A 144179-nucleotide genomic window follows, 5' to 3' on the forward strand; every position below is an offset into this window, starting at 1 on the left:
AATAGTTTAAAGGCCATCAGATGCATATGAAAAGAATCTGTATCATAACTTAGAATAAATAGACTGAGACATTTGTTTATAACGTCAGTGCTAAACAAATCTATTACTACATTTCTGCATGTAACACTGTTACCACTGTTATTAAACAAGCAGAGCATGAAGATAAATTATAGCTTTAATTATAAACATTACCTTTGCATATTTATTAATTTAAAATGAAACAATGTTCACTAACCTTGGATTATTTATATTTGTTAACATTTTAATTAACTTTGGTTTATTTACATGGATTCTTTGCTGCTGGTGGTTATACATAGCCACTTAACTTCTGTAATCTGATTTATCATACTACATATTATCCAGGACATCATACAATGCTGTTATGACCAGTTTTGCTATAAGATAGATATTAAAAACCCCAGAGTTAATGTCTGATGGGAACCCCCTTTAAGCTCACTCTTAAACTCCAGCTTTGCTTTGCTTTTTCTTTTATATTACACACATCTATCCAAGATGCCAGCCATAATTCAAAGAAAACTCTGCTTACCCTGAAATTATTCCACTTGACAATATACCCTTGATTCAATATTGCTAACATTCATTCTTGAAGTGATCTGGGGAGAAAAAAGTCCTTGAAGGACTCCATGTTTATTATAGCTCAATAATGAGCAGATAATAGTTTATATGGAGAAATTAAGGTCATAATACAGCTTGAAAATGTTCTTTGCCTGGTTGAAGTATATCAGAGGAGAAGAAACTGCTGAAGTTTCAAATCCCTGGATGAGTTTCAAATCCTTCTAACTTTCAGCTGGAAATAAGAAAATAAGAAAAAATGGTGACATTCTTACTGCTGCTTTACAATAAGCCTCTTTATAACTTTCCATCATCCAAACTTAACTAAAGTCAAAATAAGACTCAGCTGACTTCAACAGCAACTTTATTGGGCCCACCTGTGAAAATATGATTGAGCAGAGCAGCAGCCTCACACAGCAGATCTCACAGCATGGGCTTTGTCTATCTCTAATCTTGATGACCTGATAAATGGCAACTATACCAGTACCTGTCTTAGGACCAAGGTTTACATATGGCTGTTGAAGTGGATAAGAGGCAAAGGCACTACCACACTTTTAAAATTTATGTTCAATTCTGCTATCAGATTTCAGCTTACACTTGTATGGATTCACTTTTTCCCAAATATCTTAGAGGAAATTGCTTAATGTTGTCTCTAGTATAAATATATATTAAAAAGATCTTTAGAATGTATCATATTTTGTATAATTAAAGTTTTATAAAATAAATTTTATAATTATGCAGATTAAGTATCTCCATCCCTTTTAATATTACAGTAGTGGAACAAAGGATAGATGGGTTAATTTTTGAAGCCTTTCTAAATGGCACAAAAAAATTAGACTTTGTGAAGAGTTCCCCAGACATAATATAGCTAACTGATCACATGTCCAAGATTTTCCTCTCATTTGTTTTAGGAAATTAACTTTTTTTTTTTTTCACTGAGAACCCCCCAAAAATATTATGCTGTTTTAATGGGTGTCTTAATTATGCATTAATAAGCAAAAAATTGTCATTTTCCTACTTTCTGCATCCAAAGCCAAAAAACTACCTCTATCTTTATTTAGGACATCTAAACTTCTGTGTTTTTAAATAAAAATACACTAGAATAAGTTGCAGTCCTAGCAGTGACAAAAAAAAGAATACCCTTATTAATTATAAGATGCCCCTGTTTCAAAACCTTATGAGTAATCCCATTTAAAAGCAGTTGAAACTCTTTAGTGAGATCACATGTTAGTTTCTGATAATCATCAGTAAAACTGTCTAATTATTCCAACTCATTATTCATTATGATGACTGAAACCTCCTTTATCAACTCTTTTGACTTTTATAGTTTTATTATTCTTGAAATCATTTACAGCATGTCTCTTACCATAGCTGAAATTGTAATTAACCTTAACGATATCATCAAACATTTTATCAAGTTTTTCATCCAAAACTTTGGAAAAGTTTGAGAATAGTAGGCAGAACTAAATTTATAATGTCCTCAGTGGTGGACTTTGTTAATCCAAAACTTGTGAAATAGTGATGTAAAATGAAGTTTATGTACAAATCATAAAAAAAAGAATCATCATGCTTACTTTAGAAGAATAGTGGCTGAGTTCCTGCATTAAGATGACAGTACTTTTAATGATATCAAATTAAACTCAATAAACCAATTATCATTAACTCCCAGAGTCATTACATCTCTGGGCATGACAAAGATCATACTTCAGCCAACATGCTAGAGAGCTTAGAGACTGAATGAATGTGTGGTTTACTTCACAGGGTCATGTCCTTGATGTTATTGTCCCTGACAAAGGAGTCAGCACGGCAAGAGCCGAACAAGATGGCAAATGTGCACACTTGTCTGATTATGCTTTTGCCAAATTTCCTCGACAGGCAAGAAACATCTCCTGGCAAAGCTTAGCAAAACTCTCCACCATTCCAGCCCTTCTTCGCAAAAATGGAGGAGAAAAGCAATCTAGCCATGCAGAAATTAAAGTGGGAAATGCCAAGATAATGCAATTTACTTTGTATTTTATGGACAAGCCTGGAAGAGCAGAAACAAAACCATCCATGTGTGGTGTACTTGGGAAGACACTACAATTGTGAGACTCTTGTATCTGCTTTGGAAATGGTAAGTTATGCAATTCTTGGACTGTAGTTCCCAGCAATTCTATTCCTGTGAAAATATCTTACAGAAAAGCCCAAATCAAAATCTTCTGCTTTCATTCTGTCATGGTTTAAGCTGAACCCAGGACACATTCAATAACAAATTCTGCAAAGTTTATAATACCATCTTAAAGCACCTCAGAAAGTGGTTGAAAATGGAACAATTGATTTCCTATTGAGCCTAGTTACAAGTTCAAACACAAGCATTTTCTTCAGATTTTGTTTAGTTTAGATTTTGCAGAATCCGTCTCCTACTAATCCAAATATCAACATTTTATTAGGAAAAGACATGGGGAAAAAATGATCTTATTTTGATCTATTTTTTTTTGGCAAATGGAAACACTGGAAAAACTATTTACTACACAGCATTACAACTCTTCCTGATGATGTTAATATCAGCATAATGTGGATATCTCAAAATGCAAAACTGAAAGAGTTGGTAGTTATTCCTTATTATGACATATACAATAAATTTACTTCTGATTTGTTTTTAAATAGATCCCTAATTTAGTTACGTTTTCTTAACCTGTTCCCTTTTGCCTAATACCTTGTTCTCATCAGGAAACCTTAGGAAAAGAATTTGGAAAGAGATAATACTAATTCTGCTGTGACACATTTAATACTGTTGCCAGCTTTGAGAGTTGGAAAAAAAAAACATTTTTCAGCATGAATCTTTCCATTGAATCTTAACTATAGGATTTGATTACAGATTTTAAAAGTTACATTTGAGCTTCAGTAGTAAGCACTTCTTACTGAGAAAATACAAAAGAGGTGAAGTGGTGCTCGTGCCTGTGAAAGACAATGTCCAGGGCTAAATCCTGCTCTGAAATGCAGCAAGCACTAACTTCAAAGAATATTCCTTTTTCCTTGACTCCGGTGACATTTTGCCCAGGGGCACAACATTTTGATGAGGAGAGGAGGATAACTGCACCTAAGCACCTTCTACTAAGCTCTCTTGCTGTTTCCCACTTGATACAAATAAATACAGGAAGATGCAGGTTTAAATTTCACAGGTAAATGGGATGACTTGCAGGACTCAGACCACACAATCTGAAGGTTCAGGGTTTGTATCCAGCATATGGGAGACATATCTGAGTGGCTGGAACTCCAGCAAACTTCTTTTTCAGTTTCACAGCATATGTCCGAGATGTTGTTCCACAGATGTTGTGTATACAATCTTAATAACATACCCATTTAATCAGATCTGACACAGTACCTTAGATATCACTTAATTGACTGAGGTTTATATCTTGTATATTTAATAGTTACGTGATTTATCTACCTAACGAAAAAAAGACAAATATTAACAAATGCTACACTGTGAACTCAAATTAAATGTGATGGTTTTATTTCTATGGATTTTTTATTGTACTAAATAAAGCTCCCAAGCTGAATCTGTAGAGGGGAAAAAAAGTTCCTAATTATACCTTTCCAGTCCCTTACTAGAAAATCAAAGCATCATTGCTGATACAGCTAAAAAAGATCTCATTATGTCCCAGTCATCCTTAGCACCAGGTCTTCATCTAGTAGCAGGCAATCTTTTATCTTCCTTTTTTTTGTCCAGGTTAACTGTATTCGTCATTTGTCCAAAAGGCTGCAACATGTCTCATGGCATTTCATAAGCTTTATAAATTCAATTTTTCCCTTTATTTGTTTCCTCTGGTAGTTTTAAATCAGTTTATCTCTCCCACAGAGCAGAGGTCCTGACCTGACATGGGCCTTTGACTGTCACGGTACTAACACAAGAGCTCGCTTATCAGATCTGAGTGCCTTGGAAACCCAAAGACATCTGGCGCTTACTGAGAATGAGAAGTTAGTAAAATTAATGATGTTTTACTGAAATTTAAAAGGTAAATATTATGGTATGTTAGAAGAGCATATATACCCATAAACTGCATCCATATGGACACTGCACATGAGAGGGGGCTGAGCCAGAAAGGGAGAAGCGATATGGAGTGCTAAAAAGTGGCTGCTTCCCCTCTTCCCCTCAAAAAAAAAGTTGAGTTGTTTTTTGTTTTTTTTTTTGCTCACACAATTCTATTTTCTATAGTTGAGTTTAAAAATAAAAGGGAGGTCATTCTATTCATCCTTGAGCTTCCTGGAAAATTATTGAAAGTCAGAGATATGTGGAAGATATCCCCATGAAGGGGCAGTCAAGTAAAATTCTTAACTCAATTTGTCATCTAACTTATGACAAACACTTGAATTACAGAGAATATTTTGGCAATAATACATGCAAAATAAAATTTTGATATCAAACGCTAAGAAGAGGTAGGTGTTATGTTAGCTAATGTACCTATTTTCTCATTTTCAAGAAAATTAGGAAACAACTGTACTTTTTGCATAAGGGAAAAGCAAACCCCAAAACAACATTCAGGACCTTTAGAGTTTATTTAAGGTCTTATAAAATCAAAGAATACATAGCACAAAATATGTTTTCCTCAGAAAGTCACTTAATTTTTACCACTGAAGAAAAAGAACTGGAATATCTGTGGAATAATTGCTACTTTAATTATAGCAATACTGGTTAAAGTTTCTCTTGCTGCCATAATGTTCATGTTTGCCAAAAGGTTTTCTGAGTATCTGAAGAAAATCCCTGGATAATTATGTAATCTTGAGAAATTTAAGAGGGAGTGTTCACTGCCTCTAAAATTAGACGACTCTCAGGAAATATATCTGGAATGACAAAAGTTAATTAATTTGTAGTTTGATGGAGTAAATGTCAAGGTATGAGTGACGTAATCAGTCTTACTGCATTAGTTTGATTTGAAATTTCATGTTCCTGCCTTCCTCCACAATCTCTAGGTCTGTGTGGGGACCAAGACAAGGAAACACCCTCTCTGGTTTGGATTTAAAGCTGGGAAAGTGTGGTTTTTGTCAGACTCTGCGCAGCCCCATCCCAGCAGAGATGAACTGAAAACTGGAATATCCATTATTCAGTAGAGAAAATGGACCTTTGATGTAAAGGTCACATTTCTTTTCATGTTCCTTGTGCTTCCTCACATCCACGTGAGTGACATCCATGAAGAGCAGCACAATTACCTTGACAGCAAGTGAGCTGTTTCCTAAAAGCTGTGAAATATCTGTAGCTAATGTTTCCAAACAAGTTTTGTAATTGTGAGCAGAGCAGAGGCCATCAAATCTCACCCAATAATCCATCCAAGTAGTTTGCCTTTGTATCAGCAGATATGCTGTGATTTAAGGACGTTAAAGAATGGACAGATTACTGTACTCCTTGTTAAACACTTCTAATGTTTAATTATCCTCATAATATCCTGCAGATAAGTGGTACCTCAGGTGGTTTGAGTTCCACTGGTTTCAAGAAGAAAAATTAAGTTAAACTCACACTGTTTAACAGAAAGAAAAAAAGAGAAATCAGCAGTAGTCCTCAAAGTCTGTGGAAGACATTGGCACACAGGACTCGTGTGATGGTTACAGTGGGGAGCACAGGGCAGCCCCTTGAGGAGTGTAAGATACAACTGCTCCCTGCAGAGCTTCTTGAGGACAGATTCAAAAAATCTATCAAAAATCCCACCTTGGCACAGTCTGACCTCAGGTACTGGAGCAGGTGACCACTTGAGGAGTCTTTTCAAGACAAATTGATGCCATTCTTTATTTTGAATCTTGATGTTCATTTTCCGGCTATTGCAGTATGACGTGGGTTTATTTGATGGATTAATGAGCATCAGGTCAGGTGTCAGGTCTCTGTTTCTAATATACCCACATTTTCTTTTAAGATTTGCACTCATCGTATAGGCCAGCATATCTTACCTTAGCTAGTCTTACCAAACCCAAAAATGCAGTCTTCACTTTCATGAACACTGCTGTAATGTCAACAGGAAAATGCATGTGTAGGGACATGCAAATGGGCTCTTTGTTATTAAATCATGATTATTTCAGTGAAAACTAGCTTAGCACATAATAAAAGTGTTGCTATTAACATATTAACAGGAATATTAATATTACTGGTGAAGTTAAGATCCCAAAGGTATAAATAGTTTTTTTAACAGATTTTCTTTTTTTTCTGCCAAAAGGGTATAATTCAACACAATCACTTGCCATTTACAAACAAGTTGTGCATGTGTTTTAGAAAGAATTTTCCTTTTCCATAAGCGCAGAAAAACATCAGGCCCTGATGTTAACAGGTAACCCCCTGGCTTTATTAAATTTAATGTCAGTTTTACCATGAGCTTCAGTAAAAATAAATAAATTATCAGGATTTCAGTTAAGTCCTTACATGTTCATTCTGCTTTTCTTTCTTGCTTTTATAATCAAGCATGCTCCAGCTTGCTCAATGAAGTTTGTATTATTTTCCAAATAAATATTTCATTGACACTATTCTACAGAAATGGACAAATCATAATTTAGAATAATTTATGGGAGCATAAATAAGAGAAGGTCTGTTTTCCCCCCACTCATTCTGTCTTCAAGTTTGACTTTGATTAGAGTGGGATTGCCAGTAGTGTTGGACAGTTTACAAGCTGTCCTGCAAATCCTGAATGATGTGTTTCATGCTGAGCCTATGCCCCACAGGATCTGCCAAGCAGGCATCTTACTAATCCAGTATTGAACTATTCAAGCATGTGGGAGTTCGAACTGTCAGGAACTGTAAGAATCATATGCAAGAAAGTCAGCTTTTCTCTCTTTTTTTCTTGCCCATTTTATATAAGTAACTACATTTATCAATATGTTACGTGCTCATCTCAACACTAGCTTATTTTGATTTCTTGCTTTGAAGAAGCTGCTATAATCAATCTAAACAATTCAAGGAGTTTCATATATTCACTTCAGAAAGAGCTTCTGTGAAGAAAAGGCTTTTACAGTTCATGTAAAATATAAATGCAGTGCTGGGTAGCTGAAATGAGACAAATTTCAAAGTGGCTGCAGACTTCCATGAACCCTGAACAACTATTTGAGCCTCTTTTTCCTCTTATCTGCAAGCATGGCCTCAGAAATCAGTGGATCAAGATCTTATTGAAACCATTAGCACACCCAATTTTCCCCATTTCCAAAGGTAGAGAGGAAGAAATGAGCTCACCCCATGATGTGGGATTTCTTAGCTGCGTGGTGCTCCTGCTCAAGCTCCCTTTGTCACTCAACAGTTTGCAAACGAAACAGCACAACTTGGTTCAAATACGGAGCTTGGATTGGATCTAAGGATACTGTACACATAATTCTGAGCCACTCTCCAGAAATGCCTTGACACAGATTTACTTATAGATTACACAGTGTAATTAACCCTGCATTTCTGAGAAAAGTCTTCAATAATAAAGAAAAAAGTCCTAAATTTTTGGTCATGTTCTGTGTGGAGACCCATTGTTGTGTATGACCCAAAAGTGATTAAGAAAAGTAGATCAAGGCAGCAGAAATTCCTCAGAATTTTTATGTGACCCCGTGAATAGAAAAGAACTCAGAGCTGTCTGTAGCAAAGTGGGTAATATCTATTTCAAGAAAATGTTTTTATTGTTTATTATGTCATAAGCAAAAGAGTAAAATAAACTGTTTACTATCATGTATAAAATGCGTTTGACCAGCCAACTGAAAAACTAATTTCATTTTCTCATTACACTGCCTCGGGCATCCTTTAACGTCAATATTTATTACAGACAAAGAAGAGAAATTAAAAAGATAGGTTACAGTGGAAGAAAAAAACATTTGTTTCAGTATTTTAAAAAGACTAATAAGCACTGAACCTGCTAATCATTCTTGGTAATTACCATTAATTTCACAAGAAATGGAAGAGGGGTCCTAGGGATCTGAATTTTAATGCCCCAGAAGGAAATCTCCTGTGTGGAAATATTAAGGTTTCCAAAAAAACTTGAAACAGTAAAACCAGGAGTCTCTGCAGGGACTGCTAGGTCTCATTGCACTGGAATAGGAAAGTTAGTTATATAGATGCTCCCTAAAGAAGAATTAGAGGTATTTTTTCTTGCTTCTAGGTGGAATTTATTGTTCCCCTTTGGGTACGATTAAATCAGCTTCACCAGCAGTCGTACGCCTTAACATCTCTTACACCTCTGCACTGCATCATATTGCAACCGTTCTATGGGCTTACCAAACAAGACAAGAAAATGCCCACAGGGTAGGTCACTGAGAGCCCTCCCAACTCCCTCAAGGGGTCATCTCAGCCCCTTTCCTTCACAAAGGAGCCATTTTAAGGCAGTCCCACACTGAAAGTAGGCCCCATGGTGATCCCTGAAAGAGACACAGGAAAAGGTAAAAAATATATCTGCATTTACCAGTGGCCCAGTACCTCATTGGGTAATGCAGCTTTTTATCAGCTGTGATGGCCTTTTGGAGATATGTGGCCAGAAAATTGACAAGCAGCAAGACTGAAACAGTTGACATCATAAGTATTTACCGTTTTCTGGTTTGTTTGTTCCTTCGTTATTAGTTTCCTTGAAAGATTCAGAGTGCCATTGAGCTCTTCACCTTAAAGTGCCTGCCAGAGCTTGTAGCAAAATATTTAATCATCTGGTTCTTTCAAGACCTTCCATGTGCTTCAGCTACTGGGGGACTGGCAGCAGGGAGGACCTTCATGGATGTAACATCAACTGCGCAATGATGCCAAAGCAATGTGTTCTCACAAGGTGCTTCTGCCACAAACTCTACAAAAGCAGCATGTTCTAACAAGACAACAATACGGTAAAACATTTCATAAGAAAATAAGATGTCACATCTTTTTATGTAACAATTCCAATCCTATTCCCAAGCTAGATCACAGACATAGGAATTCAAGCTATTCATTTTCCTGAGACATCTTTAGGAACCATCAAGTTTTCTTTCCTTTTTTTTTTCCTTTCTTCCCTTTCCTCTTCCAGCATTTTCTTTCTCTCCACAGAACATCTTGGACTTCAACAGGAATGGTGAATATCATCTAAAGATGATAGAATACTACCTTAAATGACTATCACTATCTTCCCTGGAAAAGACTCAAGGGAAATATATGTGTAAATATCTGAAGTTGGTGATGGATGGAGGAACCAAAGCATAAGTGTGTGCAATGAATGTGGTCAGCTCAGTTTTTTTCTGGAGTCAAACTATAGGGAATCAATCCTGACCCATCTGTAAAACTCGAATTAAAAACCTCTTAAACTCTGCTAATAGGCTAATTTTTAGGGAGCATTTACTTTCAAAGCATCCTCCAGGTCAGTCCTTCCTGGAACTCAGGTGAGAAGGATTGCTTTTCCAGTTCAGGCCTGATTCTCAGCTGTTGTGTTCTGGTAAAATTACTTCAATTTAGTCAGTAACTAGGCCAGTTGATCTCAGTTCAGAATAGAGTTTGTACGTGCCCATTTGCAATGGTACATGTGGTGTCAAACATGAGACAATAAATTTCCTTATTTAGATCTAAGCCCTAGACAGGTGTTTTTCTCTTTTTTTCCTGAAAATTGTTTAAACCTTTCAGGCAGGTGCTTGAATGATCACTATTAAAAGCTAACTTACGATCTATCTCCTTTCTAAACAACACATTGATTCAAGACTATATAGCATATAGTTATGACCAAGCCTATCTAATTATTCTTTTATGTAAGTCTCCACATTATCTAAGTGTTTCTCTGACAGACTAACACTGAGATTGTAGCAAGTACCCTTCACTTTAAAGTTCTTCTGGCTTTTATCAAGCAAAAATAGTATTAAACTGTTGAATCCTAATGTAATTCATCTTAAAACAGGCAGCAGCAAACAGCTAATGCATAAGGATGGTGAGCAAAGCATGCTCTTAATGCACCTGCAAGAACCTACCACTAGTAATTTATGCAATACAGTTTGTTTGGTTCTGTAAAACAATCTAGTCTTCCAGGACATAGAACTAATATAACATTGGATTAAGAGTAAAAGAGGTGCTAGAATAATATTTCCAGAAAGCAGGAATACACCAGTGTGCACTCACTATACAGAACTAAACACAGTATTTTGAGAATGCCTTCTATTATTCTTGTGAATATTCTCAGGGGGATAAGAAGGCTTTATATCACAGATAATTAAATGCAGGCTCTTTACTATTATATCTGTTGTATTCCAGAGAGCAGTAGGTTATAGGGCAATAGACTGAAATTAGATTTTAGCAGAACATGTGTCCTGACCTTTATTTAAAGCAGATCTATTTACTTTATAATGCAGTTCATCTTGTAGGAGCTGATGTACTCATAGCCAGTGTAAAGGTTAAGACATATGTGACTCAAACTTTCTGGCTTCTAACTCTAACATAATTCTCTGTGTTTATATTGTGCAAAGAGATATTTTAAATAGCCAGTGTTGAAAATAATCTTTTTTGTGGTGATGTTAATTTCAGCTATTGTAATGTTTAGACATGCAGTGGAGCAAATGCACTTCTGAATTGCAAATCTAATGGGCCTGATCTCAACGTAAATCAGAATAGCTCTACTGAATTAAATACTGAAGCCAACGAAATTTCTCTGATTTATATCTAGGTACCTAAGTTGGAGCTTAAACGGATTACAGCCAGATTTACATGATTGTAAGTGATAAGATCTTGGCCTCATGTACTTTGATACATTATGGGCCAGATTGTGAAACCCTTATGTCGGTGGCACAACTTGCATGAGTAAGTGCTCACTGATGTGACTGTGGGCTGCGCAATCTGGCTCTGTATTACACAGATGTAGACAAGTAACCAAAAGAAAGTTATTAAGTGTCTTTGATGATCTCATAAATAAACAAGTCATGACACTTAAGTAGCTTTAACAGTACCAGAACCACAAGAAATATGTACAATCCTCTATTACAGATGCCCTGTGTTGTGGTCTTTAAACATAATGGATGAGAGGTGATTCAACTATATCATGCCATGATTCTGGATACCATTTGATTTGCAGAGAAAAAAAATAGCATAAAATTGGACAATGTTGCACTATATGATGCAAATAGGAGGGTTTGCACATTCCTCACTACTCTTACTGTTGTTGTCTATTGATCACCCCAAATCTTTTCCTTTGGCTTGTGATCTTGTTTTTTAATTCTTGTTCTTATTTTCTCCTCCTTCATATAATTTATTTTCCTAGCAAGACTTTCACATTTTGAGCACTACTTCTTTTTTTTTTTTTCACTAGGTAAACTTATAATACTGATAGTAATTGAATACTCATTAATATATTAGACATTATACATGTATGTACGCACATTTCACAGACATACAATACTAACAAATTTTGATTCGATGTACATCATATAGGCTAATTCACAAGAAACAGTCATAACTTTCAGTGGTCATCCAAGCCCTTGAGGTAGTTACCTCATAACAGGTCTCTGAAAATGCATGCCCACCCTGGAGCCACTGCAATGTCCTAGCAGAACAGCGCTTCTTGATGTGACATTCTGCAGCCATTTGAGACCTGTACAAACATGTTCGCATATCACTTAGCAGAAGGTGGGAGAGTTAGCTTATTGACCATGTCTGTAGCTCTTAACCACTAAACACTACATAAATTATTTCAACCCAACACATGGGTTCTTCTGTAGTTACAGTACTGTGAACAATAAATACAAAAGAAATGGGAGAAAATAGCATTTTACTTTCAGACAAATGGTGGTTCATTTTAGGGAAGTTTCCTTTAAACCTAGTCTGTGTGACCACCTGGATTATGATCACAAATTGAGACATACAGGGATAATACTTAAAACTTCAATTGAGTTGGGAAGGGGGTGAAGAACAGTACCTCAGCAACTTCTTAAACGCTGCAGGAAGCAGAACAACAGAAGGCTTTTACAAAAGGAACATCTAGAAACAAAAGAGTAACAGAGAAATTAACTAACAGAGACTGCTGGAAATAGTGTGGGCTTCAAACTTGTCCCACCCCAGAGATGCTTACTTCTTCCAGTGTGTTTTTTGTCACTGAGCAGGAATCATTCACTTCCTGTGCAGTACTCAGCACATTCCCCAGCAGTGGCACCTCATGAGGCTGAAAATACAGTTGCCAAGGAGCACTCTGTCTATCTCAACATTTATTCCATTTGGGTCAAAGGGCATTCCCAAGCTTAAGGTAATCTGAACCAACAAAATAGAGAGGTGGGAGTATAAAATGTGTTGTGCACCTACACAGCAACTCAAAATTCTACCTTAATCTTCTTGAGAGATATAAAAAGAATTATATGCCCTAGAGAATTTTTTTTTTATATAATTTTCACATCTTAGTTTGTATACTCCTTACTATTGCCATTCCTCTCATTCATTGTATGGAATTCATATGAATTACAAATTCAGTTTTATAAACCATAGTAAAAAGAGCAATAAGTAGTAAAACTAGTTCCAAGGGGAGAGTCTGGACCAGGAGCTCTGTTCTGACATTATATGATAAATATCGATTCACCTGGCTGTTAGGCTTTTCTACTGGATTATCCCAAATCTGTTTTTATTGCTGTGCAATAAAGACACATAGAGCTGTACCATAGGTGTTAGCACAGTTAGCAAATGGCAGCAATGTGGAGTCCCAGGCCTTGCAGCTTTGCTGAGATTTGCTAATAGAAAGCTAAGACAAGACCAGAAAACTCTTGTAGAAAATGCAAGTCCAAATACGTATCACCTAACTATTCTATGATTCTGTGACCCAGGGTAGGATTTGCATTATTTCCTGCTCAGCTCTATGGGAAACTAAGCTGTCAGCAGGCATTCCAGTTCTTCTGATATTCCTGTCCTTCATCACACTTTATTCTGTTTTATGGCCACCCAAGTGAAGAAGTGTGTCTTACTAATTGCATTCAGGGAAGAGGGAAAACAATTCCAGGTTTCTATGTGAGAACCAGACTTCAGAGAAGCCGTTATATATTTTGATGGAGCAACACTTGTTATCAACAAAAATACCAGGTAAAAAAAACAACTGATGGCTAATAAAATACAGCTTCAGCCTAACCCCTGTCATGTCCACTGTAGAACTGGGAATGTTGAGGGCTGTAATCACTAATGTTGCTGTTACTGCTACAAAGAGCTTAATAGAGGGGCCTTTACACTGACACAGCAGCACAGAGGGTTTCCCTGCAGCATCCTCTGTGGATACCCAGAGACACCAAGGTCTCCGACAGACAATAAACTCTGCCACTGTCACAAGCAAGGGGAGGCAAAACACTCACATATACACAAACTGTCTGCAAGGAAGTTCGTGCAGTCTCTGGCATGGGCAACTCTTCCCTCCGTTACCCCTTTTTCTCATTTTATGGCATTTCTCTTAAGTTTCTAAACTCTCACTCATTTTCCTTCCTTAGACAAAGGAAGGCTACATTATGCACAGGGACATAAGGGAAATGGTGAATCATGAAAAACTGTAACTAATGATGAAATGCCATGTGTGGTGTTTTTTTGGACTACATTGCAGGAGATTAGTGGTTTATATGGATTTTTTTTTTTTTTCCCAATAAAAGTCTAAGATTTCTCTTATAACTAAAATAAAATCAAATTAGGAAATGGCACCAAACCCACAAGCTTGGTAAACATCCTCAGTAGTGCAGTTCCAAATACCACAAAAATTTACTTATTCTGGTAATCTCAAAATCTGCGGAGCATTTACCACCAGAATAATAAGCACAGGTTTTAATGGGACCAAAATGGCTACTGCAGTGTTTTAGAGGAAAAGTAGATATATTATAGAGGAGGCCTTACATCACAACCTTTTTGTAAAGCTTGGATGGCAAGATGATTCTTTAAGACACTGAAGTCACATGTCATTAATCAGAAATTACAGTCTTTATTCATGTATATTTGACTGAAACTGCATAATTTTAGACTCCAATAGCCTTGGATAAATGACCCTAAGTATAGCACTTTTTCAAATTGACAGAGATAGATGCTGGACCAAAAAATTATGAACACAGAAGTAAACATGAAAAATAGACAAACCCTATAGTATCACATGGATTTCTTGTTTTCACTTTTCCAACTCTTTCCCTCTCAGTTTTTATCTCTACAACCTTGCTCATCATGTTTTAATCATTTTTATGCTACTGAATTTGTTACATTGTGCCTGCAGTGCCCCCACACTAAACCCTGAGCTTGCTGAAAGATGCATTCAGATAAATGGAATTGATTTCATATTTTCCCATTCATGAAAAGAGTCTTTAAAGTTAGAAACTCTTTATGCAATATGAAACTAAAGAAACTGATTACTTCTAGGAAAGCATTTATCTACATCTCTTGACAAAACTGCACAACACACATGAGTAGCATTCCTTTCACAGTTAACCAGCCTCTCTGGGGCTGCAGCAGCAGCAGCTACCCCATAAGTCCCTTTTATAAACACAAACTACCTGACTGAGCATGGGATAAGTGATGTAAATAATGTTCTCTAAGTAATTAAAATCCCACGCTATTGATCTTTTTTCAAACCAGTATGTGCTCGCACTTCTTGATGAAACAGTAAAGAGAAACCAGCACCTAATTAAATTCATTGTGCATAAAACAGTCCTCATCTGTAACAGTAACCACTGCTGGAATTAATTACTGACCCCACCTTGGACCCAGCACACCTCTGCACTGTGCTGTGGTACCAGCTGATGTTCCCTATATGGAGACGATGCAGGTCTGAGCCTGAAATTAAATACGGTTGATTTTATACCTTCCTCAAAGTATCTGCTTGTATATGAGGTTGAGTTTATGGCAAGAAATCTGTACTGGGCACAACATGAACAAGCATGCTGTGCCAAAGAGGGTTCACTTATTTGCTGACAGGGTTGGTTAATCTCGCTGTGACTGCTGGGAGATGGGAGAAGGCAAGTGTTGCCCTGTACCTATTCCCTCTGCCCCCTGCAATCAGTCATATGGTCAGACAAGGTTTCTGATTTCAGATGGGCTTTAGATGGTGTAGTTTACAAAACAGATTTCATACCATGAGCAAAATGACCAAGCCAGTAGCTTGCATCAGCATTTGGATATATTTTGTAATTCATGTCCTTGCAAAGAAAACCTCAAAGATCTGAAGATGAAATTAAAAACAGATGGTGGACCTATTGTTTTTTCCTTCAGATCAAGTATTGGCTAAGTATGAGCATTGTAAAGAAATCACCATAGCCTTGCTATTTTGTTCTTCTACCAAAACTGATGGTTGAGCTGATCCATCACACACAGTTTGATTTTCCTGTTGCAGCCAGCAGTGGTTAGTTGTCCTGGCAACTGAAATGCAGTTCTAGATGCTGCTTTTATCTGGAGCTATACAACAACAAAAATCTTTTCTCCCTGTCAGGCTTAAATGAAAAGTTTTGGAGGTGGTTTTACTTATTTGTGGATTTTTTTAAACCAAACAAATCTTGATTTGAGCAAGTACTGGTAGTTTTTATGGAGGTAAAAATGAAGCTTTAAAACTGTTTCCATTGGTATTAATTCATTGTACTCCAAAGCTTTAAACTGATTCTGAGAGATTAAAATTCTATATCGTTTCATTAAGAACATACTGATGCATGTGCTTTTAGCCTGTACAAAATTAAAGGGGTTTATTGGCACTTTTCTCTATCATGACAGTGACTTTCATATTGGATTAATAGGGCTAATATTGCTACTGCATTATCACTTTATGAAAATTTGCTAATAAGATTTGAAATTGCTTAATAAGAATATCCTAGTTCTTCCAAACACCTACCCTGCTGATAACCTGCTGAAAGTTGGACTGCACAGTGGCTGCAGCAGTAGGGAGTGAGTATTTGATGCCAGGAGAGATAAATTTTGATTTTCTCACTGCATCATGTAATGTCATCCCACATCAAGGTCCCCCAAGTTACTCTATGTCAGCCCAGTTTAGGGCTTCATGCAGCGTAACAGAAGACGACATGGTGTAATCCAAAGCAATATGCTCTAAGGAGCCTGTTGTCTCATTAAAGAGCTTGTGCCACAGGGCTGGGTGCTGCCATGATTGATACTGCTGGTCTGCTGAGCCCTGCACCCTGCTTTGAGCAGGGTCAGCACAGGACTCCACTCTAGCTTCCAAGCTGGGGTGGCCAGACCATGCTGTAACCACCTGCCCCAAAGAGCTGTGGGCAGAGGGAGCATCTGGAATATATGGGGATATGCCCTAGTGCAGGTATGCTGACAGTTGCCATATTTCAAAATAAAAATTGAAAAAAACAACCCAAACCCAACAGCAGCAAAAGTTATTCCCTGCTGTTTAATTTGGAAAGCTTCCACTTTGGGGTTGAAAATGAATGGTGCTATATTTTTTTTTTTTTTTTTGTAGTGTTTAACCTTAGCTTGCTGTCCTTTGCTATTCCTTGCACTGGGCAATGGTTTGGATGCTTGCAGAAAGTAACTGCAGTTGTGGCTTTGCAAGTGAGAAGATCTTGGAGGCATTTACCACCCAGAAACACCTGGAGCACTCTGGGACTAGGAGATCAATCATGATAGATAATCAGACCAAGTCCACAGATTTGCAACAGATCCATTGAGAAGAAAGTTCTTGCTTCTTACGATAATTGCTAAAGGCCATCTGACTAGTCTGGAAAGCAATAAAGCTCCATTTTTTCCTTACTTCCAGCTGTCTCAATTTTCTACTGGGCCATGAAGACAACAAGAAAGAAAGCTGGAAAAGCATCGGTCATAATTCTGCATTCCCTGGCAGATATCTCAGCCATGGAATTTTGCAACAGCAGAATCTGTTCTCGGGTGTCTGCTTTTCTCCTGCTATAAACCATGGCTTGTTACATTGCATTTATTACCCAATGAAACAAAAAAAGCCCCTCTCTGTAGGAAACATTTGGGTCGACGTTAGCTGCATGAAGTGCTCAGTGCAGGGCACAGTGTGCTGTGCTCCAGAGAGTACTGAATGCCGGTGTTTATCCAGCAGGAATCTGGAGCATCTGAATTTCTTTTGTTTGGGTTTGGTAGGCTTTTTCTTCTTTGCTATCTTTTCATCCAAGTGAAAAGCTACTGCGAAGAGCCACTGTGCAGTTTAAAAACAGATTAGTGAGCAGGTGTTCATCTAATCCAAGCACCCACCATGAATTTGTGTTTATTATTACATCATGTTTAGACTACAAGAAAGATTAGGCTTCTACTAGAGTGTGCATGTCTATGTTGCTCATCAGGACCATCCTACTGCAGGTTTTACCACAGAAAAAAAAACAGTCTTGGAAGCACAGTCACAGTAACATGAATAGGCAGCCATTAGGTCAAGATCTACTTTCACACTGAGCTCCAAGTACCACCCAGGTTTGCACCAGCTGAGATTCACCAACACTACAGAGACATCTGATGTCCATCTGTGGGCCATTAGGAATAATTTGCAAGCTTATAGCCCAGTTCATTTTGATTTTTTGTTTGATATTTTGTCACTTCTCCACAGGTTGATATGACTTCACATCACATCTATGTCATCTATGGTTTATGTCACTAATTAGTCAATCCCTAGCATGAAAAGGATAAGCAAGGTTATATGAATCAATGTTAATGAAATATTATAACAGGTACTCCCAAACATTCCACATGTATTGATCAGAGAAGGGAAACCACAGAAATGAGCAATACCCGATCCCCTGAGCCAACTTCCAACATGGCAATTGAGGGACCCAGAGCTCCTCATTCTCATTCACACAAAGATTGCTGAGGCATCACTCTGACAACATAAAGATACCTCAAAGGGGATATAAATATTCAGACTTTAAGGTCCATTTATATTGCTCTGTGTGTGTGTGTGTGTGTGTGTGTGTGTGTGTGTGTGTGTAAAATAGCCTTAGGGTAAATGAGTATTAAGATAATAGATTTTAAGGCCAGAGGGGAATCACTGTAATTACTTAGAACATGGAGTTTTACTCAATAATTCATTTACTGAGCTGATGTCTTCTGCTAGCAGGAATGCATCTCAGTACCACAGGTAGTTACTGCACAGTGAGCAATAAGCATATTTGCAATGAATACACCGAGGCTACAAAGTACAGTGAAGTGCTCTCTGGTATCCTGACATCACAATTGTAAGAGCTGGGTCCCTTGTGTTTGGGCTAGATCCCACCAGGCTGGGAGTGCTCAAGCTAATAGTACTGCTTGAGCACTTTGGCTAAGGCACAACAGGAGAAAGAGCAGTCAGGACAGCCACGCAGTGAGGGTACTGAAGGGGAAACCTTCTTCGACTGTTAAGACTTTACATGTGTGCAGAATTCAGCCTGAAATCAGGGACTGCTGTCATTGATGGAAAGAAACACGGTGCTGGTAAACACGGTGCTGAGAAACACAGCTCTGGCAAAAAGCGAGGAGGTGGGAAGACTTCAGCTCAGAGGTGGATGCAATAGTTCTATTCTGAAACATAAGAAAAAGCAGATGACCTTGGGGCTTATCTTCCATCCTTCTGGGTACAGAAGTTTATATGCACGGTGTTGGATCAAGCTCTTTGTGGTCTAGATGACTTACTTTTAAAAAACTTGGGTTCAAAAGTAGGCCCTTGCAGAAAAACAGATGCTGCAAGTGAGCTGAACAATCTTTGGTAATTAAATTGTAATAAAAAAAAATTGCTCCATTCATTAAGTATGGTAATTGACCAAAAAGCAATAGGACACCTGCTATTTTCATTATAACTGCTCTGATATAATTCAGGGTGCAATCTTCATGTGGAACAGGTCATTTAGATTTAACATGGCTTCAGATTATTGTATTAAACAGCTCATAAATATCCTCACGTTGTATTTCCAATTACTGATTTCAACGGAGTTTGACCAAAGATGAATCCTTAGCCCAGAGCCTAGTATTTATACCATTTTACCAGATTTCTAAGTGTTCTCATCTTCTGTTGCCCATTCCTCTAGGCCCTATCTAGCATGAAATCTAGTCTTCATAGATCTCTCAAAGTTCAGAGGGTGTTGACTCCTATTTTCTTTATTTGTTATTTAAATGTGATAATGTACCATTTTATTGTTATTTTTATTTATTATTTACAATGTGCCAATACGTGGTAGTGTCTCCCCTGCAGAATTACAGACAGATGTATTGGAAATGGAGTAGAGGACTTCTGTTTTTCAGCAGAGGGCTTTTTTTTTTTTTTTTACATCCTGCACAAGAAGGATTTATTGTCTAACTGTATGGATGTCAATGCTGAGCCAATTCCATTTCCATTGTACAGGGTTCTTACTGCAATAATGTATTTACCCAAATAACAATCAATGTGGCAATTGGTTGCAAGGATCCAACCAAACACATTTATACCAGTTTTAATGTAAGTAGTAACGGAGTAGTAGTAAGTAGCAAGAGAAAGAAAGAAGATGAATTCATATAAAGTAACAATTTCAGTGGGTTTTGTAGTGTCAAAATTACCCCAAAGCTCCTAAATTGTGTCTTGAGAATTTTAGCTGAGCTTCTTCTTGGCTGGGTTTGTAAAGGCTCTGCTTATTTTCAGTTTCAGCTGTACAACTTGTACAGCACATCGAATGATTTAACCAAGCAGATTTAGAATTCAGTAGACAGTGTTCTTTGTTAGATTTTAGTCACATACCAAATTCAATAGGCTCTCTGCTGCAGGCGTACGTCAAAATGCCAGGAAGGCATGAGACATTGTTGGATATGTTGGAGTTTATTGTTTAGAAAAAATTAAACTTGGTCTCTCATTCAATCTTTTTAATTAAATAGTCATACTCTAATCCTTAAGGAACAAAGGAAAAGGGAGAATAAAGACAGTTGTTCTGTAGAACACAACAGATATTTCTTTATTTCTGTGTTGAACAAGTCAGTATATGTCATCTTCTCTGAAAATAAATACAAGTATTTTGCGTAAATGTGTTCCAAGCAATGAATTACCATCACTACTGCTAGCTATTACCTACTTAAGATCATTAACGAACAGACAGCTTTTCTGCATAAATAGAGCTGTGTTTGTTTCCTAATAAGAACTGCCATATTCTCTGCTGGTGAATTTTGGAAAACAAGTCTTAGATCTCTCTGTAAAGACCTCACACAAAAACTGAACAGCCATATGTGATAGCTAGTTAAAAACAAGTCATTTCTCTGCTCCCTGTCTGCAAATTTGTCCTTAACTATGAACACTGAGCAGACTGTATGTTAGATCCCAGGCATCAGGCATCAGCATTAAATTGCTTAAGCCCAGAGAGCTACTAGGAGTCTGCCAAGCCTCCCATTTCAAGGAATCCTTTCAAAAGCCACTCTTAGTGGTCTGACCACAAACCCGCCCAACTAGATTTGAAGTGGCAACACTTGAAAAGTGCTCAGTGTGGGCAACCACACCACAGAAAACCAGAAGCCCTTAACTATATCACTACTGCACTCATTGGGTCGCTGTGTGAAACATGTTGCTCTCTAGCAGATTTCTTCCTTCATTTTGTTAAACCATGGAAGTAAGATTTTAATTTTATGCCAAGCTATGGGGCATGGTCCTTACCACTCTATGCCGTGTTTGCCAGACTGTGAAGCATGTCATCAACCTACATTAAAAATAACAATGGTTTTGGATGCTTGCTAACATTGGCTGTACAATTGTCAAAATAACTAACAACACAAAGGAGAAATCTCTTTTACACTAGTAATTGCTAAATTGTGTGACAGAAGTGTTTTATTCTTGCAAATGGAATGAGAATGGGAAATGGTACAAATTCTAACCCATTGAATTACAATTTTTAAATTATAATCCTGTTTTCCTCCCTGCAGACCTTATTCACAGTAACTTGCAGCAAATCAATCAGCAGCTCTTTAAACTGAGCTTCTTAATACTCATATTCTTAATTATCTATTTAATGTGGATAGTGAAAGTTCATCATTCCTCTTCAGTCCAAATATTTTTAAATGCAAAGTGAAGCTTTACAAGATTATGACCAAATATACACTGTTTTTTTATACTGAATTGTGAAGGTTAGTAAAGTCATCTGACTAGTTGTGATTAAACAGCAGCCGCAGTCGTACAGGCAGAATTTTCATTGCTCCCATTGAAACTGAGACTTATTTGGCCAATTTGGCAGAGCAAAAGCTGAGTGTACTCAACTCTAGTAATATTTGAAAAATAAGAAAATGCTCCTAATGTACTTACAGTTTGATAAAGAAGGAAAATTAGTAGCTACTGTTCAGTGCTCAGCAATTAGGCTTGAATCTTGGAAAAGATTAATAACTCGATACAGTAAATTTTCCCACTTACTTAGCCTCCTGTTTTCACAGATTTTGCCTATGAAGTTTGTTCACAAAATTCAGCTTTACCTTACCCATTCTGAAACTTCCCAAACCCAGAGCAACCTTTGCAGTAGTTTTAAAACTGCTCTTTTAAACATAATACTTAAAAATAAGCATAGCAAAGGTTTACCCAGACCATTCTCCAATGTCCAAAATCAGCTGCTCTGGGACAAGAGTAAGCACAAGACATACATAACATAGTATTTTCACATATTGCCTTCCAGCCTTCAACAAATTTTATCTGGGGGGCTTCCCAAATGCCCCATCTTGTAAAAGATGACAAGAAATGTCATCTTTGCATTGAATAAACCTGAATGGGTTTTCCTTGGTGAGTTTGACCAGTCCATCTTCTGAACCCATACGAACTTCTAGCATCCTGTCAGGAGGAGCCCAACAGATTGAATATATGCTCTGCAAGAGCAATGAGGTGGCTGGTACAGGTGCTTTACAGACAAGGGGCACAGGATTTAACCTTACTTTAGCTGACAGTATAGTAGCTATGTGTCAGGGTTTTGGTTTTGGTTTTTTGGGGGGAGTGGGGAGGGTTGGGTTTTTTTTTGGTTTATATTTTCTTTTTAAGCAGAATTTAACATTTTTATTTAGTTGAACAGGTTTGAAGTAAATCCTACCCACTTTCATTTTCCAACTACAATAGCCAATAATTACTTACAATCCATATGCCGTCAAGGTGAGCAAGAACCTTTTAAAATGTAAAATAACATGATTCTGTGACAAATAGAAAGGAAATAATTTTCAACATAACAGCAGTTGGAAAATTATTGATGTGTACTTATTAAAAGTGTCTTCAAGATACCAAGACAGGTTTTCTCTATAAATGCCAGATGAATAAGAATGGTAAATAGCTATGATATACAAAACACTTCAATGAACACAGCTGGTTTTGGTTTATGCTGTGGGTTGGGGTTTCTTTAGGCAAACCTATATTGCTTCAAAGAGCTGTATATGGACCGAAAGTGGGAAACAGAGTAGGGAAAGGAATCTAATCCCACTGCTAGGTAAAGACAGAAGAAAATAGCAATTGCTTTGTGACCAAATATCAGGATGGTAGAGGCAGTATCTTTTTTTTGTATTCACCAGCTGCTTAATTGCCAGGTGTGGAAAGTGAGGCACTGTACTCACAAATACATGAATCAAATTGCACTTCAAGGAGAAACAATATCAGCTCTTTCAAGACCAACCATCCCACAAGCTCAGTATTGCTCACAATTGTTCCTGCAGGGCTGCAAAGCTAAACAGGACTGCATTGGGCTCTGATTCAAGATGTCCTTCACCTCAATTACAGCAGGCACTTAAGCATAATTCTTTTACTTTACAAAAGTATTGAAGCTGCTCTGTCAGGATTTGGTCCAGTGACAACGTGAGCTTACACTTGGTTTCAAGAGCTGATGTCTAAAACCCCCACTGGCACTAAACTGAAACCATAGGATAGAAATGCTATATATGATACTGTAATGGGTTAATGCATCTTTGTTCAAGTGCTTTTTAACTCCCAGAGGAATCACCTATCTACTCCATTCCAAGGATTCAGTTTCTTTCAGTACCTGACCAGCAAATCTCAGTCACAGCAATATTTGCCTTGAGCTGTAGACAATCAGCCACTTACCCTGTGCTCTTCCACACACAGGAAACCCAGATGGATGTTTTAAAGAAACAGGTGCAGTTATCAGCATTTAAACATCCCAGACTTTAATTAATCACCAAGAATAATAGCAACCTGGTTCATCTTTTCATGAAGTCACCTATTAAATCTGCTGCTTCAGTTTTAACAAAAATCTCAGTAACAAACTTTTCCTCTCACTTCCCTTTTATAAAGTGAAATCGTTAACAGATCCAAAAACCAAAACAAAAGTAAAATATAAAACCTTTGGGAATTTTCATTATTTCTATTTCCAAGGTCTGGAGAAAGAAGAGACAAATTATGAGCTGGCTTTTCTGCTGTTCCTAAATCTTAATCATGTTTCCTACTCAGGAACATACTTTATAAGGAGCTTAATTTTAAGCATGTGCTTAAGTCATTGAATCCAAAAAGAACAAAGTAGAGTAAGGATGCTGGAAACTGGAAATGGTCTCTTGGCAAGCTACAGATACCGTTCCCTTATTTCTGCTTTCAAAAAGTGAGAGAGTCCATTGGTGCCTGTAGGAGAATTTTGTTAGTTTGATTTGATCTGGGATTTATAATTTTTCTGTAATTAAACCCAATGAATTTTAAGCAGATTTTTACATCTAAACACATGCTTAGTCAGTATCACCTGAATATGAATAGGCTTGAACAAATGCCTTTGCATTTCACAGTAAGGGCTGAAATACAATTATGCCAGCCCACAGGGGTTGGTGCCCCATACTTGATCCCAATCACAACATCCATCACCAAATCAGCCATCTGAACATCCATTTAGTAACACTGCTGCTTTCGCTCAGCAAACTGCATAGACAGGGGGAATGGCAGTGAAACTTTGGAACTGCTAGCTTTGTACAGACATTTCCAATTAATGACACCAAGTCCCACATTTCTCATTGCCTTATTGCCAACTGTTTTTCAGTAGCATACTGAGGCCACTGGACAGATCAGTTCCACCTTAGAATACCTACCATCCCAAAAGCAAACTATCCTTGACCCCAAGATGTTGCAGTTTAAACACTTAATGCTTTGCAACAGAAACAGAAAGGCATCAAACAATTCAAAGGGCAGGATCACAGGCTGGGAATCGACTCTCTCTTGTCCCTCCTTCTCTTCCCTACGTTTTTAATCTTACAAGGAAAACACAACATTTTCTGCATGTCCATTGAGCTAGTCCTTTCTAATAAAGTCATATTGGTTATTGGTCTCGATCCTCTAGTGAAGGTGTTTGAAGGCAATAAAAAAACACCAGCTAGCACTTTCTGCTGCTTGGTTGACAGACTGCATGCATGCTGGTGTTTCACAGCCTGCCTGTTGGGGTGCAGGCAGTGCCTAGGGCTGAGCCAGTGCTGCAGGGTGGCTGCACGCACAGCCTAGTTCCATAGCCCATGGTGGTGACCCCAGAGTCACTCCTTGCCAGCAGTTCTCCCCAGCACCCTCAAGCACCAGCAGAGCACACATCCTTTCCCATGCAGACAAGTTTTTCTTTCCTGTAAGGCCCTGCTCAGGTTGCACCATAAAGCTGCAGAACAGAAAGCTCAATATGACCCTGCAGGTGAGTGCTCAGAGGAAACCTGCAACTGGCTGCGTTGCTAAGCACCTTCCTATTTCCCCAAACCTGATACAGCCAGCAGTCAAAATGCTCTTAACTCACAGCAGCGGACCACACACCCTGTTTCACAGGGTGAAGATTCCCTTGTGTCTCTGGGACTACTCATGATGATCCTGAAAGCCATTTTACCATCAACGTTGCCTGGCTGGGACCACCTGGCTGTTGAGAATGGGCATCAGAGACTAATGACATGGCCTCAAGTCTGCATAAAAGAGTACTGAACCAGTTGTAACAAATGGGAAATAAAATTTGACTTCAAGAACATAGCTTGGGTAGTGCCCACATGTGCTCTTCACCCTGCAGGGACTCTGCAAGCCTGTCATGTTGTTCCTAGTTGAGTATTATGAGCAACAAATACAGGAGGAATTTTTGCTGCTCATAAAAGCTTACACAGTCTGTAATTTTGAAAGATTATTTTTTCTTTTTCAATTTTTGTTACTCTCAAATAACCTGAAAGGTATTTTATTTCTCTGAATGGTTTCTTGACTTATTCAGCTTTTATTGGCCTGTGTTCTCTGCTGAGACAGTACCATGTGAAATGCTTCTGGTTTGCTGAACCAGATGATGCTGATACAGAGTGCTCTTGTGCATTTCTTCTGCTCCCAGATGCTGGCTGGAGACTTGTGTGATTAAACCATGCTTCCCCCTATGAATGCCTATTTGGAGTCTCTGCTTGTCCTAGTTTTGGCTGAGATAGAGTTTGGGTGGGATAGAGCCATATTCAGCTCTGCATAGGGCAGCAATTGCTCCTTGTTAGGGTTTTTTAAGGGTGCAAATTTTCCAGAACCATAGTGTATGCATTCTATACCAAGAGATGTAGATGACAAAATATCTAGTCATGTCCTTTACCTAAGATTATTTTGGTTTCATGCCTTTCCCAGCAAAGAGGAGGGCTCATGCAGGCACCATACTTCCATCTGCCATCACCCCACGAGAGCTATGGCCCTTCCATGGACAGGCTCCCACAAGAGCTGCGTAACTCTCCAAAGAGGTGACCTTCTTCTGATACTCGGGTTCATGGTACCTCAGTCCATCTGTTTGCTTGGTCCTCTTGTGCTCCTGCCTCCCCTGGAATGCCATGAAGAACTGTGAGTTACTAGTGATAAAAAGATAAGGCCAGCACTCTTGCTGGGACAGAAAGGGCTTGAAATCCACCTTTACTACATTTGTGTTAGCCAAAAATCATGTCCAGTTTGGAATACTACAAGTATTTTGCATTTTTTACAGATAAGGCACCTCATACTGTTAACAGCTTTTACCAGGTGTAATTGCACTGTAGTTCTATAAAATAAAATGTAATATAACACTTATGCTTTCCAATTATACAATAGTAATTGTGAATAATTATATAAAATCTCAGGCTTTTTTACGGTTATTTCCAACACTGAGTTTGTGTACACTATAATAAACACCATCTGTACAGAATGTAAGACACAACTTCTGCTTGAGCATAGATATATAAAATTGTAGCATCAACTTTCCAGTGAGCATCCAGTTAAACAGCTATTGTCTCTGTCTTCCTTTAAACCTCATTAATTCAGCAACTTAGCCATTTGGATTCAAAGTCTCGCTTCATTGCAGCCATGCTTACATACCTCCAGTATTTGATTATTGCAAGAACATTTATGCATATGCCCTAAATCCCTGACTCCTCCTCCATCCACTACCACCACATCCAACCCCTCTGTGTGCAGGGTTGATTATGCACCAGTGGCTGACACAGAGCAGTGGTTTCTAAATTCTTGCTGTGAAAAGCTTTTGAGGTGTTTCAGTAGAAGGCTGCTAGTTGTGAATACCAAAGCAGGGGCTTTCCCCTTTGCAGAGGCCCCTTAAGTATAAAGTACAAACAATGAAAAAGAAAAGCAATAAAAAAGAGAGAATCCTTCTTAGGGTCAAGCACTAAACCCCCTTTTGACAGCTACACAACCAACACTTGTTCTCCTCAAGAGAATTTGACCTCCAGTAAGGAGCTGAACAAAGTATGTATTTTATCTACAGTGGACAAATATGTTGCTCTAAAGCAACAAACAAACTTCAGATAAAATATACAGACAGCAATAGGAAAAAAAAAAAAGAATCAAACCACAAGCTCGCAGAAAAGAAACCCCACTATAATTCATGCAAATTTTAAGAAAAGAACAAATTATTTCTGATTTCATTGACTTTGTGTTGTATGACAGAAGGTTAATCAATCTAAAGTGTTATATTTCTCCTCTGTTATTAACCAAAGTCAAATAACATTATCATTTTGCTTAATGCATTTAAATCAGGAATATTTTCCCAGATGCTCTGCACAGGCACTTTGCAGATTTCAGTGGAAGTTGTTTACATGCACTGAGCCTGGAAACACTTTGCTATGATAGCAACACATACCAAAGAGTTTCCATTTTCTCAATTCAGGAAGAAAATTGCTGTTCCTCCCCTTCCTTCGAATTAGCTCTCTTTCTGCAAGAATTATTCCTGCATTATTTGAAAAAAAATTACAAGCATGCTCATAATGGCTGCATTTTTGTGTCCATCTTCAGTTAAGCCCTGCCTCAAAACCCCCTGAAATTGCTGCAATTATTTCTACTGGCTTCACAATCTTTATTTAGTTCTGCAACTGACTGTGACCTGGCCAAGAATATGCAGTGGTCCATTGCTGCCTGAAAATTACATTATATATTGCGCTGACTTTTAACACTGAAGTGATGTGAAATAAGATGCGAACAGAGCCCGCACAGAGGGACCTACACCCACTGCCCACTCCCTGAGCCATGCTGTGGGCACCGGGCCTGGTGCACATTCCCAATGGGCATCTGCCTCCTGTGCAGCTGAACTGACAGAGGTGTACAGTCAGGTATCAATCCATTGTTGCTGAGCTGCAGCTTTGAAAACTGAAAGAAATCAGAACAAACTTAGCCTTGGGTTTAAAGCCATGTGCAGCTTCAGCTGACTTCAACAGAAGTGAAAGTGAGAATATTATGTTTTTATTATTATTTTTGTTCAAAGATGCTTTATTTGTCCAAGCTTGCCAGCAAGTTCTGGCCATCTTCTGAAATGAAGTATAAGGATTTAATTTGCATTGGGATAAAAAAAGGAAAAAAAAAAAAAAGGAAAGTGGAAGAAAACAAGAAAGGCTGTTTATTCCTTACAGAAACACATCTCTAAACTGACACTTGGATTTACGTGTATTCCACCAAGAGCTCAAGATCTGCTGTAATATGCTATCTGCTGTAAATGACCAAAACACAGATTTATCTGCCACAGTATTTTAAGGGAGAGAGTCTGTTTATTCAAGGATGATAATTATGACTAGCTTCATCTATATTCTGCCAAAGCCACAGTATGCTGAGCAGTAACCAAACCCCACGCTGCAAAGCATCTAAAATATTACCCCCCAAAATCCCCTAATGCACACCTTATATTTACATATATTTTAGAGATTTTCCACATAAAATTAAGCACATGCATCTGGACATCTTTTTATTTAAACAAATATCTATTATGTATGTGGACTATCTATTCATTGCCTTGCAATCTAGGAATAGTAGGAACAAGAAGGGAGTCTGCAAGAGGAGAAGCTATGCACAAGGAGCTTTCCACAGGTGATGAGCAGGTAGAAGGGTGCAAGACCTGGCATGGGGCAAGTAAGCCCTGGCTGCTGTTGTGTTTAGCCAGGTAGAGAGAAATGTGGATAGGGACGATAAGAAAAATGAGAAGCTGAGAGGAATGGGGAATATGATCTGGATGACTCCACAGTGCAGAGCACACAGAGAGGCTGCTATATGAGGTTGGAACACATACTAACTGCAACATTGCTCAATACTATCAGTTTACACCTACATATACACACGTACATCCATGCAGCAGTGAGAAACCTCTGACCAACAGATGATAGAGCAGAATTTTTGAAAGTGAGCTCTGATTTTCAGACACTGAATATTCACCACTTCCAAAATTAGGAAGAGGAAAGAAATTAAGCAATGGTACAGCTACTTATTATTTTTTAAATATCCATGCTGTATGGTCAATTCTCATGAATAACAAACTCCAAAAACAATTACAAAATTAAGCACCTACAACCACCAGCATAACACATGGGATTTATTATTTATATGTTATGCTAATACAATGGATATGATTGTTATCAGAGCACTATAGGATATAGCATTAAAAACATAACAGCCTGCAGTAATTATATCCTTCAGGTTTCACAAATATTTCCATAGGCAGAATGGTGCTTTGTTTGCCTGCATTTACTTCTCTGTCTTGCAAATACAAATATGTGGTCAAGGCATCTGCTCAGCCAAGAGCTGTGACTGCTGATTCAGGTACAGTTTTTCAGCGCTATGCACAACCCATCTGAGTAACTGAGTACACAAATCACCAGTCAAATATGTAAATTCTTTACACATTTATGATGATCAACAGTCACCGAACCAGCACAAAGCTCAGACACCTCTACATGAAAAACAGACCTGTGACTTGTTTAGAACAGAATCTAACAAAAGAGAATGAAGAAAATATAAAGTAGTCTATGTTGCTTTTAGGTTCTAATTATTCTTATTATCACCACTTAGAACTGTTTGGAAAAGAAATACAACATTTTACAATTAGACCCCTGATCTACGAAAGCACTTGAGCAACTGTGTAACAGAGCATGTGAGTAGTCACCTTAATGAAATTACTACTTATATACATGAATTATCCACTCATTTTAAGTGATTTGCTGGATCGAAGTCTTTCTGTTTCAATTAGAGCAGCAGAGTTAAGGTAATGTAGCAACACCAGTTTGGAGAAAATAGCAGACCAAAGGTGTCTGTATTAATAAATATATTCTCAGAAGGGAAAAAAAAATAAATTATATATGTAGAAAGTGCCCATGTAACTACACAGCATCAACCTAGAAGATTAAAATGAATTTTGTTTGTTTTGTGTATGGGCTGAAGATGTTAATGCTTCAAGAACTTGGACAAAAGCCTCACTATTTAAAATACCACTTCTGCTTTTTAACTAAGGTAAACATTATAATCTCCAATGTAGCCTACTCAAGCACCAGAACAGTTCATTCAAAGCAATGCATTCTCTTCTGAAATATTTTAGTATTATAATTGAAAATTGTCTCCCTCAGATGCACCTGAGAAGCATTAACTTCTTGGTGACTTTAAGAACCAAATCCTTTAATACAAACGTAGCTTTTCCCACAGGCAGTTGAAAATATTTAGCATTTTTTCAGTTGAATGCAATTTTCATAATAAAGTAACTCAGTCAGATACCTGACACCACAGACAAAGACACCAAGTGAGCAGCTCCTGCCAACCTAGGCAGAGCATGATAGCAACCCCCAGTTACATACATAAGTAGGCTTAAACATCCAATTGCTGTAACAATTCAAGTAATGTATGTGACTGTTATACATTATATTCACTATTTGTAACACATGCGTTTTATTCCTCAACATGCAGATATTACGTATTGCACTGTCTCTCAATCAACCTTAACGGAGGATACAACAGATCTTAAATACCTGTAATATTAAATTCTACCCCTATGACCAGTTTGAGGACATCAAAGCTGCCCTTTGCTACTCTAAACACAATCTGTATGCCTAATTTTAATTTTAGGGGCTATTAATCAGAATTTGTTTGATATAATATCCCTTCTGCTACAGATTCCTCCATGTAAAAACACCCCCCTTTCTGAATGGCACCAGTCCTTCACTACTGATCGCTACTGATGCTGCCTCCCAACCTTTAGTTAACTCTTCAGTTAAATTTCATTGGTAAACCTCTCAAAAAAAGTATAGGAATGAGGTACATTTAGTTCTGCACCCAAATACTCAGTCCAGTCTATCAAATCCAAAATGTTCCTATTTAACTGCATCTCTGGCAGTTTCAAGGGTATTATTTTAAAACTCCAGCGTATTTTGCTAAACCAAGCTCTACAATGATCCTGTTTTACTTCCATCCACTTAGCCTGTTAATGTAGGCTAATACTGCATGTTCTTGTGGCAGCAAAACCTAAAGTGTACTGGGAAGCTACAGTGATAGATTACATGTACATGCTGTGTCATATCCAATTAACTCAAATTGACTGTGTACTGCATTATGCTGTTAGTGCATGGAAGATCAATAAATATGGAGAAAATCCAAGGAGGCTCTCTCCGTTCCCATCCAATTCTAGTGGGTCTGAGACAGATCATGCTCCTATGATGTGTATGCTGCTGCTGAAGAGGGCAGGTGGTGCATAGACACCATTCAAACTTGGCCTATTCAATCTAAACTCCTCTAACTCGCCATTCATGCATAGCAAAACACCATCTGGTCCTATTTTGCCTCCAGCAATCACAGCTGACCAAAAACGATAATAACAGCTGTTGCAAAACAAAAGCCAAACAAAGGGGGGAGGGAAAGGTTAGAATGAAGTCCACTGCTGCAAAATACTCCATGAAGTGAGAAATGGAAAAGGAACCATTCAAATAGTCAATCCCCATTGAAAAGAGTCAGTGCAAAACTTCTGGTTAAACTTGAGATTTTTAATCCATCTGTCCTGCAAATTACAATGGTCAGGTGATAACATAAAATTAAGAGTATGTTGCACAGAGGTATTTAAAGGCTTTGTTCTGCAAGTTAGAAACTAATGACCCTGTGTCAGCTAAAAATTAAACCTCCTTATGTTCTTTCATCATGTGTCAACCTGGGTTAATGTGAAAGTAGAATGTGGTTAACCAGGGTGATAAAGCATCTGAAACCTTGGGAAAAGAAGGGAGCAGTTAAATGCTTGTAAATGATATGAAGGAAAACATTATTTAAACCATGCATAACACTGAAATCATATGGATACTTCATTTTTCCTGCATAAATTGCATATTAAACTACTTAAATTAACAGTTTTATTTATGACATGATAGCAAAGTTACTCACTTAGACTTGGGGAATATGAACACCAACTTGCACAGTTTGAAACACAAGATGTTCTGCAATATGCTATTGTGGGTAATGTAAAATATAATTTTGTAGTAAGCAGGGAGATGCTCCAGTTTTTCAAGATTCAAATTTTGATATTTAAAATGTATGGTCCTGCTTGATGATTAATTTTGGTTTGTTTTTTTTTCTGCAGTAATTAAAACTATTTTTTCCTGGAATTGAACACAGTAGTTCAGCAGCTCTTAATCAAATGTGATAAAACCCAGGATTTATGAAACCATTTAATGAGTGTAATAACACCTGCTTCTCACTGCAAATAGTTGAAAACAGACACTTCAGCTGTAATTAACTCTTATCATTAGTGACCTTTTTCCAACGATACCTCATAGGTCTTCAAAACGACAATTACAGAACTAATACACAATTACTGTCACATACAGTTTAGCAACTATTTCTGAAGACATTTGTCTAAAGGTTTCAAAACAACTATAAAATGGTTCCCTTTGTTATGTAACATTGGTTAAAACTGACACACACAAAAATCTCTACCAGTCAGCCATTTATGATGCAGGCAGACTTCCTCGTACCTAGAATAAATGTCCTCTCTCCCAGACATTAGTAGATATCATACTAAGGCTATAAGGAGCAGGGGTAGCTGTCAACACACACCTATTATGAAAAGCTTCAATTTATACATGATTTTTTTCTGCTCCAAGAAATCTATAAATTTATAATTAGACTCTTTTGCTGTTCAGTATTTATACATAATAAACTGAGTATCTGAGGATGATGAAATATTGAAAGCTGAGTTTGTTATTAATAAACTCACACAGTGTAGTACCTTTTCCCTCAAGTCTGGCTGCAACTTTTTGGGGATCTGTATTCCATTATTTTTTTGCTGTAGTCCGAGCACGGTAGTCATAGACATCTCCTCAAACAGGATTAGGATTCTGCTCAGGTTTGACACTTGCTGGTTTTAATTTTCATTTTATCATAAGCAGTTTAAGATTGTTGCCAGTAGTAATTTGCAATTTTTATCAAGACCTCTTCATTATAGCTTCTGACAGGACAGATGCTGTAATTAATCATGCCAGACAACTGGGGATAGTGGTCAGACTGCATTTGCTGCACAGTTACTGCAGCCAAGGAAGGGAAAGAAGAAAATAAAGAATGTATCCTATTTTTCCAGAGTGAAACAGCACTAATAACCTGACACCACATAGGGTGTGAATGTTTCCAAACCCTTCATATGCGATACCCACCCTCTCCATCTCTCCTCTACCATGTCCTACTTTTATGATAAAAGACAACTCAGGATCAGCGAAACTCTGAGTTGGGGGCTTACAGAGGGGAAGCCCATGGCAGGAGTTGTGCTTACATCTGAAATGGAAAGATACAAAGAAAACCACAATTTGTGCTTGTCTCCAAACACCACTGCTGAGAGACAGGTTCTCTATGGTGCTCCTGCAGATAAATGCAACACAGGGTACCATGAATGCTTTGTAACTCTACCACCTGCCTTCTCTGAGAGACATACACAACTCTTCAGCAGGTACAAGAGCTGATCACACTCTTGGATCCCATCAGTACCTGCTTACGCAGTATGTGCATAAAAAAAATCCAAAACATGAACTAAATTTTCCTAGAAAGTGTTTCCATAAGGCAACGTTTCCAAGTTTTCTATCAAAGACTCATGGCTCATTGGTTTTACTGAAATGTGTTTATTCTATAGCAAGATAAAAGCATTTATTTTAGATAAGCAAAATACAAACAACTTAATTGCTGCTATCATAACTCATAAAAAAGTATAAAACAGCATAAAAACACAATAAGCAATGTAGCAATTAATAATTCATGTTACCAGTGTTTACATTAAAGCCTCATTTATGAAAACTTTACAACACATGATATGAAAACTTACAACTTTTAAAGAAAATATTTACATTGATCATTCGGTGGAGTTTCATTTAAATATTCCACTGCTTTTACAGCGTATTAAAAACTCTTGCTTTCATCTCAGCTTTCTGTAATAACAGTTTTATTTAAGTGCATTCCCCTTTTAAAAATACAGTGTATTCCATCTGAAACGTATCACTTCAACACAGAATATAATATTCACATTTGTTCTGTAACTGGAATTAACGTAAGAGTGTTAATGTCAATATATATTTTCTTACAGACTATGATAGGTTTATTTGTAGAAATGAAGTGAAAGGTTGTTTCGAACATTTAAGTTCAGCTACTTGCATTCTGAAGACATGTAGGAGAGAAAAAACTTAAGAGCTTTGGCAAAAATCTGTGATTTACTCTTTTTTTTTCCATGACAAAAATGCCATCAACTAATTCATGTTACACAAGTATGATTGTATGAAAACCAATCATCATTTTACAGGTAGTTACAACTGTGCTTTAAGGGCTTCATGAGTTCATACTGCCTTGAAGTGCACTACTCACTTTTAGAGAAAGAAAGATTGTATCTTAAAACTCTGCAAGGCCATTTTGCAGTCATAAGGTTCAGGTATTTATTAGGCCATTTGATTCACATATTGCAGGTAAAGCTTAAATAAATTAAAAAGGCATCACACGAAAAAGAGCACAGCTGCTTTTTTTTTTTTAACAAAATGATTTATAGTCAGCTAAAAGATGATACACAGCTACATTGTAGTTCTTTATTGCCTATCTAATAGACACTTCAGAGCATCATTTGATCTGTTATGCATCCCTGCATAACTACCATCAACAATTTACAGTTTTTAGCTAAATATGGTTTATTCTTATCCCCTTCACCACTAAAAAGCCATGTTACAGGATCATTTCTTTTCAGAAAATACTGACCTGTGATAACACTTGAGTCTGTGTCTGAGATTGTATTTGTGACTGGTGCTGCTGAGGTGCTGGCTGAGGGCTCCCAATGGCAGGGATGGGAGAAGTGATCTGAGAAGCTACCGGAGAGTGCTGCTGAGGAGAAGGCTGTGACTGATGTTGCATGTGCTGCATTTGCTGCTGCTGCATTTGCTGAAGCTGCATGTGCTGCAGTTGCTGTTGCATTTGCTGTTGATTAATATGCTGAAGATGCTGATGCTGTTGCAAATGCTGTTGCATGTGATGCTGAAAATGCTGTTGTTGCATTTGCTGTTGTATTTGCTGATGCATTTGATGCTGATGTAGCTGCTGCTGTTGCATCTGCTGCATCTGTTGCTGCTGGAGCTGCTGTATCTGCTGCTGCTGGCTTTGCATTGATGGACTGACTTGAGATGGAGACGGCATTGCCACCATATTTGTTCCCATAGAGCTTATCAAAGGGGCAGCAATGTTTGTTGGCATGTTTGGTGCAATTGTAACAGAAGCTACAATCTGATTCATCGGCAGTCTCATGGTTAAAGGTTTTGGAGCAATTGCTCTTGGAAGGGGCTGTTGAAGAGTTTGCGGAGACGACGACACTGTTGCATGTTGAGAAAGAGAAGTATTCAGAATAAGGGAGGAAGACAGATTTGTGGATGCCAGCGTTTGCTGAACAGAACGAATTGTCTGGGCCTCAGCAGATTCAGCAGCGGCCTGTGTTTGGAAAATAAATTAATTTTATTTTTAACAAAAGAGACATTGCTACTGTTTACAAGAAATAAAAGACACAGGTACTCAGGGAGACTTTCTCTTCTTTTGTTTTCTATCAGAAAAGATCACTGATTCACTGAACCATTGTATAACCTCTTCATCTGTCTCTGTATGATACATCCAGTTCTTTCTTGGACAAAAAACTAACTCATGCACTTGTTCAACACCAGAAAGTCACAGATGTCACATACCTTTTGTGGCTGAAAGAGCTAAAAAAGGCCAAACACTTTCTATATGTTTTCAAAAACCCCTGGTTCTTTGGAAGACAAATCTCAGCAGAAGCATATGCCCCCGCACCAGTTACAGCATAAGAGTTTATAAACAACAAAACTTCTCACGCAACTTTTAAAATTTGCTTGTAGATTTTCACATCTAAGTAATCAAGACCAAGGTATCTGCAAGAAACAAAAGCCTAAGGGAACACTATCAAGACATCCAACTGAATACCCTGGAAGGGATTCAGCTGCATCAGAGAGTGCCCTGCTTAGGGAATGCTGCCTTTTTTTCCAGTGTCCTGGAGGTTTCTGATAAGACATATATGAGGGAAAACTACAGTCCAAAAAGGTCTATTGCAATAAATTGCATCCCTACTCTCAGCAACTACCTTGGATGAAAAAGCTACAGCAATTATGTCTTAAGTTGGAGGAGGCGAGATGAAAACCGGCCTTGACTTAGAGTGCAATTTCCACTCAGACTTCCCACAAGTTACTTGGCAGCCCAGGTCCCACGGATATCGGGAGAAAATTATTTCTGATGTTTTTGAAAAAGGAACTTAAGACTGCAGAACTAAATTCCCTCAAAGGTATTTAGAATTCTAGCTGCCATTGAAGTTAGCATTGTGATACTAAACACTTTGAGAATATTATCTAAGTCCTAGAGACAACAGAAAAACACAGCTTTTCAACACAAGGAGAAGAAATTTTCCAGCTTTCAGGAACACATGTATAATGTCTGCTGTTGTATTTTTAATCAATAATTAAAACACACAGCAACTTTCTGTGTGATTTACTAATGCTCTGCAGTTGTATGTTCAAATAAACATCATCAGGAGTTAGATAGCATCACTTCCTTCTCTTGCTTTCTTGATATCAAAGATATTTTTGTAATTGATCTTTATGAAATATTGGTAGAGAAATAACTACCTTGATTAACTTTTAATCATGTTTTAGATGTCCATAAGCATATTTCCGTTTATGGTATTCAGATGCAACAGATCTACAACCAGAGTAGTGCTGCTGCTTAGAAAGGTAAGTTCTCAAATAAGACAGCAGAGCTTTGTTTTCTTCACAAAGTTTTATTTTACTTCAGCATCCACTAAAATACTCCATATAGCTTTGTGCCAGCTAGTCTATTTGTAGGTACTCTCCAAATTCAGAGCCACCACACATTTCTTCCCCTCACCTGCAAGAATCACTTAAGCTTTGCCATGTAGTAACTGCTCTCCAGCTCCACACAAAGCAAGTCCATCTTTTGAGGAGCACTTGAGGAAAAAACAAAACTCTGCAAATAGCTTGCAAATGTTAATGTCAGAAGGTCACTGTATTTTTCATGACTGAATTTTACTTTTGCAGTGAAGTGCATTATTTTGCCACCATAAAGGATTATGTACATTTGCAAAGTTATTGTTTGGTAATCATTACTGTGCCATTGGAGAGATGACTTTTCTTTGCAGACACTAAGCAGGGTTCAAGAAGCAGCACAACATCTGGTAGAGCTCTATTAATGCAATCCTAGGATTCTACTTCTATTTTGCATAACACCACACCCCCCACCACCAATATTTAAACACCACTGCCAAAAGCTAACTTCCATTGCATGGAAGGCATTATTAGGCTTACCTTAGAAACAAGGCTTGCTCTATAGGCTGCAAGTGCCTTTAGATACTCTTTTTTGGCAGCTTCAGTTTTTCTTTTATACACCTGTTAAAAGAGATCACAATTTCACCAACTTCAATTATTGAGGTGGTTTTGCCAGAATGAAAAGAAACAAAAAACAGAGGCCAAAATCACCAGAAAATACTCTACTGTTACATGTGCTTTTTCTTCCCTGGCTACAGACTTTCAGGTCTACCGCTGGACCAAAACTTATATTGTGAATAAAAAAGGTGGCTAGAACAGCCAACTGCTTGACAAGACTACCTATGCACACTTTACTTCCCCAGGAAATACTATCTTAATGACCCTAAGTAAATACAATATTAGAACATGGTGTATTTCAGCTCCTAAGAAGTATCTGCAGTAGTATAAAATAGCAGAAGATGTCTATGCAATATTTTTTTTAAACAAACATTCAAAATACATATAAAAAAAAAAACATCTTTAGAAAAGTTGTTTCATAAAGCTTGGACGTTTCACTTTCCCCAAAGCCAGTATGAGGGAATAAAGTCTGCCTTTAAATCATGTTCACCATCATCTGTTAGATTACACTGAAGGTTTCCAAATGTATTTGATAAACAAGACCACTCACATCTTGCTGGAAGGCATCCTATGTAAAATCTACTTTTTCATCACAGCTTCCATTACCTGTTGCTGCAAGGAGTATCAAGCAAATAGCCTCAAAGGATTTCCCCCCCTCCACTTCCATCCATGTGGAGGAGTTACTTGTGTGTTGAAAGAAGAACAACCCTCAAGGAAGAATAAATCTCATCATTCTGCACCAAGTTTGAGTTGGAGGTAACATTTTACACACGACATTGTAATGAGGCAGATGATTGCCTTCAAAGGCTGGAAATCAATACGCTTTGTAACAAATTCATAAGGCAGATAAAGGGAAATACTAAATGTGCTGTACCTTCCCCTTTTCTAACTTACAATTAATAGGAAACAAGAGCTTTGAAATAGGAATCATCAAAAGACAGTCTGAACAGGTTTCTAGGACAGTATCACCTGAGATTTTTTACAAACTGCCCTTTAAAATTTGAAGACAAACACAGCCATTTAATACTACCTACTGCCTCTTATAACAAAATGCTTTTAGGTACCAGGTCTTCAGCAAGTTCAAAAATCAGTATAGCTCTAAAAAGGAAGAGGTCTACATCAGCAAGTAGCATGTTCTACTCAGAATAAAGGTAAGAAGATATTTTTTTACAAGGATTACTATTTTACTTCTTGCCCTGCATCAATTTTTTACCTGTTTCTGTTCTTCTCCTAAACTGTCCCACATAGAAGCCACTATTTTTGAGACCTCTCCAAATGTAGCATTCGGGTTCTGCCCTTTAATTGCAGCTTGTGTATCCCTGAAAAAAAGGGCATATGCTGACACTGGCTTTTGTGGCTCATTGGGATCTTTCTTTTTCTTCTTCTTAGGAGTCTTGGGCTTCTTGCCAGAATCTGGGGCAGCTCTTTTTTCTCCAGTAGCCTAAAAAATAGTAACAGCGAGAACAGTCAATATATGCATGAAATAAGGTTAATTATGAAAAAATTACTGACAGTCTGGTTTAATAATATATGGGTAAAACTACTATGTAGGCAATATTTTGGAGAGTCCCGTTGCGCAAGACTTTCTCCTCCCAAACAGTTCTTAATTTCATCAGATCTACTGGAACTAAATGTATGAATAGTTACTACTCCTTGTAAGCATAGCTGAGAGAGTCAAATCTTCCAAGCCTGACCTGAAAAAATACACCCTAATGCTAATTTGTATTAAAAAATAACTAAAGGAAAAAAAAACCAAACTACAGTATATTTTGAATTGGCAGCCTATGTTTTTCTATTAAGATGTAATTTCAGCAGCAGAGACTTAGAAGAGCTTGGAGGTATTTCCTGATTCCCACACTTAGACTATCAAGTAAGACATGGGTCAGAGGTTAAAAAGCCCACTCTTCAGGCAAAAAGCAGTAGCAACTCTGCTGCTTCTATCCACCTGCAGCAAACACCCACTGTGTCCAGCACACACCTCCGATGCCCCAGTGCAGGGTCAGGTGCCCATGCAGTACCATTGGAGGCTCAGGTCACTGCCAGGCACTGGTACTGCTCCTACATCTCCCTCTTGCCCCTGGGATGGGGAACCCCCACAGGAGCACACCAGCATACAGGTAATTCTGGTCCCTGCATGCACCTCCTGCCCTGTACCATCTTTCATTGAACTATGCACAGATTATTGCAACAAGGGAATAATGTGGCTCTAAATATACCTCCATGATATACATTTTACCTTGATATTTTGAGGATCCTGTGTAATGATCTTTCCATATGCACAATTTCCATTAACTTGATGAGAAAACCTGTCATGGAACAGTCTAAACTATGCCCTTTAAATATACTGATATGATAACGTTTGTGCTTTATTTTGTTGATAAAATTTTCCTTTTATAACAGATTTATTTAAAGCAGTGTAAAATGACTAAACTTTCAGTTAAAAGAAAGCTTATTTTATTTCTGTCTAAATGCATCTATGTTTTATACGACTCTAAAGAATACCAAAATGACAAAACTGTCCAAAGTTTCACCAGATCTATAAAATCTGAAATAAATTATGAAAGTATTAAACCATATATATATATATATATGTATGTATATATATATATACAGTCGGGGTATTTGCAATACACAATGGAGCTGTGAAAACAGTGCTCTGGATGCTAAAACTTTACATGGGATTAGAAGGCAACACGAGAAGTTCATGAAAGAAAATTTCTCTGCAAGTTATTAACTACAAAGACATCACTTCTGGCTCAGCAAGTACCTGACCACAAAACATGCTCTGGAGAAGTACCATTCTTGAAAGGGGCCTACACGGATGCTGGAGAGGGACTCTTCATCAAAGACTGTAGTGATAGGACAAGAAGTAGTGAATACAAACTTAAAGAGGGGAAGTTCAGGTTAGATATAAAGAAGAAATTCTTTACTGTGAGGGTGGTGAGGCACTGGAATGGGTTGCCCAAGAAGTTGTGAATGCTCCATCCCTGGCAAGTGTTCAAGGACAGGTTAAACAGTGTCTTGGGTGACATGCTTTAGTGTGAGGTGTCCCTGCCCATAGCAGGGAGGTTGGGAGTAGTGGATCTTAAGGTGCTTTTCAACCCTAACTATTCTATGATTCTATGTATATTTTTACATTTATCATTATAGAGTTATTACGGAAATGTCTGAAGTGGCTAAACAGGAAATTAATCATATTTCACTATATTGTAACATTTGTATTTTATATGACCAAACTGCAGCTGAGATGATCCTGCCACCTGCCACATTCATGAAAATATAACATATAGACATGTAAGGCTTACTCACTACAGTGCCAGCAACAACTTACTCTATTTGATTCATCTGCATCTTCTTCATTTATAGAGCTGGATGGGGAAGGAGTGGCTGATTTACTGGCAGGTGGGGAGGGAGAAGTGTGTGGCAAATTAGTGCCTCCTAAATTTAGCCCCAGCTGTGCACTTAGCTGAGACTGGTTAATGGTGGTTAGCTGAGAAGGAGGCATAATTCCCGAATGAGTAGCATCAGTCATGTGGACAATAGATCTCATAATCAGAGAGTGATCCTGGCGATACTGGGAAACTTGTGTGTGACTCTGATCCTAAAAGAGATTGAAACAGTATTTAGTCATTAGCAGTTACCATATAGAATGATCAGGTAAAGTTACTTTCACAGGCTTACAGAACTGACTTGCAGAACTGTCAATTTGCAGTTTGGTTTGTTTCTTTTTTGACAAATTAGATGCATTTTTAATAAATTAAATGCAGAATCAGTTTCTACACTTGCTCCAGACTTCACTTCTCCCCCCCAGTTGTGAATGAGGGTTTTTTTGTGGAATAAAAATCCCCATTTTTAAACATTTCTTCCCTTGATGCAGTGTGAAATACCCAGATAAACAGCAGGGAAGCAGGCTGACTGATGACATGGGGAAAACACTGTAACTGAGAAGACACAAACTGCCATCAAATACAGAAAGTAAACAAAACCAGGGAGGGGGACATATACAGAAAGAAAAGCATTTTTCCTTTACTGACACTCAATTATTCTTAGCTGTTACTAGTAATAGGAGCAGGTATAAAACAATCCTGTCTGAGTGGGATTTTAAAGCTGATTTAAACAAAGAACAGTTCCCAGACAGGTCTCAAGTGCAGACACCGCAGCATGCTGGAGAACGTAGTCATCCTAACCACTCCTAAAAAACCTTGTTCCACCACACAAAACTAGACATTTTTATCTTTAGCAGTCAAACACATGTGGAAGTAGCAAGCTATGTACCAATCGCCGACTTCATTTTTCTTGTACATCATGTCTCAGAAACTCAAGGACTCGCTTGGCTGTGTTTCTAGTTTCCTGGGGACACAAATTATGTCTTCTTCTACATCTGCACAACACTTACCACGTTTATAAATTAAAAGCAAGACACTGAAGGAAAAGCCAACTGGAATCTGCGTATGAACAACTCAGTTTTCTTATTTTCAACCACACACAGATCAATACACAATGAATAAACTTTTGAACAGAAGATTTTTTTCAACAGTTAAGACAATAAATAGCTCACAAATTGATTCAGCAACCTGATTAATCTATACCCATTGTTTGAACAGACAGTAACATGAGAAATAAATTAGATTTTGAAAACTTCTTCATTATTAATAACCTGCATTGCAATTAGTAGCAGGTGCAATGATCCTTAATGAAATGACACAGAACAAAGAAGCAGTGCTGGGCCCCTGGTGTACAGTCCAATGGACTTCCACAACAGAGTATGACCTTCCCAGTGCTCTTTTCTTAAAATAAGCCCAAACCAGTTTTCAAATATCTGTGTTTTCACTGAGGTAAGGTTAGCCCAAGAGACTTTCCTTGTACATTTGTACAACTCTTCCTGAACAGAGATAGTGGTTCTGTGCTCACGAAAGCCTTTTCTTGGATGGGACAAGTGCAGCCGTACAAAGAAGCAATACATATGTTAGAGAAGATGCACAACCTGCCTCATCCATCTTATGTACAAGTGCTACAGCACCCTGCTTCCCTGTAGCAATAAATCATATTATTTGGTATTCATGTGTCTTTCTGCTGATGCCTATACAGAAAAAGAAACCCTTCTTAGCACTGAAGTACATATGATGTTGCACCTGGATCCAGTACAGAGGAAGGTAACCCCATGAGCTCATAATCCAGATCCTATGCACTCTTACCCTCATTCTCCCTGTGCTTCCCAAGTAATTATCAGTTTGGCTCATCATCCATACAGCACCATGCTGTTTCTTCTACTTCTTAAATTCTTTTCATATTTTCAGTAAAGGAGTGTGCTTCCTTAGAGACGATTGCATGTGCCAAAAGTGGAGCACTTGATACAGAAAGATCAAAACATGAGACTTATTGGCTGAAATACCCATTTGCTTCAGGGCACCCTTCTGTGAAAATTTACTATCATTAACTACAGGGTCATTTTGACTGTGACTTGTATTGGTAGTGGCATCTGGAAGTCATTCAAAGTCTTTTCTAAAAGGATATCACTTTCTGCATATTACTCCATTCATTTTAGCTTACAGGCATTGCGTGAAGAAAATCTCTGCTGCTAAAGCAAAGGCGCAGATCATCAGAATGATCATTTCTCTTTGAAATGAACTTTTGTCATTATTTTTCAGGTAGAACTTTCTTGGAGGTGTTCTACACCTAAAAGGCTAGCTTTTGTTCTCTCTTCATTGTTACACAATACAGGCTTTTCTGTCTTTTACACTGAGGCAACAAAATGTGATGACGTGGGTTACAAACCATTTACTCCAAGTCTTGTCATTTTGGTTGCATCTCTGATTTTACTGAGACTAAATTCTCTTGACTTGCACTGACCCAGAATCTAATTTTATACACACTCCCATGAATTCTTAACTGTCCCTTTTTCTGACACTATTTGATGCTTGTACAGTTTTTTACATCCATTTATTCCAGATTTTCTTTTCTGGATCTCTTCCTAATTTTTTAAGCTTTTTTGTTTGGTTGTTTTTTTTTGTTTGTTTGTTTATCTTAAAATCTTTATTAAAAGCTAAAAGTGGAAACAACAATATTTTGTAGCTGGCTGTCTAGAACCAGACAGACAAGGCATGAAATAAATATTTCATGACATACCATATGAAATAAAATATTTTCTATTATTTCCAATCTCTTATAATTCACATGCACTTACGCTTATGTACATTTGATACTGACAATGTATTTTCTACACTTTTAATTTAAGTTACATGGCTAATCAATATTTAGAAAATGGCAAAGGAATGGAGATTTAATTTTTTACTGTGTGGTATGATGCTGTGGGCCTCAACCTAATGTATCTATAGAATAGCTTTTAGACAAGGAAGTATAACCCATTTTTTATGTTTGACAGTGGTTTGACAAGTAGCAAGAAGTTAGGGGAGCTAGTCAATAGCAACATGAAAGTCCACAGCATTTGTATATAGCTCCTGAGCAAACAAAATCTTCAAAGAAGGAATCAAGAAAACAAAATTTCCATCAATTATCTTAACTCTTATTTTTTCACTTACACTACAAAGACCAGTACTGAACCAAAAGGATCTGCAGCATTTCATTATGCACAAAATGTTTATCAAAGAAGTGATTAACAATGAAAATCATTTATAACAGGGGCACACACAGAAATACAAGTGCACTATCCACATGACATCCTAATTACATTACTACATGAAAATTGAAAAGCTCATGAATTCAAAATAATCCACTGAGAATACCATGAAAATTTTAAAGACTATCACAAGCTCTTTTACATAAACTTAACCAGACGTAAAAGTGATACATAAGCTTTATAAGCATTTAAGATTTTTGTAATATTATGCAAAAAATGACAGATTAGTTCTGACAAAAAATCATGAACTTCTCAAGTGGACGGAATCGAGTTTTGATTGAGCCTGATCTGCTTTACAGTCTTGGACTGAAGCTAGGCAAAACTTGGTGATTTTAAACACAAGTCAGGCAAAAAACTCAATCACTGATCTACTCAGCATGACAATCAGGCAAAGATATAATGTGTGAAACAGAAAACCAAAGAGAAATAACTCATGTGATTCCTCCACAGAATAAAATGACTTGGATCTCTCTCTTGTTATCTTACATGAGTGATACAAAAAACCCAAAGGTACAGATACATTTACTGAGGGGAATGTCAGCTACCTGTATGGTCTCTTCAGTTATACACAGGGATGAAAGAGGCAAAGTACTATCCAAAATCTTTCTCCCTTCTCAAAACGACTTTATGGCAACTATACCTAGGCACACTGGATTTCTGTCACCACTCTCTTACATGGCTCCAAAAGTACACATTAAAAAGGCATTCAGCATTTGATGCATACTAGGCCTCATCAAAGGAATCATAAGGATATCCATCCATCAAACTACCCTACTTTCAACTATTCTAATCTATTTAGACAGTTATGCCAAAGAAGTCATACTTGGGCATACTGCTAAAGTACACTTCTCACGGTATATGCCGTATCTATAGCTTACTTCGATTTGCTAAAGTAAAAAATTGACAAAATATTAATTCCTCAACAGCCACTGGAAAGCAAACAACAGACTAACGAGACCTAAAAAAACGTAATGCTGTGAACTCCCATGCTTTAATTTATACAGTATGATCCAAGGTGGTTTTCAATAATTAGTGTACCTGAGCCAGCAGAAGTGAAAGACACCATTGAGTAATAAGGGAAAAAATAAGGAAATAACAGAAGAATGAACTTTCTTTTATCAACATCCAGTTGTTAATACAGCTAGTAATACAGCTCGTATCTGTTTTGACAGCTAAATGTATCCAGCCATTACATCAAGATATGCCCCAATTTCCACTAACCCTGCATTTTGAGAATCATTTATATGCAGTAGTTTTATCCTGTTTTATCCCTGTTACAATTTTAATCTCTATGAATAGTTAACATTATATTTTAAAATATAACTAGGAAATTACTTCTTTAGAACATTTTGAGTAACCTTGAAATCTTGATTAAAATCAGTGTCTACAGCCCTCAATCATTTAAATAGGCAACAGCTCCCTAGTTAAACTCTGTAGCCATGCCAGGACTGAGCCCATGGAAGTGCCTACAGGAACATGTAGGGCTAGGATCTGCTCCTATACCACATGAGCTAGTTTAAGGAAAATGAGAAATCTGCCAACAAAAATATCTATGCAAAATCCAGCATTTATGGTTATGCTAACTGTGCCCTGGTTTCAGAAGCTGACTTAAAACATTATATATTCTATTGCCTAAGGAATTTATCACTGTCAGTGTAACATAAGCTGATGTAATATTTTAAATGATATGTTTAAGTTGAATGAAATGCACTGCAAAGCATAGTGAAATCTTCACTTGTCCCTGTCTGTAAATTACTCCCCTTACTTTGGGGTAAATCAGCATATATCTATAAGAAAACCTTAATACTCTTTTTCTCCACAAGTAAAGTATAGCTAAAAGAATCCAATTATCTAAATTTTTACTAGATTGGAATTCAATGCCAATCAAAACAAATCAAACTAACAGGATGCTTTTCTCTGTCAGAGATTAAATCCTTACCTAATAGAATACCAAAGAGTTGCACTTGGTACTGCCACTACTGAGGAACTGTCCTTCCTCTCCCCTCCACAGACACTGCCATCACTAATAGATCTGTCAAACTGCAGCTATCAGAAGATTCACTACAAGCAGCAATTTCTTTTTTCTGGCAATGAGAAAACTCTCACGGTTTGCTTCATGTCCCTGTTGAAAAGTAAACCTTACCTAATTTAATTCCCAAATAAAGACTTCAACAAACAGTACATGTCCATTCAGAAAAAAAAGTAAAAAATTATGCTTGCAGCTGGATCTAAAACATCAGTTGATGAGAAGAGGCTTACACGCATTCTGCTCCCTGAAGTACATGAAGAATACTCCCATTTCTTGGTCTGTCTGTTCCCCAAGTTCAGCTACACCAAAAATTACTCTTTTCTGTTCACACAGAGCACATACACCACAGCAGAGACATGAAGAAAAAAAAAACAAGAAAACAAAACAAAACACAAAAAACATGAGGGCCCACTGATGTAGTCCTCAAAACTGATCAACTATTTCCTTTTCTTCTGGCAATCACAGATGTCTCTAGAAATTCACCTCCTGCTATATGAGTTTCCTTACATGGCTGCAACCTCCAAGTTAAACATGTCTTATTGGAATGTTTCTCATTTATTGTGCCTTGCTTTTCCTTGGAGTCTGACCTGCAACCATGTTTGCAGTGGCCCCTCGTGTGGCTAATGTTCCTCACACTCCCCTCTGCAGCAGACCTTCCTTCAGAGCAGACCTGACCAGTTCCAGGACATAGAGGGCTGTGAGACACCAAATCACAAGTTAAAACCATTTCTTCCATGGAACCACATTTGGGGATTAGGCAGTAGAGCACAGCACCACCTCAGAGATGCAGTGCCAAGCAAGAAGGTGCCAAGGGATGGATGGGGCCAACCAGCCTCGGCACCTGCTGACCAACACTGCTCCAGTCCCAGGTCTGGGCACCTCTGCGACACCTCTGCAGCCTCTACTGGTACCTGCCCATTTGCAGCATGCTCAGCTATCTTTAACAAAATGTTGCATTACATGGTGAAGTAATACTAAAGCTCACAGCTAGGCCAAAATCACACACAACTACTGCAGTAAGAGACAATGACTTTTCTCTGAAATGCTTATAATTCCTACCCAAGATGACTCACCACAGTCAAATGGAGGGGTTGCTGTTTGGGAACTTTGTTCTTACCCATTTACCTTCCTATGACTCTGTCACTCCCTCATGCAGTCCCCAAAGTAGGCTGAAAGATCAATGCTTCTTGGCTGCCTCAGCTGCTATTAAGTCATTCTGCTCTGGAAAGGGCTGTGCTCTTGCAGATCAGCAGCATCGCAGGCTTGCTACAGCCCTCCACCCACCAACAGCAGCAGCTATGGATGCTTCAGTATCACTTAATTCTTTATAACCTAATTTTTACACCATTTTGCAAAGGCATTTAGAAACATATTCCTCACTCTCTTCTCCCCCAAACATCTACCATACTTTAAAGCATATTGAATCACACTCCTTTTGGACAAGGTACCCAACAGCATGATCACAATACATGTGTGACTCAGATCACAGATCTGGGCTCTCATCTGATGAGCCTCTTGGCATGATGAGTTTCTCTTCAAATTAGCAGTACAAGCTTAGGTCTGCTGTATGCAAACAGCAAAGGCACATTGCAAACAAACCCTCGATACTTAAAATTAAGTCTCAGAATGTCAGATAAATGCTGTTAGCAGTTTTGTTACAACCTCTACAACTTTAGGTGCTTCAGCTACCAAATCAAAGGCAGACTTCAAAGGTTCTTGTTTATGCAGTAAGCAACATGGGAAGAGACTGCAAGAAAGCATGACAACTAACAAACATTATCAAAGGTAACAAGAACTGTGTAAGAAATCAAGAAACTGGGGGGGGGGGGGGGGGGACAGACACAGGGGTTACATAGCCCTTGTTAAAAAATTGCTATGAGTGCTGGTAGTTATGTTCGGGGGGGTATTTTTTGGGGGGGGATGGGTTGGGGGCAATTTGGGAGTTTTTGCTTGGGTTTTGTTTGTTTGTTGTTGGTGGCTTATAAAGCAAATCAGAAAAATAGGTCTCGTTATCGTTTGTACTACCAGAGCCGTGTATTTTCTTTCTAGCTACCTGACAACATAGAATAATTTAAAACTGTACAGACATTTAGCACTTCTTCATAGCTTGAGAAATTGAAGTGGAAGCTGAGCATTGCATAAGCTGTCGAAGGGAAACACAGGTGTCAACAGCAGGGAATAGCAGGAATTGCAAAGGAAGTTTTCAAATGACACACAAGAACAAGGGTGGCTGGGACCAATGAAGTGCTTGGCCAGGTACAACATATCCAGACCAGCTGCATTTTCTGTCTCGTTTGGCTGGCTTAAGAAAGTAACACCTGATTTACAGAGGCAGAATAGTTTAAAGCCATGGCAGAGGCTTAAGGCTCAGCTAGCATTCACAATCATATATGTCTGTGTTCTTTCTGAGCTCAGCTCTCAAGGGTATCGGAGATTCTCCCTAATTCCTGACAGCTTTCCCACAGGGTTATGTAATTTTTCACATACTCATATGGCACATCACAATTTTTTTCAAAGCTGATGGTTCTCGATTTAGGCATTATTAATATAAACCAGTCACAGTCTTTTTTCCCGACTGTTCTGCCAATGTTACTGTGTTTCTCTTCTTTCATGCCTAAGTCCCTCACATATCTCAATATGTAATAACCTACTGGCATCACTCTAATTTTTACCACCACCAAGAAACTGCTATTCAGTTAGGTGTCTTTGGCAACTGTTGCCATTTTGTTTGCTATGGACAGGTCCTTCCCTGCAGTTACTATGAGTTGCTAATTTTTGGAAACACCAGAATACATTTCCTTCTCCAGCCATAAGGGCTTATTAACAGATGGCTCATTGTGCTGTATCGATGAGAAAGGAGGGAAGGGCATGTCTCTCAGAAAAGTGACTACATTATCCACACTGATTACTACAATGTCACCGAGGACATGAAAATCTACACACTATTAAACCCCTATTATTTAGTACATCATCAGGCTAGCACTGTCTTCATATCACATTAGAGTCATTGCAGGAAGCCACCTCTATCTGTGGCCTCCAGGGATTCCAGCCCATTGTCCACCTCCCCCAGAAGGTCCCATGAGCTGTGCATATACACTCCCTGAAAAGTAACTAAAAACACACAGCCACATCATTAGACCTAAAGTAACATCTTTAACCTTTCACCAGTAAAAGAAGTCAGACTCTCTAAAGACTTGAAAGTTCATCAGCAAAGCACATAGCTCAGATCTGTGACAGAAACCAGATCATCACAGCGCTGAGCTGACAGTGGACACCAGAAATGCAAAATCCCGACATAGTCTTAACGGTCTAACTTTACAAAGCATCCACCACCATTTAAAAGCTTCTGTATATGGCCAAAGGTTACGGACCTGAGCCACCAGAGCATCATTTAATTTGGTATTATTTAATTTTGAGATTAATTTTCTTGGTACCAAAAAGTATTAAAAACCATGGTTTTTAATGGCTACCATTTCTGCTGAGAAAGGCCAACACAAGCCGAAATGACAGTTGATTTTAGAACTCGACTTTGGTTAATCCACCAAAGTAACCAAAAAAAAAAAAATAGAAGTAAGAAAACTCTGAAGATAATCTCTCTAGTCAGAATAGTTGCCATTCTTATAAATGGATAATTATAACCTTTTAGAATTAGTTGCATGTTTTAGATTAAAGATGACAATAAACATGTTCATAACAATAACAAGGGCTTGTTTGAATAAACCATTCCAGGCGTTAAACACATTAATGACCCATGAAATAACTGTTTCATTTGCAACACGTTAAACAATGTTGTTATAATATTGTATTAATTGAAAACCTACCCATTCTTTCTAGATAGGAGATTACAGACTGGGTATTGAAAGAGAAATCTGCAAATAACTTTCATTGTAAAGGAAAATTAAACATACAAATTAGAGGCACGCAGTCTGGTGAGTAGTGAAATAACTGTCTTTTGCCAATTTTAAATTAACTTTTTTAGCTTTTATTCTTGCAATCTTTTGTTGATCTATTCTATTTAAGGCTAATTAATAATTTGGAAATTCAAACTACTAAAAAAAATTTAGACCTTCAAATAAAAGGCACCGTTTTGAAACTTTAATAATATTATTGTTGTATGCAGCCTTTAAAAAGGGCAAATTTGCAACTCAGCTCCTTAAAACCACATCATTGAGCTGTTTATTAAAAAGTCTGTTCCTGAAATAAAAGCAATAGTCACCATCGTGTCTTTGGCTTGAGCACAGTGCCACTTCTAAGTACCAATGTCATTAAAGATGAGCATATTCCACTATGAATTAGCCTTATCTGTGCAGAATCCTGAATGCACTGATGGCACGGCAACAATTATTAAATATAAACAGGCTCAAATCCTTAACAAATAGAAAACACATTTTCTCCAGCAGCACAAGTAATACAAAGAGCAATATATGTAAAATTATCTGTCTGGGTTTGTAACATCTGTACTTTTTTGAATTAAAAAAAAAACAGACTGAAAAGAGACAATTATTTTACTGTCTGTTTCTTAGATATCAGAAAGAGAACTTTGAAATCCATCAAAGCTAACCTTCTGTTATGTACAACAGGGTAAGCTGAAAAGAATGTTAACAAGTTCAATTTTCATTTAATCAGCACTACTGCTCTCTGAAATGTTTCATTGCAGGAAAGAAATAAAAATAATCTATATGGTAATTATGAGGATGAATCCCCCAGTAACTTTCAGCTACATGAAAGGTCAGTTCTATTCAAGATATTTTATCAGTCCCCTGCACATACTCCTGTCCTGTCATTTTAAATCTGAACAGCATTTTATTTTCCCATTTACAGCTACCTGCAGAATTAAGTACTTAAGCCAAATAAGAAGAAAAAAAAAAAAAGAAAAAGAAAAAAAAAATGTTGAATGCTGGCAAAGGCTATAATAGCATGGAGACAAATAGTTCAGCTGCTCTCTCTCAAGCCTCTGGGGCTGCAGATTTTTCTTCTCCTGGTGCACTGTGGGTATTCAAAACTTGTTCAACATGATTTCATTTCATTTCAGGCACTGCCTGAGAAAACTAAATTACAGAATCAATCATACAGAAGGTCAGAGTGAGACTTCATTACAAGTATTGCATGCTTGCATGAATATCTTTCATTTATGACTGACCCAATATGTCACAATAGCTGTCTAGTAAAAATAATCCACTTTCTGAAATTGATGTACTACTGATGTCAATGCTACTCAGCAGGCTGGGCAGATTAGAGAGGTGTTCAAAAAAGGAACCCTCAGGAGCACAAGTGTAGTTTTATGGAATTGCCACAGTTTGCAGATTAAAATAATTTTTCTATGGGCAGCCCAGCAGAAAACAGAGCATTAATATAAAATACTGCGGGCTGATTTTTAATGAGGGTATTGCTGCTGATTTCCACTTATTTATATTCAAGTATTTATGGGGATAATATTTGCATCATATAAATTCAAGTGTTCTTTCAAGTCAAATGTACATCAACACACCATTTTTCAGTGACTCATTTCTGAACATCAGAATTTCATTTGCATGTAATTAAAATATTAAAATTAATCAAACTGACTCTATTTTATCTCCTTTTTTGTTGCAGTTACCCCTTCTTAAACATAGAAAAATGCTGTTAACTAAGATAAATGTGTTGTGCTTGTTGCAAATGAGAATTAATTAGCATTGTGACAAATTGTCACTCTTTCCATAGAATGTGTATCATAACAATATGAACAATTCTTAACTCATCAATACAATCTTTTAATAATTGCTAGGCCACATTAATAAATATCCTTCTGGTGCCACTAATGATTTTTTCAATATAATAATAGACAAAGAATATGTTAAAACCAGAATCTTTTATTTTTGGTTTTCCTGTGGGAAATATGTGAGACACTTGCAGAAATATTACAAGATGGCTAGCTAATGCCATATCTTGAGGAAGACACAGGAAAACCTTGACATAACCTATTTTTAACCATGCCTCTGGCAATTCTGAATTCAAGTTTATAGGTGAACATGTCAGGTAGTACATAGAAAAAAGCCAAAGACACACAGTATTGATCATCATTCTGTCCAAGCCCATTTTAGTTTTTCAACATTTGTGATTTAAAATCTCATGACATTTCTTCAAGGTGAAATTCTTCTACTGGACTTTTCAACAGGGTAGGACTACATTTATATAAATTACATAGTGTTTACAGGAAAGCTCTTTAATATTTCACAAGATAAACTCAGTGCAGTTCATATTAAAATAATTTTAGTTATATTCAGCTAAAGAAGCTTTAGTGATTAGCAATACACTACTAATACAGCCTTTAAACAAGACTATCCTAGTACTGCTGGGTGAGAACATTGTTCTGTAAGTGTATACGAACATCATAATTATTTTACAACCCCATCTTTAGTTCTTTCATATATAGTAAATTCAATTGACCATGAAATGAAATTTCACAGTTAAAATGCCTCCTTTACATTTTTTTATTGCTGCAATAAAGTTTTTATAGCTCCAAGGCAAGGTAATTCATGAAATGTCTAATTTAAAGATTAAGTCTAATAGTATTAATAAATAAATATTTACCAGTTTAATAAAGTCACATTTTTCACATAAAAGATGATATGTTTTCATTTTCTGTTTTTGAAATACAGATTAACTGCCGGAAATTTTGAATACTAAAGAGAACTATGTGAGCTCAGCGGGAACCTACGCAAAGACCTTCCGTTATGTTTTTAAACTTCCTGTAACTATCCAGCATTTACTAGCAAGAGAAGATGACTACTGACTAAAACACAATGGCAGGGGCCACTCCAGCACACAGTATAAAACCAATCAAGCAGCTGTGGGGAAGTGTCTGACAAAAGAACTATGTGGCTCCTCCATGTGAAATTACTCAATTCATCAATTCTCTGCAGCAAAACTACACATAAGATACCAATCTGCAGCTTTGAACTGGCAATCACCCTAGAAAAATGCCACTGGACTGTAAGGGATGCAAAAGCATGAGTTTCTCTAGATCTTCTCTTTGACCAGTATGGGAACAAAATCTTACTACTACACTATGCCATGAATTTCTATATTGCAGAATCTACAAAAGAAGCAAAATATGAAAAGCCTTTCACCCAGTGCAAGAAGAGGTACAAGGAGGCCTATTCTGGCTGGAACTGTTTAGGTGACAGTATTCACTCATGGAAGAATCCAATTCAGTGAAAGGATGCAAAATTAAAAGGCAAAACCGGGTCAGGTTGCAAACCACTTGATAACATTGAGGGGATACTCATACACATAACACAACACTAATCCAGCCCATGATATTTATTACATATTCCTGAGCAAGTTTCATAGTATCATAGAATCATCTAGGTTGGAAAAGACCTTTACCATCAACTCCAACCTTTCCTTTACCCCAGGACTGCCAAGTCCACCAAATTTCATTGTATTCAGTGTACACATGCTTCATTACTTTAGTTTTCCACGTAACATTCATGAATCTCAGGTTATATTAATGTGATTTTTCTTTAGTAGTTGCCCAAAATATCCAGTGCATACAAAATGCAACACAAAATGGGATCTGAAAAAAAAGTTGTATCCTGCAAGGCCTGTTTTATACAGTTCCTGCTTTGTATCTGTGGAGTTACTGAATTCTGTACCTCTAAAGTAGTCAGCAGTTTGTGCTTAGTTCTGTGCTAGCTACTCTTCATGAAGTTTCCTCCCCAAGGAAGCACTAAAATTTGAAATGAAGTCAGAAGCCTGCAGAATTCCACAGAAATATTTGCTGCATGTTGATTTGCATATCTTTAATCAATTTTTGCTTGCCAGGATAATAAAAAACAATGTACATGAAATCATAAACATGACAACACAATTTTTATTATAGTCCAGCAGTAAATCTGTATTTTCACTACACAAAGTTTAGCAAAAGGTCCTATATAAAACAACTTATCAGAAGTTGATGAAAAATATCTGTTCAAGCTAAACAATCGCTCTGTCTTCAATATGCAATATAGAAACTAATTCTAATTCTAACCACTGAGTTTAAAATGCTAAGTATGATGAACTGACTCACAGCTGTGTCTCATCACTGTGACTATGAATGCTACTGCACAGTGCTTAGAGAAATCCAAGCAGGGAGATCCCTCAATAAAAGGGAAATATAAGTGGAAACTGCCTGTATGCCCTCGCGCCGAGATCAGAGCCATACAGTATGTATAGATTCTGGAGAAGACTCCATGCAGCCTTGGTTTTCATTGTTGTAATTAACAGGAATCATCACAGGAATTAGCCTAAGCGTACCCGTCAGTCAGCCCTTCCCCACACCCAGATCATCGTTTCCCATTCCTGGGGTGCTAGAAACAGCCCAGGAGAACAGGCTCAAACTGCTTCACCCTCTATGGTCAACAAGAGCACTAGACAGAACATAGTCTTCTTATGGCCCTGTATTTCTCAGTATGGTCAAGATAATACATCCATATTATACAAGTTAAAAAAAAAATAAATAAAAAAATCTATTTCAAGTTAAACAGATTTAGGCCATGGAACATACAGAAAAATAGGGAAATAAAAGGGGTTTTATTGCTGGCATACTGTGTCTGGCTCCCTTTCTAAACTGCTTTCAATACTGCACTTTCAAAATATCCTGATAGCTGTCAGATGTGGGTCCTGTATTTGAAATACAGACAAGCAATTCCTTCCGAGTGCTGTAGCTCACCCTGACCAACAAAATGGTCTTTCAAATCTTGATGGCAGTGTCAACTGTATAACACAATTTTGAACTTTAGCAGTGCTTGGGATGCACATGATGCCAGTGCATATGGGCTTCCAAGTCTATTCCCAAAATTTGAACACTATGTTTGTAAAACCTGACTGCTTCTTCAGAAGAGATCTGTTCACACACAGTATACCCCTGCACTGTAATCTTCCTGAATCCACCAGTATTAAACCCTTAACCATTTGCCAACTGCCTAAGGGAACTGAATAATAGCATATCATTGTTTGCTCTGTAACATTCACAACACATGTCAGTGTTCATACAGAACACTCCTGCACTTGATGCAGAACATTTGCAAATGTTTGTTTGGACCAAAACACTGGAAAATTATCAGATCTTCTGAGAGGTCTATTAAAACTGATAGATGACACAAATCTGTATTACTGTGCCTTGACAGACATTAGGCAATGGAAACATACAAAGAACCAGACCTACCATAGGCAATCCATTGCTGTGGATGATGCCATCTTGCTCCACAAGATTGCGGGATATTGTAATAGAGGGAAGATCCAAGCTCTGGGGGGGAAACTGAGGTGTAAATTCATTTGCTTGTGCAGGCAGCTGGTCACCAAGGCTCTGAAAAGGCATCAGTAAATCTGCCATCCCCAGGGTGGGGTCTGACTCGGGGGGGGGGGTAATGGGTGGAATTTCAAACTCTTCATCCCCAAGGCTCGGTGTATGGAATGTCTGCTAAAAAAGGACAGGACAAGGAAAACCACGTTAGGGCACATGGCTCTCAGCAACCTCCTCCAGACCTGCAGTCCAAATCTTGCTCTGATTTCAAATGCAAACTCTATTTGCAACAGAATTTTTAAGTTTTGTATGCTGAGGGGGTTTGTGGATCATTCTGAGTAAAGATTTAAGTCTCATTATCATATGGCTTTAATGGAGTATCAGTATTAACAGTTTTTTAATGCCTACTTAATTAGCAACATCTGTCTGTTGCTAGTCAGAATATCAGCTACATTGGATTTGGCTGTATAACAAATTGCCACTTTACTGATATGTTAGTAAAATAGCACAAACACCTTACATTACTCTCATGCTTCATAAAATACGGACAATTTTGTAGCGTGCGCACACACACACGTACAACATTAATTCAGCACTGACCATTTCACACCTTTTGCTTCCTTTTTATGCACTAATAAACATGACATATTATAATTCTGGTCTTTATTTCTTTTCCATCCCAAAAGCACAATGCACCCTTTTAAGCAACGGTTGTAATGGGGAGGAAAGACACGTATAAAAGAGTGACGGTGATTGCAGCAGCTTCCAGTACTTTCTGAAGCAAGCCAGTTTTGCTGGAACAGTAGGTTTGTCAAGAACTAAACACCTGTTAAGATGCCGTGAGCAAAACATTTACTGGCAGTTATCTTCAGGGTTTGTGCATGTTTGTACGTGTGCATGGGTCTGTCAAAGATAATCTTTATTCAAGTGGAGTCTGTATCTGGCTTCAATATTGCTGACTTTTATTTGGGAAACAAATGAGCTATGCTTATTCAGATTTCTTGTGAGTTAAATGAACTTTCATATATTATTTCAGGTCCACTGCTACTTAATAATAGAAATTCAGTGCTTGAAATTAGGCCATTTTAAATGTATCCAAATCAGCACCGTCTTGATCAAACTGGGCAGTTGGCAATCCTAAAATGGGCACTCTTGTCTTGTTCTGGACATGCAAAGCTGCTCTAGGATTTGTTTGTTTGCATTAGTTCAGGATTTGAGTTCGGGGGGGGGGTGTTTTGTGTATTATTTACATTGTTTGAACGAGTGACTTAATGCCAGTTAATTTAAAAATTATAAGTTCAGTGAAAGAGCTCATTAACTACTGCAAATTGTCATCCTTCAAACTGTTAATGATGATATAAATTAATAACCACTTGAGAGAAGATGGAAACTGAAACACAAGAAAAACCTTCACTTGCATATAGAACCTGTCAGCTGTCATTATTGGTCTCACACCAGAAATGATGAGGTCCCAGATTCTCCAGTCTGCAGTACTGTAGGAGTCTGCTGAGACTCTACCCATCTCACTCAAACTGCAAAACAGCAGTTTAATTCTGGATGTGAAAGCTGGGCCTGGATTATGGAGACATTTGACTCCCCTGCTGCTATATTACAAAAGGTGTGAATTTTCCTTCCTGTGGACCCTGCAGTTCACAAACACAAAGGATGGATTGGCCAAGAGAAGTGGTTGGCTAATGAACCCTATGGCTGCTTTTGCAGTTATTTTGGCACTAATGTGGTCTAGTAACAGATGCAACTGTAATTTGTGACTCATTTGCTACCCCATTACTGCTTAATGAAATCTAACATATCACATTAACAATACGGATAAACACTCATTCTTGATATGTGGCATTTGGCTGTTTTCATTACCAGTGTAATTAACACTTGAAATATTATTTCAATAAATATTTAAGGTGCTTTAAAATGGGTCCGAGTAATCATGACATGGAGACAGAAAACATAAAGCAAATGTGTGGGTTCTAAGCCTGAATGTGCTCTAGGATTACACTCTTAAGGCATTATTTACAGGAATAAAATAGGCTTCAAGCTCAGCAGTGCTCAGGCCCAAAATCATAGTGAGAAAGCTACATTCACATTAATGTAAAACCACTATAATTAAATAGACTGTAAATGCAGTGATTGCAAAGTTAGGGTCATGATTTAACACTCATATTTTTATTCCTTGGTTCAAGCAAAAAAGTTCAGTGAAATCAGTATTTTTACAGTACATTTGAACCTCTCTTTACCTGACATCTTTATGAGATAGTAATTATAAGAACTGGATTTTTTCTTCCCATCTAACAGAATAACTCCAGGGCAGCTGTATAAATATATAACACAGCTAGACAATAATGCAGTATTTTACTTTGAAAAGTAGCCTTCATCTCAATACTATAGCTTACTACAAATGTAAGAGTAAACTGATGAATATCTGAACATTTTTTAAATATGAATTCAACTCTCACTATATAACTCATCCAAATATATATGTGTTTTTTTTTTAAAAGCATATAATGGACCTAAGATCGAGGATAAAATAGATGTAATTTGAGAAGAAAGCAAGCCCCTTAGTCAAGCAGTCTTGAATCCAAATCGCTGCAGCATTCAGTCTGTAAAAAGGGCCTAAATAGTACGCAATTTGGGATTGCAGTAAGGTGTCGTTATGACCAAAAGATGGTATAACATTTGTGGGATTTATCTTACCAATCACATTTTTTAAAGTTATTAACTTTTCAAATACTTATACTTTTGGTTTTGTTTTTTTTAACTGTGTGCATGGTTAAATGCCATCTGTACTGAAATGTTCGAAACATTTGTTCCTTTTGATAAAAATGCAAATCTGGAGAACTGTTGTATCAACACATAACAGCCAATGTCTGACACGGTGAATTATCACAGCTGGAATTAAATTGTCTCTGAACAGCTGCTGGCAGCAGAGCTTTCATCAATGTTTGATTCAAATGTAGGAAAGAAATTCTACAGAAAGAAACATCATGTTGTCATTACAGATGGGGTTTGTGTTCATTATCACAAATAACAGTGGAGCTAGTGCCAAACAATATTCCCTTATCTAAGCAGTCTTGCTGGGTAAAAAGAGATGGTGACCAGTGAATAAATGATTCTTAAAATACAACTCTTAATTTTAACCTTCGTATTTATTTTTTCAACTTTCTGCTTATTTTTCCCCAAGATCACTTTTTAAAAAGTGCACAAGAATACCCATTTACAACACGTAAAATCAAGGCTGACCAGTCTTCTAAACTTTTTTCATGGTGGAAAGATAATTTATAGCACGCACCCTACATAAATACTTAATTCTTGCTCTCCATATTGCTGTGCACATTACTAGACAGTTCATCTTGCACTTTCCATCCTTCCCTTTGAAATAAGAGCTGTTGGATCTTAGTGATGAGCAAAAGATCTGGAGCTGTGGTCGGTATTAGCATGTTGATAGTCTACTCACTGGCTGTAAGGTAGCACTGCTCTAACAAATACATGGACTGTAATAGCCATCCTTCCTCCTGTTCCCATTCTCAAAGGCAGCAACCAAACACATCACCACCATAACCCAGCCAGGCTCCACCTGCTTAGCACCAGGGTTTTCTCTTGACCCTGGACAGAAGTTCTTTCATGCAGCACATGCACTTCAGGCTACAAAGTTGGGTTTGATTTCCTAACTTATATGTATATTAAGAACCCAAATTAAAATGAATCTATAACAGAAATTAGCCCATTAGTCAGTAATGGCTATTACTAAGCTTGCTTCCAAAGTGTACACCTAGTGTGCTTTTTGTTTCCTTCTAATTTTTTTCATACAGAAAGCAGATTTGTTTCTATTGACATTCTACGTAAGTAACAGCCTTATGGACAGCTAAATTGACTTGTAATGGAGAGCTGTCAGGTTATTTTCTTTCTCATTAAAGTCTTTATTTTGTGCTCCATAAAACACACAGAAATTCAGCACTTCACTCTTCATCTATTCAAAGTCTGTTAAATTATCACAGCAAACAGCAGAATATAAGCATAGATAAAAAAGATAAACATCTACCTCATTTGCAGCAAGAAATGCATTATTCGCTTCTGCCATGTTCATGTAGTTGTTATTGTTTCCAAACTGAAAGAAAAATAAGTATTTGGATTTTAATGAATGCCACCATAAACTTTTCTTTACCCCATCACTGGCATAGGGAAAGTTGAATAAAATCCCAACAAAACCAAAACAGATGAGATGTAATTTTGCAGACGTTCTTTGAAGTCAGAACTAGACTGGATTCAACATTATTATTACCCCAAGTACTGCATCCCAAGTCCGTATTTGGAAGATATCAAAGTGTATCTCTTCAACTTTCTTTGTCCATATAGCAAAACCACCCCACAGACCTAGAGGTGACTCTGCCAGTTAAGTATCCATTAGAAAGAGACTACTCTCCAGAGACATCATTTTGACTCCAAAACATCTTTTGTGATATGCATTATAATATTTATGCAGATGATCATGATCCGGAGAACTGCTGCAGCTAGACGTAGCTGGCATATTACTATTCCAAGTAGACCTGGTTTTAAGAGATGAAGGTCAATAAGGGGAAGAATGAGAATCTGCAGCATTGTTCTTAAAATCCCGTTCTTTGCACAAAATTTAAAAGCCAAACAATCCCCCTTTGTCTACCCTTCATTCCAGTTGCAATCCCACGCCCCCAGTGAACATTAATACCAGAAGATTTCGCAAATCAGAGAAACTGTATCACATTGAGACTTTGAGATCTACCCGGGGTGGAATGGGCTGAGTGCCTACTTGCTCCCACTGAGGTGTAACTCCTCTCACAAACATGATCTGGAAGGATCCTCTCAGATGCCATAGTTTCCTCCAAATTCTCAACTATGAACATTTGTTGCAGAAGATAAGTACTTTTACAGACTGAGCATTGAAGAGAAAGAGATTATCAGCATTTGGTTAACTGGCACTTAGTGTGCCTTATTTCCTTAAACTGCACTTCCAAACAGCAAGTAGTCTGGTAAACTATTCCTGCATGTGCTGCCGGAGCAGGCAAGGGTCTAGCCTGTACTTCAAGGAACACATACGTTATGCAGCTACCACTACAGCGCTAAATCACAGGCTTTAACATTTTCGCATTTCTGCTATCAAGCACAGTCCACACTGTAAAGGTTATCAAATCAGAAAAGTCCCTGTGCTGTCCCTACAATGCCCTGACACATTGTTGCTGCTAAAGCCACACTAAACATTCTTCCCTTAACTCCCACTTTTGATGTCTATAAAGCAAATTTTTCAGGCAGGCTTAGTTTCATCTTGCCAAATTTTGGTGGGCCTGCCCAACCCAACCCAACCCAACAACAGCAAACACCACCACCACCACCCCCAGCATAAGTTCTGCAACAAGTGCATGAGGATGGGTAACCATGAACTTGCACAAGTTGTTCTTTGCAAGCAGAAAACTCTGTTGCATGTCCTGAAAGGAAAACCACTTTGTTCCAGCTCCATTCAGTGCCGCAGTGCTTGTGCCTGACTCTTTTTAGCAGGCAAATGTTTCAGTCCCTGATTCTCTCTGATTCCTCCAGCATCCTAAAGCAGAAGTTCAGAATGATCCTTTCAAGAATGGTTCCTTCTCTGAAAATTCCAAAATCCATTTCTTAAAATAAGAGCAAAAGTTAAAAGGAAAAAAAAAAAAAAAAGCAAACCCACAAAACCCAAAACCAACCAAAAACAAAACAAAAAAAAAAAAAAAAAAAAAAAAACAAAAAAAAAATCCAAACAAAACAAAAAACAACTATAGTGATAAGAGTATGAAAAAAGGAAGATGGACACGAAGAATTGGGGCCTCATGTATGTGATAAATTGCCTGATTGATAAAACAGGACACCAACAAAATCAGAATACAATCATGAAGGAAAAGGAATACTACATGAGACTGCTCATTCTGAAGTATGAAATTCCATTTGTGTGCTTAACATGCTGAATCTTTCAACCTACAACACATGTTAAGCAACAAAGGCCTTAACACAATATGTAGGCTGCCTCATAGCTATTATAACTCTGTTATCCCCAGCTATGCAGATACTCAAGTAATGTCATCCATTTTTAAAAAGCCCAGATGTCACCCATTTTTGGAGATTTAAAAATTCAAGTAAAATTTCACATTCAAATTACTGTTTGGCACATAATGATGTGGAAGGGGGGGATTTGTCACACAAAGACATTAGTACTTCAGCTCACCAGTGAAATCGACAGGCTAGATTTTTCTCATGTCAGTTACTGGCAAACTAAGATTTATATGAAAAGCTCAAAGGGCTTCAACAAAGCTGTTCTTCCTACAGTGACAAAGAAAAAGAAATGAAGTTTTCAAATTATCCCTAAGTGCAAAGGTACAATATGTGTAGCTCTAACGGTGGATAAATAAGTGGGAACAAACTCTCTCCTGTTTTAATGAGCTTAGCATTTTAGGGGCTCCAGTGCCTCAAAATGGCCCTGCAACAGATTTTTACTTTGAAGAGTCAAATTCTACATTATTTTGCTCTACATATATTCCTCACACCACCTGTACTACGTTCTGATTGCCAAGTGGTTTTATTACTTTTTGTCTTATTTAAATAAAACAAAGGGGAAAGTGACAACATAATTTTCCACTTTATTAAGACTATGGAAGCAAATGATGTAAGGAGGAATGTCAAAGCTAAAAGTTACAAGTACATATCCTTTGATTCATTCTGTTCTTGGGCTACAATATTTAATACCCTATTGGGCATGACTCAAGCACTGATGTCAGAACCTGGCATATTTAAGGCTTTTGTTAGTATGGATAATGACTAATATTTAAATTCATTTTTTTGTTTCTGAAGTAGAAATCCATCGAAGGCATACAATTATCTGTGAGTATTTCTAAGATTAAACTTCCTTATTACCTAATGGTACCTATAACAACAAAGAAAATAAAATGGTTATTATCTTAAGGACCTAAACAATTCAAAAAACAAATTAAGCTTAGAGTGAAATAAGAACTGGGTTAGAAATCCTCTTCTGAACAGTTAGTCTGCGAATGTAATTACTGAAGAAACTACAGCTAATCAGCTGTGAATTGTATCCATTAATTAGTATTTGCCCTGGAGAAATGAGAAAAATCAGTAACAATGTTAACACTGCAATGCACTGATGAGTACTGAAACACAGGGCCCTCAGCATTTAGTCAAGCAGGTGGCTCCAATGGTCCAAGTAATTTAAAAAGCTCTCACCTGAAGTGCAGAGCTGGAATTACAAAGCACTTCTCGCATATCTTTGTATCTATATAAGGCTATAATTAATGGCTTTTAATTTAGAAACACTTTGTGATCAGCTGGGAACAGTTATAAATCATTTTAAATAGAACAAGGGGTTCTTGTCTATTTTAGTAAGATAATTTGGGAAAGATGTTTTTTGTGGAATGACTCTTGTTGCAGTCAACATTCTTCTCCATTTATTTTCTAAAGGATCTCTTGCTCAGGCCCCTCATAAACATCCTAGAGCATTTCTATAGTTGACAGCAGGCATTCAAATCAAAGGTGAGATTCAGCAATTGGGTCTGCCCAGATATACTACTGTGGGGTCCCACCTGTTGGATTTTCCTGGAACAGAAAAAAAGAACAAAAGAAAGAATGAAAGAACGAAAGAAAGGGAAGGAAGGAAGGAAGGGAAGGAAGGAAGGAAAGGAAGGAAAGGAGGGAAAGGAAGGAAAGGAAGGAAAGGAAGGGAGATGCAGCTCCTAGTCCTGCTATCTTTTGTTTTCATGCTGGCATTGGGATGCTTTGCCAATCACACAGCCATTGAAGTTAGCACAGTTTTGCATAACCTTTTGCATCTAAAGATCTCAGGGCACACTTGCTCTGTTACAACAAAAAGCATAAAATCTTTCCAGCTTCCTCTGGCAACACATACCATTGCCTTACAAACTGTTGTTTGTTTCCTTTGGTTTCAAGAGTTTGCACTCCATCTCAAGGTTTGATGAATACATTAAGCATGAGTACCACAACAGCAAACCAACGGAAACCACAGGCATATCCTGATTTCATAAAATGAACAGCAAACAAACAAAACCAGTTCTGAACTTGTTGTGAATCACAGCTTTCATTCTTCATGTAAATCATTGCATTAATACTACAACAACTCAGTCCTCTAGTCTTCCATGCTGCAAAGGCACTTGAATCTTGGACCTACTGAAATCCATGTCCAAGAAATGAAGACTGTAATGAGAGACTGGATGTTTGCTTACCAATACCTTGTATAAGGTATGTCAGGAAAATTGGTTATTTCTATAACGCTTATTGAAGCTCTTCTCTTGGTTTTGACTACTAAACTTGAAGCGCAACATCTAGCTTTATTCATCTCTTCTAGGAAGAGTGCATATTTGCAAAGGTAATAGAAATTCATGTCCTCTATTCCTTCACCAATGCATGCCCTAACACCCAATCAACTCCTGCCCAGGACTGGGGATATAAAACACGTAGCACAGCCCCACTTCTAGAGACTGCATGTTTTCATAGATCAAACCTCCCTGGACAGATGCTATGATTCCTGTTTGCAAATCAAGGGATCAGCCACTTTGAATCAGCATAGCACAGTGCTACTCGAGTCTTCAAGCCACCCTCTGCACTCAAAAGAACCTACTAATTGGTTGGTTATGAAAGCTGAGGCAGATGAACAGCTTATTTGAAGAAAAGTCTCTCTTGGCAGTTTGGGCTCGGGTAAAAAACAGTGATTAAATGCCCACAGTCTGAATTCCTACTGAGAAAGAAAATTTCAGAACATCTCAAAAGGTTAAGCAGTGGTTACTCTCTGGGCTCTTCTTTTCCAACTGTGATGAGTCAAAAACCACAGCAAGAAATAAAACAAGCAAAGGAAAAGTTTACACCACAAAGCCATAATATCAAAAACAGTATAAAAAGTAAACCAAATAACTAATTTTAAAGGTATTATGGACACACAGAGTAATATTTTAAACCTATAAAAGTTAATGGGAATTTTGCTACTCATTTTAATGGAGAAATTATTTTACTTGCAACATTCAATCATTACTATTTATTAAAAATTCCTAGATTTCTGTCCTTAAACCAACCCAATTGTGATGTAACTCTAATGTGAAAAACATTAGCAGTCACATCCATTATTCATTTCCTAAAAAGTGCAAATACCAAAATACATTAGTAACTTAAAACCAGACATAGAGGAGCCCAGACTTTTATCTGAGAATCTCCTTGAAACAAAAATGAATTTTTAAAATACTGACATTTTTATGCGTAACAGTAAATTTCAATTTACCAGGCAAACAGATTTTCTAAATATTATTTTATAATATTGTTATTTAATTTAATAGTGCAACCACAAGGAAGAAAAAAAAAACCACATTGGAAGGGTTACTGTTCCAGCACGGAATACCACCAAAATTATGGAATGTGAATGTCCCAAATGAAAAAGTCAAACCAAATATATATCCATAACAGGAATGAAACACATTTTATAATCTTCTCTTAACTAATCCAGAGACCTACATTTTGCTTAAAAGGAATGATTGCAATCCTGTATCCAAACATTACTTAGCATCTGAGAATAAATAAAAAAAAAATTTATAGAGTTATTACTGAACCCACTCCCTGCACCTTTGTTTTTTGAAGAAAGCCCTACCCCAATCCTTACTGCATAACACAATTAAGGCTTTGTTATCATAACACTAACAGTCCTTTCGTAATTACTACTTAACTTTTAGGCCAAATACATTTAAAGTTTCTCAGGATAGCATCTCCATACAAAATTCTCACTGGCTTTATGCTGAACTGCTGCCTGCAGAACTAGCTCCAAACTAGCTCTGTCACAAAACTACATATCCGCTTGTGTGTGTACTTTAGGCAGTTGCACACCCAAATTTTATTCTTTCTGATGCCAATTTATTGCTTATATTTTATGGCAGCCTCAACTGATCACACTTCCAGTTCCTGCAATAAAATTAGAAGCCGTATTTTTTAAAATACAGCCATTAATAAAATCATTCTTTTATGGTGTGAGCTTGCTCATTAGTTTTATATAGGATAATATCTACTTGCACAAATACATATTATGGCAAGGATCTCAGTTCTATCTTCATATTTGGCGAATTAATTCCTCTGAGGTTACACTATCCTTACGAGTAAAAAGAGAGATAACGATCCCAAAAGATGTAATTACAGACCAAAACTAAATTACTTTGCAGGTTTAAGTACTGTATCTTAATAATTTCACCAGAGAACATCTTCACTGCATTTGGGCAGATTTGATTTTGCTGCCTGACCAATAATTACAGCTCTGGCAAATACAAAGTCTGATAAGGACATCAATTAAGAATGAGCATTGTGTTATTAAAAAAAAAAAAAAATCATCATGTTCACAGCCTGAGTGAATGAAATGCCAAATTAAATTAACGGAGATTGCTAAATCTAGCTGGCTGGTGGGGAACCATGCAGAAAGTGGGACAGCACAGACAATAAACTGTCTGTAATTAAAAGATGAGAAGCTGGACTAATGCTACTTCAGCCTGATTACTCCAAACAAAACAATATACTCTAAAATTATTCTGGCAACAGAAGTAGAAGGAGTGGGAGGAGGCCTGGCAGAGGGGGCTTTTTCTTGAATAGTCTCAACTACCCCCACCTATGAACAGTGGCGTCCTCACAAGATGTATTAAATTAAATATTGGGAATTTCCTCATCAGGAAACAGAATTTATTTTCTCAATGAACATAAAAATAACAGAAGAGAATTCTCCAATCATTTCTGTGCTAGATGGATATCGAGCTGATCTCTGTAGAAGCTTTAAAGTATGATGTGTTCATAGCAAGAGTAGAGCGTTCTTTTCTGGAAAAGCAGGTCCTTCATGACAGTTTCAATGTTTATGATTTCATATTATTTTATAAAATGTAAGTATTCTATTTTATTTTTTACTAGAAACAACAAGGCAGATTTTAGTAGATGGTTGATGGAGGGAAAACCACTAAAGTTGTTAGAGACTTATATTGTTACAGGTTAATGAAGCATCTTTTGAAACCTGAATTTTAATACCTTGTAAATAAAGAAGTAATTTTAGCCCAGAATGAATGCAAAATGGTACCTGTGATTTTGACACTACATAGCTACCTACGGAAATTTCTGCACCCCTCTGGCAGGATGCTAACATTGTAGAAGAAACAGCACCCACTGCCAGGCATAAGAAGTATTATTTACTATAGACAACATGCAGCTATTGGAGGTTAAGAATTGCATCACTGAGAATAAAGGAGGTGAAGAGTTGGAGCAGATGCAGTTAAAAGGCCATCTGGGTCAGTCTTTGACCAAATGTCAGTATGCAGATTATCCCAGTTACATCAAAGATCAAACAGCTATGCATGTGTGCACACAAGGGTATGGATACATACACAGAGGTAATGCTTTTGTCAGCAAAAGATAAACATTTTGAAGAATTTCATTAAGTACTGGACCACTAGGTAACATGTATTATATATGCCAAGTTTATACTTGAGTCTTTCCCTTCATATTCTTACAGCAAATTTTCAGTTAGTGATTATGAGAGCATAGTACAATAGAAATCAGCTTTCTGAGACAGATTACAGTATTATTCTTCTTTTCAGTAGATAATATCTTGTGGAAGGGGATTCATTTCCGGCTAAGTTTTGCCTACTAATTTTCTAGGAGAGATCTTCATGTATGCATGAAAAACTACACAGGAAGTGTTAGCCTTGGTGACTTTAGACACCAAAACTTACTACACAACAGTTATTTCTCTCAATTTCTTCCACATCTAACACACTGTATCAGGATCCTGCAATACTGAGGAGGAAACTCTGGCCCCATTGAAAACAAAAGGAGTTCCTATTTGGGATTTCTCACCAGAAAGCTTAATTTGCTTAAGAACACATCACTGATGAGCAACAGGCCAACAGACAGGAGCACAAAATGCTAAAATAAATGTGTAAGTAAGCACCCAGTTCTGCCGCCACATCACGAATGCTGAGTTTTAGGCAAAAGAATAATCTCATCAGTGGTTTATTAATTATTGAATCTGTACGTAAGACCTGTACAATAATATATTTGATAGTCTTTTGACATTTAAAATCTTAAAGGCCTTTAATTCAGGGGACCATTTAGATTCCAACGTTTGAGTCTTAAACATCTGCCACACTAATTGTTGTACATGTGTTTCTATACATGTGTCTATGCATGTACATATGTATACACACATACTCTTTGCTGAGAGACAAAAAAATCTCAGTGGGATAAAATACCTGAGCAAGACGCTAAAGAAAAACAGACACTGATATTTTATTCATATATCCTCAGATCTCCATCAGACACACTGCCTTCAGATAGTACAGACTTAAAAGTTTTAGGAAAACAATTAGAATGAAACATTTGAAGTTACTTTAAAAGCTTTCAGCCAGCAAATAAAAACTTCGACAATAACAATAAAAAGCACTGACTTAATCTCTCTGATTCCAGCCAAAATCTTTATTATGAACTCCTTCAGTGAATTCCATGGCCAAATCTGTAACTGAATGATATTTTGCAAAATGTGATACTGTGTGAGTCTTAGAATAGTAATGAAATGATTATTTAATGGTCTCATGTTAGACATTTTCAGATCTCTTAAGGGTACAGTCTATAAAAGCTTTTACAAGCAAGAAGTAACTTTGTAGGCATATGCAGTGTATTATTCCATTGACTGACAGTTGACTCAATTCAATGTATGTCAGATTTTTAATGCTACTTTTTCCATATTTAAATGCTTAAATACTAAAAGGTGTTCCAAAGTGTAGTCCTGGTAGAAATATTTATACAAGTTTAAGGTGTTACAAAGTTAGCCTGATTATTGAAAGTTCTCTCCAAGATAAATATACTAAGTATTTTCCTGTCACTTGCTCAAAGAGTTTCAATTTACCATTTTGGCTCTCTGTAGACAAGAATGATTTTCCATTCTTCCTACATTACCTTCAATGGTAGTAAAATGGAGAACCAAACATGGATTCTAGGTATATTCTGCACCCACCTACATATACTAAGACTACTTTTCCTGTATACAAGGCTAATACAAATATAAGACCAACCCACTAAGTTTCACATAAAAAAAGACTCCACAAGATCTGCAGATGTTACTTCAAAAAGTTCTGAAGTAAATTTGCTATCATCACACCCTGTTGTTGCCTGAAGCTTAAAATAGATGAAAGGACCAAATGTTAAGATAAACACATTCAGTAACAAAGCCAAGGAGAGGCCACTGTAGTTCAAGTATTTGTTTAAAAATATATGAATATTTAAAGAACACGTTTTCTTTCTTTGCTTTCTAACCTAGAGAAATTTGCAGTGATGAACTATGAAATTATTTTTATGATCGCACTCATGAGTGTTGCTGGAATAAACCAGACATAAATGTCGTAAAAGAAATGTGTTGCTAAAACACAGAAAGAACATACTTGTATGTAAGCTTATGTATTTTTTTCTACAACTTTTTGGATTCTGCAGGAGAAAGGTCTTCTCAAATACGCAGTTTCACAGCATCCATTCAATGTATGTACTTTACAAGGTACGTCTCTAAATAGCTCAAATTCTGTGCAAGATTTTACTTCCCATGGCATCAGAGGACAGATGCCAGTTAAACTATGCTTTTTTTCCCCAACCGCTTTAAAGCGTAAAGCACAATTCCTCCCTTTCCATAGCCCTGTGAGAGAGCTGAAATGTCTCTATTCTCCATGACATTTAGCAAGTGGATTACGATCAACAGCCTTTCAGAATAGCTTCAATACATACACATGGTACTGCAAAATAACTTTCAAGAAAGACCCAAAACAAATCATTCTGGGGCTGCCAATCTACCTTCTCACGCCCCCCACCCCCCCACCCGGAGCTGATACAAGCACCAATGCCAGCACTTCGTGCCACAGCTGGAGTCCACCAGCTTGTGCCCTGCTTAGGGACAGGAGTCCTCTAGCACACATGGGACCTGAAAGCCAGTGAGGTCCTGAACTAGAGCAGCACCATGACCCCTCCTGTCCTAATACACCGAGGTCAGTATTAAGGGCTCTTCTTTAATTGCCCTCAGCATGGGTATAAGACAACTATACACCTCTATTCAAGCATGCTTTTACCCTCAGCAGTTTATTTTTAACTGCTGTAAGGGATATTTTCATAATTTTTAAGGGGCAAAAATGCATAAATATAGAACTGTTTTCACCATATAAACATTTCTGTTTCACTTTCCTCTTCAAGGCATTAAGTTCATACAACCAAGGTGTTAATCATGTCTACCCCCACCTTTCATTTTATGTAAACTGTCTAACCATTGAATCGAAGTATTTCTTAACATAATGACAGCATTTTCTTCTTAGAATCCCAAGAAACAGTTTTATATCACTATATCCAAGATTACTGTAACATTTTCTCACACGAACTTAAAGTGATGTGATTATACTGCAATTGGGCTGTAAGTAGCTTTTCTTGAAATCTTGTTTCAAATTTCACTCACTCCAGCAAAAATTGTAAATTCCATTCTAGACTGTGATTCAGCTTTACTACACCAGCAAATTATATTGAGTTTTAAATATCAAATTGATAGAGAAAGGGTGAAGCAGATGTAGACATTTTATAATAATCATAATGGAGGAGCAGTCAAGACACTTTCAGGCTAAAATCAGCACATATGTAAAATCTTAAATATCCCAACTCTCAGTCATGTTTCTGTGGGTTTCTGTGATTTTTTCTGAAATCAAATACTTTTCACTTTGGAAATACTAATCATAATTTAATAAAAAAATTACCTTATTTTAAAAGTTTATATTAACTCTACTTCATTATATGTAAGGCAGTACGAAGCAAGCTGTCTACTTCAAAAACAGCCTGTAGGATGTAATACTACTTCTATTACACATACATCTGAATGAGAAACAGAGAAAAGCCCCGCAAAATACACCAGCTCCAGAGCCGGAGTCAGGGATGATTACCCTCAAGCAAAGCTCTAAGCTGCAGCATACAATAAGCAATGCCCTTCTATGTGGGAAGATCAGGAAAGCACAGATGAGGCTCCAGGATTTCATATGCTGTCCTAGTAAGAACAGGGGTTGTATAAGAAAATGACTGACAGGCACAAGATTTGGGAATTTTCCTCAGATTAAGACATTCTTCAATTTGGGAAAACTATCCTGTCAATTTAATACACATTTATAGATGCATTTTGGAAACAGGCACATCACTTCCTCCAGTTTCTTTATCTTACACCAACCTTAAACCTGGAGGATTTATCCAGGATTTTTTGTTGGGGCTGGATTACAAATCCCATAGCAGGGAGGTCTCTGAGGAGTCTTCAGCAACAACTAACTTTATTTAAACATGCAAGATTGACTTGGATGCAATGCCCTGCAATAACAGTGGAAGAGAATTAAACTTGAGAGTGGAATAATCCCTCATGCTAGCTTGTATTCCTGACTTATACCACTGAGACTAATCAGGCTTAATTTATGTATCTTTAACTTCCCACTGTTTTATTCCAACCCAAAAGCAACATCTCGGACAGTAGAAACTTTATTTTGTAGATGAGTAACCAACTTTAATTGCATGGCTACAGCCTAGCATCTTCACTTAATTGGGTCACTGTATTTCTTTTTGTAAGTGGGCACAGAAATTACTTCTGCTATTGATTGCAGCCCCTGAGGTTCTGCTGAGAGTTGAGGACACACAAGTGGTACACAGCAAATTCTATTTGTCACGAGTGAAACGAAGAGTTTCACTCAAAAACTTCACTCTATGAAAAAGTAAAAAACTCTATGAAATTCCTGATGCTAAAATTGTGAAATCTTCTATTGAACAAAACAACACTAGTTAGTTAAGAAAAAACAAGGTGCTCTGTTTATAATCTCATTTTAAATTCAACCCGACCCATAGCCTCACACGTGCAGGGCTAGAAATGTGTAGCAAATTATGAAAGTCAGGCCCCTCAAGTTTTCAGGTGATCTTTAGCACTGATGCTTCAAAATACTAATGACTAATTAGTGTGAGAATGAAGTGCATATTAAAAAGCACACCACAGATCTCAGTAATGTAATTTTTCCTCATAATTTTCAGATGCCGTAAAAAATAACAATATTTTTTAATGTAAAACAAAAAATGGTAATAAAAGCTCTCTTGAATAGTAAAGTACTACCCTTCACGTATTGATGTAAGCAAGCCTGAACCTTGATGCATGCAAATTCTTAAGTTTCTTTTCCTGAAGAGACATCAGATCCTAGTGGCATTTCTGCTGCCAAGCTGTTCCACAGCTCACAACTCACACTCTGAAAATACTCTCCTAATTTACTGGTCTGAGACAATTCAATCTTATGTTCTTCACACCAAAGATGTGCAAGAAGTTGAATACTTCTTAGTCGAATTTAAAATAATCATATTTAGCTTTAGTATGAATTCAAATTGCATGTATGAACTAGCTGTAACTTCTTTATGAACTTCCTTTGTCTGAATATTCAGAAACTATGCAAGATATTCCTAGGAATACTTGTTAATTACAAACCAGGTTAATAATTTTAGGTCAAACAGGGAAAGCCTAAAGTTTCTATTCATGTAGCACTCTTAAGTTCTTATTATTAGCTGACGGCATGATGGTGATCCAAGCACTACAGAAACATTTCTCTGGGTGTCTCGGAGACAGTATTTTTGATATAGAAACCATCTTGATGAAATCAAATCATACTCTGTACCATACCTGTGTGCCTCTGGCAGACAGATGTCTGCTACAACTAGTTGCAAGCTACTGGGAGTTCTTTCATTTTTATTTTATATCTTGAACCTTATAATTCCATCCCACTTTTAGAACAGAAAATATCCCAGAAATCAGTAGTCTTTGTGTAGAAGAAGTGAGACCTGGGCTCAGTGCACTCTCAGAAAACCCTATGTTTTCAGGGGTTTTCATTTCCAAATACCCAGGGCTAAAGCTGCCTCATTCCTATATTATATTTTGAATCACATAATAACTTCAGCCAAGCTTTACAACACAGACAAATTATGTTTCTGTGGTATCAAAGTTGTGTAAGAGTTGTGAAGTACTAATCCCACGTCCAGTTCTGGTGAGCAAATGAAACTATGTATAACCATGCAAGGGAGCATGAAACATGAGAAACACTTCGTATGATCTCAGTAAGAGCAAATCAGAAAATCCACAGGGTTGGTTGCTTCATTCTCCACAAATCTGGGGAGCTTTTTACTCTACCACAGAATTCTTCTGTCCCTTTTTCTACCTGAATTGGGAGATGCTGCATACTCTTAGTGTGAATACAAAGAAGGTGGCAGAATGAGAAGAACAGCATGTTATGTTCTAGCTGCCAAAAGAGGAATACACCAACAAAGAGTGGGGAAATAACTGATTGGTAGCAGTAAAAAGCAAACTGTATGATAAATCATTACCTTCTCTTCATTTGTATAAGCATCTAGAATCACTTCTGATAATATTCTATTGTACAGTGATTTCTAAACTTATAAAACCGCCAACCAAACCATCAAGATAATGGTTTTGTGTGTAACTGCCTGATCTGCCCTGGAATTACTACAATAGTTCTCCGGTGAGCTTTCATTTGCTGATCTAAACAAGGTTGCTCAATGGTATTTTGAAAACTTGTTAAGATTAAAAAAAAAAACAAAAACCAAACTTGTTAACAAAAAAAAAAAAGTATTTAATGGGAGAACTGACTTGTCAAATATGATATACATAGTCTGGTTTTGATAGGAGAAAAATCATATGCAAATGCTATAAAATGCTATACTGGGTGGGTACTAGGAGGCAGAGAAAGAGTGGAAGAAAGGCTCATAGAAAGGTATAGTAAGACAATGATTATTAGAATGGGATAATAAAAACTACCATATCAGACAGATGAGAAAAAGAAACTGAAAACTGGCAAGAGAAGAGAAAATAAATTTTGAGGGAAGCTTAACACACACCAAAGGACTAAAAAACAGATTCAGAAATTTCTGGTATATTGTAAAATATGATTTTGAAAGCATCTAGAAGCAATTCAAAGCATATATATTTATATGCACTTTCATACATTACTTTTCAATATTTTGAAAAAATGGACAACATGTAACAGTGAAAATGAAATTTAAGATGATCTCATAATTCCAGACTGCTAGTAGTTCTAGTGAAAAGGTCTTTTTCCTTTGTCTCCCATACAATCTTACGGTTTTGCCTCCCCAACAGCATGGTGCAGTTGTTCATGTCCTAGTTCATATATGTCCATGGGAAACCCTCAGTAACATGCCATGATGGTCCTTCACAGACCTCCCTTAACACCCCTGAAAGTAGCAGTGATAGTTTACAAGTGACATAGGAATCTCTTCCAGTGGTATAATCTCACCTTCATCCAAATGTATATACAAACCACTGGCTATAAGAAAGACCTCCATTTCTGTATCTATACACACACCAAAACCCCTACATCTCTCAAAATCAAAATGCAAACAATAATTTGTGTAAGGGTCATCTAGGAAAAGCAGAAATCTGTAGTGGTACTTAAAGGGAGAAAAATGGTGAAGGGTTCTCTGCAACATAAATCGGCTGTACCGTTTGATTCAGATGGTAGTGGTTGTGTGCTATATTCCAGTAACTGCGATACCATCTGTAGCTAAACTAGCTACTATAAAAAAACAAAAGGGCAATCAATTTTCATGTCACCTGAAGGTTGAGGTGGTTTCTGTCATGTTGTAATACTTGACCATGTGTGAAAAGGGGATGAGGAGTGAGCAAGGGTACACTTACTGATTACATTCCCTAAAGAGATGTATACACTAAATGCTTCATAAACAGAACACTGAATTGAGAGAATACCCAGTCTCTGTAAATATGGTGTCTATTAATGCTTCACCATTCTCAAATGCAAATTCTCTTCCTACTGTGTTCACTGGTTCATTCCTCCTAAGTTTCACTCTTTACACAAAAATCTGGGAAAGTCATGTGCCATTCCAGTCTCTCCATCCCTCAGAAGCATAAACCCATGTGGCTGTCAGTAACCTCTGTCTTCTTCAGAGAATGGTGTTCAGCACGTGAATATCACAGTGCTTCAACCTTGTGAACAGATTTTTTCAATTATCAGAATACGAATACGACAGTTTCACACACTGCCCTTGCACCAGAAGTTCCTTGGTCATCTGAACATTTGGAATGATCACCAACAACAATGAAGGAGATCTACAGCATCTCCAGCATCCATGAAATGGTTATAATAAAGGATTCCATTTCAGCTCCCAGCAGTAATGAGAATCAAACAGACATTCCAATGTCTCAAAGTCATCATGTCAGCACTACCACATGGTTAAGTGACCTCAAGTTCCAGAGATCTTGTCATGCACCAAGCCTCAAACTTCCACTCATTTGTTTAGTTATGTGCTCTATAACTCAGTATCCCTTTGCTTATGTTGATAAAACTGTTTTGACATCCCACTGCAAAAATGAAACACAAAACTCGTTAGGATTTGGGAAGGTAAATGTTATTAAAGTGTCCTTTTCATCTGAGGCAGGACTGAAACATGGAGGAAGGAACTCCTTAAGCAAGCTAAAATGACAAACATGACACATTACGAATCCACACATTTATTTACAGATAGAAATGGTCCAGTTATCATCTTGCTGGCTATAGGTTACTTTGTTGAAAAAGTCAGCTTTTATACAGAAGCTGACTTACTAGAAAACTGGCCCGGAAGGAACATGCTGGTTATTTACAAAATCTTATTTACTCATCGAAGTACATCAGATATTCTGTGCACAATTCACACCTGACTAGGGAATAAAATGCACATGTCCTAATCGAAGCAGTGATGATTAAGATTTATATAAGCAGCAGATAAATTATGCTTTGCTATCATGCACTACCGAGAAGCTTATGAATACAGAAGCAGGATTAGTTAAGGACAAGGGAAATTATACATGTAAGAGTTAAAGCATAAGAAAAGAGATCTGGCTTGTATCAAGTTGACGCTTCAGATAAGAGACTGCATTATAACAGGTTATCGTTGCAAAAATAATTTTGATTGGCATCTCATTTATACTAACTACTGCTTGGAACCCACCCAGAATATGCAGCGTACTATAAACTGTTAGGAAATATATTTGTGTATTGTTCAATATTTACAAAGTGCTTTATTTTGTAAATATAAGACCTGGCAGAAAAATGAGGAGCATTAAAAATAGTTCTGCTTAAAAAGAAACACCTTTTCCCTATAAAAATAACTATTTCATTAAGCATTTATAATTTTGCTCAAAAATGTTCACAGCAAAGCTAAATAAACTTTCAATAAGAGAAATTTGATTGCTTTGTTCAGCTGCTCAAATAGATTTCTATCTCTACTAATTTGCATATTTCTGAATATTTTCTTTCAGGCCCACACCATTTTTGTTAGCAAAATCAATTTTCTGTTGGACAAAAAGTGAGATTTGGTCTAATGATTTTAAGCTTTTAAATAAACATGAACAGAATGGTGTAAAGAGCTCTCCTTCTAAGAAAAGAACCTTGCTGTTCGGAAAGAAAAGAATTCTTTGCATTCACGGATATCAACTGACAGCAACAGATTTTAAGAACAGAGAAAAAATATATAAGGGCAAAACAAAAATAGCTGCAACCTCATCATGTAGATACAACACAGACTGATGTTAATTTTTAAGGAACACTGTATACAAACGTACATATACAAATGGCAAGAAACAATGAACTATGATGTGAAGGCTCTCTTGATTTTCCAGAGCTCAAAAAATATTCATATTTATGAAACTGTTTCCTCTGCACCTGAAGAGAAAGATTGTTCTAAAATCCAACAGTTCTGCAGAATCCTTAGCAAACACCAAGCAAATGCACTTTTTCCTAGGTCTGTTCAGCTCTGCTAATAGTTATTGTTTGCACAACTGTAACTAAATACATTACCAACTAGTTGTTCAATCTATATAAATTTAAGAAACACACATTGCCAAGGAGTGACTCATATATCAGTCTATTATATGCTACAGAGCTGACTGTATTAAACAAATCACTTTCCCTACAGATGAAGAATAGAAGCTATATACAGAGCAGAGGTTATTGTCTAATTTAAATCTTGGCTCCCTTCCCAGAGCTGTGCAAGATTCCAATTTGTGGAAATGTTACTCTCTCCTGCTGCCAGAAAGGCTACAGAAAATGGTATTGGGTGCCTTCCAGAAATATGTCTGCAAAATGCCAATCAACAAGTCACTAAAGATTAACAGTATGACTGTACCAAATTAATTTAAATTATAGAAACATATGGCTAGGATGTTTGCACTGCACTTAACACAACACCTGCTTCACAAACAGCTTAGTTTCCTTCCATGGTATAAAATAATATATGTCAAATACGTTGAACCCAATTCCTATAAATGGGAAAAAATCAGTTAATAAACAGAAACCAGGGCTTACCACTACAAGCTACCATTTTGTAATGGTTAGATCACTATTTGAAATTTTACATCAACCTAGATTAACTGGTCTTTTCCCATCATTGTAAAAGTAACCAGCAATGACAGAAACAAAGAAAAAAAAGAAAGGATGTCAGAAACTAACATCTTCATATTCCATTTCAGAGATCCAAAATTCTAAATTGATTTTGCTAAAATACTTGCAGTCTCATAATAACCCTTTAAATACAGTGTTATTGTGTCTTCTCTCTTTACATATATATATAAAGTTGACATTCTTCAGCAAAACCTACTCCTGAAACCACAATGAGTTTATGAAAAGTTAAAAGATTAACAATCATACACCACAAGTCAAATATTTTATATTTCCTTGATGTGGTTTTTCCATTACTTTTATAAAACTCCTTAATATCTGTGATCAAGTCATCAAACAGAAAAATAAATAAAACAAAAAAAAAAAATCTGTGACAGTCTTAAAAATATTTACATATTGGTACATGCCATACTTCAGATGAAAAGGAAGGGAGCTGCTTTATGTTTCCCTCCACTGCTTTTCTATTATTGCCCAGCTAATGGAAATACATCAAACAAATGTTCTACAAGAGCAATAAATATTAAAGCTGACCTATCCATCTGGAAGAAATGAGAACAATACTGCTCACTTTTAGCCCAAATATGACACTGATAAATGAAGCCATGAGATTCCATCACACTTTCAACAACCTGGGCTAAGCGCCCAGCACGTGATTCTTGTACCAGCAATTTTCTCCATTCATCTTCATTAGGCAGTCACTTGACCTGCCTTCTAACACCCCTGTCAAATTTGAACCTTCAGGGGGCTTGTTGTACTTTCTAACAATGTACTTTACAAGCTCTATCCCCTTTTGGAAAAAAAACCAAACAAAAACAACTCAGATGAACATAAAAGAACATATATGAGGCATTTTTTTCTGGAGAGAGAATCATCAGATACTAGTCATTATTAAAAAAGCACATCAGAACACCTTATATGTGACAGAAGAAACAGCAGCGCTCTTGCAGCCCAGAACCAACAACACAGCCTGGTACAAAGCACAAGTGGGCAAAGCAATAACCCTTTCAGCCATCAGAAAACAACTACACATTCAAATGACAACGTATCCTGCCACAAACAAAATGCTCTCCATTTTCTCCCTCAATCACTGCTTGAAGAAAGCTGGAATAAGCAGCCATAGTATTCTTAACCTAACAGAATACAAGTGCTTCATCACATTACCAGTTTTACATTACATCCCTGTTATTTTCAACAATATGATAATATCAGCACTGATGTGATTATTCTGTAATAGTGAAAATGAATACCAATTCAGTGAAAATGAATATTAATTCAATACAAATTTCCCAGTATAATAACAGGCTCCTAACAGGATGCTTGGAGACCTCCTAGAAAGACTGTTTATAACTTCATGATCAATTAGGGAAATCAGAAAGGCTAAAAGCACCAAAAGGCTTTAAACTTTTGCCATTAAAACTATCTCAGACATTCACGCAATTGCAACACCTTCGTTAGGGTAGATCTACAATGTTTATCTGATAAACATCTGATGTATTCACTCTGTTTTTCTGTTACGCACAAGCTGCTTATATTTTTTTTTCAAAGAATTCTTTAGAATTATAAATATTGTAGACTGTCATGGTAATGTAACAATTAAAATACACCCACATAGATTTCTTTTAAGCAGTAAGTTCTTCAACCCTTTTTTATGTTGATCATGTCTTACATGAGTGGTTATACAGTTGCTAAGTACGCCAGGGACTTACTCATCCAGGAAAACATTGCTGAATGCAAGTAAAGACTGCAGAATCAAATAGAAAATAGGTACATATGACACAGAGGGAAGATGCATTTCACTGTGATCACCAGAAAATTACCAGACTCCTTTTACACAAACCAAACAGAGCCTTTTCATGAACAGATACTTCAGTCATGCCAAGTTGGATTTATAAGACTAACATTTTTACTTTTCTTTTAAAAACATTCGAACTGTATCTGACTTCAAGGGAAAACACAGAATATCTTTTTTTTTTGTCATGATTCTACAGGCTTCTACCAGTATCAGAAGCTACACTGAAATACTGAAAACACTTCCCAAAGCTGGGACAAGAATTTTTATCATCATCTACAATTTGATGTCAAGACCTGACATAGGTGTATTTATGGTAGGTACATTCATTTCTTGACTATAGAACACATAACAGGTGATAAATAAGTAATTGCTTATGAGGTGGTGCACTTCCCTGCACAATATAAGGAATGCTTGTATATGAGCCAGAATGCTGATCTGAATTTCTTTTTAAGCATAATTATATGTTTTTACATCAGCATTAGAGCAAACGTACAACAATCCCAGCAATGTTTTCATTAGGCTTTTACAATATAACAGACAATTCACAAGAAAGCTATTGATGGCCTTAGGTTGTACCTAAGCCAACCCAATATTATGCTGCCTTTAGTATTACTTACATTGGTATCTGTGTATCTGCATTAGTATCTGTGACTGCAAATGCCTACACTGATCCTCTCTGGAAGGGAAAAAATGGGTTCTGTATTACTTGCATGTCTGAGATGCTGAAGACTTCAGGCGCTTTGCATTGATTCCAAGTTCAAAGTTTGTCATGTCTCCTTCACTGACAACATGGGCCTTGCCCATTTTCTTTGCATGAATAGATTCTTCTCAAGAATGAACAAATGTCACTGTGATGACAGAAAGATTAAAAAGCTTCACAAGTGGTTTTCAGGTGTCATTCAGTCTATAGCTGTTGCAGACAGCTGAGTCTCAACAAAGCCACTTGGAAAGATCAACTTGTAGATCCAGTGGTTCTCAAAATAAGCCTCATGTCCATTATCTATCAATTATCTTTGTCTGAGGTGAGATTGATACCAAGCTAATAATGAAACAAACTGCTCTAAACAGAATCTCTGGTTACAAGAGGACTTCTTAATTGTACTGAATTCAGCACCTGATTCCAACAAGATTAAATCAATCGTTTTTCAAAAGGTTGTGAACTAGAAAAATCAAAACATTAAACAATGGAAAGAGAGGCCTGAACAGTTTTCAAGGAATTTTCTGGGGAAAAAAAAAAAGTGAGAGATTTCAGCACAGCCCCAAAGACGATCCTATGTATATCAAGAGACAAAATGTTACAGAAAAATCTAAGAAGGTGTGTCAGAGAAACTACCTTTAGGTGGCAGAAGACCTAATTAAAGAAAAAAAGCAATCATCTGCCTGCAAGAAGCCATACATATATATAGGCAGAATCACTGTATGCTAGAGGTAAGAGGGGAAAAAAAAAAACAAACAAGCAACGCATATTTCAAGAAATGAAGTAGAACAAGAAGTGAAGCAGATTTTCACCTCAGCTAGCTGAAGTTTGCTGTGGAAAGTTTTATGAAAAGTGAGGCCAATGTGTTATGATAATGTCAGCTTTGCCATCACCACCATTTATCATGCCAGAATTATTCCATGGCTCTTGATGATGAAGTGTCACTTCAATTCTTCAAGACTGAGTAATACCGAAGCAACCTGCAAAAGTATTTTCTAAACATCTTCAGAAAGAAAGAAGCAAAAGGATACTTATGAAATTACAGTTTATGCATACATTATGCTTACATTATGCATATATTACGCTTAGAGTTTATGCATACATTAGTGCAATATTCAGTTGGAATTAATTTTTCCTTGAGTAGAAACTTCAGTGAGCAGTTGTACCTTGATAGCAGGCAACTCATCTTAAAATTTCATTAATTTTTCTTCTATATTACTTTCTTAACTTTATTCAGAATGCCCTTTCAAATGCAGTTCAGCCATGAACTCATTTATAATGCAGTATTGTTTGTGTTGAGTCTTTGCAGCAGGGTTATCACTACAGGTTAATGGATTTGTGTTCTGAGAAACCATGATTAGAACAGCTGACCTGTACTCTGCATACAGTGAAAAACTATCTAGCAATGGGATTGTTATCAACTGTCAGATACTGAGAGCTGCGTGTACAGACAGCACTAAACTCAGATGTTATTACTCTATATAGGTATTGTGCAGTGGTTCAATTTGACATGTATAAATTACTGAAGCTTTGAAAAATAACAGTATCTATCAATGCTAAAGGCTTTGTTTAGAAAATGATTGGCAGGATTTCAAGCACAGCATGAATACGTATTTAAAATGTTCATGGTGCTTTAATGGACATTTTCATTAACAGAGGTTATAACAATGGCAAAAATCTGAAGATTTTTATTACAATAATTCCCTAAAATTCGAAGAGATATATTCCTACTGTTGGAGAAGACATTAAAAACAAAGACCCCTGAAGTCCCTTCCCAATACAGTTATTCCAGTAAAAAAATCCAGCGCAAATGAAGGAATAAGTTTCCATAGAAGCTTTTTAAGTTTTTTTGTCCCTCCTGTAAAACTTCTTAAGGACTGTTCAGTACAAAGTAGTAGAAAAATTAAGCTATCAAGGCTTTTCTCATCCTCTTTTTCATTATGATACATGAACTGACATCAAGAAAAAAAAGCATAAATGACTTTAAGTGGACTACAGAGCTGCTTGCTATCAGGGAGTCAGAAATAGTGATAGGAGAATGTTTAATAGTAGCTATTACATTTAAATAATAAGTAGTGCATTCAAGGTAGAAGCCAAACTAATCACCTAGCAAACAACAACACCTGCTATCAGAACAGACTGACATACGATGCAGGCTTGGAGTGTCAAACCATTACATATGCACAGCAACAGCTTACCCTTGTTCAAAATTGGACTTCTACACATTGATTCTCTTAACAAATGCAGTGATACTGCATTGTGATAGTGAACCCATTCAGTTATGAAATGTGCATCAATAAAAAAAGCTTCCAAGGAAAGAACTGAATTGCACAGGCTCAAAATTTAAGCACTTCATAGCATCGTGCCTATAAAGTCATTGACTTTCATGAGTTTTACCTAGTCTGTTTCCAGTTCCTGCAGAGGAAAGAATTCTCTCCAAGTTCAGATATGCTTGGAACAACTTGGGTTATGGGAAAGAGTGATTTCAGATGGTCTGCATCAGTCTCTCACAGGTATAGCTCAGAGAAGCCCAGATTTCAAGAACTGTCCACTTTCACCACTACGTGCTTTGCTGCACTCCCCAAGAGTAAGAACAACTGTATTCTACGTACACAGCTTCTGTGTTCTACAGAGCTGAGTTCTAACTATCATACTTCAAAATTCAAGTTTGGGTTGTTTTTCTTCTTTCTTTTTTTTTTAACCTCCCCAGTAACTAGCTCTAAATTCCCAAACCAGTTAGTTACATCAATTGCCTATTACACTTACCTGCTTTCTTTTAGAGGCAGGAATATATTTGCATCTGACATATGTCCTCGGAGTACAGTGTCATTGATCACCTCCTTCTCATTTAGTATAGCAGCTTAATCTACCTTAGTTCTTGTTACAGCTTGTTTAAACTGTTTTCAGACTTTTTTTCTACCTAACTCCTATCACACCAGCTGTAACACTTTGGACATAGCACGCTGTGCTAGAAGCTGATGATGATCACTTCTAAGATAGTGTCACTGAAATACTGCTTTCAGCAACTTGTAACAGCACTTCTCTTTAGCAGGAAATGATCAAAAGGTGCTAGAAAAGGCCCTTCATCCCTTGAATATCCCGTTAACATGGAATTTGACTGGTGTCTCCACACAGTACACTTCCCAGCTTTGAACCAAAACATCTGTTTAAGACTTGCCAAGACAATAACTCCTTGAAGGGCTGTCTTCCAGATTTTCTGATGCAAACTTCTGTCACAATGAAATAATGATCTCTGGGATAATGATTCCAAAATAATAAACTCTGTGAAATACTTGAGGACTGAGCTTTTAAATAACTGTCCTAACATCTGCTGTTACCACACTTAGATCAACTGCCCTAAAGGCTGTATTTTCAAAGCCTGAAAGTTGGCATGCCACTGGGCAATGTACTAACCAGCACTTGCTCAAAGCAATCAGACAATTCAGCCCATTCTACTCAAACAAGTGCTTTCAGCATTCTGTTCCAAAGAACATTAAACTCATTTCTGTAGTGATGATAAGCACTGCCTATACCAGAGCATCGTTTTATATGGAACCACACTATGTTAAAAAAAAAAATAAATCATGAGTAGTGGAGAATTCTGGCACTCACCAAACTGAAGCGCCAACCATAGCAAGTTTTTGTTACCCAGACATCTACAGGCTGAAAAGGCCTGAGATGTTATTGACTATGAAACATGGATTCTTTATTTTCAAAAATCCAGATGCTACAAATTAGCTGCCTTGAAAAAAATAAAAACCAAACTGTATTTTGAATGCCAAGAAAAGAATTTTAATGTAATGTGATGCAGAACACATGTTTCAGTATATTTCAGGAAAACATTCATGAATGATACCTTTTTTATAGGGCTTATTGTATTTTGAAGTCTATATAAGAAAAACGTAAGCATAAGATTTTATTATCAAGGGGTAATGTCTTTAATGGCTTAAGCAAATAACTGGTAGCTCAGATATCTAATTGTTTTGAAAGAAATTAATTTGGACTATACTGGATGGTAAGGTCTGTTCTTGAAAGCAGAAAATAAAATTAAGACCAGCTAAACAATGTCCAGTCCAAGTAAAAGAGCTTTTCTAAAGTTACAAATACCCTTCAAAAAACACTACATAATTTGACTCTCTATGTCTATGTATGCTCATTCTGAGCTTTTTTTAAACAATGGTATGTGTCATTTAAGTTAGAATCAAATCTGAAAGTGTCTCTATCCCTGAGCAATAACCAACAGGAACATATTCCTGTGAATTTTTTATTTTTCTGGCACAAGAAGTTATTCTCACATCTGTTAGGGCTGATCTGGAATCACTACTCTTGGAAGACAGATTCTCTTATTTATTTCTTGAACATGATTCCCTGAAGAGTTAGAGAGGCCTCAGACACACAAATGGGGTAACACAGGAAAACCAAACCTGTGCCAAGGGCAGGGGGAAATAGTTTTAATGCTCCAGTGCAATCTCCTGAGCCCAGGGAAATGTAACCAACCCAGGGACTTTTACTGATTACAGTTCAATGCAGCTTTTTAATTTCTTCCCTGGAAGCCACTGATTCACCTGTAACAGTCTCAGAGGAGTTACCTATAGATTTCTGCATCTTACTATAAGAGACTTGCTAGGAAAGGAAGGATGGAATTACAGCTAAGGAAAGATGTGCAGAATTCCCAATTCTGCCACCTGAGTCTGCATGACCTTGACCAAGTCACTTGTCTGTACCCCTTGGCCCCAAGCGTCTAACAAGAAAACTTCTATCATCACAGTGTATTGACTTTAGATCACTAAAATATAAGTAGGAAAACTGAAAGGACAAAGAGAATAAACTGAAAGCACTAAAATCTATAGATAAAAGCTTCAAACTTCAATCACCAGGTGGCATATTAATACCCAGTAGGGTACCAAACTAAGGAGGCAAAAAAAAAAGCTGCAATATTCATATGTCATTACAGAAAATGGCTGATTAGAAACTAAGTCTTTATATTTGATTTTACTTCATTTATGTAACATTTGTTAGACAACCAAAAACAACAGAAAGCCACATGCTTAACTCATGGTGCACAAGTTAAGATGTAGTAGTCTTTCTTTGGAGATGCCCTGGTATTTGTTTGCTCCTCATGTGTAACAGTGCCACATTTAAAACAAAGTCCCCTTCCAGTGGCTTAGGGCTAGATCTGTAAAACACTGTCCTTTGATTCTTGCCTCCAAAAAACTTGTGGGCATTCAAGTTACAGAGGAAAGGCTACAGCCCCAAATGAAAGCAGGATTCACAACTACAAAATTTCTCTTTGACCTAGTTCTTACAAAGCTGTGGTCTTCTCTTTACGAGGCTGGCTGAAAAATGGTGTAACTACTGGCTACCTTAGAAATACAGGAACTTTTTCTACATATAAACACTTTTGAGAAAAATAGCAGGTTCCTATAGGCTTTAATGACAGCAATACTGAAGCAGAGATTTTTAAAGCACATATTTTTGGATCTAGAGACTTTCTGTCTAATAACCTCATCCCTGCACACTAGGGTACACGCTTCTGAAACATTTAGGTTTCTAAATGACAGAAATACTATTTGGTGAATTAGTCCTTGGGACTACAAAATCACAGAATGAATCAAGCACTCATAAGTGACTGATGGCTTTTATTCTGGTAACTCATCTGGCTGACTCAAATAATTTAAGACTTCTTTATTTTTTTCCTTAGTACAAGGATGACTGTACAATGCAGACTATTAGTGATACGAAGCTATTTCAGCTGTATATGCAGTATTCATGTGCAACTCAGTATCTCCCCCTACATATGCACAAAACCGCATAGAGCAGCAACTGCTGCTGCTGCCCATGGTAGCACTGGAGAAAGCCAAGACTGAAGATTTATGTTCCTTAAATATTTGTTTAATTCTTTTGCACAGAGGCTTTTTTCCATGATTCACCTTGATGATTTAAAATATAAGTGACACTACCTCTGCACTTTGAATTAGTGAATTTTATAAATGGTTTATAGAGCTTAAGAGTGGCTGCTCCTTCTGAGCCAACAAATAATGCATGTTATTGGTGCGAGATCACAGTTGATGTCCAGAGTAACTCCATCATTCAGATCAGAATTCAAAACCCACTTCACTACCATTTAATCTAGTTTTGTTCTGGTTTGAAGTTATTGCTTTCATTTTAATCTAGGAAGAACATAGAGGTGTATATCCACTACACAGCCCTGCACTGAGAATGCACCAAAAGCCATGAATTTTCAATGTGAAATAATCTTTGTATTTTAAACTGTGACACTTGCATTACATACGCTATTTATTTATATTACTCATGGCACAAGTGGCAGATGGATCCCACTGAGCCTGAAGCCAGCACTAACATGCAGCTTTCCTGTATACGAAAGGCAATGCTTTCCAGAGCAAGAAGCTTTTGCTTCATTCCTGTGAGCTAGACAAGGTGACACTGAAATTTCTGAAAGGTTGCCGAGGACAGAGGAAGGAATAGTAGAAACTGCTGTGCTGGAAAATTGCACTGCAATAGAATAAATCATAGAAGAGCCACAGGAGTTGCATTTTTCTCCTTTGCATTTTTTCTAGGAGAATGAGCCAGAGGTTGGCTCAGAAGACAGACTCCACATCGCCACATAAACTGTAAGCACTAATAGTTAGGACTTTCATCAATTACCTTGCTTACACAACATTCCTGTATCTAAAATTGAAGCTTCTAACAGGTAAAACCAATTTCCTTGTTTTAAAGATGCGATAGGTTTACCTTTTGTTTCTCTGCTAAACTGACTTTAAATACATTTGTTTGGTCACAATCATTGCAACTGCATCCGGAGCTAATAATACAGAACTGTTTATACTGCTGTAAATCATCAGCTTACAATGCCTATTTTCTTATCAAACTACCTTCCCTGCAAAAGGAATGAGCAAAGAACTCTTCCCCAGAAAATAAGAAAGCACAAAAGATGCTACCTTTGCAAAACCACAGCATTCAGATACTAGATTATAATTAAGTTTGTATTCCAAGTATCTCCATGCCCACTGTTAATCTTAGACAACTGTGCACGAACCTTTTAATTAGCATGTTATCTTTGGTGCAATTAATATCTTGTACCTCATATGTTATCTTCAAATTAAAACTTTTTACTATCTGAGCATTATTAATTAATCAATGCAATTCTAAGAAGAAATAGACATTATTCAAAAGAAACTGAACACTTTTAGCCACTGACATTCTAGAACCATTTTTTTAAGCTGTCTTCAAATACTACAAAACTAACTTCAGCTTACATTGTCTTTGTAGACCATACACAAAACCCATGACCTAATTATTACATAAATTGTTTTATTCCTGCCAACAAATTTTTGCATTACACAAAACATCCAACTATTTCAGTCAAGAGAAAATTCTAGTAAAAAGGAAAGAAAAATAGATTTTTAAAAATCCTTAATGATCCCCTCAATACAGACAAGAATCTTCCTTTCTATTAGGGCCTGTAGTAAAGTCTATAGACAGTAGCACCAATTCAAAGTAAGAAGAGATGTGATCGTCTGACACATAGATTATGATCTTTCATAAGTCATTGTGCTAACTTGATTTACTGTGATGAATGAATAAATTCATACCCACATAGCTTGTCACAATACATTTGATTTGAGACATTAAAAGAGGAAATCATTTGAAGATTTTCCTTATAAACTACTCAAGACCCCTGGAAGATTTACAATTTTACTATCACAGATTTAATAAAAGTAAACACAAGTCAGCATAATGTAGCTAGTCTCCATCAACAAATAAAGATACCTTTTCAACAATAAATTTCCTGTGCTTAAACTAGAAACATCTTATGTCTGTTTATAACCAAAGGACTCCTTAATCTGTATTGCTCCAAAAGAAACAAGAAAACACAACAGGAATTAGATGCAAAACATTGTGTTTTCCTTAACTGGCTTAAAAAATTAAAAGCATACCTATAAATATTTAACAGATGAGATTAAGATTTTCTTAGAACTACAGAGGAATAGACTCCCAGTTTTATTCCACAATTACTTGATTCCATACAGCCTTAAACAGGAAAATTTAGGATAAATGGGCAGCTACCCAGCATACAGTATCGCTACCTGCATAATTATGTAATTATGCAGGTTTTATTAATCCCACATCAGTTTTTATTAATCCCACATAAATTAAAATCCATTACAGCATATCTGCTTAAAAAAATAACAATCCTGACACCCTTGGAAACACCTAAGTCAAAACACCTGTGGATTTAAGAAAAACAATTTGTTCATACTTCCTACATCCATATAATACTATAAACATAAAGGGAAATAAAAATGTCATAATTATACAAGATGGTAGTCAAACATGCTGATTCACATTATATATCCATATATACTTCATACAGAACAAGGTATACTACAGACAGTAGTAATATGCATGAATGCATAGGAATGTCTGTAGTAGTGCCTAGGAAGGTCTCCCACAACCCTCCACAGATAGCACTGAATTAAGCTTCAGAGGACTGCCAGGAGGTTCCTATAATTATCTCTGTTTTCACAGAAAAAGTCAGTGAAGCACAGGCACAATAAACTTGGGCTTGCCCAAGGTCATACAGCAATGCAATAACAGAAATGGGATTGGAACCCAAATGCTCTGATTTCCCTTTTAACAAATACACAGTGTTTCTTCTCTTACAATAAAGAACAAAACCAGAACATAAGCTATTTTAATAGAATACACTTGCTAGCTTGAAGTAATCAGGTTTTACTAGTTGATTTAGAAAAATCTTGAACTATGTCTGGAACCGTAATAAGAAGAGAGAATAACAGGACAAAAGACTAATAAAAGAACCGCTACTAATTTGATAAGGAATGAACTAGATTTCTATCACATCTACATCAGTGTGAATCAGTGATTTTTTAGAAAAGGATACAATTGTGCAAGCATAAAGATTCTTACCAAAATGAATCTTTTACATTTCTCACCAAGAAACCAGACAGCTTTCACAATAGAAAGCACAGCAATTCTGATTGTACTGGTTTTAAATCAAACACAAACTCGATCTAAACGTATCTGCTCTAAAAAGTCAATACAATCAGCATGAGAAATACATTTCCTGCTGAAATTACTCCATCCCTTTCATGCCACATGGAGAAACCCAAGTAGAATAGTCCAAATGAAGTCCTACTTGCTTAAACGATCTCTAGCAAAGCGTAGATCCTGAAGGTCACATCAGTATGGAAACACACTCATGCTCATTGTTATTGACAATGGAAAACACTCATGCTCATTGTTATTGACAATATAGTATATTTGGATACCGCTAACTTTCAAGCATCCCTAATCCATAAAAAAAAACCCAACATGATCATGGCTTATTACTATGCCACAAAAATTACATAACTTTAACTACTGCTTCAAAATCAAAACTATTTTAGATTGAAATAATAGCAGACAAGACAGATGGAAAACAAGGTAATGAACTCCACGTGCAACTGAAGGAACCAGTCTGGCACCTTAAGTCCACTCTTTTCTGGACTTCCAAGGAAAATTTGGTTGGAAGACCCAAAGCCCAAAAGACATGGAAACACCCATCTGTCTCTGCTATGCTCCCTGAAAGTATTGGACTACTTTCCCAAAGTTACCATTTTTACACGTCTCAAGCTTTGAAATGCCAACGAACTGTATCACAAGATCACAGAATCATAGAATAGTTAGGGTTGGAAAGGACCTCAAGATCATCCAGTTCCACACCCCTTGCCATGGGCAGGGACACCTCACACTAAACCATGCCACCCAAGGCTCTGTCCAACCTGGTCTTGAACACTGCCAGGGATGGAGTATTCACAACTTCCCGGGGCAACCCATTCCAGTGCCTCACCACCCTCACAGTAAAAAACTTTCTCCTTATATCCAACCTGAACTTCTGTGTTTAACTCGTTACCCCTTGTCCTGTCACTACAGTCCCTAATGAAGAGTCCCTCCCCAGCATCCTTAGAGGCCCCCTTCTATTCTCCAGGCTGAACAGCCCCAACTTCTCAGCCTGTCTTCATACAGGAGGTGCTCCAGTCCCCTGATCATCCTCGTGGCCCTCTTCTGGACTTGTTCCAACAGTTCCATGTCCTTTGTATGTTGAGGACACCAGAACTGCACACAATAATTCACGTGAGGTCTCAAGAGAGCAGAGGGGCAGGATCACCTCCGACCTGCTGGTCACGCTCCTTTTGATGCAGCCCAGGATACGGTTGGCTTTCTGGGCTGTGAGCGGACAACGAAGCTGGCTCATGTTCATTTTCTCATCAACCAACAACCCCAAGTCCTTCTTGGCAGGGCTGCTCTGAATCTCTTCTCTGCCCAACCTGTAGCTGTGCCTGGGATTCCCCTGACCCTGGTGCAGGGCCTTGCACTTTGCATGGTTAAACTTCATGAGGTTGGTATCAGCCCACCTCACAAGCGTGTCGAGGTCCCTCTGGATGGCATTCCTTCCCCCCAGTGTATCAACCAAACCACACAGCTTGGTGTCATCAGCAGACTTGCTGAGGGCGCACTCAATCCCACTGTCCATGCCACCGACAAAGATGTTCAACAGGATCAGTCCCAACACTGATCCCTGAGGGACACCACTCGTTACTGGTCTCCAGCTGGGCATTGAGCCATTAATCACAACTCTTTGTGCATGGCCATCCAGCCAGTTCTTTATCCACCTACCAAATAGACGTCTCTCCAATTTAGATACAGAAGCTCCATACAAACCACAACTATGCCAGAAATTACTGCTTTTAGTGACCCACGTATCAATTCTTCAGTTCTTAGAATAGTGAAATTACCTCATATAGTAATTTAAAAGGCTAACGTATCTAATGTTAAACAGGCCATTGCGCAGCTTTGGATGAGTGATGGATGTTATATATTTTTAACTTAAAAAAAAAAGAAAAATTCTTTGGTTAATCCACAACCATAAATTTGGATCTTTCTTTCCAAGGACATGATTCTGATGAGGAAAAGAAATTCACAAAACTTGATAACAAATACAGTGCATTTAATAAATCTTTGTTATAGCTTCTTATGCAGATGAAGAGAACTAAATAATTAATTTAATGCTATTGAGCAAATGTCATTAACATTTTTTGAAGACTAGATGGATATTAGCTTTGTTGGTAAGTGACATTTGGAGTATTTAGGGGTTTATAAGAGTGGTTCATTTCTTTACACAGCAACAAATCTTCACACAGTACTTCTGTCTGGTTGTAGAAAACTACAATTGATATCTTTTCCACATATACTTAACCTCCTACAGATTTATTTGATTCTCAATAATTACTATTTTCTGGTAAGAGGCATATGTTATTACAGCACACTGCACTCCCACAAGCTGTCCACTCAGTGTATTTTAATAAATCTCTGCCAAAGCTGTATAAATTTGATCCTGTTTAAATTTAATAAGGATCAGAATATATCAAAGCACAGATCCCCATGGGAGAAATAGAAATTTTGCATAGTTATTGAGTGCCCTATTCATAAATACAATGTGTAAGACCTAGACCATCAATGTTGAATTAAAAAGAGAGCTAATTTGTGCAAAGCCAGCTACTTCTTAAATAACTAGTGAAATTAGTGTTTAATAAAACATTTTTTCCTATACTACTGCTAAACACAGCAGCACTGCTACAGTTTTAATATTAGCATTCTAGTATGTAACTACTGAATATCTGCAGCACAGAAATACCTTTTCAGGTACCTTTTGCAATTCTTTCTTTAAAGACTTAACCTGCATAAGGATACAGACAGCTAAACATATTGCCACATGTTTCTCTTTGGGTTATACCTTATTCTTTTCTATTCAGCAGAAAACAGATCAGCGACCATGATTGTGGCAAAATACCAGGAGACATAACTATACAAATAGAGGCAGATCTAGCATCTTATGAAGAATTTTGAGGATCTTTATCATAAACAGATACTGCGCGTCTTCCAGATACAAATACATTTATATACTTAATTCTTCATATTCCAATGGTTTCTTTAAAAAACAAAAAAAAAAAAAAAAAAAAAAAAAAAAAAAAAAAATAAATGCCTAAACCACATTTCCACGAACACATACAGAGACTATACCTCATAGCTACTAGTTACTAGAAATAATTTGTTAGCCTTCCATTGGAAACCTGCATTCCTTATCATTGGTTTCTATTAGACATTGTGTACATAACTATACCCCACTTTTAAAATAGCTCAAATTTCTTTCATCGTCTTTGTGTTTACATAATAGGTACAAGAAAGAAATAAGACTGTTTATCCTGAATCAAAATTTATATTTTCAAAGTAAAAGCATGAAAGTCAAAAGACAAATCATTTTACATAAAGATCTCTTCCAAGGGAAAAAGGAAAAAAAAAAACAACAAATAACAATGTACTAAATCAATTTGCCATTGTTTCACAAGTGAGCCACTGAGAATGAAATCACAGGCAGCTGAAATTAATAGGAGTTTTTCCATTGACTTCAACAGGCTAAAGATACCATCCTCAGTATTTTACTAGACACAGAAGCCTGATATCAGAATTAGTATAGTACAACATAATTCAATCCACCAAAGTGAAGCTGATCATATCATCACTCAATCGTTGTTCCTGTTTACATCTATGATTATATTCATTCTTGTTTTATTTTCCCTTTACCATCATACAGGTGTTGGAGCTGGGAAGAACCTCAGCCACGTTTGTCAGCAATATTCCATTATCAATTGTCAATATTATGTTACTATGGTGAAAATGCAGATATAAAAATAAAGTTGAAAATTCAAATGATATCAGTGTTTGGAAGGCACAACACAGGCAACATAGCTCTGCCCGAATATTGCCACCGAAATCATAGCGCTTAAAGCACAGTTACTTTGAATTAAGATCAAACAGTATCATTATATAATTCTTCATCCTGGATAAATACACGGCTAGGTCTTTTATGTACCACCTGTACCTCAAGGTTACAATCTATCTTCGTTTTTAAGAATTTTGGAAAATATTGCACATTGAACGATGATAATGCTGGGTCCATTTGTTTAAGAGATTCAGTGCTTAAGGACAAAGTTACTGAGTTATAGGACAGTAGCTTAATTTCCTTGCTTTTATGGGTTTGTTTCAACTTTAATGTTATTTCAACAAAGTACTTTGTGTTTATTATGGAGATATTCTGCTGTATTTCCCTTTTCTCAGTTCATGAAATTTTCAATATAACAAGAAAAAAAAAAAAAAAACAGCTCAAATTCCTATTTTGAAAACCATACTGCCATTTTTATTCAGCCTGTATTTTAATATAGCATCAATATTTAACTACTTCATTAAATGAAGTGTGACTTTTATAGCAAAAATGTCAGTCTTTGCAGTTCATTAAATTCATTTAAAATATAGCTGCTTGATTTTTTTCTCCTGAAGGAATAAAGGACTATTAACTGAAGGCATAAACTTAGCATTAGCATGTACTTTTCCCTTCAAATTAACACGCAAGATTTGTAACAGTCTTTACAAATTCAAGGGATTGTTTATATTCTTTTGCGTTATCCTTATTTTTATAATAGATGTCACTTTTATAGCATATACAACTGTTTATCACAGCTGGATATGACCAGTAGGATGTCACAGAGGATATTAACATGCCACGTGCTATTATGAATCTGTAGAATTCTACAAGTAGTATTAAAAATGCATTATTTTGAACTGTGGCATCTATTAAAATAAACTGTGTATTATGTAAAACGTAGTAACTCCTGGAATCCAACAGGGTTTAAAAGTACTGTTTTTCTGTTTCATAAGAAAAGGATACTCATCAAAGAATGTTTTAAGGAGGATTTCTATTAACTAACACGAACACAGGGAAAGCTCCTGCTCCTCCTGTGGCAGCATGTTTTTGCCACATGTAATAAATCGTGGTCCATATTCTAGGATGTCTATGACTTTATGAGACTAATGTCTCTAAAGCTGGAAAAGCTGATTCGTTCTGATTAATAAATTGATGTGATTACACAATATCCCCCCCCCCCCCCCCACCCCCCCCCACCCCCCCCCCGCAAAGCAAGTTGGTTAGGCTGCTCTCTTAACAGGTAGTAATGATCTGAATCACTACCATGGTATGTCCCAGGCTTCTCAGACTGCAGAAACAGTCAATGCTTAATTTATTGCAATACAGATGGTGATTAGGTGGAGCAATGTGGACATGTGACATTTTAAAGGGCTTCACTTTCAAACTATAATACACATCCTCTGAAAATCAGATACTTTCCTGGTGTCTTCAACATGGAATCCAAAATAACCTACTACATGCAAACGTTTTGGGTACAATTACATATAATGAAGACTTAGGTTGGAACTAGGACTTTAAAAAATACCAAATAATTCAATCTATGATTCCAAAGTTCACCATATTCCCCATTCCTCTCATACATGGGTACTTTAGCCTCAACATACCCTCCAAAAATCAAACTAGAGAGGAAGAAGAAATTAAGAATGCAGTAATTAATGCCTACTTAAGTCAAAAGTTTCATTTAAGAAACATTCTTCCATGAATATCTTCTAGGAAAACTACTTTACACCTCCAAGTTTGTGCTGAACTACGATTGGTTTTCCATGCGTCAAAAGTAACAGGATTTATAGGAAATTCTGGTGCTTGAACTACCTTATTCTGGATAATTTTTTCTAAAGAATACTATGGAGAATAAAAAATGAGTTATCATGTGCCTAGAATTCTGAAGAGTTAACATGCAGCTACAAAGAGATAGGTATCCAGCCACTGTATTAAATCCATGTGCTCTAGAGAGGTCACAATGACCAGCTCAGTCACATCAGGATGTACATGCACAGTCTGCAAAACTGGGATTCCCATCCTAGTTCTTCAAAGCAAACTCTTCTCCAGAGTTCAGATAGCTATACTGAATACAAAACAAGTGTCTGGTTCTCCCACTGCATGGACCTCCCAAGGCAAAGGTGAAACTTCCACTTTTCCAAATCCATGTTTTTCTAAAACAGTACAGGGAGGATCAAATTAATCTTTGCTACCTATTCCCCTCATGCAATCACAGTATCATTCAGGCTGGCAGGGACATCAGGCAATCTCTAATCTAACCGCTGCTCAAAGAACAGGCCACACTGAATTCAGGAACTGCTTGCTTTGGGTTTCTCGTCAGCCAGATCTTTAAAAAAACATGAAGGATAGAGAGAACCCTTTTGGGCAGCCTGTTCCAATACCCCATTGTGATTTTTTTTTCCCCTTATATGCAGTCTGAACCTTTCATTTCAACTTGTGTCTGTTACTGCTCATCCTCCCACCTCCTATCCCTGTGAAGACCCTGGCACCATCTCCTCAGAGGTCAGGGGGCTGCTGTTAAGTCCCCTGAAATCTTCCCTTAACTCCAGGCTGGACAAGCCCCACTCCCTGAATCCCCTGCACAAAGGCCAAGTGTGCCAGGGATTGAGCATCTTGCTAACCCTCCATGATATTTTGATACATTAGGCTGAAGATAAAAGCACTTACACTGAGCTTCAGGGCTCTGCAGTGCTAAAAGAGCCTCACAGGTCCTCCTCCCAGCCTTTTTTTAAAACCTACTTTACAAGGGGAAAAAAAAAAAAAAAATTTATTTCATTTTTTTCATCCAGATAAAATACTTAATTTCCCATTTTGATACAGGAGCATAAACAAATAGAATACTATTGTTAGTGTAAAGCAGCTGAAGAGCTGAAGTAAGACGAATCATTACTTTGGATAACTGAGGCTTTGAAGAAAACTTTTACATCAGCTATAGCCACCAACTTCAGAGTTTAACTGCCACAACAAATGAACCCATACTTCAAAAACTAACAAAGCTAAAACCCTCTAAAAAAATTGTATACTGGCTTTCAATCACACCTGCACAAAATTATGTACCTGTACTGGAACATACTAAGAAATAGCAGCAAATAAACATGATAATAAGAGTTTTGCACTCAAACTGCCTTATAAGCAAGCAGCAAATCTTCACAGTACCTTTCAGAGATCAATAATACCTAAGAAAGCATGCTACAAATGTAAATAATCAGACCTGTAGAAATAAGGCTACTGGTGTCCAGGAAGAGTCATCCAATTCAGAACCAGCAGGTATTTACTACCTTCTAAATTTTTCTGGAATTCCAGAATTAATCTACAGATTTCTTGAGGCAGAGACTCAAAAGCAGTTCCAGAAACATCAAGCTACCATGTTCAGTGCTAGAAATGAGAGTCTTTCAAAAAAAAAGTAGATTTACCAGGCCTTTGACTACTGTACCACACAATTGGGCCATTTCTTTTGTAAACAATAACTAAACTTAATTCCACCCCAGTTGAAGAATTCTCAAGATCAAGACATGTCAACTCTTTGTTGACATACCAACTTCTGCTCACTTTTACCTTTATTTAATTCAACTTTTCAAAGAAAATTAGTTGAAGGAAGTTTCAATTTTACATACTCCAACCAAAGGACCACCTCAGGAAGTCACCAGATAATCTTTAAAAAGAACAAACATGCCACCTACATTTTTCTATCATAGGATAGGAAAAGGAAAAATCATAAGAGCAGTTAGATATAATAACTATTAATAAATAATAATAAAAAATAATAACAGTAACAGAGGACAGGAGACATTTCCCTGTATGAGTAGCTACGAAATTACATTGTTATGTTTGCACACTGGACTAAAATGAAGTATCGATGAACATCACAGGATAAAGCATAAAGCATATTTCCCTGGAACACTGCATTCTCAAAAACTTCTAATTCATTTATAAAAATATTGATACAAGAGGTCTTTTAGAACCGAATTCCTTTTAAATTAATTTACTGATTAAATTTAAGCTAAATACTTGTATCCTTACTTTAGCCAAAAATATGTATTTCATCACTATGTCTACATGCACACTCTATAAATGATAAAAGGATCTGTATAAAATGCATGTTTTTCCTACCTAAATAGGATTATAAACTTGACTCTTCAAGAGAAGATTGAAAGAATGAAATTATGCTGTATCTGTATCAGGGTAATCTGTAACCTAACCCTTAATTCTGTAATTCCACTTTTATCATATATACACAAACAAGACTACATGCTCTGTCCTTGTGGATTAAAGAAAAGATAAAGATATCCACTATTATCCCTTGATCTCTAGAGAAGAGAAACATACTTGCATTGCTCAAGAATACGAATGGGCACTAAGACAGGCATTCTCAAGACATCCACATCAAGACAAAACATTTAATAATTTGATACCATGCATCCACAGTCTGCCAAACTTTCAGACACAGATTTTCCATTTCCTCCTTCAGACACTTCAAGGCCCTTCACACCTCCAAGGAAAAACACATCATTTCTAAAGGAAAAACTACGTTATCCCTCTGAATCCACAGATATTAGATAACTCTCAGCATCTGTAAATCTCATTTATAAATGTTTTCCACTATAAAATTACACTTCAGACATAAATTTTCATTACTAGCTGTATGCACATCGCCAAGACTGTTGTTGAGTCTGTAACTATCATATCTATACTTACCTTGTCCAAATCAGCCTCACTTGAGATCACAGTGCACATAGCAAAAATTCAACATCGTAAGTTTATCAGTGTAAACATGAAGCCTAAAAGAACCACATTAAACAAAATTAAAAGTACAATTAACCCCTTGGTTCCTGTTTCAGCCAACCACAGTATATGATATTTAGCATAAGCTTCGACCCCTTTGTCCCCACCATTACAAGAAGAATGCCTCAGACCTTACTTCTCAGGAAAACAAAGGCTTTCTTCTCATTCCAAGTCTAAGCCCATAACCAGTGTTTATAAAGCCACACTTGTAACAACACTGTCTTCTCTCTCACCCCACTGTTTTCAGTATTACTGTTAAAGCATAGACACTTCAGGATTTTTATGTCTTCTTTTCTTGAGAAAACTAAATTCTCCAACTGTAAGGTACTTATTTAAAAAAAAAAAAAAAAAAAAAGAAAAAAATCTTTGCTGCCAGACCTGCAATTTTATGTGTCAGTTCTTTCACACTTCAGAGATGAAGATTATCTAGAGCTTCCCAACTTGAATGTAACATTTTGCTTCATTTTCATTTGGTATCTAAGCCAGGGAACACATAATAATGATTTATTTATTTAGTAAAGGTGCAAACAAAATCAACAGGAGACCATTTTTAGGATTTTCAGTGAGGCAGATGTGTTGCTTCTGGTAAGGATGAGAGGGCAGGTAGAACTGATGCTTTTCAGCAGCCAGAGAAACACTTCTAAACATTACAGCCTGTCCTCACATAACATATTATCAGTACTGATTCCTTTGTTTTGTCAGCAGGTACAAAGAATTGGCTTTATCCTTTTCGGTGCCCAAGAAACCACTACTTCAAAATACATCCTCCGAGTTGAATTTTTTGCAGCAAGTTTATGAAGCTCAACTCAAAAACAGAAACCTCTCTCTTCTTCAAAGAGGATACATGCTTCTGTGCAGGAGCAGGACTGCACCCATTTCTTTTGAATCCATGATGTATCTTATAAAGTAGGTATGAGAAAGAAAAAGCTGAGAATGTTTTAAATCAGTCCTTACATTTCTTCTCTGGAAATACTTGATCCTCAAACTGTAAATATTTAGCTGTGTTCCCTAGCCACCATTCCCTCTTTCTCATCAAGGTGTTTCACTGCCATTTCTCCAGTCTTTTTCTAAACAAATATCCATTTCCTTTTGGCAGCAGAGAACGCGACAACTGCTTCCTACCGCAGCAGTGCTGAATATGAAGTAAAACAGTAAGACCAAAGAAAAAATGGAAAAACTGTAGTTAAAATGAAATACAAGATCAAAGATTTCTCACTGACAAAATTCTGTGTCAGATTTGTGGTGCATTGCTTGTACTCACTCTAGCTGCAAAGCATCAGTCTCAGCTCATGATTCTGAAGGACCAGAACTGATTTTCCTCCATGGAAATCGCTCCTTCTTTTTTACTTTCACATTTATTTTAAAAGAAAAAGGTTACATCTGGGGGGACAGAAAGCAAATGTATGCTTCATTTCAGTTCTCACCCATGCAGAGAATAAATGAAACTCAGAAGATCAACAAATACTTTATATAGTTTAAAATCATATGGATACCTATTATATTGTTATGATTTCTAGATTTTATCTTTTCATACACATTTTAAATACTCTATTGATGCCATGGTACTTTAATGGAGTTTATTGTAATTTTTGAGTCACAGAAACATTGAGAATGAGGCATAACAGCATAGTGTTCACCTGCAATTGGTCATTATATGAATAAGCTCTTTATCATCACTGTTTCTCATTTATGCCTCATGATGGAGTAACGTTAAAAACTTTTATCTAGAAATAATTCTGCATAAACACACAAATTCATGGAATATGATGTAGAAAAAATTATAGTGATGTTATTTAGCAATCCAAACATTACTAGCCGTGACAAGGAGCCCCATGATCTCCAAAGAAATTGCACATATCCTGATGTATGCATCCTGTGCAGTCGCAAACAACCTTTCCTCACCTTTTCCAAGTGGTGGAAGACTGTTGCAACTGATGCAGAGCAACACACATTGTTTGTGCTTTAAAAACGTGCAACTGTACAAGAGTCGCATTTTTGATTCAGTGTTTATTGGTTATATGTATTATAAGTAACAGCTGCCAATTTTCTTTCCAAAAACCACCATATAGCTAAAAAAAAAAAAATAAAAAAAAATCCACACTCTGTTATCAAGTGAAGAATCGGGATTATTCTCCAGTATGTAAACTCTCTGCTAGACTATTAATGAAAGGACAAAGTCTGAGACCTCCCTTGAAAAACTGCCATTTACTAGAGACAAGAATACAGGTACATAGGCAGCATGGTTGTATGACACGTTATCACCAGCAATATATTTGTGCTGATAGATGTCAATCTTTGCCATCCTTACTCAAACACTTTATAAGACAGAAAAAGGCTGCTATCCTATCGCAAGTTGTTTGCCGACAAAATTTAGAAAAACGGTTTGCTACTTAAACTGGTCGAACTACAGTTGCAGATTGCAGCAAAATGAACACCAAAGCTCACAATGCAGTTTTATAGCTGGCTTTTGAGAATAATTACAGGTAGAACAGCAAGACTGATCTTTAGGCTGTACACTATCACAAATCTATTTATGTGAAATACTCAAGTGCTACCGGTTTACCGGCTTGAGTACATACTTAATGAACAGAACTACTATGTTTTCCTATGATCTTTGATTAATCTAAATTATACTTAGCCCTAGACTATACTGCCAGCCTTTCACCTTGTTCAGTCAGAGCTGCACATCAACTGAGGTTGTCCCAGTTGTGGGTGTCTCCAAGAATTTCAGGTGTTTGCTGTGTGCCATCAGCCAGCAGGTCCAAGCCAAAGCAGGCAGCAAAGCCAAGGCGACAAGAGAAAGCCACCCAAGGAATGTGTTGATGCAGAGCTCACGCCAAAGGTCGTCTCATAAATAAGGCACACATAAAGCTGATTCCACAAAGGCAAAATGTCAGAAGCAAGTCATCATCCCCATAAGGCATGATGACTGGGAAAAGATGGCGTCCTGAAACACCTCACTGAGGCCAAAGATCCACATGTCCAATTCAAACATTACCTTAAGTTAAGACAACCGTAAGAACTGAGAATGCAGGCAATCACTGCTTGTAAAATCCTTGAAACCACAATTACATATTCTCAACAAGCCATTCAATACCCTACATGCCTTACATACATCATCCAAGATCCCAGCACAAACCTGTTATGTTAAAAAAGGCTTAGACCAAGGTTCGAGAACAAAACAAAGGCAGCTTTCCTCACCAGCAGTTCTACTGGGGCGTAAACAACAGGTAGATTTCTATCACAGAAGCAATAATGCAAGCCACCATTTAGGAAGCTAGGCTGCTTTGCATGACATGACATCTGATTTACCACACCACATGCACTCCTCGGGTCTCAGCTGCACCACCACAGGAGCATAAAGATAACTTTAAGTAGGTTTTAAAAATGTCTGAAGGAAAGGACAGCAGAAACACCTGTTAAGTCCCTTTATTTAATAATATCTTGCATTTGTAAATTATTTGGCAGAACAAAATAAATTGATACAAATTACTTCATTTTATTTGAAATACAGTTATTGCACGCTCTCAGAAAACCACAGACAGAAAGTCACATAGGTATAAAACATATTTACTTTAATGATTACTTTGTAGTGCAAATCTAATTAAGCTATCGTATCTGCACCCAACAATGTATTTACATTTGTGAGCAGTGTTGAGAGCAGTCTTGGTTTTCCTTAAAGTTCTTCTGTAAAATTCTGTTTATTTTGCCACATATAGAATAGAGAGGTTTTAGGTAAGGTTAATGTATCTCAAACCATGTCAAACAAATAGGCAAAAAAGAGAACCATGTTGGGTTATGGTAGGAAACCACAACTATAAAGTTTTTCACTAGAACAAGTCAATACCATGATATCCCCTATTTACATGACCACCTATTATCATTACCATTCATCCACACGCTTACCAAGAACCCACAAAAGTAGCAGTATTAACCTACAAAAGCAAACACAATCACTGTTTTCCCATGCCTAATTAAATTCTTATTTAAGAAAGTAAACTGCTGAAAAACTAGAGGACTGCCAATCCTCCATCAATAAAAGTTTACTGATAGAAGTATAGTTTAAGAAAAGCACTTTTATTAATAACAAACTAATACTGAAATACAGTATCCTAAACCATTCAAAACTCATCTGTTTGTATAAACCATGTGACTATAAAGACAGTGGCATAAAAGAATGATCTGCTCTGAAAATAAGCTACTCTGCTATGCAGCAATTGATTTTTGCATGGTTTTAACACAATTTTTCATATCAAAATTAGACAGTTAATCAATATTGAAGTGTTCAAATATGTCCTGAACCTACAAACCTCTATATGTGACTTTATATGTGACTTTCAGTAAGAGCTGTCCCATTGGGATAGAAAGGATTATTTATGCAGCTCAGGTGGTTTTCATGCATGGATTCAATGAAAACCAAACCAAACCAAACACAAGACAAAAAAAAACCAAACCAAAACTAAAAACGTAGTAGTGTTTATACATCCCTATTTAATTTTTTCTCATTATCAGCTGTTTACAGATTTGCAATGTAAACTATATCCACTTTGAGTGGACATGAACAAAAAAGATTTTCTCTTGAAAAATTTTTTAAGAAAACCAAATGAAAAAATGAAGAAAACTCACTTTCAGTGACCAAAACCACCTCTGTATGTAAACTTCATTTTCCACAAACCCTACCACAGCGGTCATTTTACATGTTTGCAACCTTTTCGTTAGGTTGCCCAGTTGATCACAACTCGTCAAACATTAAATACATAGAAAAGAAAATCCAAATGTAAATGTGTCTATTTGAGCAGTATTCTGCTCTAACATAATGATTTTACATAATCAATTACATACTCTGCAAAGCAGATGAGGACAGTGAGAAGGTACCCATGCTATTGGCCCTGCAGCTCTCACCTCAGCCAGTAGCACATAAGGTCATAACAACAACCCCCAAAAATTATTAAAAAAAAAAAGTAGAAGACAAACAGATCCCTTACTTCAGAGGCTGCCAGTCCAAATCCTGGCATTTCACCCCAATATACCCTCCATTTTTAACTTCACGATGTCACAACCCACTCTTTTCCATATGATTTAGTCTTAGCTCTTACAAGTCTTTGGCTAAGAAGGATAAGATATACAGTCATAGTGAGCAAGACAGTAAGTAAGGCTGCAACTTCACAACAGAAAAAATAAAACATTGTATTAATAACAATTTCTCCCCATGAAATGCCTAAGGCAGGCATGATCTAATGACCATGTAAGTGTAAGATACCCACATTGATCAGTCTCCAAGGAAAATAAACAAAACAGAGATACAAGTGCTGTGAGGGTGGGGGAGGATTTCTTTCCTTTTTTTTTGTTTGTTAATTAAGCTTAAAGGGAAAGTTTTTTTTGTTAATTAAGCTTAAAGGGAAATTAAGGGAAGCTTTCAATTTCCAGTTTTTGAGAATGGACCGCTTTCTTTTCCCTCCTGATACCTACACCAGGCTATTAGGCAAAACATGAGCTGTTGGGCAAACTGGCCATGCAGGAGCAAACAGAACACTGTGCCAATAAGTGGTACATGAACTATACAAACTGAAAACTAGATGAACTGTTCGTTTAAAACACTTTTCATTTTCAATAACAAATATTGTCTAGTTTTGGTAGAACACCTATTCCAACAGAATTGAGTCAGTCGTATCTCCAGCACACAGTTCATAAAACTCATGTTATTTTTAAGGTGATGAAAACAGTATTTTCAGCCTGTTTGCCCATTATCATGGAGTGTCTGAGAATGTTCAGGAAAACATCTGTTTGGATACCTGAGGTACCTGTGGCAGAAGCAGCTGTATTACAACAGTCTCCCCTTTTAGTTCTGCTAGTTCAGCAGCCCTGCAATGCCTGTATTTTTCAATATATTGTTTCGAGTACAAACAGGGAGAATACATTCAAAACAGATTTTGGACTGGTTTGACATGTGCTAACATGCAGTAAAAAAAGATATGAAATAGAAATCTTGTTATAAAAATAAATAATGAATAACACAGCAGCAAGCATGATTTCATCAAAGTCTTCATCTGAAGGGAGCACAGTGGCAAAGACCAGAAGGCTCTTGTGTGATATTGTTATCTAAAGTCCTGATTAGATTTTCACCTCAAGAGTTCTCAATTTTGGTAGCAATCATCGCAAAGATACTATGGTGACTGGCACTCTATAAATATATCACACAGACAGGTAACAGTATTGAAGGCTGATATCAGGCAAGAGTTTGAAGCATTTGAAAACTCAACCCTGCCATTAGGTGTGTATAACAGCACTCAATTTTATGGTAGTAGAAATGTGATTACAGATAAAAAGATAGGATTAGTGCTGTACAAATTCTTCTCTTAAATTAGATTATCAGCATTCAATAGCATTAGTTAGGGTTTTAGGAAGTGCCAGAATTCAACAAATATATAGGTATGTATTAACTGTAAATTTAATAAAAGCCTGCAGCACAAACCAAAGGTCATAGTTTGAATGGCCTCACTTTGCCACACACCACACAAAACCACAATGCCTTCCAGCTGACACCAGCCACCCTCATTTCAGGTATCTACCAAAGAATATAAACTGTTATTTCCTGTGTTTCTGCTTTAGATTTTATTAAAAATTCATAGTAATCCATTATAGGGTTGGGCTGGACTCAGTTGCTCTGGATGAATAACAGTGCAGGCAATGCCATGGGAATAAGCTTCTTGTCATCCCAGTGAATTCAGTCACTACTTCCTCACCCTAGAGCAGAGGTGCGAATGGGTGTCCATGTCCACAGCATGCATGCAGAGCTCTGATTGCTGCAAATTATTGTTATTTTAAACAGGCCCACTAGTCACTTCCACACATGCTGTAAATACTTCAGATTATCACCACACATTAAACTCAATCATCATATATTACCATACATTATTACATATATCTTTCTAATACAATTGTAACCCATTGTAACAAGAACACCTAAAAATATTTTTAAAAATCGACTAAGTATACTTTGAATACAACCAACACCTTATGTCTTGATAACAAATGATACACTGGATATAGAAGCTGCCTTATTTGAGCAATAAAAAAAAAACTGTGAAGTGCACAATCCAATTAGTACTGCCATTATACCTGCTCCGTCTGAGCAGCATAGGTGCTTGCACAGTTGCTACCTTTGTCATACAGGGTCTTCCTTTCACAGCTAGCTCTTCAAGTACATCGGGAAACCTGTGGGATGATTGCTCCTGAAAAATAGCATCATACAAACCATGGTGATGATACAAATTATAATTTCTATTCTTGTGGACATACTCATCAATTATTGTACTGCTTCCAAGTACTGAGAATCACATATTCAACATCTTTAGTGCTGGACTGGACAGCCAAGTACGGTGGGAACTATTTTGCTCCCCACACAAGCTGCCTGCACAGTCCTGAGATTTCAAGACATCAGAGGCAGGGGAGGGTTGTTCTGTGAAAGCAGCAGTTCAGCAAGAAGATTAACTGGAAATACTGGCTAAAATGATGTTTACCGAGTTGATACTGCAACAGAAAGTTCCAAATCCCTTTCTTAAATTGTCTCCAGCAAAACCAGTATTTGTGTCACTGCTTGCACATCTCTACCTTATATCTTGTGGGACCTCTCTGGTGCTCTCTGGCACTGTCCCACCACCTGGGGCTGCCTCTGTCATGGTCAGACTGCGGGTACATGCGTGACCACAGCACCCATCAGCTTCCAGTCATCACAGGCTACCCTGGAAGTAGCAGAGTAGAGCCCCAGTGTAAACTAGCATACATGCAGGGCATGATGAGTGAGCACAGCACTTTCTACCTCACCAGCATACATGCACCCATTGCCTCTCACCATCTGTTATATGAAAGAGAAACCTATGCATACATATAGCCACACCAAATTTGCAAGAAGAGAAATTTTCAATCATTTGCATAAGTTTAATCCATTTTTTCCTAACAACACATACTAACAGAAATGACTTAGCGCCCCAGTTTAGCACGTTACTAAACTACTGCTGTCTTTGCTTTACCTCTGGAAGAACAAGATAACCCTCCTGAGCTTCCCTTGTAAAATGCAAAATATTTCAGCCAAAAACATCAAGCTTTGACATTCACATATGTATGCTAGTGCCTAAATTAAGGTATGTACGTTTGAAATTTGTATCCTTCAAGGACAATCTGTGTAGAAGAGATAAACATTATAGAATGCAGACAGCTAAATAATGAAGTAAGGATTCTGGAATTTAATATAATGGTAACTCAAGCACTGAGCTGTACACGTTTAGGTTTTGGAGTTTTCCCTTTTTCAAATTGCATTTTAAGAATTATGGTTCCTTTAATAATAATAAAAATGTATTCGCTATGATGAATAGCAGCTCCCCAAATATTTTTAGTACAAGACATGTAATTTACTCAGTAAGTGAAAATGTTTGTTTAGAAAAAAACTAAACTATAGAGAATGTCCAAAATCATTCTCCATCTGCAGAAAAATAAAAGGGCTCAAAACAGAAGCAGAATGGTTTATAACAGCTGGTCTCTTTCAACTTTCAGAATTTTTTATAACTACTTTTTGGTGGGTTTTGTTGGTTTTTTTTTCAGTATACCACACCAGGAATTTTCTAGAAACAGGCATGATCTCCCCAGTGCAATTCCATGAAGCAGAGGTGCATCACTATTATCTCAAACCACCACCACCAGCCAGACACATGCAGGGTCGATTTATGTACTCTCACACCAGAACTGAAAACTTATCAAATATGGCCCTGATCCAGCAAAGCACTTAAGCACATGCTTTACTTTAAGCATGTAAGCAATCCTATTAGAGTGAATGAATTCAGCACAAACCACTGGACTGAATCTCAGAATACCTTGGTTGCGGCCCTGATTATGTCTGTGACTGTGTAACCTTGGACAAATCACAGTATTTCTGTGTCCTTCCTTCGTTTGCCCTTTACATGTGTTTACCATGTTGCACACCCTCTCAACAGAAACAATCCCAATCTGGAATTTTCTAGAAACTGCTGTACTACAAATAACAGCAGGCATACTTACATACATTAGTCTGTTTCCAAATGGCTATCACACACTCAAAATTAACGCCCCAAAAAAAAAACCCAAGGTGACATGCCTTACACTTTGGTCTACTTACCCAGTATTGACAACCAACGCCAAAAGCATGACACTGCTCTTAAAAGGCAGCTGTGGAGAAGGAATCCAAGCAAAGGGGACCTGCAGATATGGGCCAGGGCAGCTCCCGAGCACGTGCGGCTACAAGCCCGGGACTTACACCACAATTCCCCTCCTGCTACTGGTTCTTTACTTGCAGGGCAATACGAGATCCCCAGTCCTGCCTGGGGCTGCATGGGTCAGTCTGCCATATTTTTGCCAGTGCTGTACCCACAAAAGGGACTCCACAGTCAAGGGAAAATCTGTTTAAGGCAGGGAGGTGGAAGACAGCATTGTCTACACAGGGTGCAATGTGTTTACACTAAAAGGCTTTATGTTCAGTATTCTCAGACACTGTGATATGAAATAGTTTTCCACAGGCAGGCCATACGCCATCAATGCTATGTCTAATAATCCTGAGAATATTTTGACATAAATAACTCTGCCTTTGCACATACATACAACCACACAAGTTGTTTACTCTTGCTATCACACTTCCTGCTTCTCAGCAGTTGTCACTGGCAATGTCACAGTCACAAGGAGAATATGGATTCAGCTCCTAACAATGAAGCAGGCACGGACGAGCGGGTTCTGAAACTCAAATGAGTTTCAGAAAGACTTGAAGTGAAATACTGTCCCCAGTGAAATCAATAACAGTTCTTCCATTTACTTCAGCGGAGTAAATATTTCAACTCCTTTTTTTTCTATGCCTTCTTGTCATCTCAGTGTCTAACAGAGTAATCATTTATTTTCCTTGGGAACACAGGCAAAAGGATGGAATGGATGGGAAGTGAGGGAGGGAGGGAGGGAAGATTTCAAAATATACTCTTTTTTTTTTCAGATTGGAAAAAAATAACCCCAACAGTTTATAATGATTCCTGTAGTTACAGATCATAAACAGTGCAGAAAATGAGATTAGATTAATGCAGGTAAGATCCTTCTTTCTAGGAACTCATTCACAAATTCCTCTTCTGTCCTTGAAACACCTGTATACCACGTTGCTGCTTTCCTCGTGGAGACAAGGAAGAGCTCACAGCAGCAGCAATCCAACCTCGCCTGTGTAAGCCTGCTCCCAATCACGCCTTATGCATACAAAAATGTCTATTATAGGACACATGCATCATGAGCTGTATTCTGTTAATTAAAATATTTTCTGCTGCAGATTTCTGCTGTATTCTGTTAATTAAAATATTTTCTGCTGCAGATTGGAAGTCTGACCTATAAGTGACTTGCCAAAATTACGTTCAGAAGTACAGCAACTGAAATGTGTTTTTGAATAGGTCAAAAGTTAGTTACTTTGGACTTCTGAATACGTGCTCTGTTCTCATTGTATGATGAAGGGAAATACAGTCAAAAGGTTACATGTAACTCTGCATTTGCAGCAAGTTAAGGGACACAAACTACCGGCTTCCAGAAGACGTTCAAGGTTTTGGACATAAAAATGAATTTAAAAAAGAGCCCATACAGTAACCTGTAACAGAGCCTGAAAAAATGCCTGCCATGCATAACACAATAAAGTCACTGAATAAGTGAAATTTACAGTAAGCATGTTCCTTCCCAGTCAGTGCTGCATGTTTCCCAAATTAGTTGGCATATTAGAGAACAGTAAGCATTTACTATGGATTTTAGATCTAAGTCCTTAGCAGCATTCTAAGTTAAGGTTGACATTTCATCTTTAATTCATCCTCCTGTGTCTTTCTATATTAACTACTAACAAAGCAGCATGCTAACAGCCTGCACACAGAGAGCATGCGCAAGGCAGGGCCGTGCGCTCAGTGCTGCTGTGTTTCGAGTGGAAGGGGGTCTGTGCCTTCCAACACAGAGGCAGCCCCCAAACCTGACAAACTGACTCACTTGAACTTCTCATCAGCCATGGTGGACGTGGTCGGAAAGAGCTACAGAGGAGTAAGCCCATGATGTCCATTCAGAAGCCATTTCTCTGGGAGAAAGTTTTTTTCAGCTACTGAGTCTCTTCATTTTTTGAACATGTTATTTCTCTCTCAAAGTGAACCTCGTGTTTCATCAAACTTAAGCTACTCTTTCAGAAAGGATTCTCAGAAAGCAGATTTTAAGAGAAGTTAAGACTTCGTGCTGCACCCTTCTTTTCCCCAGCATCTTGCAAGAGTGCCTCACAAAAGGCCCCAGAGGTTGGACAAACAGAGCACCAGGAAAAACACAGTGTGAAAGGGATCTTTATGTGCCTGTGTGAGGGCCCAATGCTAATACCTCAATGTGCCATTGACACATCCCAGTGCAAACAGCTAAGTCTTTTTCAAAATAGCGTGAGTCACAGTGTCATTCTGAACTTTGCCTTTCCCAGATTTGGGTGATTTGTGAAACAAATCATCCCCGCATCGTTAAAACATATTTCTGTAAATGCAAGTAGCCCCTGGGAAACGACTATCGCTTCTGACTGTAACGCTCACTCCGTGAAATACTCCTGCCGCAGAGAAGGTGCGAATAGGTAGAAGTGGCACTGTAACTTCTCTGACAATCATCTCAACACCAAACCGTTTGCTACCTCCCGCGCTAGCCACTGATGTATTTCTCATTAACCCTCCTGTTTGGTATAATCCTTTAGCTAGAGATTGGCCGTAACAGAGCCGGGATCACCCCAAAGAGCGGAGCGGAGGGAGGGGTCCCTTCCCTTCTTCCCGCCCCAGCAGGGCCACCGTAGCCCCCCCAGAGCTCGTCCCGACCCGCCCAGGGGCCGCACCGGCTCTAACGCGGGGAAAAGTTGTGCCGATCCCGGCTGGAGCCGCGCACGGCTGCCCGCAGCGAAGACACGCAGCGAAGACCCGCTGCCTTTTGTTTCCCGGCCGCGGGGCAGAGTCACTCGCGGGGCTGTTCGGGGTTCGGGCTTAGCCGAAGCGCCGGGCCGAGGCAGCGGCCTGCGGGGTGGCTCCCCAGGGGCCGGGCCTGACAGCTCCGGCCCCGCTGCTCCCGTCTCACGCGAGTACTCGCTGCCCCCAACTTTCCGGGACCGGAGGCCGCCGGGCAGACCCCGCTGCCCCGGCTTTGCGGCAACCCCAGCCCCGAGCCTCCCCGCCCCGACGAAGCCCGAGGTGCGGCTCCTGGGAACCGGCCCGGCAGCAGCAGGAGGAATTAACACGCGCGGGAGTAATCACCTTGTTGTAGTTGTAGTAACCCAAACACTGGGCAAAGTCCAGGTTGGAGGGGTCTCCGGGAAGAGAGCTGCCCCCCGCAGCCGGGTAAAATCTTACATCCATGCCGGTGCTTTGGTCCAAGAAGTGCACTTGGAGAGATAGCCGGGAAGCTTTAATAGATCCACCTTCAGGTGCCTTCTCCGGGGCTGGGGCGCGGGCAAACCGCCGAGGGACCGGAGCTGCGTATCGCTGAACCTTCCCGAGGAGCGGGATGAGAGAGGGTCGGGGGGGCGACGGGGAAGAGGCGGCTGAAAAGTGCAGGTAAACAAGGAGAGGATAGGAGAGGTGAGACGCGGGGCAGAGCCCAGGTGGGTGCCCGTCCGCCTCGGCGGGAGGGGGAAGAAGGGAAGGCAAGAGAGGAGGCAAAAGAGCGCTGTTGATTTTTAAAAAGCTCCGTGGCAAGCCACGGGCTTTGCCTCCGCATTCAGGAGCAGCTGCTGTACACAAAGGAACCACGCGCCCGGCGCGGACGGACGGACAGCCGCTGTCCGCGCCGCCGACAAAGGCGGGGACCGGGATTGGGAGAGCCGCTCACCGCAGCCGCAGAGCCCCCCGCGGCTGCCGGGACGGGGCGGCCGCCCCGGGGCTAGTGCAACAGGGCACTCCCGGCCGGGGCAGGAGCGCAACGCGGGGCCGAGTGCCGGAGCAGCCCGAGCCGCTCTGGCCCCGCTCCGCGGGAGGGGCGGCCGGGCCCCGCCCCGCCCCGCCTGCTGCTCCCCCCTCACACCCCCCTCCCCGCACACCCTCCCAGCGGGGCCGGTGCTCGCGTGCCCGGGCCGGTCTCTGCCCGATTCCCTGGTAGGGTCGAGGTGAGCAACTTCCGCTTTACGCACCAGTTTTCTGTCCCTGTTTTTTTGGCAGCGCACTTCATTGCTCAGCACCGCTGCCTTGGTGCGTCAGGTTGGTGGCGGAAAAAAAGATTTGTCTAACACGCTGTCCAGAGCAGGACTTTAAAACACAGGAGCCTGATCCACAGAAACCTCTTTGAGCCCTCAGAGTCACTGGATATTGATTCCAAGACACCCACTAATGATCCAGACTTGGTTAGCCAGTCATAGGTGCTGCCCAGCTCTACCAGCTACCCTGCATAAAGCTTTCCTGACCCCAAACCTTGATCCAGATCTTTTGGTCAAAACACTAAAGCAGTACAAAGGCAGTTTAACCTCATGGCTTGTGTCCTGCAGACAAGGAGCAAGGAAGGATGAAAACACACCCTTGACTCAAGGCTTCTGTAGCAGCGAGAGAATGGCCTTCCAGGTCTAGCGCAGATTCTTACGCAGTTGTAACACAGCTGCAAGTACCCCCCAGAATGTCTGACTCCACTTGATTATAGAAAAAAGAAATAGAAATGATAACACAAGGATACAAGGTTTAACTGTAGAACAGCTGCAAGACTTTACCTGAAGGTCTGTGCATTGTATCCATGGCTGCAAGGACAGAGACCCCAGGCCCATACTGCAGCCCCATTCCTGATGGCAGCCTGCCTCAGGGGTGTAATGTTCCAAAACATGATTGTTCTCTGATAGAGGGTGAGCAAACCATAAACCAGTACTATAGCTACAACATATTGAAAGAGAACATCTTCCCAGTGTGTTCCTAGAAATCTTATTTGCAGTACTTGCAAATAGCAATTAAATTCAGGCACAGGTAGCTCCTGCTAGTACAGGAGATATCCTTATTCTGGGTATTGATCCTAAAGCGTCACAGTTTGAAGCAAGGAAAGATCTGTAAATTGACATTTTGCACTAAGAGCAGAGTTAAACATAACACAGATATACATCAGTATTTACAATTAACTTTCTAGGAAAATGTATGTGAACTGGTAAATGAAATGCCTCAGTAAAAAAGGGCATATTCTGTCAAATACCTAATCCAGTTTCATATTCATTGTGCCAAACCGTTTGTAACCAAAGGGAGAAAAACTGCAAAATCTGCTTTGTTGCTAGAAGGGAAGTGGTTGAAGAACATAAAGCCCAGAGAGTTTGCACAGGCACACACCATTCCTGGGGCAAAAATTTTCTTCTGCTTCTGAGAGAAATCATTCAGAAGTAAAGACATCGAATCTGTTTCAGGGTGCAACTTTGCGTTAGAGCATTCCTCCAAAGCAGGGATGGAAAAATGTTGGCGTATGGGTACAGCAAACTCCTCACTTGCAACCGAGGTTTATAAAGTAATACCTGCTTTGTTTTCTTCATTGGGTGACAAACATTTCTGTAACCCCACGTGTACATGTCAGAATAACAGATTCTAGGGTGCAGGCACGGATCACTGGCACCAAGTTTGATGGTGCTCTGCTGTGTAAGTAAAGGTATTTCCAGACTGCCTCCTCAGGTTCTCTTCACTCCTAAATAAACTTGAGAGCATATCCCTGTTGTTGCTTGAGCAAGGAACAAACAGCAAACAATTCCAAGTTTAGGAGTTGGACCTGTTGTCATTTTGAAGGAGCCCCGGCAAGGCTGCAGGCCTGTACAGGACATGACTTCCAGGCAGTTCGTGGCCTATGGCACGCTTCAGCTGCTGCAACAACTCCTGCTGTGCCCCAGGAGGGGCTGCCTTAACGGGCACATTGCAGCCCATCCCACCTCTCCTGTCCCATGGCCTCAGCTCCAGAGCCAGGAAGGAGCCTGCAGAGTAGGCGGTAACAGGCAGGAGGCATACAGTGTGCTGTGGTGGCAGCTTCTGGGTTAGAAGCCTTAAAATCAGAAGAGAAGCAAATACGGTGATGTAAATAAAGGCGATTTGAAGTGCTTTGATAGAACATGCTGTACCCAACGTATTTTTTTCTGAAAATAAAAGAACAGGCACAATAGGAAAGGCCCAGAGTGTTCTATCTTGACCTCACTGGTACAGAAAGTTAATGTGAAATTGAAACGGAACAAGTCAGAAATAAATAAATAAATTCCATCCAGGCAAAACATTTATCCCCAAAATAGTATTTGGTGAAAAGTTTTGAAATACTGTCTATTCATACAATTATAAAACTAAAATACAGAAATTTGGTAATATTTCCAACAAAAATTAAAAAAAAATTCCAGTTCCTGACTAGAAACTAGCTTTATGTCATGGTTTAAGCTGAACCCAGCACATTTTTGGCACCTCCACCCAGTGCTCAAATTAAGTCTTTCACAGAACTAGTAAGACTGCAGTGAAATTAATGAGTGATTTAAAGAAAATCACAAAAGAAACTGAGATACATATGCTACGTTGTTTTTCATTTTAAACAAAATGTTAGGCTTAATGTGATATTGTGCCAGCGAGAATTTTACCAACTAAAATATTAGGCAAATGTGTGTTTTACTTTCTCAACACCTCTTCAATATAATTTATTAAATAAGTAAACTGGAGTAATCACTGTGCACTTTAAATCCATCTGCATGATGTCAAATCTGTTTGTTAGTAACAATGTATTTATCTCCGGAGTTCATTAAAGATGAGCCAAAGTATTTACATCTTTCTATGCATATCACTTGGAAGGAATCCAACACGTTCTTCTCTCAAGTTATTCTCTTTAAGGTCCCTCAGCAGAGCTCTGGTTTGGGGATTATTTTAATTATTTTTTCTTTCTTTGAGAGCAGTTGGAATTATGAAGCACTTGCAGTTTTCAGTAAATATTCCCCTTCGTTTCTGCTGGTTTAATAAAAGTAAGCATCTATCTACAGTACTTTCCCTGGTCCTGGTAGCCTTGATTTTGAAGAAACTTTTTGAAAAGCATTGTTCCATAAAGGTTTGAATGTATGTCTACAGATGTCAACAATTATGATTCAGGCAGTAACACACAAACTGTGACTTTGTTCAGTCTTCAGCTATACTTTCTTCTGACTCATCATCACAATTCAATTTTAAAAGCCATTAGGAGCACTCAAATTGCTTTTCTGATGTAAGAACAGAAATTGTATTGGAGTAAATCAGTTACCTACAAACGTAAAAGTTCATACACAAATTCTTACTGCTGCCCAGAAACTTTTCAACTTGCACAGGTAAATACTAATGTTCAGGCCTAGCTGATTCCTACACAAGCCTGGTGAGTCTTTTTCTTTGAACTAGGACATAGCACAAGACTGTGTTTAATGGTTATGGCTTACATGCTTTATCATTAACTGGTACCTTTACAGCCTCTGCAAAATCTTTTGCAAGCCCTGCGTTCATCTCCCTGACTGTAACATGGATACAGTAGTAGTGACTCAATAATGTTTTCTTTTTGCTATGCAGAAGTCAAAGGCACTGGGAGATTTACTCCAGCAAATAGCAATCAGGAAGAAACCTCAGAGATGAGAGCAGACACACTGACTCACTAATATCCAAATGTTCAGGTAGCCCGCCAACTCATCCTGCAACTCAGCATCCCCAATGTCCCTGGTCCAACAGTCCCCTCCTGGCAAAGAGCAAACATGAGAGGGGCAGGAAAATGAGGAGAAGGGATGGAATGAACCAAGTTGGACCAAGGACTCTTTGCTCTAATTTCACAATGCAGAATCAACATTAAAAAAAGATGTGACATTCATTTTCACAGTGCAGGGCCCAAGTCTATTGACTTCTCTTAAGAACTGGGAGGAGCAAAAAGAGATGGAAAAATACAAGATCCCCAGTGTCACCTGTTAAGGAGCAGTGTCTTAGCCCCTTCCCCCCCCGGAGCAGATGTGGAGGATGAAAGGGCACAAAATAAAAAGGGGAATACAAAAGGAGAAACGAAAGATGGGGTACGAACCAGGTATGGTTTAGAAAACAATCTAAAGCCTCCTAGAATCAATCAGAAGCCCCTTTAACTAGTTGCAAAGGGCTTTGAATTAGACCTATATTCTACTTATAAGTACAGCTGCAGAGAATCAGTAATATTTTGACTTACCCCTCAAAGCAGCAACTACACTAGTAACTTTTGGCTAAGAAGAAGTATTATTAAGAGCATAATAATTCTTTAGAGTTTACCTGGCTGCACACCCTTCTCATCAGATTGTAGAGGCAGATGGCATATTTATCATGCAGGCATGAATATCCTATATAAATGAGGCAGTAAAGAAAAAACTTTTCTTCTTAGCATTAATTCAGATCAAATATTCATTGATATCTACATCTCTCAGCAAGTATCTCAAGCAGAGATCAATAAACACTTATTAGTCACTGACCATGTTTCCTGCAGTAAAGGAGGGAATGTCAGCCAGCAGATGGGAGCAGCCAAGTAATCAGGGGAGCTGGAGTCTACTGTTTGTCTGCCAGATGATCATTTACCTTCTCTTTGTCTCAGTTGCTGCATCTAGAAAACTATAGATCAAAGGATTTAAAAAGAGCAACATACAAAGCAGTTTCAGTAGTCATTCCTTAAAAAAGACAAATCACTATTTCAAAATACAGATGTGGAGTGTTGCAGGGGGTGGGGAAATCACAGCTGAAAGTTTTTGGTTTGTGAAAATTCTGCTTCTTTCAGGCCCAAGTCAGGAAATGCATTACCTTGGGAAATTGGGAAAAACAAAATAATGTGCCTGTTTTGATGTTTCTCTGGATTGCTGAAATCTTTTATCTTAACTGAAATATTTCGACGCCTCAACTCACCTACAACAATTTAAACCATGTTCTAACAGAAAACCAGGTGTTTGCTTACGGAATAGAGACAAGCACTAATACTGATGAACTATGTTTATTATGTTACAGCAAAAAAGGTTTCTGCCACTTTAAAGTATTCCACAACCCCCCAAAATAACCTGTGTGTAATGGACAATATAGGATTACTTTTTGGCAGAGTGAATATCCTGTTGCTATTGACTGCAGTGTTACAGTAGCTTGACATACTAGTATGCAGTCATTGAGAGATAAAGACCACGTTGAAAAACAAACTGATTGCAGTACTGAAAACAGAAAAAGAACTGTCCAGTAGTGTAAAAATTGACTTCTTTCAGAGAACAATGACTGGAACAGTGTCATATCTAGATTAGCATCAAAGAATAAAAGCTTTAACTGAAACCAAGAAATTGTTGTAATGTATTCCTTTCTTCCAGGGTGCTATTTTAAAGCAAGACATGAAAACTTGGTTAAAGATGGATCTCTGTGTGTGTGAGGTTAGGTAGGTAGGTAGATAGGTAGGTACCTAGATAGATAGTATATATATATACATACATATATACATATGTACATATATACATACATAAATTTAATTACATAATTTGTTCATATAAAGCTGTGGAAGCTGTGTAGTATGTTTCTGTTTGGTTTTCCCCTCCAGCCCTTTCCACATTCATACCTGTGTTGAATTTAAACTAAAAGAATTGTTAAAAGAGGACGAAAAAAAAAGCTGCTGGCATCTGCCTTTTAAAGGGGATTTACGAGGACAGTGTATTCAGAAAGAAAAACAGCTTCATCATGAGCAATCCAAATTCTTTACATTTCTGTATTAATCTTGACGAAATTTTCAGGCAGAAACTTTCACTTTACAGTAGAACTAAATCTTACTGAAATAATTATCTTAATGAAACTTATCTGAAAAGTCTTAGTGAGATAGGGTGAAGAATATTTCCAGACGATCAAGATTACATTTAATCTTTGTATCTGCAGTGGATTCACTCATACCTGGTTTTCAGTTTTAATTTCATCCAATGTTTTATTAGGTAGTCATTTGAAATATACAGCATATAGCTATATAAACTCTGATATATTTCAGATGCACATTTCATTATGAAGTACCTAAACAAGGATGTGGTGATGTTCCTGGAGTGATAAAGGAAATATCTTTCCATGACTTGCTGTGTTTGATGCAATAATACTGTGTTTTCCAAAGGAGAGGGCACACTTACCCTTGAAAGCCTGTGTGATATCTGGGAAGACATGAGCAGCAGTTCCCTGGCTGTCCTTGGATGCCATGGAAGGGGTTACATAAGCTCTCAGTGACCACAGTGCATATCACTGTGGTGATCACAGTCCGTAGTCCACAGTTGGTGGGTGTGGAAGAGATGGGCTTGGAAGCCACTGAAGGACTTCATGAGACGCTGCCAAGGTTTAAGGTAAAAAGCCATGTATAGTTTCACAGTCATGCCATAAATATAGAAGTAATTGTTTAAGAGTCCTGCAGTTCTCAAGTACCTTTCAAATGTTACCGTGACCTACTGTGATATTACTGTCACTTTCCAACAGCATAACTTATAAAATAATTAGGGACCAATTCTAGAGAATAAGTGGAGAAACACAAAAAATTATCCACATTTGATAGGACTGTAGACATATAGGTTTATTTGGATAGAACACATCCATACCATAAGTGGGAGTAGTCTTCCAAAGGACTCATTAGTTATCCTTTAGGTCTCCTGATTAATGATGTAGCCTTCTGAGACCATATTAATAACCCTGGTATTAATAGCATAATTTTAGCTGAGAATTAAAAAAATCCCAATATTTCATAAGTACTTGTACAATAGAGTTTTGAATTTAGTAATAGACACATGCATAAATTCATCAGATTAAAAATTAACAAACAGATTTCTAGAAGTGTGATCACAATAACATCTCCAAAATGAAGTACTATACTTTCATTTGGGAGACTTATGTTCTGTTTATAGAGCTGAGTTCTCTTTTTTGATGCTTCAATGGGTCGGGTTTTCAACACTGAAAAGCTGAAGATAGATTTCATCCAGTTCTCCAGACTATTTCCCCAAGCTCATAAACAATATGTGCCAAGCTGTTCTTAAAGAATCAGCCCTCATTTCCATGAATAGCTAATATTTAATAAAACATCTGATCAGAAAACCAGATCTAAAAAAATCAGCATTAAAATAACACTCTGACTTGCTACTAAATGCAGTGTTCTTTGATATAAGTCTATTTCAACTCCATTTATTCCAGGGTTCTACAGCAGTCAAAATAATCAATGCAGAATTTTCCGTGTGATTTACACATTGCTTTTTAAAATGAATTGACTGAAACAAAAAAATGCTTATTTCTACTGCCTGGCTTGTTTTCTAAAGCATATTCTCTTTCTTTTAAAGTGAGAGAATGACCTCTGCTTCAGGAACAATTTTATGAGACGGTGTATTTATCAAATGGCTTCTCTGCTTTCAAGAAAACAATTTATTTTCACTGAGCTCTTCAAGATAAGCATTGAAGTCAGGAAGAATGTACAATGACATTCATAATTACATTCAAGAAACAAATATTTTGCTAAAGAAAGGTTTTGTACTTTTATCTTTTTTAGAGATACAAAATATCTTCTTTCCTCTTAAAGACATTTTCTCCCTGAAATTACCAAGTATATTTTCATATGCATGGAAGGAGAAGCCTGGGACAGTAATCTTCTCATAGAAAGGCTACAATATGCATCCTAAATAATGAAAACTGTAGCATAATCCTTACTACCAAATTGCCTTCCCTGTCCCACTCTTAGGAAACAATCTGCAGACAAATGACAGGAAGAGCAGGAGGAAACATGACCTTGCAGAGCCTCCTCCAAACACCCCCTATACGCCCAATCTTAGAAAATAGACAAAACAATTGTCCCTTGGAATGGCACATCCATCTCTGCAACTTTCAGCCCACGTTTTCCCCTTGTGAAGAGCTGGTTTCTTAAGCCCCAGAGCTTGCTGCAGAGCCTATGGACACAGAGCATGGTGCCTCCTGTTCTTTGGGGAAACAAAATCCTGCTCAAAAAGCTCCCTCCGTTTCTGTTACGGATTCATCCCTGGACCTGTTCTCAGCTATCAACAAAAGCTCTGTCATGCCAGACAATTATTGCTTCCTGCTGTATTCTGTACTGCCCCTAAAATCAAGGTAGTCCATAAGATATCTCATCTTTCAGGACAAAGCAGCCACATATTTAGCCATATAGTCCCTGTATTTTGAAATGCAAATTCTATAACTACCTATGCAAAAGCTGCCATGAATACGTTTAGAAGTTCCATTTAGGCTGCCTGGAAACATGGGTCTTACTGGATTAAAAAGACGTATTGCTATCACTCCAATGAATGCCTTTTAATTTGTGAGAATTCATTTTAGAATTAAAAATATAAGATCTAGTTTATTCATTGTCAGTCAAACATCCTAGCTTTTCATTATTCCATTTTTTTCAGTGCATGGAGGTAGTTCTCAGCATAAAGATTCTCTGATAAAGTTCTCCTCCAGAGACATACTCTTTTTGTAGGCTCAGCTAGTGCAGAAATATCATTCATTTGTAATACTCATCAAAGAGAAGTGGGGGGAAAAAAAATCAAAAGCAGCTGAAAGAGATTGTATTTCACACTAATATACACCAAGGCTTTATTTAAAATATACAATGTTAAATTTGATTAAATATCAACCCACCATTCAGAGTGAAATAATCTCTTTTAATTTGCATGTATCTGTTTGTGCCAGAGAGAAGCGTGTTTGCTTTCAAGCAGGTGCACATCCTGCTATGACTAAATCTCTAACTCATCAAACTGCTTTACCACTGTGGGACATGCCCTTTTTTCTGGAACAGCTTCAAGCATGTTCCCCAGCATTTCAGCCACCTGTTTACTGAGTTCATACTCCAAAGGAGTGTGCATGCAATTAGATACAAGGAAATGAAAATAAATGACCTTGTTTGTTATAAATAACAAAGAGACTCAGCAAAATTAATGCAGTGAAGCCTGACCTTCTGACCTGAAAGAAAGAATCACCTCATTCCTTTGTAGCAGGCTCACAATGCTCCAGCACCAGGCATTGTTATGCGTCTTTGCCTCTTTTGATGTATCTTGAAGGAGTATATTCTAAATATTAAATGTTTTACAAGTTAGATTAGGAAATTTGCATTAAAAAGCATGTTGAAACAAAGTCAAGAGAGCAGTGATAAGGATTATCACTGCTATAAGGATTATCACTGCTGTATTTAAAGAGCACAGGTAAGCCCTGTATATGGTAGCTCACTATAATACAGCTTTTCAATTTAAAAATAAAATGATATTCCAGGTACTAAAGAGCCATGGAATGTCTCCTTCAGCGTTGGGTGAATTGATCAGGGAGAAAGATTTTAATTACCCATCTTGAGGGAAAGGAAACATTTTTCTTTTGTGAATTGTTTGTGCTGTGATGATCTGACAGCAATGTACTTCTGCAACTACTGCCAAAAATACACGATTTTTTTTCATTATCCTTTAATTAGGCAAGCAGAAATGCCTTCTTCTGTACAAAGTCTACTGAATAATGTTTATAAGGGTTACATTTTCACTTTGAATGACTCATGTCATTCTGGAACAGTGTCCTGAGGTAATGGAGGGCAAGGTGCTAGAAATTTGTTTCACTGCTTGTCTTTGAAGGTAATGAGAAAACACAGTCGTTTTTATGGCAGTCCTCACAAAAAGAGCAGTGTGTAATTACAGTGCTGGTTCCCATCTTGTCACCCTCCAAAACAAGTCTGCTATTAATTCAGCAACTCAGAACTGTTGCAAAAATGAATGGATAACATATTTGTATCTCCCTGAAAGCAGTTCCTACAACAGGTATTGTTTGAAAAGGATTTATCCAAAAATGTTTTGTGGGGGCTTTTTTGTTTCTCTTACGATACCCATCCAGCTTCTGAGGTAACTGCAGACCCCTTCATAGCAATTGAGGCATCAGCTTTGCAAGTTTCTTTTCCACTCTTAATGAATTGAGTGGTGGACAGGGGACCATGGGGGCAGCTCTACTTGCAGTGCTCATGGGTTGAAGGGCACATCATCAGTGACACCAAGGGCCAACAATGCCATGGGGAAGTGGAGGGAAGAACTGAGAAGTACTGAAACAGCAACCGGAAGATGTGAGCACAGCCCTTGTGCTGTGCAATGGCATGGAGGATTTGTGACCAACACAATGCCCTGGGGATTGGGAGCATGAAGGTGCAGCAACTCTTTTCTTCCCCACTGTCTCACCCATCCTTCCACATTCTGTATGTGATGGAGCAGCTCCACCCCCTTAAGGACACAGCATGACTCGCTCCTGCTCTCAATACTTTTACAGTGTAAGGGTGACCTGAATGAATCATTCCCAGCAGAAAAACAGTTGAACACAGCCTTTCTGTTCATGAAGTGTCGTGAACAGCTTGTGTTTTTCCCAAAGGTATGTATCATTAAAAACTAAACAGCCCACATGGCTGAAGGTAGGGATGTGCTTAAGTGTCTGACTGAATCAGAGCCCTTAAGAATATTTTCTTCTTGATAAATCTGCATTTGTTCACATGGATTGAAACCAGACCACTCAGATTTCTAAGCTGAGATCTGTGAGGCGGGGTATGACAAGACACATTTGAGAAAGACCTGCACAACAAACAGCCTTCTGAAAGCTGAGACCAACCAGAAGAAATTCTGCTTTTGTGGAGCACAAAGTTGTGATCTCTGTCCTGTTCCAGATGTTGGCCAGCAAATATGTGGGCTGCAGAGAGGCTGAAGTTCTGCTCATGATATGCAAGGGCTGGAACAGAGAAAGCAAAGATAAGGATCTATTAATATGTCTCATGCTCCAAGCATGAGATCTTACTGGCCTGTAAATTGTGAGTATTTATGTGAATATCTATTGTGAAATGCCTAGACTGGGTTTTTTTGGTTGGCTTTTGCTGGCTTCAGAAGTCAGCATATATAGTTCCTCTTTTTTGTGAGGGATAAGAGGAAATAATTGATCACCTTCTACAAAATCTCATTTTGATCAATTTAGAATAAATTATAGATTAATATTTTCCAACAGGTATCCAAAATTCATGTTTAATATTTGTCCTGAAATTCTGTCACTGAAGGATTTGTGACAATTCAGCTTAAAAATTGTATCATTCCAGGCAGAGCAAATTTGAGGCTTTCAGGAAAAGTCTTTTAGCTCCCCAGCACTGGCTCCATTACAACCTCAATAGGGAGTATTTAGCACAAATATATATATAACAAATAGGGAAAATAGTATTGCAAATATTCTATTGTTATGTATTTATTCAAGACAAAGCTCCCGAACACTTGCAAGCTACCTAAACAATCAGTGAGTGGAACTATTAGAAAAATCAGAATGGACAATTCCCCCTCCTCCTTCTTTTTTTTCATTTCATTTGTATTTAAATGCTTACCAGAAAACTGACCCTGACCAAAGGCACTCAGCGCCCATCTTTAATAATGCACTAAGAACCCAGCAGCAACAAAGTAGTTATGCTAGGTAGCTGGTGACTTCCATGAACTCTTTCCCATCACTTGAGGAATCCTTCTCTCAGGTCTTCCCAGATTTTTTGTATTTTTCCATCATACTCCAGCCATTTCTTCCCATGGTGCACCTTTGTGTCCTGCCAGCTGCACATTGTCAGTGCCTCCATAGTATATCATGCTTGTGACAAAAGCAAGTCAGGAACTCATAAAGTCTGGGCATCAGCTTGTGCTGACAGCTGCACTCTAAGAGAAACTGCAAGGTGTTCTGGAATGGAACTCTGCCTCCAGCTACCTCCCTCAGAAACCCAACAGTCACCTACCTATAGCAGGCTGCTGCTATAAAGCCAGAGTGCCCATACAGGGTTACCATGTGGCCACCCATATGCAGAGACACTACCCCTGAAGCTCTGCCTCATTTGCCATATTGCTAAATGCCAGTTTCACTTGCAATTCCAAGATGAGCCACACTGCTTGCAACATCCACTGCCATGCACAGTCCCACAGTCCCAGCAAGCCTCGGTAGGCATTGTTTAACACACTATGGCTCAGGTTCCCAGAGTATTATAAAAACTATACTGTCTGGTGCAGACTGAGGGAAGTATTTGAGTGTCCCTGATGACAACAGCACAGGACAAAACTGATTTCCCTTGTTTTCAAGCCATAGAGATCTCAAAGGTTAAAAGCTTTAATTTCAGCACCACCTCAGTATTATTTACAGATAGAAGAATAATATTAGCCCAACTAAATAAATTTCCCCCACTAATGGAAAACTTGCATGAGTTATTTGGAGATGGGAGGCAGATGAACAGAGCAAAATCATTTTCTATGTCACATGAGCAGTGTGGTCTACTGGCTCAGCGGTTCTAGCCCTTTTTGGACTAGTTCCTGCTCGAGCATGTGGTTTATAACCAAGCTTCACCTAAGACAACTGAATATGTGCAAAATTTCCCCTCTGCAAGCTTCCCAGACTTACGCTGCCTCCTTAGGCTGATCACCTGTATTTTAGAGCAATTATTACCACCCTGTACTTCAAGGCACGTTTACTGCAAATTGTGCAAGCAACAAAACCACACTAATGTGCAGCTCAAACATGCAAGATGATTGTGGAAGCACAGCTGTTTGCTCAGTATTACATGCTTGAATGTCCTTGCAACACATGGGTGAGACACACCTCACTGCTAGGAAGAGCAGTCTTGCTTTTCCATAATGATACCCTAAGCAGAATACTGGGAAAGGCAAAGAACTCAGCACTGTTACAATCAAAAAATCAGAGCTAGAGATATGCAAATAAAAACACTATTCCAAAAGGCTGGAAATGAGTAGCATCCAAAATGATTGATATTATAAACTGGATTTTAAAACCAGCAATTTTCAGGAGCATTAGTTTACATGAATTAGATGCATAAATGGTTCTCAAATTCAACTGAAGTCAACTCACCCTGGAAAGCAAATGGTGTACTCTTACTCCCAGGCTGTTTCAACTGTTCAGGAAGGGTAGCTACCCACACTGGAGACCACATATTTGTTTCACAAGAATACAAGAGGCACATGCTGACCAAGAAAAGAGTTGTGGGAATAGAATTCCTATACACAAACTAGGTCTCACCCAATTGCAGCCCTTGCAATCAACTATTAAAGGTGCCACACGGTCGAAGTTATTGTCACTAGCATTGGGGAAATGCTAAGAACTAACAAAAGTTTCCTTCTTTCTGCCTCTGGTACCCATATGAGGAGAGGGTAAGCAATACCACAAGCAGCTCAAGAGGACAAAGACAGTGTCAGGGCCAGTGTCCCTGTCTCAGCACGACAGCCCTTACTGGCCACAGCCCTCTGAGCTACTGGTGAGCAAATAATGATTCGGTATTGAAACACTAAACCAGCCATGCTCTGGACTGAACAACCACAACTCTAACTCATTCCTTCATTAAATTCTTTGCCATTCCTTGAGAATGAGAGGTTCTATAGAAAATCACATTGTCCTATACTCCATTGGTAAACAATATCTTATATATGTTAAACTGGTTTATAGTAGTCATCTGTTCTTTTCAAGCTGTGACAGGACTTTGAATTATTTGCTCTATCAGCAGCTGCTGTAGTAAATGCTACAGTTATGCTGTGCATGGCAGGCTTGTGGAAACACCCGTGACAATGAAGTGAGCAGAGAACTCATACATGATAGAATCACTCAGCAGACTGGTTTTGGGGGATGTTGGGCCTCAACAAACAATCCTTTCTTCTCGGGCTATAGAGGAGCTGCTTTGGGGCCTACTTTGGCCATTAGTCTAAGGAAAGCCTTTGTTGAACCTATAGTTGCTTCTCTCATTGAAAGAATAAATCACATTCTTATTCTGAGTATGTCTCCATTGCATTCAGTGATGTGAATGTTGTTCCATGGCTGAAAAACTGGGTAAACAGCTTGGTCACTGTGCCGGCCCAGTGCTGCTACATTACTAGCTGAGCAATCACATTTAAAGACAGCTTGGATGTGCCTATAAGAGCAGCAGCCCTGGCGTAGATCTGTACTGCAGACAGCATACTTCATTTTCCAGGAATATCACGTTCTTCAGGTTGCGTTACCAGGATTTGAAACAACTTACAACCCACTTTGCCTGAGAAGGAGAATCCTATCTTTTTTATGATCTTATTGAAGCAAAACCCAATTTAGGCATGTTTCAGGTATGGTTCTGAGTCTTTAGAGGTTTTTTGGGTTATGCACAAACATTTCAATTTCTCAAGCACACATTATCAAAAGCTCATGGCCTGGATAGTGGATGCCCCCCTTTTAATATTTAAAATCCACAGTAATCCACATTCCTAAGTGCTTCAATGTATAGCAATTCAATATTCAATCACCTTTACAATCATATGTCACTCTCCACACTTCAATTTGATTCATCATTTACAGTTAACTGACCTTTGTGCCCATCATCATATCCTCAAAGAAAAAAAGGATGATCCAGGTTTTGGCAGCCCACAGAGACCTTTGCTGACGGCTTCTATACAGATGGCCATCCTTGGGTGAATAGATGGGGTCTTGCATGGTACCTGAGCTTCAGTTATTCAAAATTAAGATTTCTATATAATAGAGTGAATCTGATGATCCATCATCACCCTGGCAGAAAAGTTCCCATATCCAGGCAGGATGCTACGGCCTCGTCTGAGCTTTTGAGTGACAACTAAGTATAACAACAAATATAGCACACATTAGTCTGTGGCACCTACAGACAGAATTCTCCATTTTACACTTTAAACAGGAGTTTGTCACTGGAAAAAAATGACATGTCCCTTTTACTTCACATTTCAGTTAGCACTTACCCATCAAGGCCTGTGCTACAGAAGAGGACCATGGCTGAAGCATAAGGGGAGCTGCTGGTTAAACAGGGAAGCTCTTGGGAGGCCCCCCTCCCTGAAGTGCTCTCACAATTTTAGCTCAGAGCCACAACAGGCAAATTCCTGAGTTGGGTTTTTAGTTTTTGTGTGCATTTGTGTACCCTGCACGATGTAAAACTAATTAGAAAAAAAAAAACAAAAAAGACAACAAACAAACAAAACCAAAAAATTCCTGTGATCACACAATCCCTCCTGCTATACATGTTTTCAAACAGGGTAAATGGTAGACAGGGTAAATGGCAGACAGGGTAAATGGCAATTTTTACTCCCTCTTTCCACACACACACTTGTGTTACTGGGGAGCCATTGGAAAAATTTCCAGTAACCAGAATTCTAACCACCTCCAAATTAAATTTCTATTTCAACATTTTTCTGCCTTCTTTTACTATTTATTAAACTAGAGCTGCCTTGCAGACAGATTACGTGCAATTATTTGCAAAGGAAACAGCTCACTGTAAATGCTAATGTTAAATGTCTGTATTTTTTAAACCTTAGATACACTAACCCTTTAAATTATAGTTTTAATTATTTCTTCCTCTTGCTGCCATTAGTGAAATATTTCACACACTTGCTCCCTATTTGTATAAGAAATTCCAACTAAATATTTTTGCTATTGATTTATTTTAGTTCTTGCTTCTTTGTTCCTGCTTCTCAGAAGAGTTCAACTAATGTGATAGCATTTATCCTTTCTATTCCCTTCAGAATTATCTCTGACTCAATGGGATGACCTCTTATCCTCATCTACAGACCTGCTTTCTCTAACTTGAACATATTTCTAACTTGAAATAACTAAGGTCTCTTTGCCCTTGTACCATACTAGCATCAGTTTTAAACCTTGTCTGTACAATAACATTTTTGTAAAAATAACTAAAACCAGAGTCTTTTGAGCATTACTATAATACTGTCATCTCTCACCAATTTCAGACTATATGAAGCCTCTGTATTTGCATTTTACAGTTTGATGTAACTCTTTTTGTTCACTCTTTTTTTGTTATTGAAAACTCATAAGCCTTCCTGCTGTCCGTTGGTTTGTGCTGTCTTTGAAAACACATTTTATATATATTTTTACTTGATTGTGAGATCATGGTCTTTTCTGTTCTAATTACTGTTCATTGTGTTATCTCAGATTTTTAAGTCTGCTTTTGAAAATTACCTGTACTTCACCTACAAATGTCATTGTATATCTTAGCGTTTTCTCCTTCTAGTGAGGATTTACATTTGTGTTTGGAACTATATGGGATGATGATAATGAATAGGATATATATCACTTAAGAGTGTCTACAACCCAAAATTGCCTGTACAGAAATTGCATATGTCTGATTTTCTTTCCCGTATTTATAATAGAAGAATTTGGGCTAGATTATGTATGGTTTGATGAACGCAAGCACTAGCAAAAAGAACCGTGAGACCTTGCTTTGGCAGATTCTTTCTTCTCTTTGACTGCTCTACTTGTTAAATTTACCATTAAACACCCTACTCAGATAGAATTGAGGATGTAGTCTTTCATCACTGCTCCTCTGCATCTACCTCTACTTGGTCCCATTTTGGTGCCCTCTCTATAGCAAGCTAGAAAAAAAGCATGTAGTACACAAGGATAATGGAAACTGCTACCTGCAAACCTCCTTTGTGCAAAACTATTTTCCTGTAACCACAGACTACTCAAAACGTGTGTCATAAAGTCTACCAAGCATTAAGAGTCTTTAGCTGTACTTTAAGTCATCAGTCATTTTCAACCAGACACTAGTTCTCATGACATGGTCAGCATATTCATGTTTCCTCCTGAGTGCTTTAACTTCAAACAGAAATATGGGCTGATTATTTGAAGTCCCAGATTTTGTCAGTATTCGGAGACTATATTAATTAATTTTTCTTTTTCTGTTTCTCTTATTTGTATTATCCTTTATTGAGAAAACTGAGTCAAAAATATTTAACATTTGAAAAACACATTTCTCTCAACAGAAGGTAAGTTACCTTTGCGGTGTTTAAAACTCTACTGCTTTCTCCAGTGACCTAATTTTTTTGTATTTGGAAAATCCCTTATTTATCTTAGCCTTTCCACAGACTTCTTTTATTTTGTTCACACTCTTTCCTTTGTTCCGTAATCTTTCAATCGTCCCCACCAGCTTTACCTCACAGATGAGTGATACACACATTTCAGCAGTCTCAACTGCAATTTTATTTATCCCAAATAAATATCCATGCTGGATGGCAGATATAATTCTCTAGCTACAAAACTTTACCTTTGAAAATCTCCTATTTTTTCTTTCTTTTCCGTACAAACCTTTCCACTATCCTCATGCTTTTTAGAGCTTTTCTTTCTTCATGTGCTTTTTGATTTAATTATAAATCTAACTTGATTATAACACCTCATATCAAGATACTCCCCCATTCTTACATCTCCAGTCATGCTATATTTACTATGAACACCTATGACTAGGATTGTTCCCTTTTTAGTATAACCTTTTAAATTGTGTAAAGAAGCAGTATTAAAGTGTTCAGTCTGTGATGTGGGCTACATACCCAGACTGAATTAAAGCTAGATGGAGGGCAGTTCAGGTATGTTGTGTGTTTAAAGGTCTCTGTGTGAAATAAAAAGAAATCTATAGTGTTACCCTCAGATTTCAGACATGATATTCCAAATCTGAAAGAGAGGGAATAAAGAAACAGAAAAAGGATACACACCACTGACCAATCAATTGAAAAGTATAGTAAATGGAAAACAGAAACCTCCCTGGATTTGCTCTGTGGGCTGAGAGCAGTGGCTTTGTATAAAAAGAGGAAACACTTATGATCCACTTTCTACTTGAGGCATATTAATTAGTTTTTCTGAAGGCGTAATCCACTGTAACAAATTCTGTGTTGGTGTGGAAAAAGCCCAGCATTCCTTGAGAGGCAGACTAAATGATGCCCTGTCTTCCATGGTCCCATGTCTCCCTACTCAGGTTTGTCTATCTCTGGGTTTGCCTATCTCTGAGAAAACCCAAAGCTGCTGAAATGCACCAGCCATCACTGCAAATCTGAACAACAGTGAGGATGACTGTAACCTTTATGAAGAGTCCAGAGACTTTTAGGTTAGGCTTCACACTAGAAAAGTTGTAAAAGGCTCCTGTGCTTTGTGCTATTACCTGTGGGAAAGAAAACTGCCTACAGGCTTTTGGATTTTTTTTGTAAGAGATCCCCTACATCGTAACTTTCACTAGGGACTCTGTTTTTCAAGCTCCTTCCCAATGCACAGGGCCTCGCTACTGGCAGTCAGCTCCATCTCATTTACTGAAACAAAGTCCATCTCATTACTTCTGGACTTTAAATGGATCTTGAGGACCAATATAACTGAAAACTCAGTATGCTAGAGAGAGACTATCTGTCTGAGGCAGGATTCCCCAAGTACCCATTACACGGCTGGAAAACTGCAGAAGTTTTGTGGTATGTTGCAGAAGTGTGGTATGGTGCAGAAGTGTGGTATGTGGTCTCAGACCATAGCAAGAGACAATCTCTCAGAGGGTCAGTCGGTTTAGAGCTGGATGGTGATGTCCCTGACACCTTTTCCAATACATATAACACTTTCCATTTCTCCTGTCCGAGTTCTAATTTTCTCACAGTTCCAGGAGTAGTATAGTGACATCTCTCCTAAAATATAATGCTTTATAATGATGCTAATAGCAAAAAAGAAAACAAATGACCCACTAGAACCAAGAAAAAGTGAAGTCGAGCCTGCCAGTCAGGCTTCCAGTCTCCTTTTAAAACTCCCCTTGGAAGCATGGTACAAAACAAAAGAAGTCTACGCAGGCAACACAGAGCACTCCACACTCAGCAGTGCTCTCCAAGCAGACCAACAGGCATATTTAACCTCGTCATGGCTTCTCTAAAATATTAATTGTGATTATTCTTCAATAGGATTCCTTGCATGAGAATGATCATAGGAGGCTTTGCAACCTCAGCCCTGAAAGACAGTAAGTGAAATAATCTCCTCTAGAAGACTTTTCTCAAACAAGTTGAACATATTTTGCAAACCCACAACTTACTTACCTTTTTAGTACAGGGACACTTCAGCCCATAAATGTAAATAGTCAAATATTAAATGAGGTGACTCAAACATTTACGCAAGCAAAGCCACTCTTATTTTGCGAGAAAACAAATAAAGTCCAGTGTTGGCAGAGTTTTATAAGCCATCACACTTTGTTTTTCCACTTCTTTTTCACAGTCCAGACTTGAAAGGCAAGGTAACCTTGGTGACTGCTGAGGTCGCACACAACCGTTCAGGATTGTCCCATTGTTCTCAGGACTTCATTTGGTCAGGACATTGAGAGGCTAACTCCTTAGTAGGTACTGGGGGCAACAGGAAGGAACATAGTATATTGGGCATGTGACTGGGACAAAGAAAAGATCAGACAGAAGCCCAAGCTTGCTTTATATTCTTGTAGAACATGCACAAATTGTAATCTCTATTTCTTAAATCCAGTATATACATAAATGTAAAAAAGAGAGCCTGAGGTAACTTTGTTTAAATTACAGGCATTCTACCTTGATATCTGAGTCACATCATGTTTTTACTACTCAGGTCGATTGCTACTAGGTTTCTCAGAAGCTGGAAAAGGACAACAGAAAGCTAAATTGTAATGGACTATATAAACATCTGCCTTTGAAACAATGCAAGAATTGTACAGGGACTTTACAATAACTACTTAATTTTAATGACAGATTTACATCAGAACAAATCAGGTTTTACTGAAATGCTTAGTTTAGCTATTTTAGCTTTTGACTCTTGCTCTTTCTGTGTGCAATTTAAGTGGTATAACTCGTTAAGGAAGACATTGAGTAGAAGCAGATAGATAGATAGCTCTGTTTCAAAATGAGGCATGTAAAGGTTGTATGAATGTTTGGTGGATAGTTCATTACAGAATGGGATTCATATCCTTACACAGTAAAAACCTCGGATTAGGCACACAACATAATTTCCATTATGTTAATTTTGCTTTAAAATATATTGCACGGAGTGCTGCAACAATCAAATTATCAATTATAATGTCTACTCAGAGTAGAAAAGTGTTGCAAACAGAGGGCTGATTACTGCTTCAGTACTTCCAATCTGCATACTCATTGTTTAGTACAGGGAAAACAAATTATCTTGTGTTGGCCCTAGTTCAAATTTAATTAAATGAGCGCAAAGCAATTATAATAAAGTACAATAGTATAGTAATGAAAGGAAAATAACTCATTAACCTATTAATCTTTATTTATGTTCCTCTCAAATAAGTATGTAATTTCTTTATCACTGCATCCCATAAGAAATAACGGGCTCTCGCTGCTCATGGCCTGCTTTAGAGAGGGTTATTTTGCTAAAGATCATTGTATGACTTCACTGTGACTATTTATATAGATTTTATTTAATGTGCCTGATTTTTCTCCTTTCCCTTACACAGTATATTTTAAAACCTTTTCCCACATATCTGTGATGTAGATTATAAACCTGTTCTCAGCCCCCTTTTCTTTTAACACTTGTCAGTTCTGAAAGGTAAACCTCTCTAGGAGCATTGGTATGCTTCTGTCACTGCATAAGGGAGGGAGCACTCCCAGAACATCTGCTATAAAAGATGGTCTTACATTAAGACATAAGATGAAAGCATATTATTTTTAAGAGGACCTGACACAGCTACTGCTTTACAATCTTTATGGGTATAACAACATACCCCATATTTTCAAATGTGCTTTTTTGTTTCTTCATTCCAAGTTTTATCTAGGTTGTTGGGTTTTGTTATTCTGACAAATCTCAAGTTTAATCAAAACCAATATTTTTAGATTATTAGTCAACTATTATACTGTGGTGTGTTTTAATTGTGCTTGCTGTATGCTGCCTATCTTTATTAACTTATCTCTCCAGAACTGGTTTTGTTTTTATTGACATCTTACATCCTAGGGTGTACATTTAATGTCACACACCAGTGATTAGATTATTGCAGCCTGTCTAGGTTAACTCTGTCCTTTCACTGAAAATCCCAAACCCTAATCAAACAAAAAACCCCAAACCACCACCAAAAGTAAGCTGCGATGAAGCAGCAAGATTATGAGCAAAAACATGTTCCAAAATTTGTACTAAACAGCATTTTGTCTTTTTTTTTAGGCTGAGGAAACTAATAACATTATCATTATTATTTTTTTTTAATTCTACTCAATAAAATTAAACACTGCATCATAAGCAGTGACCAAAGACTATCCTGGAGAGTAGACAGAATTAGTAACTGCTATATAACCATAAGAAAATTAAGGTAGAAGAACTACAATTTTAAAATATAATCTCCGATTCTGCATGTACAAGTGTATTTACTGGCACTTGCAAGAATATCAGAGGTACAACATATAATCAACAGAAAGATAATTCTGAATACAAATAAAGGATGAATGAAGGCTCCTTTTGAAAACTGGGACATAAAACCTTCACAAAAGAGTGAAAAGTCAGATGTCCCTAGGCTTTTTCCTTTCCATGCACGGACCCTGTGCAGGAAGGGTCCAATCTTACTGCCTTATAAGATTCAAGCAGAATAGCTTCCCAAAAGTTATTAACAGATTCTCTGAGAGGATTGTAGAGGTGCAAATTTACAGCTCAGATGGCTGAGAAACACACAAGTTCACCATATCTTTCCTCTTCACACATAGCAAAAAACTTCTGCCTTGTAGAGTATATTTCTGGTTTCACAATCTGCTGCTGAGAACTCTGTTAGCAAGAAATGGAACTCTTTAATCATAATGACACTTAATGAGTCACTCTATTCTTTGCACATTTTTAACACTCAGTTCTTTATTTCACACTTATTGCTCAATTCTTGCTTTAATATTATCGCATCACTAGCACTGCTTTAATACAACTACACTCAGAGCTGCGCATGGCTCTGCTGCGTTGTGTGGGACGACATTCATTGTGACATTGCTACTGACCTGTTGGAGAGCAATCACAATGTGCAAAGCCATCACCAATAGGTGGCATGTTCGTATTTTGTAGAGTATAGTGCCGTAATTTCTTTTTGTTTGTGTTTGTTAGCTTTGACAAAGAGTCATGTTTTAATTGCAGTATTTCAACATGTGAAGTAACTAAATCATTAAAAGAGGAAGAAAGACAAAAAAAAATAATTTTTGCTATGTACAGGCATCAGAATCTCCCATGAATTGCCGTCTTTCTCAGTCCGGAGTTAAATACTTGTCATCAAGCTAAATTGATATTTATTCTCTCTGTAGAACAGCCACTAGAGGGGAGTTTGACACTCATGTTGCAAGTTCACAACTATATGCTAAATTGCAAGGAAATGTAGAAGATTGGAAATCAACAGTAATTAAAAAAGACCATTATGCCAAACCCACAAATTCTCACCATCTTTCCAGACTACTGAGATGATTTCTATCTGACTTAATAAAAATCTAAATTCTGCTCCAAGTTGAGCAACTTTGTCTGACTTCCTGGTACATATCCTGGTACATAAAATGAAGAAATAAAACTGCAGTGAGCTGAGGAAGAGAATATGAAGCATCCTCAGTAATGAAGACAAATATAAAATAGAATTTCCTGAGATGAGGCTAGACTTCAGTCACTGAGCTTTGCGAGTCATAGGACAGTTACACAGGGAAAGACTCTTTTACTTGTCTTTCTCCCACCTGCAAATCACTGGCCCAATTTGGTATTTGGTGAAAATATACAACTTGAAAATATACAACAAATTCTGCCAATGTCTGCACCTAAAATGTATACCTAACTGTCCTTGATGTTTCCTCCTGTATATATTTTGGTTTTATTTAAAGTGAATTCCTACTGGACTATGCACCACAGGAGTGACAAGGTCAGATTTTCAAAAAGCATCAGTCTTCCTCTGCAATGGATATAATGCACATAATTGGTAAAATTTTCCTTTAATGCAAAGAGACACAGTTTCAGTCAAGTCAATTTACACTTGCAAAAGATTTGCATATCCATATAAATCATAAATATACCTGCCACATCATCAGATGTTGCAGAATCCTCAGATGTGGTGTGAATTAGGTCAAAACTCTTCAAGTGCCTGGGCACAGGGAGGTCCACAACATGATGACCTCTCCAATTCTAATCCTTTGTATATTTAACTCTTTAGACAGAAGGAAAACTTAAAGCCTAATTGATTTATCCTTTTAACCCTATGCAATCTCGGCATACTACAAGATCTTGTACCACAGCATTGTATGAACCTCTGTAGTAAATAAAAACACCAACACAAATTCTGCAACTTCCTTCAAATTGTAGCTTGTATGACTGGATATTTTCAGGTGCAAGCATGTTATCTGTCACAAGCAGAATATATATATGTGTGTATACTTGTATATACACATACACAGACTTTTTTTCATAACTGGGTCTCAGATGTACTTCTACTGATCTTCAGAATAATGGAGCAGTGCAGATTCAAAATAATAAAAAAGATAATACATCTTCTAGAAGAAGCGAATACACTGCACACTGCTTATCACAAAGAATACATTTAATCCATGATGTTATTTGTAGCATAAAAATGTTTCTGACAGTAATAAGGAGAGTAAAAAGTCAACAAACACAAGACAAAGACAAGAAACAAAACTGTACTCAATTAAGCAGTGTTAAAAGGGACATTGATAATGTAAAAATATATAAAATATATATTTAAAAATTAAAGCTGTCGCCTGTTACAATGACACTCCTGTTGTGCATCATAACATACTATCCACATACCAGTGTAAATCAGTAGTTATTCCACTGACAGCAATGAAATTTTCCTGCCATACAATTGATGCAAGTGGAGGATTTGACCCTATATCTGAAAACCTTCCATTAAAGAAATAATTAGTGCTCACAAGTGTTGTTTTTCCCTAGTAATTCCTGTGCAATTCTAACCACTTCTAAATGCTGGCCATTTGCTTGGCAGACAAGAATTTATTTTCCTCAGTAATGAGTATAATTTCATACGGATGGGCTGCTTTTTCCTCCACAAAATAGAAAGACAATCTATATTTCAGCCTTCAACCTTTCTTATGCCAAAATCTCAAAAGGCTCCAAAAGATCTTCTTCATCTCCGCTGAGTTTATGCAATATACTGCAACTAGTCTTACTGCAAGGTGCCACTTTGGGCACTGGAATGTGGTGATTCCTGAAGATTTGGAAATGTGCTGTGTTTACAGTGGAAAGTTTCCAGGAACCCACAAATAGTTTAAGTCAGGTACCAGAAGCCAAAAGGCAAAATGACTAAAAGGCATTTATGCATGTTTACAACTGAATTATGACAATATTTTGCATACCAACTCTTCCTACCCGTGTGGTGCAGTTTAGGACAGTGAGGATAGGGGTACAATGCCTGGTGATGGGACCACGTTACTGAATTGATCATGCTTCAGCCTGCAGCTCTCACAGCAGAGAATCAATACTTTTATACATCATAAAAATTATCTTTTGGAGGTTAATTTCCAGCATGAAAATTAAGGCTGTCTGCTTTAAAATGAGTTTTCATTATCACAGTGTATTAATTGATCCTGAAATTACTATGAGTCTGCAATGTAACAGTGTTTCTCCCCCCAAAAAGGCTTAAAATGCTCCTAGAATATTTAATGAAAATAGCTAGAGTGCCATGTCAGTGCTTCCATAAATGTGCTGCAAACCCTGCATATGGGATATTCTACAGGATATATTCTGCTCAACATTCTTCGTACCAAAAAAAAATCATACACACGGTAACAGGATGAACATGGACATCAAGACCTAATCTTACAAGGACTACTCAAGAATTTGCCAGGCTCAGAAAACAAGTAGCTCTAGCAAAAACCCCTTAAAGTCATTATTTACAAAGTGTGATTCATCTGTTTAATGGTGACAGAGAATTCAGTATGTAGTCCAGATGGTTGCACAGATAACAAATCTAGCCCAGCTTTTTGATGCTATGGACAGGCTGTCTGACTAGCTCACACTAAGATAGACAGAGATGGATTGACAGTCAGACAATGACCTTCTCTTCTTGTAGCAGTTTTGCTGTTAATATACATTTTAGAACTAAAAAAAAATCCAGCTGTGTAAAGACCTCTCTAACCTAGAGAACTAGTACAGGAGAGACCTTAAAACATGAGCAGACTTAAGTTTACAATTTCAGATGCTTCTGTTTTCCCCTTAGGAAAGAAAAGGGCAAAGACTGAATTTGAAAACCTATTAAATAATAGATCTTAAACTCTTAGCTATAATAGGACAATTCTGGGCTAGCGCAGTGGTTTCCCAACAGCTGGTATATATACTTTTGTAGTACTACAAGTTTCTGGCAAAGAAATTCAACTGACTCTGGATTGTATTCCCTGTGCTGCCTTTCCCCAACTTTTAACCCAGGGCAATTTAGCTAACTTCTGTCTGTTCCTGGTTAGCCATCTGGTAAATAGATGATATAATTGCATCCTTTATAGTCTCATTGTGGGGCTTAATTATTGAACATCTTTAAGATATGTCAAGATATATCAACTGTTGGTGAAGAGTTGTGCAATCCATTAATAAATAATAATGGGGGGAGTGCTATGAGGCAACGGAGTGTAAAGCTGAATTGTTGCATAGGAGAAGCATCAGCCAAACAAGCAAGAGAAATATAGGCAAGTGATTATTTGACATGATGTGAAAAGAAAGGGAGCAAAATCACTAAATTAACTGCAGTAGAAAACGTAGAGGAGGAAAATAGGCTAAATTGAAATGACAAAAAAGCAAACTTGGACAAATGGGAAAGGACAGACCTGGCAAAACAAAGTTATGTGTCACTGGAGAGGTGTTGAGATTGGACTGAGCCAGGAAGCTTAGGTTAACTGGAAGGAGAACTTCTCCATACTTTACAATTCATGTTTCATTCTGTTCCAGTTTGCTCATTTCTTCACAGTGTAGCTTACACAGATTGTTCTAATGGATGGCACTGCCACAGGGCATATGCTCTCTTCTGTCTCATCTGAAGTGGGTGGTACCACAGGGAGTTGACAGCTTCTCCTGAATGTGTGGCATTTCTGGGACAGGCATCTGCACCGACATCCCCGTAACAGCCTAAGGGAAGCAGCACTGACTGCCTTCACCAGCCTGATGATCCACAAATTACATCATAGGAACTACTTTCACTTCCTAAGCATAATTGCCTTAAGTGATCCATTGATTGCTATCTGACACTTATCTTTTCTGCTTTCATTTCCCAGATGTTTCTGGTTTTGTCATCACTCTTAATTTGATTTTATCAGCGATATCACAAAGTATATGGAAAGGGCATGGCCATGCTGCAAGGAAAGTATTATATCAGATAAGTACAGTAGAGAATCATAGTGTTTAAATAGAGTTATCTATTTAATAGTTTGCGAATGAAACACAATTAACTTACTGTGTCTTCAGCTCTCATCAGAAAAGTTGCTTTCTATACTGGACTTCTTCATTGCAAAGGCCATGCAATTTAGATAGCATGCGGCAAACAAAACCTTTTCCCTTAATTTTTTGAAGTGCCCTAACTTTTTTTTTTAAAGAATAATAGATACTTATTTGAAGAATGTTGTTTGGAGGTTGGTGTGGGGGTTTTTTTAGGGTTTAGTGTTTTTTTTTTCTGCAAGTCCTTGTTTGATTTGAAAAATCTTTGGACAAAGTTAGGTTTATACGACAAATTACTTGTCTTCTGCTTGTTTCATATAGTTTTAAGTTTTTGCCTCTTCCTGCCATAAATATAGTAAATGCCCACTGGATACAGTTTTCCAACCTCTATTTACATTTAGTGTTATAAAAGAAATGCACTAAAGTGAACATGGAGATGACTTAGTCTTCACAGGAAGAGCTCAAAACACAGAGATTTTTTTTTTTTTTTCAACTTTTTTCTGTAATCAAGCAAAGCAAGGACCTAGGTCTCAGATTTATTTTTTAGTAATTAACCTTGTTTTTACCTTTACATTTACAGAACAGTACATTATGTAGGCAGGGTACTGGGCACTTTTTATGTCAGGAAAATGGAGAGATTAGAAGACAACCAAAGTCCACAAGAGCTGTCCTTGTGATAACATTTTACTATGGTATTCCTCCTGTACTTAGAAGGTAGAGTCTAACTGGCGGAAGGTGTGTGAACCAAAAATCTATTCTAGCAATACGGATGGGCTTTTCTCTTCTACCATACAAAGATAACCTGTGGTTTTCAAGAATATTTTAACCATACACATTTTGAGGAACATCCTTCAGAAAAAAAAACAACATAGACTTATAAGGTATACCACAAAGAAAAATACCATCCAGGAAGAAGTAGACAAGATGGTAGGAGAAGAACCTCATAGGTTTTTTTCACATTGTGCACACTCTGACATATAATGAGCAGTTAAATGATTTTGTTCCACGCAGTAATTTTGAAAAATCATTTAGCCTCATCACTTGGCACTGAACACTGAGTCTTGTGCAATCTTGCTCTTAGAAGTGTGAATAACTCAGAAGAATTCCATGCCTTTTCGTGATGAAATATTAAATACAAACATTGAGCCTACCTTTTGTCACTCATTTGCTTTCAATTGACAATGAAGTTGTATCATTTCCAATAAAACTCCATTTCAGCTTTCATGATTTTCTTGGAAAAGAAAGCACGTGAATCCTTGATCTGTAGAAGATAAATGTTGTTTTGTTTTAGTCTGTCTGACCAGTCTATCAATGACAGTCATTCATCTGCTGGAGAAATATGAACAGTGCATCACAAATTTGCTAACATTGCATCTGCTAGTACATTTTTCTTTGCTAGTAAGTGAGGCATAATAAACTTTGATCTTTTCTGTATGCTGGTTTTTGTTTGGAGAGTATGATTCATTGGCTATTTGCTACTACAGATTGTTCCTCTAAAGAATCACATTCTATGGTCACAACAAATTTCTTCCTTGGATTCAGCAAACCCCACTATTTATTATGCTTTAAAAAAAAAATAATAATAATATAGAACAGAGAAAACTCCATGTGAAAAATTTAGGCCTGCTTTTTCAGTGCTGACACCTGCTGAGTGATTCATCAGACAAAGAGGGCCTATTATCACCATAAGAACACAGGAAAATTCTTTCTGAATTCCAGTAAATATCTTCCTTTTCAACAGCTTATTCAATATATATGAGTGTGACGAAATTCTGTGTTCTGTGCAAGTGAAAGCATTTTCATTTTCATTCAGCAAATAACGATCTGCAGTCCCCAATAGCATTAGAGAATGTGTCTCTGCAGTGCTCCACAGAAGTTGTTTGAACACTTCTGTCAAAACTTTTCAGTCTAAAAGCTACACTGGTGATCATTTACACACACAAAATCAACATTTAGGGGCTTAGCACTGCCAATGCAATGGCATTTTCTTAACGGTACACATTTCAGTAAGTCTGCTTCACAAATAGAGTTTACTACTGAGCTGCATTTTTCTTGTAGCATACTAATGACTCACCTCCTATTATGCTATTATACTTCTTCCAGAAGAATAAATAAGGCAAGGAGTGCACCAGTCAGTTCATGTCTTTCATCCGCAGTAGGTGAAAAAGCTATTACTAACCATATCACAGGTTTCTTCCTTTTCAGATAACTGTTTCTTTAAATAATATTTATTAGCATTGCCCTAGGATTTGGGTCAGCTTCTTCAGTTTTCTAGGGGAAGAAAAGAGAAAGAGGAAAGGATCCAAGCTAACATAAATGCAAATAAGTCTACACATGGGTGTAATGTGATTCAAAGAACAGGTTTCAGCTTGTGCATCTGCTGTATCGCACCTGAAGTTAATGGATTCACAGCAGACACATTATGAGCCTAACCCAGCATGTCATCTGTACACAGATGAAATAACATTAATTAAATAAAATCACAACAGAAAATAGTACTAATCTCCCTGTTAGATATATTTTCCCTGTATATAAGAAAGCCAGTAAAAAGATTACTTTGACTGCACCATTCTTTCTTGTGCTGAGATCCATGTGAAAAAGTTTTTAAAATAATGAGATAGGTTTCTCTCACTCCAACACAATTCTTTTAAAAAATAAGTGATTGGAAACATTCTTGTGTGAGTAAATACTACTTTTGTTTTATATATATTATTATACTCCCCTTATTTTTTTCATTTTGACCAGTAGAAAATGTCAATCTACTATATAGAAACATAACTTATCATAAGGAAATGAAGCAAGTAGGTACATGACATGCTGAGTAATGGAATGCATAATTACTGGATATGATACAAATTAACACACTTTCCATTTTTCCTGTAGGAAACACTTTTTCAACACTGTGTTAGTAATTTCTTGCCCTTCAGTTCTATTTTGTCTAGTCCTTAGATATCTCTTCTAATGTATACACTCTCTAGACAGAGACTGCAAAGTATTTGAAAGTACAGAAACAATGACCTTCACTGATGAACTATAGTTTTAATTGAGTCAGGAAAAAGATTTGGAATAGCTTAACTCACACACTAGGTACATTGTGAAAAAACTTCCACAAACACTGAAACGTAATGATCATTTAAATGGCATCAGAGACTCATACACATAAGATTTCTTTGCTCAGTTAATATTAAAATTATTTCATGGATCTATCATAGATATTTCAGTTTTAACTTTTATATATCAAAAACTGGTAAGCTCTTTTTTTCCCCCGATGTGACTTTCCACAGTCAGAGTAGCAGAATAAGACAGAAAATGAGCTTTAGACACTGAAGCCATCACTGTAATTTGTATTTCCAAATTATTATGAGTATGGTTATTTAGTTTTCATTTTATGGCAGCACCAACGAAGTCAAACTCTGAATCAGTACTCCCTTCCTCAAGGACAAGTACAGCAAAGGAATTCTTGCTCCAAAGCCATTACACATAATCAAGTTACTAAAAATAATAATACTGATCATTATGGTTTGTCTGTAAGACTGCATTTGAAATAATCAGCAGATGCCACATCATGCACTACATAATCAGAAACTGTTACATAGTTTACTCAAGGACACAAGACCAACACTTCTGACCCACAGCTGCAGGGGCCATTAAACATGGAACAGTACTCGAGGAAAGTAGATTCACGAAATGCTCTAGTATGGGCCCAACTCCAGCTCACCATCAATAAATAGCATTTCCTTAAACAACATTTCCTTAATTCAGTAGGGTTTTCACATACAAAGTTTCAGTCATTAGCCATTCTCACTTCAATAACGATAAGATATGTGCCATGGGTTAATAAAACTTATGGTCTGTGCTGGGAAGAGTACACTATGACACATTTAGCATCCATCAGGTTTGAAAATGCTAACATACAAATAGATTGCTATGATTTAAAATTTGAACTGGATTGAGAACTTTTTTTAATCTTAAGAGGAAATGTGATCACAAAACTGAGGAAGCTTTATGACAGAAGGATGTATTGATGTCTGTGCTTATGTCCTTATCAAGAACAGGTCAAATAATCCTTTCCTGGAATTACACGGTGGTAACTTCAGATAAATAAACCAGACCATGTAATTCATAATCCTAAACAGTGACAATTAATTTTCAGAATCTGTCTCCTGTGAAAGAAAGCACTGGTCTTTCAAAGCCATGATTACTCTAGCTCTGATTTTCTCATACCACAGTGTGTATTGGCCTACTTCTGAACAGATCAGGAAAGCTGAGGAACTAGGCCTATAAAACTATACTCCATGGACTTCATATGTGTCTAAATGTAAACAACAGAACTTACAACTAATTGCCTTTTAGATAAAGCTGATTTAAGCAATTGAGATACAGAATCCTATAATACTCTGGATGAAACATACTAAATAAGTTAGCTGATATTGAGCTCCAGATGCTTCTTACTCTGGTAACATTCCTTAAGTGATGATAAGCAGATTTACATACTTAACTAATATGTTTATTTAAAGAAAATTTCCGAATCCAGACTAACATCCAGATTTCTTATTTGGCCTCAGATCAAAAGACATACTATCAATAAGGATGGCATCCAGGAAAACCTTTTCAACATCTGCTTAGAACTAAACAACAGATATTTAAATTCCTGCAAATTTAATTTCAGGCAAAATTTTACTTATCCGATATTTTTTATATCCTCAAGACAGCCTGACCTAGTAATTTTGCGTATTCAAATCTCAGAATACAGCTTGTACAGCAGTTGCTAAGGAGAAATTCTGTTAATTTGTAGTTCACATTTAAAATGCTAAGAGCAGTTTCACTTAGAGTGAAAACAAAAGGGGTTTGGAAGCAAAGCTCCCCCTCACGAACAGTATCAGTGATTTAAAGAGGTAGGTTCAAAAATAATTTATATGTTGCTTGTAATCTGAAGAAACTTAAGTAGTTAATAAAACTTGAAGCTCTATTGTTTTGTAAGGGTGAAGAAAGGAAAATAAAGTTAATATTCCTTTAATATTAGTCCTAGTTGGTATTCTTTGAATATGTCTCTTAGTAGAAATGCTTATTATTACATTTCAGGCAAATTAAGAAGATGCCAACTAAGAGCAAAAACTTAAAATATTTGGAGGAATGGAAACTGTTCCAAATTTCTTCACAGTTGACAGAAAGGAAAACACAAACATACTGTTCACTGGGAGGGAAAGTGAAGGCAAGCAAAAATAACTGACCAGGAAATATAAAATATGGACTTAATCTTCAAAATTCATTATTTTAGAAGAGAAATGAAATGAAGAAAAATGTTTTCAAACAAGTTAAGCACATGCATAAACTTCTACTGCAAGCCAAGATAATGTATATATAAAGAGGTAAATGTTAAGCAATGCATTATACCAGTATATAAACAGCTGTCTGAGGAATGATGCCAAGGATTAGGAGAGATGAGAGTACAAACTACCCCATGTTTCTTGTGGTTCCTTGGTGTACATAAGAAAACAGGAAATATGCCTACCAGAATCTGGAACAGAGGAGTATCTTCTGGATCCAGTTAACCCTATAACGTGATTGGTCTGGTCTCTAGTACCTCACACCCACAGCCTTCAACCTGCTTTACGAAGTATGTAAGTACAGGAAAACTTCCAATTCAAATCAGTCTGCAGGGCCATGGCAGAATCAGAAATATAACACAGAAAAAAAAAAGAATGCCCTACCCACTGAACACACTGATTTTCTTACACTGAAAGGAATATAATTCATCTGCTGTAGAAAAAAAAATAAAAAAGGCTGGAAAATGCAACAGGAATATTCCTTAAATTGTACTCAGAAATCAAAAGGAAATAAAAGGAAGCTAACATTTATTACTTCATTAAGAATAAATGATTTTTATTTTTTTAACTAGCATCAAGACTTTGGAATGTCTGGAGTTAACAATACTGCTGTAAGATGTTCTCATTGATTTGTCTTTGATTTTGTATCTGAGTGATAACAGTCAGAAAACTACATTTTATTTGTTAGTGCCAACAGTGACAGTCTGAGGTTTTGGAGCTGGAATTCTCTACCATTTAAGCTAACTTATCCCAGGTAACAACAACCAAACATGTATGAAGGAAGGTGAAACATTTCATAACATTTATACATGAATTGTAAATAAACTCAAAATTGTGAGATTTTTAATAGCTAATTATTACTAAGATTTTTTTTCTCCATTAGCATGTTCATATAGTTCACTCTGCAGTTCACACTTCCAAATATTCCTAACGCCCCCAATGGCCATCTAGGAAGATATGCTCATTTTCAAATGAGCTGAGATTGCAATTTAATGAGTTGTCTCCAAGACGATGCTTTGGAGCAGCATCACAAAGTATGTCTAGGCTACTTTTAGAGGCAAAAAGGCTCCTCTTGGATCCATTAAGGCTAAGTCTTGCTCACTTCTTGTTCCAGCCAAGGAAAGAGCCTGAAAGAGCCCATGGACACCCAACAAAATGAAAAACCAGCAGCACCAGCCACGTGTCAGGGTGAATGCTGGGGAGTAAGCCAGCTGCCCAGATCAGTTTTTACGGCTTGAACTACCTTAAGAAGCACTCATAAGTAATACACTCCCCCTGCTAGCTTCAGCTAGCCCCTAATATACCAATCATGTCTCACAACACCTCTTTCTCAATATACTTTCCTAACTCCTCTACCATTTACTACATATCTTTTGGCATTGTCAGGTTCTTCTATCCTATCTATTCTTTTTCCATGATATTCCACGTGTAAATACATTTGTCCCCAGTTCTTTCACACTGACCTTTTTACAGGAGTGGCTCACATTACCAACCACCTGTATTTACCACAGGTACAAAGTGTCTTGTAATATCAATGCTTTCTGCTCCTTGAGGATTTTAAATACACCAGTAGTTACCTTTTATTGTCTTTTTTCATGGATTTAGTTTTCCTGATTTTCTCTAATGAATTAAATTCCTCAAAACCTTGAACCATTCCAGACTGCTCTTTTTGGGTCCTTCTCCAGGTCTGTAATATCTTCTAAGCATGGGAACAAGAATGGACCATGAAACAGTTGTGTGGTTGTGTTAGCACATGAGTCAGTCAGAGAAATTCTCTAAGACTCAATTTGGAGTTTTAGAAAGAAGGCATTTTTTATTGCAGCTCTGGATAGTTCTGCAAAGGTGAGCACACCCATTACTTGCCTGCAGCAGCTCTATATTTAACACATTCACAGCTTTTCCAGGAAATGATTTACATATTCATGAGATTTCTGGGAACCAATTATAATATTTACATCCTAATTACGCATGCACTTTCTTGCTGAGTGGTGGGGTCTCTGGTGGTCCCCCATAGTCTTCCTCACTGTGTTTACTGAATGACCTCAGTGCTTGTGCATGCTTGCAAGGTCCTAGTGCTGAGTTAGCAGCTGGTATGTCTTTGTTTCTGTTCTGTTCCAGCCTCGCTCCACATTGGGCGCCATTCATGTGAAACACCACATATAAAGAATCTGATCAAATGTGTTATGGTACCTGAGTAATTTATCTTCTTGTATCCAGGCCTCACTCCAGAAAGCAAAGAAAGCTCTGTTCATTGTAAATCATAAAATATTTATAATTACCCTGACACCACTAGACACACTTGGTCTCTCATAAATTAATGTAAACCATGTAAATGTATTCATCATAAAATATACATCTGCAAAGCACAGCAAAGCCTTCTCTTCCTTCTCAGGCAACAACATGTATTTCAGTTGGTCCAGTTTAACACTGGCCTGTTAATGATCCAGCACTGTGCTAGTCTATTACAGACAGCTGTGTACAAATCATTCAACATGAACACATAAAACAGGGTCAATGGAAGAAATAAGAACCGTCATAAAACATTTCCAAAGCTATTAAGTGACATAGGAGCTACAGTCCCACTTTCAAAAATTACTTA

General features: G+C 37.6%; 1 protein-coding gene across 4 annotated transcripts; it reads right to left on the minus strand.

Moving 5' to 3' along the window:
* Positions 1-33612: 33612 nt before the first annotated feature.
* Positions 33613-114644, minus strand: TOX3 (TOX high mobility group box family member 3). Of its 4 annotated transcripts, none has more exons than XM_062609109.1 (7): positions 109392-110093; positions 59484-59549; positions 55355-55606; positions 40830-41099; positions 38712-38939; positions 37421-37501; positions 33613-35525 (listed from the first exon to the last, which is right to left on the minus strand). In XM_062609109.1, exons 1-7 carry the CDS (start codon positions 109491-109493, stop codon positions 34791-34793), a joined length of 1734 nt encoding a protein of 577 aa, XP_062465093.1. In that variant the 5' UTR covers positions 109494-110093; the 3' UTR covers positions 33613-34790. The 4 variants fall into 4 exon arrangements, with proteins under 4 accessions (XP_062465093.1, XP_062465095.1, XP_062465094.1 ...); XM_062609110.1 differs by lacking the exon at positions 109392-110093 and adding an exon at positions 114551-114644 and having other exon boundaries at positions 33614-35525; positions 55355-55609; XM_062609108.1 differs by having other exon boundaries at positions 33615-35525; positions 55355-55609.
* Positions 114645-144179: the final 29535 nt, after the last annotated feature.

This window comes from Pezoporus occidentalis, unplaced genomic scaffold (genome assembly GCF_034315485.1).
Source record: "Pezoporus occidentalis ecotype Australia unplaced genomic scaffold, CSIRO_AGI_Poc_V1 ctg135, whole genome shotgun sequence".
Taxonomy (NCBI): Eukaryota; Metazoa; Chordata; class Aves; order Psittaciformes; family Psittacidae; genus Pezoporus; species Pezoporus occidentalis.

Coding starts and splice junctions, on each gene's coding strand:
- TOX3 (XM_062609108.1), bottom strand. CDS start 109,493: ATGGATGTAAGATTTTACCCGGCTGCGGGGGGCAGCTCTCTTCCCGGA. Junction 41,100..55,354: donor ACAGCAATGGATTGCCTATG/GTAGGTCTGGTT, acceptor AATCTCTTTTAG/GATCAGAGTCACACACAAGT. Junction 37,502..38,711: donor TAGGAGAAGAACAGAAACAG/GTAAAAAATTGA, acceptor CTCTTTTAACAG/GTGTATAAAAGAAAAACTGA.